Source organism: Rousettus aegyptiacus, unplaced genomic scaffold (genome assembly GCF_014176215.1).
Source record: "Rousettus aegyptiacus isolate mRouAeg1 unplaced genomic scaffold, mRouAeg1.p scaffold_m13_p_9, whole genome shotgun sequence".
Classification (NCBI taxonomy): Eukaryota; Metazoa; Chordata; class Mammalia; order Chiroptera; family Pteropodidae; genus Rousettus; species Rousettus aegyptiacus.
The window spans coordinates 87,523,993-87,668,171 of record NW_023416312.1 but is presented as its reverse complement, the minus strand read 5'-3'; the positions used below and the strand labels follow the sequence as shown (position 1 = coordinate 87,668,171).

At 37.0% G+C, this 144,179-nt stretch overlaps 2 protein-coding genes and 4 pseudogenes across 5 annotated transcripts; 3 read left to right on the top strand and 3 right to left on the bottom strand.

Annotated features, from left to right (window-relative positions):
• Positions 1 to 5,270: 5,270 nt before the first annotated feature.
• Positions 5,271 to 5,386, bottom strand: LOC118608368 (annotated as a pseudogene).
• Positions 5,387 to 15,099: 9,713 nt separating this feature from the next.
• On the bottom strand, positions 15,100 to 15,218 carry LOC118608448 (annotated as a pseudogene).
• Positions 15,219 to 26,418: 11,200 nt separating this feature from the next.
• LOC118607960 lies at positions 26,419 to 26,538 on the top strand (annotated as a pseudogene).
• Positions 26,539 to 34,595: 8,057 nt separating this feature from the next.
• On the top strand, positions 34,596 to 142,498 carry ARHGEF6 (Rac/Cdc42 guanine nucleotide exchange factor 6). Of its 4 annotated transcripts, XM_016127494.2 has the most exons (22): positions 34,596 to 35,047; positions 36,260 to 36,343; positions 62,515 to 62,599; positions 64,730 to 64,854; positions 66,071 to 66,272; positions 72,830 to 72,900; positions 92,402 to 92,496; positions 95,661 to 95,756; positions 97,120 to 97,242; positions 112,919 to 113,057; positions 115,823 to 115,882; positions 117,814 to 117,960; positions 120,367 to 120,453; positions 121,691 to 121,769; positions 122,786 to 122,931; positions 124,000 to 124,125; positions 125,706 to 125,726; positions 126,704 to 126,797; positions 127,866 to 127,955; positions 130,159 to 130,258; positions 139,701 to 139,755; positions 140,635 to 142,498. In XM_016127494.2, the coding sequence occupies exons 1-22, from the start codon at positions 34,883 to 34,885 to the stop codon at positions 140,773 to 140,775; spliced, it is 2,331 nt and encodes a 776-aa protein (XP_015982980.1). In that variant the 5' UTR covers positions 34,596 to 34,882; the 3' UTR covers positions 140,776 to 142,498. The 4 variants fall into 4 exon arrangements, with proteins under 4 accessions (XP_015982980.1, XP_015982979.1, XP_015982981.1 ...); XM_016127493.2 differs by lacking the exon at positions 125,706 to 125,726 and having other exon boundaries at positions 34,835 to 35,047; XM_016127495.2 differs by lacking the exons at positions 34,596 to 35,047; positions 36,260 to 36,343 and adding an exon at positions 42,723 to 43,360.
• Positions 99,838 to 99,956, bottom strand: LOC118608273 (annotated as a pseudogene).
• LOC107501390 (40S ribosomal protein S29-like) lies at positions 120,465 to 121,684 on the top strand. Its single transcript, XM_036226714.1, has one exon. The coding sequence runs from the start codon at positions 120,914 to 120,916 to the stop codon at positions 121,082 to 121,084; it is 171 nt and encodes a 56-aa protein (XP_036082607.1). The 5' UTR covers positions 120,465 to 120,913; the 3' UTR covers positions 121,085 to 121,684.
• Positions 142,499 to 144,179: the final 1,681 nt, after the last annotated feature.

Genomic DNA, 144,179 nt, shown 5'->3' with positions numbered 1-144,179 from the left:
TTTTCAACAAATGGTGCTGGAACCATCAGACATCAATGAGCAAAAATATTAACCTGGACCTAAATCTTACACCTTATGCAAAAATTAATTCCAAATGAAACTCAGACTTAAATACAAAATGCAAAACTATCAAACTTTTAGATAAAACATGACAAAACATTTGGGACCTAAGGCTAAGTGAAGAGGTTTTTTGACTTGACACTAAAGCACAATCCATAAAGGAAAAAATGGATAAGTTGGACCTCATCAAAATAAAAAGGTTTTGCTCTGAAAAAGACTATTTAGTGGATGAAAAGACCAGCTAAAGACTGGGAGAAAATATTTTCAAGCCACATATCTGACAAAGGCTTTGTATCTAGAATATATAAGGAACTCTCAAAATTCAACAGTAAAAAATCTAATTAGAAATTGGACAAAATATGTGAACAGATATTTCACTGAAAATAACAACAGATGGTAAGTAAGCACATGATAAGATGGCCAACATAATTAGCCATTAGAGAAATGGCTAACATAAAAAATTGTTATAACACCAAATACTGGCGCGGATGTACCAATAGTGAATCACTCATATTTTTAGTGGTAATGTAAAATGGCATAGCCACTCTAGAAAGAATTTTGATAGTTTCTTTACCAATTATACTTACATTTAGCATATAATCCAGCAAGTGCAATCTAGGCCACTTACTAAGAGAAATGAAAACTTTAGTTCACAGTGTTCACAGAAAAACCTATATATGAACGTTTATAGCAGTTTTATTCATTTTTGCCCCACAATGTCAATAATCCAAATGCACTTCAATGGGTGAATGGTTAAACAAAATGTGCTACGTCCATACCATGGAATACTATGTAGCAATAAAGAAGAATTAATTATCCATACATGCCACAACCTAGATAAATCTCTAGAGCATTATACAAAGTGAAAAAGGTAAATCTCCAAAGGTTACATAACATATGATTTATTTTATTTATATAACATTCTTAAAATCACAAAATTATAGAGATGGGAAACAGCCTAATTGCCAAGGGTTAGGGATTAGGGAAAGTATAGAATACACAGCTGTAAGAGATTGCATGAATGAGCCTTGTGATGTTGAAACAGTTCTACATTTTGATTGTGGTGATTGTTCTGTGAATCTACATATGTAATAAACATGTGAATGAATATCTGACTTGAAATCAGAAGCAATGGAGAAAAGATAGCTGTGAGATGAGACTCAAAGTATTAAAAGAAAAATCTGTTGACCAAAAGTCCTGTGTCCAGAAAAACTATTCTTCAAAACTGAAGACAGTTGCTAAGGAATAGATATTTTTACTCAGTTACATTTGACATGCAAAATTATTTTATATTTCAACTGAACAGCACAGTGATTAGACATTTATACGATTTACAAAGTCATCCCCCGGATTAACCTCATACCCACCTGACAGTACATATAATTATTACAATATTATTAACTATATTCCCTACAGATTTACTTCACATCCCCGTGACTACATTGTAACCACCAATTTATATTTCTTAATTCCTTCTCCTTCTCCACCCAGGCCTCCAACCCTCCTTCCATCCGGTAACCATCACAATGTTCTCTGTATCTATGAGTCTGTTTCTGCTTTGTTCATTTTCTTTTTTAGATTCTACATAAAAGTGAATTCCTCATTTCCTTTTTTATGGCCAAATAGTGTTCCATTGTATATATGTACCACTTCTTTATTCAATCATCTATTGATGGGCACTTAGGTTGCTTTGATATCTTGGCTATGGTAAATAGCACTTAAGTGAACATAGAGGTATATACATCTTTTCAAATTAGTGATCTGGGTTTCTTCATATAAATATCCAGCAATGGAATTGCTAGGTCATAAGGTAGTTCTATTTTTAATTTTTTGAGGAACCTCCATACCGTTTTCCATAGTGGCTGTACCAATTTGCAATCCCACCAACAGTGCACGAGGATTCCCTTTTTCCCACATCCTCACCAACACCTGTTGTTTGTTGATTTTTGATGATAGCCATTCTGATAGGTATGAGGTGATATTTCATTGACTGTGGTTTCAATTTGCATTTTCCTGATGATTAATGACGTTGAGCAATTTTAAATATATCTATTGGCCATCTGTATGTCCTCATTTGAGAAATGTCTATTCAAGTCCTCTGCCAATTCTTCAATTAGATTTATTTCGTGTGTGTATATGTGTTGAGTTGTATGAATTCTTTATAAATTTTGGATGTTGACCCCTTATTGGATATATCATTGACAAATGTCTTCTCCTAGTCAGTAGGTTGTCTTTTTGTTTTGTTGATAGTTTTCTTTGATATGCAAAAACTTTTTAGTTTGATGTAGCCCCATTTGTTTATTTTTTGTTTGTTTCCCCTGCCTGAAGAGATATATCAGAAAAAATATTACTAGGAGCAGTACGAGAGAGTTTACTGCCCATGTTTTCTTCTAGTTTTACGGTTTCAGGTCTTACATTTAAGTTTTAAAGCTATTTTGAGTAAATTCTTGTATATGGTGTAAGAAGGTTGTCCAGTTTCATTTTTTTGCATGTATCTGTCCAGTTTTCTCACACCATTTATTAAAGGGAATATTTTTACCCCATAGTATAGATTTTCCTCCTTTTTATACATTAAATGACCATTTAGGCATGACTTTATTTTGGGATTATTTGTTCTAGTTCTGAGAAAAATACTATTGATATTTTATTAGGGATTGCATTGAATCTTTAGATTGCCTTGGGCAGTATGGACATGTTAACAATGTTAATTTTTCCTGTCCAAGGTATATGTTTCCTGAGCAAGCTATATGCTTTCATTTATTAGTATTTTTCTCTTTCTTTCTTCAATATCTTATATTTTTTCTGAGTACAAGTCTTTTACATCCTTCATTAAATTTATTCCTAGGTATTTTCTTTTCTTTGATGCAATTGTAAATGGAATTGTTTTCTTAATTTCTGATAGTTTATAATTGGTATATTAAAATGCAACTGATTTCTGAATATTAATTTTGTATCCTGTTACTTTACTGAATTCATTTATCCATTATAATGTGCTTTTGCTAGATTTTGTCAAATGCTTTTTCTACGTCTATAGATATAATCATTAATTGCTTTGTGGATATTGAAACAACTTGCATCCCAAGAATCAATCTCACTTGATCATGGTGTATGATCTTTTTAATGTATTGCTAAATTTGGTTTGCTAATATTTTTTTGAGGATTTTGGCATCTATGTTCATCAGGCTATCAACCTATAATTTTTTTTGTTGTAATGTCTTTGGTTTTGGAATCAGGGTAATGGTGGCCTTATAAAATGAGCTTAGGAGGCTTCCTTCCTATTGAATATTTTGGAATAGTTTGAGAAGGATAGGTGTTCATTATTCTTTGACTATATGGTAAAATTCACCTGTGAAATCATATGGTCCAGAACTTTAATTTGTAGGGAATTTATGATTACTGGTTCAATTTTGTTAGTAGTAATTGGTCTTTTCAGATTTTTTGGTTTCTTTTTGATTCAGTCTTGGAAGAGTGCATATTTCTTGGAAGGAATTTATCCATTTCTTCCAGATCGTCCTTTTTGTGTGTGTGTGGCATATAATTGTTCATAGAATTTTCTTATAATCCTTTGTATTTCGGTGGTGTCAGTTGTCACTTCTCCACTTTCATTTCTGATTCTATTTATGTGAGCCCTCTTTTTGTTCTTGTTGAGTCTGGTTAAAGTTTTTATCAGTTTTTTTAAATCTTCCCAAAGAACCACCTCTTAATTTTATCGATCTTTTGAATTGTTTTTCTTTTAGACTCTATTTCGTTTATTCCCACTCTGATCTTATTATTCCCTTCCTTCTACTCGCTTCAGACTTAGTTTGCTTGCTATTCTTTTTTAGTTCCTTTAGGTATAAGGTTAGATCGTTTGAGATTTACTTGTTTCTATTTTTTTAAGATATCAAGTAAAAAAAAATTTTTGGTGACATTGCTTAACGAAATCCAATAAGTTTCAGGTGTACAATTTAACAGTAAGGCATATATATATTTATACTGTGTGTTTCACTCCCATAGTTAGATTTCTTTCTGTCACCACATATTTGTCCCCCTTTACCCCGTCTACCTCCTCCATGCCCCCTCTCCTCTACTCTCTGGGAACCACTAGTCTATTGTCCATGTCCATGAGTCTCTGTTTGTCCTGTATGTTTGTTGCTTTTAGGTTTATATCCCACATATAAGTGATATCATGTGGTTTTCAACTTTTTCTCTCTGGCTTATTTCCCTTAGCATGATTATCTCAAGGTTGATTCATGTTGTCTCAAATGGCAGTATTTCATCTCTTCTTAAGGCTGAGTAATATTCCATTGTATATATGATCCACAGCTTCTTTAGCCAATCATCTATCATAGGACACTTCGGTTGCTTCCATGTCCTGGCCACTGTGAATAATGCTGCTATAAATATCAATGTGAAAATATCTTTTTGGATATGAGTTTTCAAGTCTTTGGGGTAAATACCCAGTAGAGGGATTGCTGGATCATATGGTAAGTCAATTCTTAGATTTTAAGGAATGTCCATACTGTTTTCCATAGTGACTTTACCAATTTGCATTTCCACCAGCAGTGTGTGAGGGTTCCTTTTTTTCTGCAATCCTTTCCAACACTTGTTATTACTTGGCCTGTTGATTATAGCCATTCTAACAGGTGTAAGATGGTATCTCATTGTGGTTTTGATTTGCATTTCCCTAATAGCTTGTTTGTTGGTCATTTGTATGTCTTCTTGGGAGAAGTGTCTGTTCAGGTCCTCTGCCAATTTTTTTGATTGGATTTTTTTTCTTGTTATTGAGTTGTATGAGTTCTTTGTATATTTTGGATATTAGGCCCTTATCAGAGGCATTGCTTGCAAATAAATTTTCCCATTCAGATGGTTGTTTTCTTGTTTCTTGAAGTAGGCCTATATAGCTATGAATTTCCCTCTCAGGACTGCTTTTGCTCTGTCCCATAGATTTTGGGTCATTGTGTTTTCATGTTCATTTATCTCAAGGATTCTTTGGATTTTTTCTTTGATTTCATTGTTAACCCATTTATTGTATAGTAGCATGTCATTTAACCTTCATGTGTTTATGTTTTTTTAGGGATTTTTTTTGTAATTGATTTCTAGTTTCATACCATTGTGATAAGGAAAGATGCTTAATATGATTTCAATCTTAAATTTATTGAGACTTGTTTTGTGGCCTAACATGTGGTCTCTCTTGGAAAATGTTTTGTGTCACTTTGATTTTTTTTTAACACCTACAGCACCTGGTATTCCTAGGTATTCCATCCAAGTACTAACCAGACCCAACCCTGCTTAACTTTCGAGATCAGATGGGGTCGGGCACATTCAGGGTGGCATGGCCATAGACTCTGTGTGCACTTTGTAAGAATGTATATTCTGCTGCTTTGTGGTGAAATGCTCTAAAAATATCAATTAAATTCATCTAGTGCATGTGTCACTTAAGACTCCTGTTTCCTTGTTGATTTTCTGTCTGGAACAATTGTCTATTGGTGTCAATGGAGTGTTAAAGTCTCCTACTATGACTGTATTACTGTTGATCTCTCTTTCTTCATGTTTATCAATATTTTCTTTATATTTTTAGGTGCTCCTATGTTGGATGCATAAATATTTGCAAGGGTTATGTCCTCCTGTTATATTGATTATTATTATGTAATGACCTTCTTTGTTTCTTACTGTAGTCTTTGTTTCAAAGTCTACTTTGTCTGATATGAGTATTGCTACCACATCTTTTTGTTTGTTTCGATTCTCATGAACAATTTTTTTTTTCCCATTCACTTACTTTCAGTCTGTGTGTATCTTTGGATATGAAGTGGGTCTCTTGTAGACAGCATATGTGTGGGTCTTGTTTTCTTATCCATTCAGCTACCCTACCTTTTGATTGGAAGATTTAATTCATTTGCCTTTAAAGTGATTATTGATAGGTACATTATTACTGCCATTTTACTATTCATATTCATGATTTTTTCCCCTTTCTTCTTAAAGAAGTTCCTTTAACATTTCTTGTAATACTAGTTTGGTGGCCGATGAACTCATTTAGGTTTTTCTTATCTGGGGAGCTCTTTATCTCTCCTTCGATTTTCAATAATAGCTTTGCTGGGTAGTGAAGTTTTGGTTGTTGCAGGTCCTTGCTTTTCATCACTTTGAATATTTAGTTCCAATAACTTCCGGCCTGAAAAGTTTCTGTTTAGAAATCAGCTAACAGTCTTATTGGAGCTCCCTTGTAATAATTAGGTGCCTTTCTCTTGCTGCTTTTAGGATCCTCTCTTTGTCTTTAAATTTTTGGCATTTTAATTATGATGTGTCTTGGTGTGGTCCTCTTCAAGTTCACCTTGTTTGGGACTCTGTACTTCCTGTACTTGTATGTCTATTTCCTCTCTCCAGATTAGGGAAGTTTTTGGTCATTATTTCTTCAAATAGATTCTCAATCCCTTGCTCTCTCTCTCTTCTTCTTCTAGTACCCCTGTGATATGAATGTTGTTATAGTTGATGCTGTCCCAGAGGTCCCTTAAACTATTTTCATTATTTTTGGATTTTTTTGATGTTTTCATTTTGTGTTTTTTGCTACCTTGTCTTGCAAATCACTCATTTAATTCTCTGCTTCATGTAATCTGCTATTGATTTCTTCTAGTGTATTCTTCATTTCTGACTGGTTCTTTTTTATTGTTTCTATGTCTTTTTTTTTCTTATGATCTCTTTGTCGAAATTCTCACTGAGATCATTGAGCATCCTTATAACCAGTGTTTTGAACTCTGCATCTGATAGACTGCTTGTCTTCATTTTGTTAAGTTATTTTTCTGGAGCTTTGTTTTGTTTTTCATTTGGGATATGTTTCTTTGTCTACTCATTTTGGCTGCCTCTCTATGTTTGTTTCTATGTATTAGGTAGGTCTCCTACATCTCCCAATCTTGGCCTGGTGGCCTTCTGTAGTAGGTGCCCTGTGGCCCTGGTGGAGCAATCTCCCCAATCACCTGTGCCAGATGCTCCAAGAGTATCCCTTGTATGGGTTGTGTGTCCCCTCTTGTTGGAGTTGAGCCTTGATTGTGTTGGCGCATAAATGGATGGGACTGACCCTCAGGATGACTGGCTGTGAGGACTGGCCATGACCACAGCATATGAGCTGCTGTGTGGGGGTTGACCCCACAGACTTGAGTTTGCCCCAGCAGGCTCTGATGTCTGCTTAGATCACCATTTGGATATGCCACTTGTGGGGCTAATTGTGGTGCTCTATTGTGATCTGAAGTTGGCCACTGGGTGTGTTTGTTAGGGCCTCTTGAGATGGGCTCCTATGCATGCCAACGTCAGCCACTGCCTAGGACTGGCCTGGGGCTACATAGTAGGAACTACAAAGCTATCCACAGTTTATCATTGCCTGTGCTGGGTTTCGAGGCACGTGGGAGAGGCCATATTTCGAACCCATCATTACAGGGCTGGGGGCAGCTCAGCAAAAGGCCCAGGGCACTCTAAGGCCTGCTATCTCTTGTCAGCTGCCTGTATGTCTCAGCCACCGAAAGAGACTCCTGTGGTATGAGAGCTGGATGAGCCGGGGTCTCAAGGAGTCACCAGGGTGGGGTGAGTGGTGTTTTGCAGGTTAATGAAAATCCAGGTTTGAGCTAGTGCTGAGCCCAGGGCCATTTGGACAAAGGCTCATAGAACACTGAGGCCAGCTGCCACCCACCTGGGTCCCACAGACCCCCAGAGTTGTCCAAGAAAGACTGCCATACAGGCAGGGGCTGGCTGTCTGCCACCAAAAGTGCCTCTTGAGGTATGTGAGCAAAGGCCAGTTGTTTGCTGCTGAAAAATCATCATGTGGTGTGTGAGTTTGGTGGAGCTGGGTCCCAGGGAGACACCAGAGTAGAGGGAGTGAATTTCTTCAGTTCAATGCAGATTCATTTCTGTCCATGTGGGAGGAGAGCTCAACACAGGAAAGATGGCACCCATCCATAGTCTACACGGGAGTGGGGCTCCATACATGGACAATGGTGGCTGTCCCTCTAGCCCTCACCATGAAGCCACATGAATCAGTCTCTTTCTATATGTCTCTGATGCTTCCCAAGCACCATCCCTTTATAAGAGCCCAGGGTGAGTGCCTGTGAGTGGGTGAGCCTGTGTGTGGGCCCTTTAAGAGGACATCATGGTTTCCAGCAGCCTTTTGTCTCACCTGGGTGGGTGGAATCCCAACTGCTTTTCATAGTCAGATGTTGTGGGGACTTTTCTTTCTGGCATTGGAACCCTGGGTTGGGGAACCTGGTATAGAGCTCGTACCCCTTGTTCCTCTTGTGGGGGGACCTCTGCAGCTGAGATATCTCTCCAAATTTTTAACTGCCACACATACGTGTGGGGCCAACTTCTTTTGCATCTCTGGCCCTCATGCCAGTCTCTATGTGACTTCTTATTTATATCCATAGTTATAAAACTGTTCAGCTAGTCTTCAGATGGTTCTCCAGGTCGATTGTTCTTTAATTTAGTTGTATTTCCAATGTGCATGGGAGGAGGCAAGCATAGCCTCCCATTTTCCTACTCTAGCACCTGTCCAGACTCCCCTAAGAGAGTAGATCTTAAAAACTCTCATCACAAGGAAAAAAATTGTAACTGTGTGTGGTAATGGATGTTGACTAAACTTATTATGGTGATCATAGTGCAATTAAAAAAAAATACCAAAACCGAGGACAAAACAAATGCCCAGATAAACAAGCAGTAAGAGAGTATATTGCTAGCATTATTACATTATAACAAATATAATGAATAAATAAATAAACAAGAAAGGAAATATCTTTAAAAATTCCTTAGGGTGAAAGGAATTGATACCAGAGTTTAAACTGAGTCCACACAAAGAAACAGAGAGCACAGTAAAGGTTATTTTGTAGAAAACTAAAAAGAGAAGAAATTTTATTTATAGATTCCCTTTTCTTATCTTAATGGATTTTAAAATAACTCCATAAAATAATAATTATAAAATTGTATTCTTAGGCTTTTAACATATAAAGATATGGTATATATGACAATAATGTCTTGATGGAGGAGAGAGGGAAAGAAACTTTATTAGAGGAAGTAAGTGATACCAAACCATAGTTTGAAACTACAGAAAAAATAAAGAGCACCATTAATGGTAAATGTGTAGGTTAGTGCAAAAGACTTGAGCAACCACTAAGAAAAATAGCTCATAAAATGGAGAAATTATTTAATAAAGGAATTAAGAAGATATAGTAGAAAATGTGTTTAATAAAAAATATGGCCATAAAAGAAGAACAGGAAGAAAAAGATGAAACATACAAAAAAAATTAACAAAGTGCCAACAGTCCATACTCATAATATCATTAAATGTGAATGGATTATGCAACTTAAACAAAAGACTGGATTGAAGACCCAAGATCAAGCTATATGCTGTCTATAAGAGATGCGCTTTAGTTTCAAAGAGACATGAATATGTTGAAAGTAAGAGGATGGAAAAAGATGTACCATGCAAACAACAACCTTAAGAATGCTATTGTGGTTATACTGCTATCAGATAAAATATACTTTAAGATTAAAAAAAGTTATTAGAGACAAAGAAGGATATTTTATAATAATAAGTGTTAGCAAATATATAGAGAAATTGGAACGCTCATACACTGACGATGGAAATATGAAATGGAGTAGCCACTTTGAAAAATTTTGCCAGTTCCTCCAAAACTTAAACATAGTTACTAAATGACTCAGCAATTCTATGTCTAGGTATATACCCAAGTGAAATTAAAACATGTGTCCACAGAAAGACTTGCGCATAGATATTCATAGCAGCTTTGTTCATGTTAGCCAATAATTAGAAACAAACCAAAATGTTCATCAACTGGTGAACAGATAAACAAAATATAGTATATTCATTCAGTGGAATACTATTTAGGGATAAAAGAAACTACCGATACATGCAAGAACATGAATGAACTTCAAAAACATTCAAAAACCAGGTACAAAAACTATATATCCTATGATTCCATTTATATTAAATGTCCAGAAAATACAAATCTATATAGACAGAAAGTAAAGGAGTTGTTAGCTAGATCTAGGAGTAGAGATTAATTGCAGATGGACATAATGGATTTTCTTGGGTTGATGGAATGTTTGGTAGGTTGTGGTGATGGTTGCACAACTCCGTAAATTTACTAAAAATTGTTTAATTGAACAGTTACAGCAGTGAATTTTATGGTATACAGATTATACCTCAATAAAATTGTTTTAAAAACATGAACATATGATCAATATCACTAGTTACTATGAAAGGCAAATTAAAAGCACAACGAGATACCATTGCATATCCACTTGAATGGCTAAAACTTAAAAAAAATAGACAACAATTATTGGCAAATATATAGAGAAATGGGAAAACTTATAAGTTGCTGGAGGCAATATACATGATACAGCTACTTTGTAAAATAATTTTGCAGTTTTCTAAAATGTTAAATATAAATTTACCATTTGACCCAAGGTCAAATACCCAAAAGGGATGAAAATATATGCCTACACAAAGACTAGTACAAGAATTTTCATAGCAGAATTATTCATTATAGTCAAAAACTAGAAACAAACCAAATCTCCATCAACCGATAAATTGATAAATAAAATGTGGTGTATCGATACAGTGGAATACTGTTGCTTCTTGGCCTTTAGGCTAAAATCAAGTGTAGCATACAGTGGAATATTATTCAGCCATATAAAGGACGTAAAATACATCTACGATGTGGATAAACCTCAAAAACATTATACTAAGTCAAAGAAACCAGACACAAAAGGTCATAGATTGTATCTACATATATTGATACACAAATTGTATGATTCCATTTCTATGAAATATCTAAAACAGGCAAATCCATAGAGACATAAAGTGGTTACATAGGCTTTAGGATAGGAACAAGGATTAACAATAAATGGATTTTATTGGGGTGATGAAAATGTTCTAAAATTGACTTATGGTGATAATCTTACAATGTGGAAAATTTACTAAAAATTGTTGAATCGTACACTTGGAATAGGGGAATTATATGATATGCAAAATATGCATCAATAAAGGTATATTTAAAAAGCTGGTGACCCTGAACAAGCCTGATCTCGTCTGATCTTGGAAGCTAAGCAGGGTCAGGCCTGGTTAGTACTTGGATGGGAGACCACCTAGGAAGACCAGGTGCTGTAGGCATAAAAAATTAAAAAAAAATAAGGGATTGTAAACTGACAGGGTCCTTGCAATCTGCGAGGTCAACCAAGGGTTGCCTCGCCTAAAAAATAAAAATGAAATAAAAATAAAAATAAAAAGCTAGTGAGTTTTAGGGCTATGTAGTGGTTACTATTGTTATTTTGCCCAGATCCCCTCCTCAGATATTGTAATTTATAATAAATGTATATATGGTCTTTCACACTATTCCTGGCACAGAGCACCTAAAACCTTGGAATTTCTTAAGCTTTCTGAGAGATTAAGGTATCTTTTGTTATTCATAGTAAACCCTTTCAACCACATTTGTGTTTATGTTAATAAACTGACTTTAGGAAAGCCCCTAGGGTGGGGCTGGTTACAAGGAGAATCTACCAGGTTGGAAGAAGATTGGAAGTTTTCTGCCCCAGCCTCCAACCTCCAGGAATGGGAGAAGGGTTAGAGGTTGAATTAATTACAAATGGTCAATGATTTAATCAATCGTGCTTAAGTAATAAGCCTCCATGAAACCCCGAGAGGAAGGGTTCAAAGAGCTCCTGGTTAGTGAACACATGGAAATGTGGGGAGCAGTGTGCCTGGAGAGGGCATGGGAACTCTGTATTCCTTCCCACACATCTTGCCCTCTTCATCTCCCCCATCTATATGTTCTTGAGTTGTATCCTTTTATAATGAACCTCTAAACTGTTTACCTGTGTTCTGTGAGCCACTTTAGCTAATTAATAAACCTGAACAGGGGGTCATGGGAACCTCTCATTTATAGCTGGTTGGTCAGAAACACTGGAGACAACTTGGATTTGAGATTAATGTCTGAAGTAGAGGCAGTCTTGTGGGACTGAGCTTTTAATCTGCTGAATCTGATAAAATCTTTAGGTAGATAGGGTTGTTATGCTCCGACTCGTATCTCCATGAACCACCAAGAAGCCAACACGGATGCAAGAGCAAGAGGGAGTTTATTTCAGACTCGAGTCTGGACCACAGTCCGCACACCGACGCAGCAGTGAGTAGGAGGTGGTCTCGAACATGGGGCTTCAGGGGTATTTGAAGGGGAAAATCGTAAGCACGGGGAGCGATGTCTTGGCATTACAGGATTGGTACAATGAGCTTGTCTCTTAGCAGGATTGGCTGGGTGATGGCGCCAAGGAACAAGGCGGGGAATTTGGAGAGTTACTTTCCATAGTTGCTCTGATTGGCTGAGTCTAGGGTGGGGTGATCCTCTCGCTATCTGTGGCTTTTCATGGGACTGGCCTGTGCTTAAGATGGAGTCTTATACCTAAGATGGAGTCACTTTGGTTGTTCAGGGTCAGAATTGGTTTAACTTATAGGACACCAAATGGTATTGCAAAATTGCTTGGTGTGAGAAAACCACACCCATTTGGAGACCAGTATTGAGAGTAATGAGTGTATAGAGGAAAATAATTTGTTTTCCCCTATACCTCCGATCCTTTTACCGATGTCTAAGGACCACTGCCCTTGGCTTTTGTGTATGTTTGCTTCTCAATGCCTGCACCTATGTGTCTCTAATCCTCCTGGAAGCCTGTTTTTGGGTTAATAGAAACACTTTTCTTCTACATAGAGAACTGGCAATGCCGATGAGTTTACATACACCCTTACACAACCCCATTCCTTCCCACCTCCAAGCCATGGGCAGTCTTTACCCAATGACTGATATGGGAGTATACAAATTTAGTTTCTTTGTGTCAAGTAAGGACAAACTCTGAGGCAGAATTTACACTTAGTGTTCCTCTGTGGATTATGTCAAAGCAACCCTCCCTCTGTTAGGCAGCTAGTGACACATGAGCAACAAGGGGGAACAAAGGAATAGGGGCCCAGCCCAGATATTGCCCAAGGAACACCCCAATGGTAGTAGAATTCTGGGTACACACATGTGCACTAGGCAAAGTTATTGCTTAGTGTCAATTAGATGTCAATAAAGATGACCTCATTTGCCAATCACCTAGGAATGCCTTTGTAACCACCCATCATAGACCTTTTATTTGCCCTTTGGGGCTCCCCTCCCTTTTTCCCTTCTGGGTTATCTCTTTTATTGGTGGCCTTTTATTGCCTTTTTGCCCTTTTGTGGCCATTTAGGCCCCTTCGTGTTGATTACAGTGCTGGGATCATGTGCCTCCTTGGGGCATTCTTTGTCTTTCTAAAATATATTTTTAATAAAGCTATTAAATCTCAATGACCTGTGATTCTTCGCTGTGTCGTTTGAGGAAGAACCAAGGAAAAATACTAACTATACGTCTGCGCCATCATTATCCTTCCTCCCCACTGCCTTTGGGGTGACACCGAACTCCGATTGGGCCTAACGGTGCCACTTCCACCAGATGTTGCCAGAAATTACACAATTGTTTAATTGCTTCTCCCTTTCCTGTCCTGCTTCCTCCAGACTCTTACCAGGTTCTCCTGAGAGCACTTCCTTAAATTAATGGCATATGCATGAATCCTCATCTCAGTGACTGCTTCTGAGGAATTCAACTCAAGACAGGGAGGTTACTTATTCCTCATTCCCCCCATTTTCAAGCGGAAGGACATCTACTGAAGTAACACTGCAGGCTTTTCTGTGTCCCTCAATTCCCATCATGGGAAGAGAAATGACATACTGAATTGTGAGATTGGGACTAGGATTTTGGCATATTTAGGTAGATAAGATGCCGTATGAACCCTCAGATAATGGTGCTAGCTGAGTCCTTGTAGGCAGTAAAGGCAAATCCACACTTGGCATAGGTGTCAATCTGTCAGAATGAACCACTAACCTTTCCAAAGGGAAGGGGTTGAATGTGATCATTTCAACACCAAGTGACTGGTTGATATCCTCAAAGGATGGTGCCATACTGAAGACTTGGTGTTGGTCTCTGTTGCTGGAAGATTAGACATTTGGCTATGGCAATATGTCAATCAGTCTTGATAAGAGGAAGCCCATGCTCTTGGACCTGTGCATAGCCTCCATCTCTGCCATTGTGGGTACGCTTTTGACCAAGTACTAGAGTGGTAGAGAACAGATTGGCTGATATAAGCTGGCCAGGCCATCCTGTTTCCTTGGTCATTCTTCTGCAGTGGATGCTTTCTGGTGTGTATTAATGTGAAAAGTCAAATATCTGCACTTTGTGCCCATTCCCGTAAGTCCACCCATGAACCTCTTTCTTAGACCTTGACTCTAATCTTTCTACCTTTCCTTTCCAAGCCCCTGACCAACTAACCGAGCCATGCACTGTTGACCATGAACCAATATATATTATAACCCCAGACCACTTGTTCCACACAAAATGGATGATCAAGTACTAAAAGCTCTGCCATTGTCTTTCAGGGACATTCTTGTGTGGGGACATAGGAAAGCAGCTGCACATTTTCAGCTTATACCAAAACATTGAGCCTGTCCATCCATGAACTAAGTTTGAGCTCTTTCTTTTTATGTCAGTTGGTCATAAAGGATTCTCTCCCTTCCATGTGCCCATAGGTATGAGTTGAATGAGAGGCACCAGTGGTGGATGACATAAGTGTCTGGACTACCTGTTCCTTCAGCTTACTTGTGTCTTCTGGGCCTGCTTGAGCCCAATCCTACTGGGCATAGTGCTTAATCTTACAATGGAATTCTGTGGGGCCTACCTAACCTTATGACTGAGTAGGTCTGAGAGAACCCAGCTCATGATGGGCAGTTCTGGGAATATGGTTACTTGATGTTCCAAAGTCAGGTGCTCAATTTCTACCAGGACGCAGTAGCATGCCAGGACCTCCCTTTCATTTTCATTTTCTTTTACTTACTTACTTACTTACTTACTTACTTATTTATTTATTTATTTAAGGTGAGGCAACCCTTGGTTGACCTCATAGGTTACAAGGACCTTGTCAGCTTATAGTCCCTTATTTTTTATTTTTTATACCTATAGCACCTGGTCTTCCCAGTTGGTCTCCCATCCAAGTACTAACCAGGCCCAACCTTGCTTAGCTTCTGAGATTAGATGTGATCAGGCTTGTTCAGGGTGGCATGGTGGTAGACTAGGAGCTCCCTTTCACATGGTATGCTAGCAAGATGGTATGGTCTTGCTCCAGAACCTTGTGTCTTACTGTACTTCTATTTGGGCTTGTCAGAAACTCCACCTGGCATTTTTTTTGCCACAGAACACCTAATATAATAAAACTTTCTGGATCATGTGACTCAAGTAGCAGGATTGTATCTACTACAGCTTGGACTTTATATAGAATCTTTTCTTGGTCTGAGCTCCATTCAAAATTAGTATCCTTTCATGTCATTCAATAAATGGACCAGTGTAGTATTCTCAAGTGTAAAATGTGCTGTTTCCAGACCTAAAGAGGCCCACTTTTGTAGTCTTTCTTAGAGGTTGGAGGTCCAAAGTGCAACAATTTGTCCACCAGTTTGGAGCAAATATCCCAGCATTCCTTAGACCCTAGATATCTATAAAGATCACTCATGTGCCTCACCTCTGAATCTTTGTAAGGGTTCTCTTTGATTCTCTAGGGTGCATATGTTCTATCAGAGCATCCAGGATACTTTTGCTTCTTGCTCATCTAGTTCAGTTAACATGATACCATCAGTATGGTGGACAGATATAATGTTCTACGAAATATCCAGATGTTTTAGGTTCCTTTGTGCTGTATTATGAGAGAGCAGGAGAAATAGCATAGTCCTGAGGTAAGACTGTGAATATACATTGATGTCTGTCCCATGTGAATAGGACCTGTTTCTGTTTTTCCTTCCTGATGGGTATGAAAAGAATATATTTGTCCAAATCTGTAGCCACTTACCACCTACCAGAAGTTATGTTAATCTGCTCTAGTAAAGATACCATATTCAGCTTAGTAAATGTAATTGGAACTATATTGGGCAGGTGCCAGACTGATTAAATGGGGAAATGATGGAGACCATGACTCTTGCATCATTTAATGTTTTGAGGATGACACTAATCTTTATAATTCCCTACTCCCCAGAGATGCGATATTGTTTTTTATTTACCATCTTGGCTATTGGAAGGGTTTTGTTGGAGAAAAGTTTCAGGGGCTTCCATGGGGACTTTCATGTTATAATAGCTCTTATTCTATAGATCAAGGAACTGATATATAAGGATTCTGCTAACTGCTAATATAGTCGTTCTAATTATTCATCTGGGAGCCATAGAGATGACTACTGGACCTACCGTGAGACAAATGTAAACCAATACTCTTATCTCCTTATTATTACCAAACCTTCATAAACCCCTCTCTAACAGGGCAGCCACAATAGTATTTGAGCTCCGGGATATCAGTCTCTACTTACTTCCTGGTTCCAATAGACCTCAAAAGGTCTGTGTATTCCCCTTTCCACAGCTATCTGAGTAAATGGTCATGGATCCTTTTGGAGGAGGACTGGGGAAATCACTACTGGGTATACTTGCTATGTTGTTATAGGGTCCTTCTTCATAGGAATCTGGCTTCTTCATTTTATGGGTTCTGGTGTCTGAGAACTGGCTTAGTTTTGGAAATTGGAAAAGGGATTGTGACTTTCCATTGGGGCAGCTGGCCTCTGTCTTAATCTGTTTAGACTGCTATAACAAAACAGCAGAGACTAGGTGGCTTATAAACAATAAACATTTATTTCTCACTGTTATAGAGGCTGGGAAGTCCAAGATCAAGGTGGTGGCAGATTTGATGTCTGGTAAGGATAAGCTTCATGGTTTATAGAAGGCCATCTTTTTGCTGCAAGAAAGGGCTGAGAGAGCTTTCTGGGGCCTCTTTTATAAATCACTTAATCCCATTCATCAAGGCTCCACCCTTATGGTTTAATCACCCAAGGCCCCACCTCCAAATACCCTCACATTGGAGATTATGTTTCAATATATGAATTTTGAAGGGAATAAAAACACTCGGTCTGTAGCAACCTCAGACAGACTTCTGCTTATCTAATTTTTATCTTTTAAATATGTAAATATAAATACAAAATTTTATGTATATATAGCTATATGTATGTATGTGTGTGTATATATATGTATATATACATATATTTATACACACGCTATATCAATTGCTATATTAATATATAACAATAACCTTATTCGCTGTTCCTCTATCTTGCCCCTAGGAACACAATGTTCTATGAGTCATCTTCATCTCATTAGATACCTGTGGGTCAGGCATCCCTTGGTGACATTCCAACCTTGCTTTTCATTATGGTAATTACACCTACCTTCTGTTGGTTCAGTGCTACTGCCTGGCCTTACATTGTCCAGAATCCTATCATTTCTATTGGCTGCTGGAGAGCCCAGTTTTATAATAGCATCATCCCTGACTCACATCCCTCTCCTCCTCCGACCCCTCCCCTCCTTTTCTTTCCTTCCTTGCTTCCTTGCTTCCTTGCTTCCTTCCTTCCTTCCTTCCTTCCTTCCTTCCTTCCTTCCTTCCTTCTTTCCTTCCTTTTTTTGTTTCTCTAGAGAATGAATCTAAATTCTTATTTGCTTTTGCTTATAAAGGAATCCTGTATTCATGGCAAATAATTCCGCAAGGGTTTTAAGATTCCCCTACTGTTTTTTCTAGTCATTTACAGGAAAACTTAGAGAAATTTGTTTCACCAGGGAGTTCTATAATTTTCAAAATGTAAGTGGTTGCTGGCACCTTCAGAAACCAAAGAGCAATGTAAAACTGATTGACACTTTGGCTGTATTATAATTTTTAGCTTCACAAGGGGATAAGACTTCACTAGACAAATTGCAGTATTGCTTATCTGAAGTAAATTATTTAGGGCATGTGTTGTCATCTGTAGGCCACGGAATGTGAGAATCTGGCTGTCAGCCCATTTTGTGATGAAATAGCCTACAAAAAAACTTAGATGACTTAAAAATTACTACAATATAGACAGTGGATTCCAGTTTTTGTGAGTGGATAAAACCTCTGATGAAACATTTGCGTGATAATCCTTCAGACCTTCTGGTTTGATCTCTAGAATCTGAAGAGGCTTTAGAATAACTGAAATTGACTATAGCCTCTTCCCAGCTTTGAGGAGTCCAGAGTTTGAAATATGACCTGATTAATATGACATTCTCATTCAAAATGCAGATTTAATAATATTTACCAATGGGCAATGTACTATGGCTAAAAGTTGCCCACTTAAGGCCTCCTATGCTATGGCAACTTAATATATAACCTTGGAAACTCATGTTTTATCTAGAATTAAGCCTGTGCAAGAAGATATATTAATAACAGTTACTAGAGCTTCAATTCTTGGTTCTGGACTTAAAATATATAATATATCTATTAATAATAAATATATTTTTGGTGTATATGCAACAGGACAAATTTAAAAAATAGAAGAAATTTACTTTATGAAAAATTGCACAAAATTTCATGGAAAACTAATAGCTAATTTATTAGGGGCTTTATAACTGCCTCCTCAGATACCAGTAGTTCATTTTTCTAACAGAGCTGAAAATCTGCCATTAAAACATGACAGGCTCCAAACTTAGAAGCTCCATTTTTAATGCGATAATAAATGAATGTTCACTTAAAAAATGTGTTTCACAAAAGGAAATGGGAAAATGGATTTAAAAAGGGGCCAAATTTGTCTATGCTATGGGAAGTACCTAACAATAATCCTTATGCCCCAGTTAGTGTTGTGTCATCAGCAAACTGATCTGAATAAAAAAGGGATTTTAAAGGCACTAGACTTACTATACCTACCAAAAAGATGAAATTATTCAAAACATATTAAGGAGATATGCTATTTGTTAGCAGAATTCTTTAAAAGCAGCTAGATCCACTGGAATATCTTCCTAACCAACTTGACCAGGAACCTGGTGGCAATTGTATTTCATAAAACTAATGCCTGTAAAAGGTAAGAGATTTTGTCTCATTAGGTATGCATGACATCTGGACGGCCTGAAAACTTTCCCGCTTCAAAAGCCAATGTCCAGGAGGTGGTAAAGGCTCTTTTAATACACATAATTCCCACCTTGGGGATACTAGAGTACACTGACAAGGACAAATAAAGTCATTTTATTTCTACTGTTGTCCAGGAATTATGCAAATGTTTGTATGATTCCTATAAACCTCAATCCTTTGGTTATGTAGAACAAATTAATCAAATTCCTTGGCTAAGATTCAGCAATCTACCAGGTTAAGATGGCCTAGAGCCTTATTAAAAATTATAGTGGCCCCCTAAAAGCAAACAGGGACTCTCTCTCTTTGGCAAGTCTGTGAATTTGGGTCTGAGACCAGGTCCTATACACAGTTTAACTGAATCCTCTCATAATCATGTTCAATACATAAAAGGGCTTTTCTTTTCCCTAGAAACCTTGAGATTTAAGATTATAGGACCTGGAAGGACCTGCCTAAGGAAGTCTGCCACCCCTATTAATTTGGAAACTTTATCTACATGAAGGTATTCTGGAGGAAAACAGCTGTCACCCACTGATAAAGTCAGATAATCTCCCAACTTTCTAAAAATTCAGTAATTCTGTTATTCTATCACAGTTCTGATAATTGTTTTGCTTTGTATTTTACTATGAATTTCCTGGATTTAGATGGCTTTTACTTCCCCAAAGATATCACAATTCTGATCATTGTTTTACTTGAATTTTACTATGAATTTGCTGGATTTAGATGGCTACAACTTCCCCAAAGAAAAGAAGAAAAAAAAGAAACCTATATAATTTTATTAACCAATGTTGCCCCAATAAATTTAATAAAATAAGAAAATGGAGATAATTAAAAATTTCTAATATTACTATTTTATAGTAAAATAGGGAGGAGATTGTAAAGACAAATACAAATTTAAAATAAGAAGCTTAATTCTCCCTGTTGAAAGGAGTAAGATTTCCTTCCCCTCATTTTTCTCAAAGCATTTACTTTAGAAAACTTAATTGTTTTCTCATCTCTTTGAAATGTATATAAATTCTTTGAAGACTATATAGGTCTTTCCTCAGCTTTGTGATCCAGGAATGTCTTTTTCAAGGACCTGGGAGCCATCTCTTTGACATAAACATCAAGGGAGATTGCACCTCTATCTTCTTGTTTCAGTGGCAGAGTAGGAGCTGAAATTCCATGGACACCTGGCTCCATGGAAAGTTTCTGTCTTAAAGATATAAGAATCTTTTTGATAAAGCCTATTAGCTAACACAGGTGATCATCCCAATTACCATGTAAAGTTAGGATTAACTATTGTGACAAATGATTCTGTCAAATCTTCTTACTTAACAAGTAGTCATTATTTATCTCAAGAACATGTATGTAATAGGTTGTATCTGCCTAGGTATATAAAAGGGTGAGATTCTTTTCTGTCTTTGCAATTACTTAGTAGATTGCATACGATGTGCATCACATTTGGTTTAAGGCTTATTCAATAACAAAAGTGTGTGTTTTTTTCTCTACTACCATTGTGGAAAGGATTTCTGGTTTTGGGGAGAATTTTGTTTTTAATTATATTTCTCCAATTTAGGAAAAATAGTGCCCCCCCCCACCCCTGCAAGCTATCCATGTCCTAATCCCTGGGACCTGTGAATGTCACCTTACTTGGCAAAAGGGACTTTGCAGAAGTAATTAAGGGTATGAACCTTGAGATGGGGAGAACTTCCTGGATTATCCAGGTGGACCCAATTTAATCACACATTCTTAAAAATGAAAGACAGGTTTAAGAATGCATCAGATATGTTATGTGAGGACTCAAATTACTGTTGCTAGCTTTGAAGTTGAAGAAAGGGAGCCAAAAGTTAGGGAAACCAGGTCTCTTAGTCTGTTCAGGCTGTTATAACAAAATGCCACAGATTGGGTAGTTTATAAGCAACAGAAATTTATTTATCACAGTTCTGGAGGCTGGAAAGTTCAAGATCAAGGTGCCAGCAAGACCAAGGTGAAGATCCTCTTCCTGGTGCAAAACCAGTGCCCTCACGCTACGTCCTCACATGGCAGAAGGGGCTATGGATCTCCCTGGAGCTTCTTTTATAAGATGCTATTCTAATTACTGAGGGCTCCACCTTCATGACCTGAGCACCTCCTAACAGCCCTACCTGCTAATTACAACATCTTTGGGGGGTTAAGATTTCAAAATATGTATTTGGGTGGAGAGGATACAAACTTTTAGACCATAGTAGCAGGTGGCCTCTAAAAGCTGGAAAAGGCAAGGAAGTGGTTTCTCCCATAGAGTCTTTAGAAAGGATCACAGCTCTAATAATACCTTGACTTTAGCCCAGTGAGGCCTATTTGACTTCTGACCTCCAGAACTGTAAAATTGCAACCTTGAGTTGTTTGAAGCCACTAAATTGTACCAATCTGTTACCACAGGGGGGAAAACCCACAAAAAAACCCCAAAACTATTAGAGTAAGGTAGTCCCCAAGATCTAAGAGCGATTCTAAGGAGAAGGTTGCAGTTGTAGGCAGTTAGCTGCAGTATTGCCAGGAACTGGAAGAGGGGTGCACTGTTAGAAAAGTGGCAAACACCAGTGGCTACTACAGTCAGTCTGCCTAATTCTGAGATGCAGTAGGGAAGCATATGTTTATGGTTGCTGTTTTTTTTTTTTTTTTGAGGGCGGGGGGTCCTTTTTAGGGAGCTATTCCTTACCCCAAGGCCAAACACATATCCTCTTACATTTTCTTCTAATATGTTTTTGTTCGAATATATATATATATACATACATATTAAAGATTATATATAAATTCCTGAAGTTTATTTTGTTTGTGGTATGAGTTGATGATCGACGTCTTTTCCAAATGAATGGCCGATTGTCTCAACATCATTTATTGAAGAATCAAGCTTTCCCTATTAATTTCAAATACTATGTTCTAGTTTAATCAATGTACTATAGACTTGAAATTAATAATAAAATAAAATTTAAAAAATGCTTTTTTTTTATAATATACCAAATTTCCATATATGCATAGCTTAGTTTCTGGGTTCTCTATTTTTTTCCTACATATTTGTTCACTTAATCCTGAGCCAACACTATACTTATTTAATTATTGTAAACTTATAGTCTGTCCTGGGATCTTGTAGGTAAAATCTCTTCTTTATTTTTATTTTAAAAAATAGTCTTGGTTCCTTGGATGGGGATATGTTTTGAATTCATCTCTTCTTTTTAAAATAGACAACAGCTTTATTAAGATATAATTTACACACACTACAATTAACCTGTTTAAAGTATACAGTTTATATTTTTTTATTATATTCACAGATATGTGCCACAGTCAAGTCGAGGTAGCAAGTAACCAGTTGAATTTATGTCTGGAGCTTAAAGGAGAGGTCAGACTGGGGAGCTAGAATGAACAACTTTGGGTCGTTTCCAGTTTGGGGCTGCTACAAATAAAGCTATTATAAACATTCGTGTATAGGTTTTGTATTTTAAATTTTTTTTCCGGGGATAAATGCCTAAGTGTAATTTCTGGGTTGTATGGCAAGTACATGTTTAGTCTTTAAAGAAGCTGCAAACTACTTTCCAGAGTAGCTGTAACGTTTTACATTCCCACTAGCAATGTGAAAGTGATTTAGTTTCTCTGCATCCTCAGCAACATTTGGTTTTATCACTACTTTTTTTTTAATTTTAGCTCTTCTGATATGCGTGTAGTGATATTTCACTGTGGTTTTAATTTGCTTTTTCCTAGTGGCTAATGATATTTAGCACCTTTTCATGTGTTTATTTGCCAATCACATAACCTATTTCATGAAATATCTGTTTGTATCTTTTGCCCATTTTCTATTGGATTGTTTTGTTTCTTTTTTTAATGTTGAGTTTTGAGTTTTAAAATGTGTTCTAGATAGTAGGCCTTTATCAGATATGTAGTTCGCAATATTTTTTCCCTGTCTGCGACTTCTCTTTTCATCCTCTTCAAATGTGAATTGTGATTTTATTATCATTGACATGTATCTTTCGAACTTATTATTTCACTAGGATAAATTTCTAAAGTGACCTTGAGGAAGAATTTTAAGCATGATATAAAAGATATGCATCATAAATGGAAAGATGGGTATATTTAATTACATACAAAATTTAAAATTCCTGTATATAATTGTTAAATAAAATTTATAAGACATATTAGATAAGAAAAAGATCAAATATATATATTAGAAATATATATATCACAATGTTACTTTCCTGAATACCCCAAGAGCCTTTATAAATTAACAAGAATGAACTGTATTAGTTCTCATTTGTAGCATGTTTTAGAAGACATAATTAAAAGTAGACTAAGCTAACTTCTGCTTCTATCCATGAAGGACTGTGTGATGTGGACTGGCCTTCCCAATATAAACAACTAGAAAACTGGAAAAAATAGGTGAAACAACTCTTTCTGTACATTGAGACAACAGGCAGTGTAGGACTTTGATCCCGAAAATAAGGAAAACAAAAGAGGAAGAACTCTTTGTCACTCAGATTTTTGCCTAGAAGCAAATTTGTTACTATGACACAAAGAGCGGCAACTTGATTAAATGGTGCTTTGAAAAAAAATCTCTAAAAGATGTTTTTAGGAACAATTAGCAAAATCTTAATAGCAACTGAAAATTAGATGGCATAAGTGAATTATTATTAATTTTTGGTTATGTTGAAAATGTCCTTAATTTTAGGAGAGCCATGCTGAAATATTTGGGGTGAAGTGATGTGATGTCTGCAACTTACTTTCACATAGTTTATTTTATTTTATTTTATTTTTATTTATTATTATTACTATTATTTTATTATGGTGATGTTGGTTAACAAAGCCCAGTAAGTTTCAGGTGTACAATTCAGCAGTAAGGCATATATATATTTACACTCTGTGTTCCCCTCCCATAGTCAGATTTCTTTCTGTCACCACATATTCGACCCCCTTCACCCCATCTACCTCCCTCCTCCCCACTCGGCCCTACACTCTGGAAACCACTAGTCTATTGTCCATGTCCGTGAGTCTCTATTTGTTTGTCCTGTTCATTTGTTGCTTTTAGGTTTATATCCCATTCACATAGTTTATTTTTAAAAATGTGGCCACTGCACCTATATTGGCAAGTTGGAGGAGGGGAGGAGAAATGTCATTTTCATTCCCACTTTCTCCTTCCTGATGGTTGGAATGCAGAGCTCAAGCAGTCTTTTTTTAATGTACAATTCCCTTTAGAAAATAACAGCTTTATTGAACAATAATTCAGAGTATTAATTCACCTATTTAAAGTGTACAATTCAATGGTTTTTAGTATATTCACAGAGTTGTACAACTGTCAACAAATCAGTTTTAGAACATTTTCTTCAGTTCCCCACTACCCTAAACGAAACCCCTCATACCCATTAGCAGTTACTCCTATTTCCTTTCAACCCCCACCCCAGTCCTAGGCAACTGCTGTCTATTTTCTGTTTCTATGGGTTTATCTAGTCTGAACATTCCATGTAAGTGGAATCATAAAATATATAATCTTTTTTGTGGCCATCTTCTTTCACTTATCATAATGTTTTTAAAGTTTATCCATGTTGTAGCATATAGCAGTACTTCATTTTTATGATTGAATAATATTTAATTTTATTTGTGCATTCACAGATGATGGACATTTGGGTTATTTTCTCTTTTGGGCTATTGTGAATAATGCTGCTATGAATATTTGTGTATAAGTTCTTACATGGACATATTTTCATTTCTCTTGAAGTGGAATTCCTGGACCATATGATAACTGTGCTTAACATTTTGAGGAAAAACTGCTTTCCACAGCAGCTGCACTCTGACATTTCCACCAGCAATGTATGAAGGTTTCAGTTTCTCCACATTCCCACCAAGACTAGTTATTATCTGACATTTTGATTATAGCCATTCTAGTGAATATAAAGTTAAATCTCATTGTGGTTTTCATTTGCATTTTCCTGAAGGCTAATGATGTTGAACATCTTTTCTTCTGCTTATTATTTATTTGTATATCTTCTTTGGAGAAATGTCTATTCAGATAATTTGCCCATTTTAGTTATTTGTCTTTTTTTATTGTTGAGCTATAAGAGTTATGTATATATTCTGGATACAAGTCCTTAATCAGATTTGTGATTTGCAAATATTTTCTCCCATTCTGTTGTTGTCTTTTCGCTTTCTTGATGGTGTCCTTTGAAGCACATTTTTTTTCTAATTTTGATGAAGACCTATTTACTATTCTTTTGTTGCTTATGGCCTTGGTAAGATATCTAAAAAAAAACATTGCCTAATTCAAGTTCACATAAATGGTCATTTTGAACTATGAGGAGGGAAGCTAAAGATGGAAAATTATCAGAGAGTAGAATTCTGGATCTCTGATAACTATGAAGCTGCATGCTAGCAGTGGACTGCCAAATACTGGATTTATTTTACATGAAAGTGAGATAAAGTATCTCATTTTTAAAAATCAAGAACTTCTGTTCCATTAAATACACCATAGAATGAAAAACAAGAGTACAAGAATATATTTTCACACACATCTAACTGACATTGGTTTAGTACCCATAATGTATAATAAACTTTTATAAATCAATAACAAACAGACAAACAACTCAGCAGAAACATGGGCAATATATATGAGCAAGTATTTCACAGAAAAGGAAATATGTGTGGCCAATCAATGTATGAAAAAATGCTCAACCTTATTAGGAATCATAGAAAAGTAAATTTCACACCCACAAAAATAACAAGATCTTAAAGTCTGAACTACCAAGTGATATGAAACAATAGGAAATTGTACCCTGCTCACGGGAATGTAAATTTGTATAATCATTTTGGAAAACAATGTTTTAGAGATTCGGTTGAGATTAAGGACTGACTAGTTGTAGTGGGAATAGCAAGCTGAAAAGATACTAGGATGTAGTTAGAAAATGTAATGTTTGAATTCATGATTTAGGAGGCAGAGAAGTTTGTGTGATGACAAAGTACATATGTGACCTTAAAAGTGGTTGGTTAAAGTGGAGGAGTATTCATTAAAGTTAATGAGGAATTTCAGTCCAGGTCCAATCAGGACAGAGAAACCACAGAGGGGTTTGAACAGGAAAAGTTGAACATAAAGAAATATTGAGGTTTTTCGGTTAAGATGGCAGACAATGAAAACATTGTGCTCACCTCATTCCATGACCACCTTACAATTACAACTAAACAACAGAATGACCATCACTGAGAATTACCAGAAGTCTAGCTGAACAGAAGTTCTATAATTAAGGATATATAGAAGAAGACACATTTAGACTGGTAGGAGGGCTGGAAACATAAAATGGGCTGGTACCGCACCCACATATGGTGGTTAAAAATTGAGAGGAGTCTACGGCCATGCCACGCTCAGCGTGCCTGATCTCATCTGATCTTGGAAGCTAAGCAGGATTTGGGCCTGGTTAGTACTTGGATGGGAGACCACCTAGGACTACCAGGTGCTGTAGGTGTAAAAAAAAATTGAGAGAGATATCTTGGCTACAGAGGTCCCCCCTGAGGAGCGAGGGGTCCAGCCCAACACTGGCTCCCAAGCTCAGGCTTCTAGCGCTGGGGAGAAAAGTTCCTGTAACTCTGTGAAAACCAGTGGAGACTGTGGCTGAGTGACACAAAGGACTGCTGGAATCCCAGGCCTTCTTCTTAAAGGGCCAGCACACAAACTTATTCGCTGATAGAATCACTCGCTCTGAGCTCCAGCGCCTGGGCAGCAGCTTAAAAGGCTCCAGGGACACACAGGGAGGAACTGAATTGTCTGGCTTCAGGGCAAAGGCTGGAGTAGCAGTTTTATCCCATGCAGAAGTGCTGGCAGAAGCCATTGTTCCTTTGTTGATCTCTCCCTCCACCCAGCCTGCAGGCACCGTATCTGTCTCCATCAACCTGACTAACGTTACTGAGCCTAGCCCTATGATTCCCTGAGATCCACCCCAAACAACTTCTGGGCCCACCCAAGCCATGGCCTGTCTTTGCTCATGCTAAGGAATTTCCTAAAATCTCTCAAAGGTTCACACACCACACACAAGTAGCATCTGGCCTTGGCATGTCCCGTATCACTTGCTAAGCAGCCCCAAGCCTGGCACTAATGGCAGCTGGCCTCATTTAGCAGCTTAACCTCTCCCAAGCACCTCTAAGCATATCACAAGTAGAAACCATCTGCAGATCAATTTGTAGCTCACACCAAATGGCCCTGAGAAGAGCACAGGGAGCAGCTAAATTTGGCCTGCACCAAAGCCCCTCCTAAGAGGCCCAACAACCAGCACTCTCAGTACCAGCTTTAGAACACACAAGAGCACCAGCCAACCGACTCCACAAATGATATACCCAAAAGGCAGATTTATCAGGCCCCACAGGCCCACTAAAGCTAATCCTTCTCTGTAGTGTCAGCCCCTACACAACAGCTCTTCCACTGTGGTCACAGCAAGTGGTCTTAACCAATCAGCCTGAGGGTCGATCCCTCCCATCAACATGTCAGGTCAAGGCTCAACTACATTACAAAGGCACACACAATCCACACAAGAGACACACCTTCAGCATGTGGATCAGGTGATCAGAGAGACTGCTACTGGATCCCACAGGACACCTACTACATAAGGCCACTCTATCAAGACTGGGAGACATAGCAGCTCTACCTAATACATAGAAACAAACACAGGAAGGCAGCCAAAATGAGGAGACAAAGAAACATGTCCCAAATGGAAAAAAATAAAAAACAGAACAAAGCTCCAGAAAAAGAATGAACAAAATGGAGATAAGCAATCTATGAGGTGCAGAGTTCAAAACATTAGTTATAAGGATGCTCAATGATCTCAGTGAAAATTTCAACAAAGAGATAGAAAACAAAAAAAAGGGAGGGGGACATAGAAAACATAAAAGAACCAGTCAGAAATGAAGAATACCTTAGGGGAAATCAACAATCGAATAGATGAAGCAGAGGATTGAATCAACAATTTGGAAGACAGCATAGCTAAAAATACCCAATCAGAACAGCAAAAAGAAAAAAGAATCCCTCTTTGCCCCCCCAAAGAGGCTATTTTAAGGGGCTTCTGGGGCAACATTAAGTGTAACAATATTTGCATCATAGGGGTACCAGAAGGAGAAGAGAAAGAGCAAGGAATTGAAAACCCATTTGAAGAAATAATGATGGAAAACTTTCCCAGCCCATGAAGAAAATAGAAATATAAGCCCAGGAAGCGCAGAGAGTCCCAAACAAGATAAACCCAAACAAGTTCACTCCAGGACACATCATAAATTCAAATGCCAAAGGTTAAAGGCAAAGAGGGAATCTTAAAAACAGCTAGAGAAAAGCAATTAGTTACCTACAAGGGAGCTCCCATAATACAGTCAGCTGACTTCTTAACGGAAATTTTGCAGGCCAGAAGGAATTGGCACAAAATATTTAAAGTGATGAAAATCAAGGACCTACAACCAAGATTATTCTACCAAACAAAGCTATCATTTAGAATCAAGGTATAAAGAGCTTCCCAGACAAGAAAAAGCTAAGGGAGTTTATCACCACCAAACCGGTATTACAAGGAATATTAAAGGGACTTTTTTAGGAAGAAGAAAAAAATAAAAATATGAATAATAAAATGGCAATAACTACCTATCAGCAATTACTTTACATGCAAATGAATTAAATGCTCCAATTAAAAGACATAGAGTAACTGAATAGATAAGAATACCAGACCCTTATACATGCTGCCTACAAGAGACTCACTTGAAATTGAAAGACACACACAGACTGAAAGTAAAGGGTTGGTAAAAGATATTTCATGAAAATGGAAATGAAAATGAAAAAAAATGATGGGGTAGCAATACTTATACCAGAAAAAAATAGACTTTAAAACAAGGCTATAACAAGAAACAAAGGACCCAGTAATCACACTTATGGGTATTTAGCTGAAGAAACTAAAAACACTACTTCGAAGAAACATGTGCATCCATATATTCATTGTAGCATTATTTACAATAATCGACGTGTGGAAGCAACCTAAGTGTTCATCAATAGATTAATGGATAAACAGATGATATACATATACAATGGGACATTACTCAGCCATAAAAAAAAAGAACGAAATCTTATCGTCTATAACATCATGAATGGATCTGGAGGTTATTACACTAACTGAAATAAGTCAGAGAAAGACAAATACCATATGATTTTACTTATATTTGGAATCTAAAGAACAAAATAAATGAACGAACAACAGAAACAAACTCACAGATATAGAGAACATATTTTTTAAGCTTTTGTTTTTCAATTAGACTTGACATTCAATATTTTTTATATTAGTTTTAGGTGTACAGCATGTTGGTTAGATATTTATATAATTTATGAATCAATCATCCTAATGAATTGGGGTTAGGGCAATGGTTGAAAAAGAGAAAGAGATTAAGAGGTACAAATCTATACTTATAAAATAGTCATGGGGATATAAAGTCAATACTATTGTAATAACTATTTATGGTGTCGGATGGGTACTAGATTTATTGGGGTGGTCACTTTTTAAGTTATTTAAACGTCTAATCTCTATGATGTACACCTGAAACTAATATAATATTTTATGTCAACAGTAATTGAAAAATAAAAAACGTTATTAAAAAAAGAATGCAGGTTCTAGCATTAGGCTACCTGGGTCCACTCCACCACATATCAGCTGTGTAAACTTGGGCAAGCTACTTATCTCAATCAGTAAAATTGAGACAATAGTATCTACCCCAGCAAATGCTTGTGAGGACATCTAATCCTAATTAACATAAGTACTTTATGTTAGCTATTATTCTTCTCCATTGGGTGGGGTGTGGGATGTGATTGACTTAAGCTAACTAACATACCCCATCCTTAGCCATAGTGATTGGTTCAGGAAGGAGCCCAGAATTCATTCAGGCCAATGAGGCACAAGGAGATTTGCTGGGTTTTCTGGAAAGAAAAGCTTCCACTTTTTTCAGAAGGACCATTTCTCTTTACCTGATTTGAACAAACCAGCAGTAAAAAGACATTTGTGAGACAATCAGGGAAACTCAAACTCCAAGTATTAAGTGATGCGCAGGAATTACAAATGTTGTTAGGAGTTATGTGTCAATGTAAGAAATGTCCAAACCTGTAGAGGATTTTTATGAGTTTATTTGAGCCAAACTGATGATAATTGCCTGCAAGCAAAATCTTAACAGGTTGAGAAAATGCTCCAGATAATGGCAGTTTTGAGCCTATTTTATACATTAGAATCAAAGGAGGAACCATAAGGAGAGTTACATGATATCTATTGGTGGTAGATTAAGGGAATGGGAGAAAGTAAAGTGAGGAAATCTGGAGGATTGGATAAAAGGCAAAATGCAGAAACACATACTTCTTTTACATTGGTAGGTACAGGACAGTTAATAATTAACATTTAAAGCACATAGAGATGGTATTCAGGGAAGAAAAAACAATGAGGGGTTTTGTGCTCTCCTGTTCTGGTGGTCTTGTGTTCTGGTGCTGGCGGTTATGCCTTTGAGGGGTAGGAAAAGACAATTACACTCATATTTCAAAGATATTTTACCTTATATACATAAGAACAGTGGACAGAGCTCACTTAAGGTAAAAATTGACCTGTGCTAAGGAAACTATAGGCCTTGGACATGACTACCTGCCATGGCCTGCTCAGTTAAGGATTTGTGATCAAAGCATCCTGTGTGGTTACTTTTGGTCCCTGAGTTTATCAGGCATGCCGTGTGGCCCCCATGAGCTTTTCAAGTTTATTATACAGCCCCCTTTTCATTCACATATGATATTGTGCTCTTGTGAAAATTAAATATTCATATTTAGTTATGCACATTAAAGTATATTTATGGGTGAATGTGAAAAAAATTATTAATTATAATGGGATTGGAGTAATGAGGGATTGGCTGGCAAGAAGTAAAGGGAACTCTAAAAGGATATAGGATTAACATATATGCTACATTATATCAGACTATATAAAAGTAATATATAATTGACACTCCTCTAGAGCTGTGATACCCTGCCTCTCTACCCGCTGCTGAGATCCAGGCCTTGTTAGAGAAATTTATGCAGTGCTAAGTCAGTGGGACTTGCTGGACATCCATCCTCTGGGAATTTGCTGAAAACGTGCCTCTTCAGAGTACCGGTTCCTTTTACAGTGGAAATGTCTCACCAGAGACACTTCACTACTCAACCATCCAAGGGTGGTGCCAGTGGAAGCTGCTACCCATTGTGTAGTGAGGAAGCCAATGCGTCAGAAAGTGAGCATCAGAAAAACTAGGAGCTTGGCAGGAGCTTGTGGAGTGAGCACACAGGAAACAGGAAGTAAAAGCCTGTCTTCCTGCAATGTCTCTCCAGCACAGTCTACAGATAAAACTTGATAAAATTTCATATCATGCCAGTTGGCAAATTTAAAGGACCCAGGTCCATTTTCACGGAACAGGCATAACGAGGGACTGAGAGATAATACGTCAATAACAGTTATAAGCGGTTAAGGAACTGAGTGGTTTTAATGTTGGATTGTTGTTCTTGTGGATATTAAGATGACCCAGGTTCGGCAGAAATTGGGATGAAATGTTATAGATCAGCTTATTTCTCCAAGTGTGACCTTGGTCTGCCTTCATCAGGATCAAGCGGGGTACTTTAATAATATAAATTTCTTTGTCTCATTGAGGATCTTCTGAACTAAAGTATTGGCGGAATAATGCCCCTAAACTTTTAACGAGTGCCCCAGTAGATTAAAAAAATTTAAAACAATTATGAAGATTTTAAATACATAAAAGTAAATAGTATAACAGGTTCCAGTGTAACCAGTTTCAAGAAATGTTGACATTTACCTTACTTCCCGCAGATCTTTTTATTTTTAATAAAATATTACCTATTTTGGTTCAAGTTCCATTCTAATTCCTTTCTCTTCCTTTCCTCACAAGAGGTGATTATTTTTGTACATCGTTGTTTGTAAATCACTGCTTAAGGCAATGGAGAGCCTTTGACGGTTATTGAGCGGGGTATTACACTATTAAAGAGGTGTTTTTGGAAAATCGACCAAACTGTGTTCTGCCATAGAATTCATTAGGATGAGAAGATGGAGGTGGGGAAGTCAGTGAAGACATAGGTTTAGTGGTCCAAAGTGTTTGGTACTAAAGATCTGAAGTAAAGTGAGAGACCTTTGCTCTTTTTACTCATGCTTTTGTGTGAAACCTGCTCTCTATGCCACTGTGTCCTCCAGTCTTTCTAACCTTCACCCTATTTCCCCTGTTCATCAGCTCCTCTTTATCGTCACTGGTTTCCTTAATAGCCAGGGTTTCATGGTTACTTACATCACCCATATAATTGCTACTGTCCCAGAATTCCTTGCTTTCTTGACATTTGACCATACCAACCCTGATTTCCAATCTTTACACTAATAGAACTGTTTCTTCTGCCTTGAGGAGGTGGCCTTGCCTTTCTGATTTTATTTTATTACTTAGAGTAATTTGCTAAAGCCAGTGTCCAGAATGAGGCAGATTTTCATAGAGGTGACCTCAATGGGCACAAGTCCATTTTGGACTAGGCTGTGTTTCTAAAATTACTCAGGCTTTGGTCTTCATCCAAAAATGTAAGTAATACTTAAATAATACTGCCCGATTTATTTGTCTATAGAGTACAATTTTGATGAGCAGTTGTGAAAATTGTCCAAGTGACATATAAAAATGTATTTAAGCAGGTCAGAGTTAGGAATTTCATTTATCAACAAATAGGTTTTGTGTTTTTTTTTCATTATATAGACTTGGCTATGGGTCAAAAGTCAATTAAAACTTTTGATTGATTATACCTATTTTGCTTAGAAGTGTAATTACACCAAACCAAACATTTGGAGGTCAAATCTTTGTTATAGAACTATTGATAGACACAACAGCATAAATGAATCTCAAAATGATGATGTTGAATCAATGAAGCCAGACAATAAAAGGTAACAAACTGTGTGCTACCATTTACATAATATTCTAGAAAATGCAAACTAATCTATAGGGACTGAAAGTAGATTGGTGGTTGTCTACGATTTGGGCAGAAAGGAAGAAAGAAGGGGTTAAAGGTCACAAGGATACTTTGGGGGGTGACGAAAAGGTTTATCTGGATTGTGTGTGTGTGTGATTGTACCACAGATATATACATAACATCAAAACTAATTAAATCGTATGTGTTAAATATGTGTAGTTTATTATGTCGATTAAATCCCAATAAAAGCATAAAAATCATTAGCAAGAAAAAAAGTTTGCTTTAAGCCATTAAAACATATTTAAAAATTCTTGTTGTAATCAGGTGATGTCTATACATGGGAGTCCATATGAGTTTATTCATTTATTCATTCAGTTTTTTTGAACATCTACTGTGTACCAGGCACTTGACTGGGAACAGTGTTAAACAAGACAGACAAGACCCCTACTCTAGGGAGATTACATTCTGGTGGAGGAGACAGATCAACAAGCAATAATAGTAAAGTGAGATAAGTGTTATGACAGGGCAAGAAAGGGGAGCTTTGAAAACATTTAGCAGGATTATCTAAGCTGATTATTTGGTAGTATATGCCTAAAGCTGTTTTGAATAGGATTCTGAAGATTAAGAGAATCCCATGCATCCTTAGGAAGGGTGGCGATGGTGAGTACCATGTATTTGCCAATTTAAGACTATATTGCTAAAGTTGGCCTTATCATAAATTTCCTAATAGTATGACTATTTCAGCTTGTCCTGAAAATGTTTGAAAATAGTGAAGATCTCTTGTTATAGGCCAGTTTTTTTTCAGAGCAACATTTTTTAATGCAAAATGTTTATCACTGGGGAAACATTAACCTTCCAGACAGTTGTATAGACAGAGGACAAATATTCTTTTGTTCTCAAAAGTTCTGTTTTCAAGTGGCTGTCTGAGCCTTTGCTAAGGGTACTGCAGCTGGATTGTATAGTGGAACCAGGTCCAGAAAAAGAATTGCTAAAGAATGCAAGTAAACAGGATGTCAGATGTTATCCTTAGCCTATTTCCCTAAACATAGCTTTTTGGCTGCAAAGTAAAATGCCATTTTTCTAGCTTCTGCTTATATACAGTGATGGGTGACAGCAGGCACAATCTTTATTTGCTTGGCGCGGTGTCACCATGCAACTCAACGTGTTTTGCAAGAAATGATCGTGACATACCATCTCTGTGAAACAGTATGAGGACATCCAGCTATTTCATGGAAGAATTTTCTCACCTTACCTTCTTTGAGCCCTGTTGTGCCAGCACAGCTCCCCACAAGCCTCATATCTGTCTGACCTAAGAGCCAGTTGGCATCATCCTCCTAACAAAAGTCAGATTTTCAATGGAGATAGACTATTTATTGACAGCGTTTTCCCAGATTGGCTCAAAAGAGTCTCATTTCCACGATCCCCTGAAGTGCTGGCTCACCTCTGATTTCCAAGAGCCTTTGCTTCCTTCTTTCTTCTCCCTCCCCAGCATCCTCCTCACTTCCTTCCCTTACAGCTTCTTGCACTGTTTTCTTGGGTGTGTGTGTTTCTTCTTTTTTTCATCCTAATATATTTGTTTTCAGGTTTAGAAAAATAGAACCAATGCTATCCAGGATTTTAATATTCATTCTCTTTCCACATCTTTGAGTTTGATCTCTGTGGTTTTGAAATCCCATAACTTGAGTGGGTTCCACCATTGTCTAAGAAAAGTTGTTTTAAAGCTTTGCTCTGCAAGCACCAGAAGAGAACTCATAAAAAGGAAGACAACAACAGATGCAATCGCGGATGTGGCTTAGTCCTTGCAGTTACCCCAGAGAGCTGTTCGGAGAAGTCAGTCCTCAGTTATGAATCCAGAAGAGCGAATCGTGACATGGCTTATATCCTTGGGAGTTTTAGATTCCCCAAAAAAGACCATCTGTGATCCGGAGGAGTTCTTGAAGTCCTCGCTGAAAAATGGGGTAGTGTTGTGCAAGCTGATCAGCAGACTGAGGCCTGGCTCTGTAGAAAAGGTAAGAAACATTTGCAGTATTTTTGGGAGTGCTTACCACCAGAGAGCAGCAATAATGTGACTCTTGAGATTTTCTGTTGTCCAAATCTTGGGACTCTCCTACTTTAAGCTCTTTCTAAGAGTTAGAAATTTTTTCTTATCGTTTTTGTAGATTGAAAAAGTCAGAAAATGAAATGTTATCCTTCAGTAATTAGCCACCAAATATTAGTGTAACAAAACCTGTTACACCACTGGTGCCAGGGGACAAGGAGAACATCCATATCACAAGCTTGCTCTGTCATAGAGATACATGTTACACCTTCCTGTTACTGAGGACATGTTTTGAACTTGGGGCACATGAGTCTGTGAAATAATGGGATGATTTATAACAGATGCTGATGATGTTTATTGACAGTTTGACTAAAACCAATATAGAGTTTCTTCTCAAAGAAATGAAATATCCATTGAAAGAGAGGCTATTTAACAACTAGGAGAAATAATCCCAGATGTCAGGTTTGTTAAAACAATAGAAACCAAATATGTGTTTCAAATGCAGCGTATGTTCAAAGTGAAACTACCCTTATTCTCTTTTAAAAATCTCAAATTTTTAATGTTGTAAACCTACAATCATGAAGATGGATGATTTCTAAAGTACACTTTAAGTCAGTATAAAGGTAGAGTCCTACAATTATTTTCTTAAGGTCAGCAGGGAATGTGACTATGAGTATAGATCTTTTGCCCTCTTGAACCAGTTTGTATTTTTATTGAACAAATTGATTTACTTATAATTTCTTAAACTTGAAAAACAGTGAGAAAATGGTGATAAAGGGTAGAAAATTGTGATTAAATGTAGAGAACAGCAAAGGGAAAAACATACTTTGAATAAATTATCATGAAGAAATGGGAGCGAGGTAGTTAACCGAAAGCAAAACCAAGCTCGAAAAACTGTCTGGGTTTCTCTAATTTGCTCTCACCACACTAGGACAAAAAGCATGAGAAAAAGTTTACAAGTAGAGATGGCTTGAGACTAAAAGTTTGATGACATTTGAAACAAAGACCAACCGTTTAAGATTTTTGCATCACTTCCTTTGGTGGTTATTTCTCTTCCTGGATTGACAGCAATGCTGCTCCCTGCCTTAAAAAGCTTGTCTATGTAGTTATTAGTGAATGGTGAATATGGTACACTTGGCATGGACTTACAGTCTCCAGGTGACATTTGACTATGTTTCTCTAGTACTGTCTGGAGCCCCAAACAGAAGCCGATTGCATCAACAATATCAACGACTTCCTGAAAGGATGCGTAACCCTTCAAGTGGAGGTAAGCCCACCCAAGTTGTCTTCTTTGTTGCCATTGTTTTTCGCTCTGCTAGTGAAGATAGTGTTGTACTATAAGTCCTTGGTTTATTGTCACTGTTAACAGAGGAAGCATTTCATGGAAACCATGGGTGAGATTCGTGGTATCCAGTGGTGGCTTGCTGGTTTGGCTTTTTCAGAAACCAGCTTCAAAACACAACAAAATAAAACTCAGAATACGATATAGTTTAGATACAGTATCTAAGCCCTGAAATCAGGCTTCTGATGACAGAGCTTGTGTGGTATGTTTCCCCATTAAGGGTAACCCAAAGTGGGCCACTGGCTGCTGCAGAGGGTTACTATATCTCCCCTGAGCTTGGAATAAAGTCTATTGTCAATTTTTCTCATTAACATTTTAGAACAGAGGGCTTGAAAGGCTGAGACTCTGACTCTGAGGTAGAAATTATATACTAAATTACATTGCATTATTTTATACTATATAGATCCTTATAATACATATAGGAGTGTTACTGAAAGGCATGTGGTACTTTTGCCTGTGTGCCAAGTAACTTCTCTGTGCCTCAGTGTTTTTTCTGTAAAATGGGCACAATAATAGGTACCTCATGGGATTGTTTTAAGGTTCAAATTAGATGTTGCATGATAGTTTTGAGCTAAGAGCTCTAACCTCAAAAGATCTATGAGATAATGTATATAGAGTGCTCAGCACAGGACCAGGGACATAACTGTAGACATGCATTAATGGTATTATTTCTGGAGAATTATTAGTAGTGGTTTGAATATGGACTTTGACATTAGACTGTTTGGATTCAAATCTCAATTCTCTCTCACTAGTAGCTTTGCGACATTTGGCATGTTACTTAACCATGCCTCTATGCCTCGGTCTCCCTGTAAAGTGGGAATAATAACAGCACCTATTTCATAGGATTGGTGTGATGTTTCAATAAATTAATGTCTGTGGAAGAGTACCTGGCACATAGTTAGTATTCTTCAAGTGTCAGCTACTTTTATTAATAGCAGTACAAATGGCTTTGCCCTTCATAAACTTTGCTTGCTTCAGAGTTTTTCCAAAAGTTAGCCATAGCATCAGGCTTTGCTTGTCCCAGAATATTTTATTCCAGGGTCCCCTATTGCCCAATTTTAGCTCTGTGTGTGTGCATGCATACATACACACACATGCATATGGGCACATGTGTGTGCATGGGCATGGACATGTATGGCTTTCGAAGTAGGTGTAGCCTGAGACAACTCTATATCCCTTATAGAATGATGGCTGCTATGGTACAGACCATGATATTTTCATTTTTATTTGTAAAATAAAAACATGGTGAGGTTGCCAATGATTATTACACTCTGAAGCTGCCAGAAGATATACTGAGCTTCCATGCAGTTCTAAGAATACTAGATACAGAAACACCTCGTAGGTCTGGCATTTTTGGAGAATGAGTCGTTTCACAAAAGTGGATTTTTTTCTGACAACTAATGCTTACTCCTTTAAGCACTAATGCTTAAAATAGTTTTATCCACTTTCGATAGAAGAAACCTTTCTAGTAAGTATATTAAAATTTTTATTTCTTAAATGAAAGACACTGGGCATATTTTCATCTCTTTTTGGTAATACAGGCTGGCCTGAACATTGTATGAATATTTTAATATTAGCATCATGGTTAAGTACATACCTTCTCTAGTTTGACAACCTTGGGGCAGAGTCTTGGCTTAGTCAGTTACTGACTGTGTGACTCTGGGAAAAATTACTTGGCCTCTCTATGCTCCAGTTTTCTCATCTGTATATGGAGACATTAATAATATCTCTTGCATAGGATTTTTGTAAGGATCAAATGAGAAAATGCATGTAAGCACTTAATATATCTCTGCACATAAGACATGCATAACAGCTTCTTAATGTTATTGTTATTACTAGACAGTATTGTATGTAAGATTATGCCTGTAAGGGGTACATAGGACCCATGTAGAAGCACTCCTAGAACCCTGATAGATGTCTAATAAAATGAGACTGAAAGCTGAGCTGGGATGCACCCAGCTGCTAAGAATACTGACTATTCAGTCTCAAGCTCCCAGTTAACTGAAAGACAGATTTAAACACAAGTATTCACAAATTTTAAAAAATTTATTTCTAATTGAATAGATTTGACATAAAATTGTATAAATTTAAGGCAATATGATGAGTTACTTTGATACATTTATATGTTGTGATATGATTGCCATGGTGGCGATGTTTATCACACTACATAATGACAGCAAAATATTGTTGTCTATGTTTATTATACTGTGTATTAGATCACTATGGCTTATCTACTACTCATTGCAAGTTTGTACCCTTACATAACATTGGTTTTTATCCCCTCACCCTCATTCCTTGGTAACCACTATTTTACTGTTTTGTTTTTCAAGTTCGACTTTTTAAAAATTTCACATATAAGTGATATTATACACTACTTATCTTTCTCTGACTTGTCTCAGAGTAATGTGCTCAAGGCTCATCCATGCTGTCACAAATGGCAGAATATCCTCCTTTTTCATGGCTGAATAATATTCCATTGTGTATATTTACCCCGCCTTTTTTTTTTTGAATCCGTTTATCCATTGATGGGCATTCAAGTTGTTTCCATATCTTGTCATTTTAGAGAGAATGTCTCTCAGGCCTAAAGTACTCTGCACAGTGCCTGATATAGGAAATGATTAATAGATTTTTGTTGATGCTTAAAACTGTTCATGCACAAAAAGCAAGAAGAACAGAGCTTGACTATTGCCCAGAACACATTATTATTTACCTAAAGAAAGAATGCCAACTGGAAATGGTCAATTTGGAAATGCAGAAAAATGAAGCCAGAGATGCAACAGCACACTGACTATTTGTGTACTGGTTGTTGGGCATGGTGAACACGTTAAAGAACAGCTGCCTTCTGACTCTCTGGGTGGCCAGTTAGCTTCTCCAAGTGACCTCCATCTTTGTGTTCTCATACAGCTAACAACTGGTCAGTAAGTCTGTTGAGGCACCCGGGAAACAAAGCATTCTCTGAAGTGCCTCCCCAAGTTTGATAGTATTCTTTGAAACAATTTATAAAAAAATTCTATGAAGTCGAATTCATCTATTTTTTCTTTTATTGCTTGTGTTTTGGGTGTCATATCTAAGAACCCATTGCTTAATGAAAGGTCATTGAGATTTTCTCCTATGTGTTTGTCTAAGACTGTTATAGTTTTAGCTTAGGTCTTTGATCTATTTTGAGTTAATTTTTGTACATGGTGTGAAGTAGGGGCCCAAATTCATTCTTTTTACATGTGGATATCCAGTTGTCTCAACACCATTTATTGAAAAGACTAGTTTTACAGTAAGTTTTCAAATAGGAAAGCATGAGTCTTCTAACTTTGTTCTTCATTTTCAAAATCACTTTGGCTATTCTGGATCCCTTGTGTGCCCATATGGATTTTAGGATCAGCTTGTTAATTTCTGCAAAAAAGGCAGCTGGAATTTTGGTAGGGATTATATTCAATCTGTATGTTGCTTTGGGGAGTATTGCCATCTAACAATATTAAGTCTTCCGATTCATGAACACAGATGTCTTTCTCTTTATTTAGGTCTTTTAAAATTTCATTCAACAATGTTTTGTAGTTTCCAGGGTATGTGCCTCATACTTCCTTGGTGATATTTAATATCTTATATGATATAATAAAATACCTTGGTGTATTTTATTCCTTTTGACGCTCTTGTAAATGGAATTGTTTTCCTGATTTTATATTTGGATAGTTCATTGCAAATATATAAAAATATAATTGATTTTTGTATAGTGATTTTATATACTTCAACTTTGCTGAACTTGTTTATTATTTCTAAAAGTGTTTTAGATTCCTTGTGGTTTGCTTGTACAAAATCATGTCATCTGCGCATAGAGATAAACTTACTTCTTCTTTTCAAATCTGGATCCCTTTTGTTTCATTTTCCTGCCTAATTTAATTTATTGTCTGGCTAGAACTTTCAGTACAATGTTAAATAGAAGTGGTGAAAGTGGATATCCTAGTCTTGTTCTTGATCTTGGGGAAGCTGCCAGTCTTTCATCACTAAATATATTAGCTGTGGATTTTTTGTAGATGCCTTATTATCAGGTTGAAGAAGTTCCCTTCTATTCCTAGTCTTTTGAATATTTTTATCATGAAAGGGTGCTGGATTTTGTCAAAGGCTTTTACTGCTTCTGCTAAGATGACCGTTGATTTTTGTTCTTTATTATATTGATATGTTGTAGTACATTGATTAATTTTTATATGTAAAATCAACCTTGCATGTCTGGGGTAAATCCCAGTGGGTCATGTTGAATATGCATAGAGAAATTTGTGCACATCTGTGATTATTCTTGAAGCATCTTTCTCCATAGAAATAAAATTACTGTCAAAATTCTATAGATACTTTGAAGTCCCCCTATAAAAATGCTATTTGAAGCTCTACTCCCACCAATAGTGTAGAAAGTGCCTTCTTCCTCATGCCTAGTAGCCCTTGATATATATTGTCTTTAATGTTTACTAAACTGTTGGGTGAAAGTGGTATTTCATGATTCCTGGTGAGTTTTGCTATCTCCTCGCCCCTTTATAGTCCATTTGTATTTCCTTTTCTGTGAACCAAATATATCTGTCCTGTTTGTTAACAGAGTGGAGAAGGCAGGGAAGACACTCAGGCCTCAAGAGAAAGTCTTCCAGAACATATGGAAACATCCTCATGTAGGTCGAGTGCCACTAATGTGACTAGGAAGTCCCTTAACAACACTAATCTAGCAATGGTAGTTTTGGTTTCGTTCTGTCTTTGAACTTGGTGGGAATCAGGGACATATACAGTTCTTCTGATCCTTCAAGAGTGGCCTGGGGGTACCTCTCTGACTGCATTATCCTGGCTACAGCCCCATAAATGATTGGTTTGTAACAGCTCTAGTCCTGTGGTTGGTTTTCCTTTCAGCCAGGCTTCTTACTGCCTCATCCCTAGCATATCCTCCTGCTTTTTCATCTTACTACCAACCCATTAATAAGGAGCCCCTACCATCTCTTAATCACCTATTTTGTAAAAAGATTTTTTTAAACATGGATTTCATTGAATCTATAGAAGGCTCAGTTAGTGCTTCTTTCTTTCTCCTATCTTCCTTCCTTCTCTCCTTCCCTCTTCTCTCTCTCTCTCTCTCTCTCTCTCTCTCTCTCTCTCTCTCTCTCTCTCTATCATACCAGCTGGTATCACTATGGCTTTTTCTTTGCCCCACCCCCTCACTGCCTCCTGTCTCCCTGACTCACTCCATCTGCCTTGCTGTTGGAACAGCATGGGTGCCTTCCCCAAAGCAGGGCCTGTGGGATGGATGATTTGCCATTTCCCAGGGGATGCTCTGCAGGGAAGCAGTTCTAGAAGGAAGGCGGCTCTACTAATAATCATGAGTCAAGGCTAAATCTTCCAGCACTAGGAGAGCAGAACCTCTCTGGAGGAGTGAGGCATAAGGCCAGACGACTACCCAGTAGCTGTAATGGGTATCAGTAGACATTCTTTCAAGCCCTGAGCCTGCCACCTGTGTGAAGTCAGAGTCTTCTTCTTTAGACTTCAGTTGTCTCATCTTAAATTGAAGATTTCTCTTAAAATGAAGTGTTGAACACTATTTTTAACCAGCCTGTTTCCCTCAGTTTCACTGGGGAAAGCTTTGTATAATTAACTGCTCAATTTGAGCTAGTGGGAAGACTAAAGAGAATTTGGGTAAGGTTTTATTTTTCTCCTGTTGAATAAATCTGACATTCCTAGTGGATTTTATGAGTTACATTAAATGACACCAACAACTCTGGCCATCCTAATATTTTACAGACTGCATTGTATTTCGGTAATAATTGAACTTCAAGCAGGGTTGTGAATATTTCCCATCTATCATGAACCTTTTTATTCTCCCTCAAAGAGACTGCTTGATTTGGGGCCTCTTATCACAGAGCCCAAGAAGGCACCCAGGATAGTTCAGGGAAGGGAGGAGGCATGTGGATGGCTGCTGGAGAATGTTTCCTTGCTTTGATGTCTCAGCAGCTCGCCATAGAGCCTGGGGTTCCAAGTGGCGTCTTGGTGGAGGAGGAAGCGGGCCACCAGGAAGGGCTAGTCTGTGAGGCCGGGATTCCCGCCCCAGGCTCTGGCAGTGGCCCCGGGCAGGCCGTGCGCCGGCAGCAGCAGCAGGCGCAGTGTGACCACCGCCGTTACACTGGGGCTTCTACTGCTGCCACGGCTACCAGGGCTGCTGTTGTCGTGGCTGCTGCCGCCACTGCTGCTGCTGCCGCCGCCGCCGCCGCCGCTGCTGCTGCCGCTGCTCTGCCCTGCGCCACTGTCACTTCCAGTTCCTACTTGGGCAATCCAAGTCCGGGTCACTGCTTCCCCGCCGCTGGCCGGATCCCTCCAGGCCGCTCTCCTTCCCAGGCAAAAGGGGGCAGCGCAGGCAGCCGAGCGGGTCCGGAAGACCCGCGAAGGCAGGTTCCCTGGGCAGCCACTACCGGCTCGCAGCCACCCCGTGCACCCTGGCTCGGCTCGCTGCCAGCACACCCAGCGGGGCGCGGCTCCCCCCAACCCCCGCCGCTTTCGGCCCCGCAGTCCTCAGTCCGCCAAGGAGCATGGCTTTGGAAGCAAAAACTTAAGAGCAAAAATTTGGCTTCCTGATAGATTAAAAAAGAAAAAAAAGCATAAAAAAATTCCTGGACCGGAGAGGTTGCCGGCGCGGCACGGAGTTTGGAGACGGGCGCCCCCTCCTCGCCGGTGTCCAGGAGCAAAGTTGCAGCCGCCCCTCCCAACCCTGGCGAGCCGAGCCCTGCTCTCCAGTTTCGTCCTGGTGGCGGCCGCGCTCAAGGCAGGGTCCCAGCTCCGGCTGGGTTGAACGGTTCCTGCAGCCTTGGCACAGGCTCGCCCACCCGCTCACTGGCCCCGTGACTTCCGAGGACGAGTCGCTTTCAGGAGGTGGCGGCGGCGCGGCTGGAGTGAGTGAGCAGCTGGAGGACAAGCGGGCAGCGGCTGAGCCAGGTGACCTGCCTGGGGGGACAGCGGCTCAGGGGAAGGGAAGAATGCGAGGGCTTGGGGTGGTGCCCAAGGACTCCCATCAGAGAGGAGCCATCCTTCCTCCGTCTCTCGTGGCTCCTAGCCCCAGCGGCGGGGTCCCTTCTTTGCCAGGGCCTCCCACTGCACTGAGATCCCGGGTGCCTGGAGAGAGGAGGTGGGTGGCGGGGGCGCAGAGCAAGGACGCGCCAAACTTAGGGGCGAGTTGTCCGGCTCTGGCCTCAAGGTTTACATCAGACCGATTCCTCTTCTCCCTGCTCCCCCACCCCCCCAACCAGGGCAAGGAGTCAACAGTACTATTTTTGATACTAATTGGATGCCCCTCCTTCATCCCCGGCATTTATACATTTGGGGGATATTTGGGGGAGGGCGAGTACACACGTCTGTCGCAGGAATAGTTTTTGGATGGGGAAAGACCTGTGCTCTACAAGACGTCCCAACATGCCCTTAATTTCAAGTTTTCTTTTTCCAGTCATTGAAAAAAAAACCCAACAGGTATTCAAGTTATTCGTTTCTTAGCTCTAGAGTGGAGAGCCCTTAAGTTTATCTCTGTCTCTTAAAAAAATCTTATATTTGTATTTTTGGTTTATTATTGGTTTCGAATATAGAGGTGGTCATGTGACTTTTTTTTAATGTGTAGTGGGAATAAAAATAGAGTAAGGGAATATATTTTTCTATTCAGCTTTGTATGTTTTTGTCAATAAAATCACATAAACCGAAATGCATCCCAAAATAGGATAAATTTCAGCTGATATTCTGTAAAGTATTGATAATTTTTAAAGCAAGTTTCCAAGGTCTAAACTGCTTTTCTAACTTATTTATATTTGCCTGGAATCCCACAATTTGTCCTTCAGCTTTCTATCATAATTTTGACATTGACCATGGTAAGAGGAGCTCCAATGACATCATTTGCTCTAGCAACAGTTCTGGTGTTCTGTGACTGAGAGCACCTCTTTCCAAAACCTAAGTAAGGCCAGGGCCTGCCCTTGTACTTGAGCTGAGACATTTCCAAGGATTTCTCTTAAGCAAAATATTATGCTACATGCCAGGCAGTACTGCAGTCCCTTCTTACATAAGTGAGCTTCAGGCTATTGTAGTCTCTGGGTATGCCTGGAGCAGTTAATATCAGAGACTTCTCAGTCTTGGAGGGGGGGGGTGGATTGCTGATTGGTGATTGGAGTTTGGAACAAAGTAAATTTCCAGCTAGTATTCTCATCTTGCATTTATTTACTGCTTAATTTTTTTTTTGGAATGCCTTCTACTTATCTGCAACCCACCGGCCTATTGTAAAGGATGTAGGAGAGATGGCATTGCTTTCATTTGACAGAGAAAGAAAAGTTTACTTCACCAAAATCAGGCAGCTTACCAGTAGTAGATCAAAACTCTGACCTATATCTCCTACTCTCAGCCCAGGATTGTGTCTGCTTGTTTTTACTGAAACATGACATTTTATACAAAAGTATTTAATTTGGCACATTTTATGGATGGTTTGTTTTCCTGGCCAGTAATTTTTTAATTCTTTGTGCCAGCTCACATCTTAGCCTTGTCTTTGCACAGGATTGGAGCTGTTCTTAGGGATGGGAGCAAGGACAAAGCTTTCCCAAGAAAGATCTGTGGTTTGTATTTCCTATGGTTGGCCTCCTCTCCATTCATCTTCGAGGATAGCAGATGCTTAATAGAGTGAGCTACTAGGACCCAGAAATGCCTGATATTCATCTGACATACTAGCCCAAGTATAATATTACTTCAGTCTTTACAAAGAAACTCATTCAGGAGGAGAAATTGGAGAGCATGAGTTTTTGTTCATTTACAGCAATCTGCTCATCACTGTACTTAGGAACTTAGATGCAAAAGAGGAAGAGGAGTTGAGCACCCACGATTTCTCAAGCACCTACTATTTTCTAGGTGCTTTAGGTTGATTATTTTATTTAATCCTCACAACAATGCTGGGATGGAGGAGGCATTGTGCCCATCACACAGTGCTGGTTCAGGGATGATCCAGACAAATTCCTCACACTTCCAGTGCAAAACAAAGCCAGAATGTAATCACTGATGTACCTTACTCTGAACTCTTTCCCTTTGCCATATGTCAGGATGTCGTCACAAAGGAGTTGATGATAAATACAGAAACACCTAGACCTTTGGTTTTCAGACATGTCTGTAATTAGAGCCACCTGGGATGCTTTTAAAAAAAACACAAGTGTTGCCGCGGGGTTGGTGGGGGGTAGTGTTCCCTCCCACTGAGCTTCTGTATAAATAGGTCTGCAGTGAGGCCCAGGTCTTCGTACTTTTTTTTAATGTTTAAGTAAACTTTATATTAAAGCATAGCATGAATTCAGGAAATTGCACAAATCCTAAGTATATAATTTGATGAATCTGTAGAAATTGAACACATCCATATAATTAGCACAACGATTAAGAAACACAACATTATCAGCACCCAGAAGCTACCCTCGTGCCCCTTCCCAGTCACTACCCTTTACCAACTGGCACCACTGTCCTGACTCCTACAGTATGTACTCATTTGCTCATTCGTACAAGGTTTATTTCACTCAGAGTAATATTTGTACAAGTCACCCATGCTCATGCAGATACTAGTGATTCATTCTTTTTTTATTGCTAGTAGTATTCCATCATGTGGATGTACCATATTTTGTTTCTCCATTCATCTGTTGATGGACATCTAGGTTGTAACCAGTTTTTGGTTGCTGTGAACAATGCTACTGTGAATGTACTTGTGCATATCTTCTGGTGGACATTTCCGTTGGATTTATACATAGGAATTAACTGCTGAGTAGGTACTGCCCAACAGTTTTCCAAGGCAGCCAGGTCTTGTTATTATTTCATTTTCAAAATCTCTCCAAGTGATTCCAGTGTGAAGCCAGAATGCTGGTTAATCTAGAGTTCAGCAACCTATTAAGTATCTGCCACCTAGCCAAAAGTATAAAGAAAGAGATACCAGCTTCCTCCTAAACCTCAGATAGTTTAGAAAATCTCTGCTAGATTAGGCAGCTGTTGTCAATTTTCTCATAATTCCTTGTACCATGCTACCAGTATGTTGTCTGCCCACTCTCACTATGGTAAATCTGTGGACACATTTGTCTCATTACTAGTCCTGGAACTTTTCAAAGGCAGGAACCAAAGCTTAATCATCCTTATAACCCCAACACTCAGTACAGAATATGGTACATAGCAGGTGCTCAGGAAATGTTTCTTAAATGAATGATTCATAGAATGGCTGAATGGTCAGAGAAACTCTGGGCTGCAAAAGAGATACCCTATTTTTGCACTAAGACTTATGTACTTTATTCCTAGGAGATTGCTGTAGGCCCTCACTCTGAGCCTAATTGCTTTTACTTATCTAAGCATGTTGGAAATATGAGTAATCTGGTTGCTCATCCCCAAATTGATTAGAAATAGCAAATTTGATTACATGAGATAAGGTATGAATGAAGAAGCACTTTGCAAAGTGGAAAACAGCGTGTAAATAGAAACTTATGGAAAGGGAAAAGAGGGGCTATAGATTAGACATGCTGACAATGGCAGAAAGAGTATATATCTATGTATAACATGGAAGAAATGAAATCAACAGCAGGTCAAGAAAGGAGACAGAAAAATTATAAAAAGCAGACCCCAAACCATCTGGGGCCTTTTAATGTGGGGTCAGGCCGCTCAATACATGCTGTGTGGTCTAGTGGCTAGAATTTGTGACTTTCCCTGACTTTTTGGGCTTGATTCCTGGTCAGGAAACCTTTGCTCTTGAGAAGTAGTATAGCAGTGCAGTGGCTAAGAGATTGAGCTTTGGACTTGAATTGACCCAGGTTAGCCAATTATTATGTATATTCTAACTTCCTTGGTGACAGTGATACATAATATTAGATATATGCTACTTTATTATTCTTTTTTTTATTAAATTTATTGGGATGAAATTGGTTAATAAAATTATATAGGTTTCAAGTGTACAATTTAATAATATATCATTTATATATTGCATTGTGTTTTTACCAACCAAAGTCAAATTTCCTTCTATCACCATATATTTCAACCCATTTACCCTTATCTACCTCTCCCCCTCTCCCTTATCCTTCTGGTAACTACGAAACTGTCATCTGTGTCTATGAGGTTTTTTTTTTTTGTCGTGCTTGTTCATTGCTTTCAGTTTTATATCCCACATATAAGTGAAATCAAATGGTTCTCAACTTTTTCTCCCTGGCTTATTTTGCTTAGCATAGTAATCTCAAGATTACTGTTGTCTCGAATGGCAGTATTACATCTTTTCTTAGGGCTGAATAATATTCCATTGTATATATGTACCACAGTGTTATCCAACCATCTATTGAAGGACACTTCAGTTGTTTCCATGTCTTGGCCACTGTGAATAATGCTGTTATGAACATCGGTGTGCAAATATCTTTCCTTATATGGGTTTTCAAGTCTTTTGGGTAAATACTCAGTAGAGGGATTGCTGGATCATGTGGTAATTCTATTTTTTATCTTTTGAGAAATCTCCATACTGTTTTCCATAGTGGCTGTACCAATTTACATTCCCACAAGCAGTGTATAAAGTTTCCTTTTTCCATACAACTTCTCCAACACTTGTTATTACTTGCCTTGTTGATAACAGTGATTCTAACAGGTGTGAGATTGTATTTCCTCGTGTTTTTTTAAATTTATTTTTATTATGACGACATTGGTTAATGAAATCCAGTAAGTTTCAGGTGTAGAATTCAACAGTAAGGATATATATTGCATTATGTGTCCACCGCCCTTACATTTATTTCTGTCACCACATATTTGGCTGCTTTTACTCCATCTACCTCCCCCCTCCCACTACCCTCCAGTAACCACTAGTCTATTGTCCATGTCCATGAGTGTCTGTCCTGTTCGCTTGTTGCTTTTAGGTTTATATCCCACATATAAGTGATATCATGTGATTTTCAACCTTTTCTGTCTGGCTTATTTCGCTTAGCATGATTATCTTGAGGTCCATCCATGTTGTCGCAAATGGCAGTATTTAATCTCTTCTTATGGCTGAGTAATATTCCATTGTATATATGTACCACAGCTTCTTTAGTCAATCATCTACTGTAGGATACTTTGGTTGTTTCCATGTCTTGGCCACTGTGAGTAATGGGTAATGAACAGCAAAGTGTATATATGCTGCTTTATTAATGTTAGGTATACGTCATTAGTATATACTACCTCTTAGCTTTAAATGAGAGAATGAATGCAGCTAAAACACTTAGCACAGTGCCTGGCACTGAGTAAACTCTTAAGGAAAGCTAGTTTCTAATTAGAATTTTAATATATTTTAGTACACTAGTGTTCACAAATGATATCATTGCATTATCAAAAAAAGTTCACTCAGTTCAGTTATGTTAAACAAGCTTCATTTTAAAAAGTGAGTCATACTTTATAGGAAGATGTCCTTTAGAAATCTTAACATTAAATAAAACTTGGATACATAAACTGTGTGCTCTGTGAGATGATGGCCTCTTCAAATGTTCTGAAGTTTTACACTAGTTGCATTGAGAATTTTGACAGGGATGAAACTTAGCACAAACAAAAAGAATCCAGCTATCTTGTTTTAGTTCTATGTTTTATTTTGCTTGTTTTTGGAAAAACATTAAAAAAATAAAGTTGAAGGGAAAACCTCCACATATTTTCTAATACTTAATACCCCTCTTCTGAAGTTGAATATTTATGGGAGTTTTAGATTAATCGTGATAGCAGGCTTGGCCTCTGTTCTCATGTTAACAGAAATTAATCTTTTCAACTTTATTAATATCTTTCACTCACTAATTGAAGTGCTTTTTTTTCTGGACTTGAAATTCTCAGTGCCTTGCATCATAGAAAATAATTTGAATTTAGATTAGAGTGTGTTGAAATGTGTTTAAAATTATTTATATGTCTCATTTAATTTGTTTATATATTCTATTTGGATGGCTACATAAAGACAGTTTAAATTTCAGAGCTATTGTAGCTCAATGATATCTGTGGAACAGAGATGGGAATTTTTAACTATAATTTCTGATAATAAATGCATAATCTTTAGAGTTTTATGAACTGATTTTAAAAGTTCATGCTAAGCCTTCAACTTATTATTTTGCTGTTGTTCTCAATGCTTAGTGTCGCCAATTTTTAACTGCTGAAAACAATTTGTATATGGTTTCCTTTATAACAACTCAGGGCTAGAAATATGTTTGGGGATCCAGTTCGAAAGAGGAACTGGAGAAGACAAAGCAACTGAATTCTTCAGAAACTATGAATTATTCAGTCATTAACCACAGTAACTTCTTAGCTACCATTTTGTGTGCTAATAATAGAAACAGTTTGGACGGATTCCTCTTGGAATTGAAAAATCAGGAAACCTTTTCACTCTTTTCTAGTCTATGGATAAACTAGAAGAATGTGAAAAAAAGTCTTTTAATTTTCTCATGTTCACCTGGATGACATAGTTTAATTTTCATGTCTTTTAAAACAAACATTTATTTTATAATTATGATAGCTCGAAATTTAAAAATACGTACCAGAGCAAGATGCATGTTGTTTTAGTTAAATTAAATAATTGAACAAATGTTTTTTTCTTCCAAATTTCTGATAATGACTAATAAAAATATTCTCCCTTGATCCAGGAAAATAAGTAATAAACTTGGCATAGTTGAGGGGGAAAATAAAAATCAAATTCCTCTATACAAAAAGCATAGAATGTAACACATAAAAAACACATGTCATTTCTGAATTGGGTTGCATGCATATTGATAATACCAAAAGGAATGTCTTGTGTTAGAAAATTTGATCAATTGAATCTTTCTGATCGGGGATGTAAAGTTATCTTGTTTTAAATCTAACTTACTCTAATTTGGTTTTAATGTTGATTCTAATCCAGGTTGCTTCTGGGGGTAATGGAGCACAATACCGCTCTTTATTAAAACCACACAGTCTTGGCCAGCTATTTCCTACTCCAGCCTCATTCTAATTTGGTCATGTGTTATCAATGAGGCAGCCCCCAAGGATCAGTCTGAGAGGTGAAGAGTTGCCAGCACAGCATAAGGTATGCAGAGCCATTGGGGATAATATTGGAGTTAGAAGCAAAAGGAAGTACAAGGTCTGGCCTTTGAATTGCAAATGAAAAAGTATGAGGGCATTTGCCAGTTTCTTAGGGCCTTTACTTACCAACTTTTTAGAGGGAGTGTATGTCCATTCAGTCCAGAAGCTGCTCTATATCTGCATTTCAACATTGCCATTGCCATTTCCCCTGCTGTCATCTGGAATAAAGACTTAATGACACCAGACATATGTCTGATTAGCTCCAAGCTTTGTCATACCCTGGCAAATGAGACCTTACCATACAGAAGGCTGTATGAGTTCCGAGATGTGGATCATCCAAAACAGCATACACTCACACATTATTTCTATTTGACTTCTGAAGATTTACCTTCCTAATTAAGTTCTGCATAGACAAATAGAGTAAAATCTCAGTTTTATATTTTCTCTGGGACTTGAATATTATTACAGAGATCAGACATGTCAGTGGAGGGATTGAATAGGGCAATAGGGAAAAAAGGAATTAAATTAAGGTGTGATGAAATGCAGCAGTTTACAAAGCAGTGAGTGAAATCCTTATTAAGGACTTGTCTCACCCTAGACAACATACAGGTTCCCCTATCTCTTTTATGAAGAGCCTGGCCTGTGAAGCAAACCTGAACACTGAGGAATATTCTGTCATATAATTTATCTGTTATTCATGTACAGGTCTCCAGAAAACTGGGGATATTTATCAATAATTTCTGAGAAATGTATGCAAACCGAGAGAATGCAACATCTTACTAAAATAGAAATTTAAATACTTCTTTGGGGAAATGTATGTTGTGATAGAATAAATGAGCATTTGTGCTGTGCATTCTTTAAAGACATGCTGGTGTTTGAGAATGTATTGTGGATTGGGGAATATCTTGATTTGAAATTTAAAAGAATCACCTTCAAGGAAAGACAGTAGAATGGAAAGCAATGGTTTAATGGTTGGTGCACCTGTGAGTGACTTCACTGTGTTCTTTTTTTTCTCATCTTAAAGCAAATTTATGTGTTAGTACCTGGCACTATGGTGACATCGGTTAATGAAATCCAGTAAGTTTCAAGTGCACAATGCAACAGTAAGGCATATATTGCATTGTGTGTTCATCGCCCATAATTAGATTTCTTTTTTCACCACATATTTGACCCCTTTTTCCCCATGTACCTCTCCCTCCCAAAATTTATTTTAGAAAGCTTGTATAGCTAATAGTCTATATGTAGATGATCAAGAGTTGACTTTTAATCATATAAATGACTCTTTAGTAGATGAAAATAAGGATAAAAAGAAAGCTGTGTCTACCCTAATACAGTATTACTCAGTTTCTTCATGCCAAGCTAAAGTACCCATTTCAGTCTTTTAAAGATTAAAAAAAAGAAAATTAAAAATATGAGAGATTAGCTCCATAATGTCATATGGAAGAACTTCTCTGCTTTTCCAGTCCACATATCACTTCTTTTTTCTTATGTTACCCAAACTTTCTTGATTTCATTGATTTTCAAGGTGTGAGATTTCTTGATTTCTTGATTTTCAAGGTATGAGATTTGTACATCAGGACTCTGTGACTTTGATCCTCCAAAGAGGTCCCAGACAGTCACTTCATTTCCTTTTGGTGAGGGAAATCCTTTGTTGGCATTCTTTACTTCTCTCAATCATATTCTTCAAAAGGAAGAATCTATTTTACCTTGTAGTGAAAAAATATATGAGCCCTGATTTGTGAAGTTTTACCAGAAAATAATTACCTTTTCCCTGTCTTTTCTTCTGAGGAAGACATGCCAAAAGTACAGGTGTTTCTATTGGAAGAGACATCTGTTTAAATTTTAGGTTGAAAGAAAAGACTGATAGTCAACAAGTATTTATTTACCATCTATAAGGTGACCGCTGCCCCTGGCATTGTGGAAAGAGGCAGCATGTATATGTGAAATAGTGGAATTTGACAGTGTATAGCAGTGTATGACTAGATATCCAAGTTAATGGTTCCAGAGTCTAGAGCATAATACAGAGTTCAGGAGAGGAGAAGACACTTGTGTACAGAAATGTAGTGTTTTGGGAAGACCTCATGGAGAGTAGTGTTGTAGGATGAGTACTGGAGGACAGTTAGTATTCAAATGGTTGAGGGAACTTTTTTTTATAAGGAGAATTGTACAAATCAGAGAGAAGCACAGTGAAGAAAGCAGAGGATTCTGGGGCATACAAGGGAGCTGATGGTGAGAAACAATGGGCTTGCTAGGGTGGGACCAGCCTGAGTAGAAATTTGAATGCTAGCCTGAAGAGTGTGGGCTTGATCTTGTACGCAGTTATAGGCTGGGTTCCATTAGGCTGAGAGATATGGATGTTAACTGAAAGCACCATTTCTAATGTTGCAGGTATCTGAGCTCCCAAAAACCCTCCCACCTTCTCATGTTAGGATTGTTTCCTAGGCATAAATCTTGTCTGTGAAGATGGAGGAAAATTGATTAACTAATTAATTCATCAACTAACTAACTAATGTCTATTATGCATTGATGGGCATCTCTGAAAATGACATACTTTTGAAAGAGTGACTCACATGTAGACATAAGCAAGAGGTGCCAAAAATCATTGTCAAATATTTTATTGAAGGTGATCTCTAAATAGAGAAAATGGTAGTGACTTTGGCATATCTTTCCTACTCACAGTAGCTGGTATAAGAGGGGCTTTGTGTATGTGATTTGTAGTCTCTTTTGAATTGCCTGTCACACCTTTCTTGCTTCTTGACAGTTACTTTCCATATTTTTCCATGTCCCACTGTGCTCTGGCACTTGGAGCCTGTTTTAGAGCAGAGTATGAACAGGTAAGTTTGTCATTTAAGCTATTTTACAATAAAACTGCTCAAAAAATATAGCCAACTCTAGCAAAGCAGTAAAACCCCAAGTTCTTTTCCGTCTCCTTTCTCTGTAATGCTTAGGTCATGGTTCTTTAGGAGGAGATTTAAAGGAGCCTATACTACCTGGGAAAGGCCAGCAATTGCAGACTTTGCCCATGTTCCACACACAACTCAATGAAATTTACGAGCATGGAGTGTGAAGCATCTTTAGTTACCTCACAGTCATAGGGCTTAATTTTGCAGATGAGTACAGGTGTATGTTATTTTAAATACTATATCACCTTAAAGGTCATGTGGAAATTGATTTTTATTCCTTAATTTATATATATATATATGTGTGTGTGTGTGTGTGTATACAGCTCATATATATATTTATGTATAAATGATATGCAATATTATATAAGTTTCAGGTGTACACCATAGTGATTTGACATTTGTATACATTGTGAAGTGGTCACTACAATGTCTTCTTACCATCTGTCACCTCACAAAGTTAATACAATATCACTGACTATATTCCCCATGCTGTATATTATATCTCCATGACATTTATTTTATAACAGAAAGTTTTTAATCCCTAAAATCTTATGACTTAATCAGTTATTTCAAGTTTCCCTGCCCACACCGTCCCCCCTCCCCCCGACAACCACCAATCTTTTCTCTGTATCTGTGAATCTGGGTTTCATTTTGCTTGTCCTTTTATTTTTTAGATTCCACGAGTAAGTGGAATCTGACTTATTTCACTTAGCATAATACACTTTAGGTCTATTCATGTTGTCGCAAGTGGAGTGATAATTCTTTTTGACTTTACTATAATTTCGGCAATGCTTTTTCTTCACTTATGATTAATATCTATTGCTAAGAACTTCTGAACTTTAAAAATTCATCAAAAATTTATTAAGTACCTTCTATGTGATAGGCACTCATCTAGACACTGAAGATACAGAAATGAAAGTTTTTAAAAACCTAGCTTCATGGACTTATATTCTAGGCACAGTTTATATTTAAGTTTCTCTGACAATATGTCTTGTTAATCAAGCAATGAATGAATGATTTATCAAGTGTCTCATACATGTTAAATACTGAGCCAGGGCTATGGGGGCAATTTGGAATTGAAAGGGTCTGTCTTCTAAATGGAAACCCAGGGCTAATCTTAACACCCACGTAATAAATAGAGCATATTACAGTGGTGGATGATTGAGGACTTAAATGTGTAGCATCTATACAAACTGTAAGGCTGTAGCTGTTCAGAAGAAAGAAATGTGAGTTTAAGTCAATGGAGGACATTATTGAAGACTGCAAATGAAACTACCAGAGAAGTTTCTGCTTAAAGCAACCTACAGGAGTTCATTTTCTTATTGCCCTTCTCCTGCCCTAATCTTTGTGTGGGGTTCATTTAACAGTCTATCCTGTACATAGAAATCATAGTGAAGCAGTAGTGGCTTCCGTAGACTTTCAGGTTTCAACCCTAAATCACAGTAGCCTTCTAGGAAAGCAGGGGCTGCAAGAACCCTATCTTCACTGCCCGGACTGCTACACAGGCAGGTGCTGTTGACTTTTACAATTTCCAAGGATATTCTCATAATCTTCATATCTATCACTTGATTCTCTCATCACAGGGAATTCTAAAATAAATAGCCCTCAGAGTGTCTAGGGTATTTGTTTATCCTTTATGCGATAGGACAGGAAAACTATAAAGGATGTGGGCATTGATTTGGGAAAACACATCCAGGCATTCTTTAATGTAAAAAATGTATTCTTTTCCAAAAGTTCATTTGTAAGTTATTGTTGGGAACACAGAAAACATTTTCCCATAGAAATGAGGTTCAACATGGTGATTATTTTCTGGCTGGTCCACAACGGTCTGTTCAATAACTGATGTGGTTGACAATAGAACTCACAGAGACTAAGTGTCAGGTGTGACACTGTGTCTCTGGGAAAATGTGTTCTGCATTCTAATTTGGAACATGAAAAAATAAGTCCCGTTCTCTGAAGGGGCGGGGTGAGGGGCTTGGTAGGACACTCCCAATTCTACCACACAGATGCTGTAGCAGCTGAGGCATTACCCCTCTACCCCAACCCCTCAAAGCTGGCAGCTAGCATGACTCCTGCAAAGTATCTAGTTACAGTTGCACAGGAGGAGTAGTGGATAGGGGGAAGGCCGCAACGGTTGGTTGGCTGGCTGAGAGGCAGTTGGTTCTAGGCCTACCACTTCCTGTCCTTGGCTTGGCAAGCATTATTGACAGGAGAAATTTTATCTTACCCTTTTCTTCATGCTCATTCTCTTTTTGGTGAGATTATCCAAAGCCAGTTGTTCTCTCTTTCTCTATTTAATCCTGTGACCATTTCCATCGAGATGCCTATATCATTCCTTATTCATCCCCCTTTTTCCTAAACACTTAAAAGCTCAACCAAAGATAAATCTCTGTTGTGGATAAAGTGTTTTTTCCCCTAAAAGAATATAACAAGGAAGAAATAGAGGATATAGTGTGTGATACAATGATGTCAGTGATGCCGAGGTGGCCATCAGGAAGTGAATTTGGTGACTTTGTAATGAGGGGTTAGCAGTGAGGGATTACTCTCAGACCTTTGCTCCTATTATAGGAGCTCTATGAAGCTGAACTTCCTGGCTTTGGATTTCATGAGGTCCATGTAATCTAGAAGCCCATAGTGGTTATGTAAATTGACAATATATAAACCCACAGAGACAAAAGAACATAAATAGTTAGAGCTGTCTACAATAACAGTCCAAGTTCCACTAGGTAGTGGCAGCAGATAGAGTGAAAATTTATAATTAGGTAATTTTAAAGTGACATTTTGAAAAAGTCGACTAATAAACAAGTCACAATTATGTTATGCTGTGATACCCCAGACTCTCTTTGCTTTGATTCTATACTGTCCAACAAGTTTCTATTTCTAATTTGGCGTTCAATGTAGAAGAGAGTGATCTTCTATCGGAAGAGAGTGATCTGGCCATAAAATGGGAGTATCCCATCTTTTTAATGCTTCGTTTTTAAGTAAAAAAATAGCAAATTGACATTTTTGTTTATCTATTGACCTTTGGTGAACTTGATTGGTATGAGTTCATTCTCAATGAGCCTTGAGAATTGAAAACCAGATTCTAGACCTTGGGGATGCAGCCAAGTGCTGCCTTTGAGAGCTCCTATTCAAATGATGGGCCGGCACATCTCTCACTTCCCAGATGGGGAACAGAGCCACAAAAAAGTAGTGTTGCTTTCCTAAAGCCCTCACAACTGCTCAGCAATGACAAATTCGAGTTTGGAATCAAAGTCTTCTGACCCTCATAACAGTGCTCTTTTCAATACACCAATGTTAATGCAGCTACATATACGTGTCAGATTTTGTTCCCTAAATTGTTGAAAGATCTTGTTCCTTAAACTGCTAAAATAGAGAGAAAGGAAGGAAATAAGAGAGGAGAAGAGTGCAGGGTTTGCTCTCTTAAGTTTGCTCCAATATTAAATAGGAACAGTTATTATTTAAAACTAGGCAGGTACAAATGCTATCCACTGTGATACAATGACTAGTTGAGTGTAATTTCTGAACTTAGAGCATCATTTATTGCCAACTTTATGACTGCTTTTGCTAGGAGCTATGTGGAAGCATTACAGGTTGCATCAACAGAGCTAGGAGCAGTGCCACCCAGTGAAATATGACTAAGCAGCTCATATTTGCTTGCTCTGTTGCACCATGTAATGATATTTCCTCCGAAGTTCAGGGGTTAACAGAGGAAGCATGCTCAGCTGTGAGAAATCAAGATTATGATTCAAGATGGGCTAAGTTAATTTAAGATTTTATTCAACAAGAACAATAAGAATAAAGGAGAGACTGAATCTTCCTAAAATATTTGGAATCTTGTTTTAATGGGCCTGAGACCTAAGTGTCCATATGCTTCCACTGGATTCCTGGCTTTTCGGTTGATTAGATTTCGACGGTTGCATGATGTGATCACTTGAAACTCTAAATTAACTTTAAATGGAAGTCAATTGAGTGGGCCTGAAGCCACATGACATTAAAGACATCACCCACTTCTTAACTAGTATACAGTATGGCTTATTTTAAGAAAGATGTGACTGGGACTGTGACTTTTGTTACCTTAAGTGGTTTGAACATGATGCCAATGAATGATTTAGCTTGATACTGTAACCACAGGCTGGACCCCCACCCAACCAACACCTCACAAATATGGACAGTGGCCCACAAGTTAGAACCAGATGAACAAATAGGAGTAGTTCAGTGCAGCCCTTCCCTGCTTCTTGCAAAGGGTGTCTGCTGGGTCAGGGCTGCACCTTAAAATTAGAGGGACCACACAGGAATTAGACATGATCTCTTTGAAGACAGTCTTGTCATATAGGAGATTTTCTCTGCTATGATTAGTTGAATTAGCCATCTTGGTGGTTGTGATAAACTTGCTGCAGGTGGTACAGATGCTTCTTGTAGTGACAGCAGCAAGGGATTTCTTTTTGTGTACAAACCCATATATTTCTTTTCTTTTCCTTTTTAATGTCTCATGAAATCATAAAGTATGCATGCAGAGCTAAAAATGCCTCTCACGACACTTTCTTGTGTATTTTTATTGGTTTCATTACTTTCTTGCTTTGTGACTTTACCGAGTCTCATTTTACTCATCTATAGAATGGAGGAAATAATTGTACCCACAATATAGGCTTGTTGGGAGAATTAAGTGCAATGAATGGAGATATCTATCTATCTATCTATCTATCTATCTATCTATCTATCTATCTATCTATCATCTATCATCTATCTAATCTCTAAGCCTGGTATCAGCACAGGACACATAGCAGTAAACTGTAGCTATAAGATTAGTGAGGGAATGGAACAAGGGGTTGGAGGAGTTTCTTCTCATGTGATACTTTTCATTTGTCAGTTTAGGAAAAAAATTATAAAACAACATACACATTGAAAATGAAAACTACTCCAAAAGTATCTATTTGTAAAACCATAAAAATATTAATTTCTTTACAATTTATACTGGCAGATCCCCAGCAGTTCAGAATTAACACCTGGCATTTAGTGGATGGAAAATAGGTTTTGCTGTCACTGTGGATATGTAGAAATGGAAAATGTAATAAAACAGTAAAATTAAATGCCTTGTCTAATTTTAACCACTTATGTAGGATTGGACCTTAGACTGGCTAAATGCTATATGTAAATAATTTTTAAAAGTCTTAAGTGAAATTTAACCCCTGTCTTTCTCATTGCTTACCCAGAGTAGAGTAAAAGTTTTTATTTTTATTGTAGTTGTAGTTTCAATACTTGAAATTTGCCTCTTTCCATTACAGGAGTAAAACCTTGAAACCATCTAGCAGTAGTCTAATAAGCAATCCTTTCATTCTTTTCTGCATAAAGTCATGGTAAAAGTAGAGAGGGAATTTTGCTGTTAATCTGATCATAACAGATCCAACTGGAACTAACCAGCTAATTTCTGGACCAGAATAAGTATAGACAAAGTTTAGTTTCATACCATGCTAAACAGGCCAGTGAAGCTTGCACAGTGTACCAGAAGATGGGTATCATCATGATTTTTTATTGGAAAATCACATATAGCATAAATGTGTAAATTTGCATTACCTTTTAACAAGTCCCATTGCTTTGCAGATAGAAAAGGGAAATTGGTTTTCCATTTTGTAGTCCTAGGAAAATGGTCTATACTGTAATCTACTTTTCCTTGTTTTCCTTATACCCCTCTTCATGTTGGGGCATTCTTCCTTGCTTATTCTCAGTTGGGCACCAGGGACCTTAGTTTTTCTCCACATCATCATCTCTAAATTTGGTCTTATGTCTCTCATTTCCACTAAGGTATACAAGACTGATAATGGCTGAAAATGTTGCACTCTCTCCAATTAATATTTCCATTTAAGTAGGCGACCAATCTCAAGTGCATGGAAGAAAGGTCTGGTGTGGAATATTCAATAGCATTCAGTTTGAGACTTGGAAAAGTGTGGTGTAATGGAGACTGTTTGTGGTCTTATATAATCTTCAAACTGCTCTAAAATTATAACCCTTAGGCATTGACTTCACTACTAGTCCCTAGAGGCTTCTTTCAACTCCTTCTCGTGTAGTTCCTAGTGCTATAGAATAGGCTTGCAGCAAGAAGAACAGTGTCTGTGGGTACACTCTACTGTATTGAAGTCTCTAAAAGGAAACTGTGCGTACTCCAGGCAACTTCCCTCAAACAGACACAATGACTCTTGTTGATGCGCATTTTTATTTTTCCATCAATTTATTTATTCTCATATTCAGTCAAATACCGGTACAAGTGAATAATGCCAATGCTGCCATATACAGGCAGTCAATTAACCTGGATAAGGAGCAACATAAAAAAAGGAGAGGAGTTTTTATCACACCTTTTGCTCTCATTCCTTATTCTGGCAATATTTACTTCTGTTTATTATTTTAGACTCTAGCCATGTCCACCACACTTATCCAACACATGCATCTACATGCACACGCATACCATTAAAATTATGGTCTAAAAACTAGAAAACTTTTTTGATTTGTTACCATTTTGGCATACGTGTCACTAACACTTTCCCATTGATCAGTTTCAAAGGAGGTTTGATAAATCTGGAATCCCCTGGGATAGTAGATATTCTTACCAGGGTCTATTCTTGTTCACCCAGGCTTTGGCAAACTAAAACAGAATGCTTATAAATTTATTCCTGGAAAACTTTGAAATATATATTGTAGCATTCACAAACATGTTTGCATATTAATGTCATTTAACTCTTTAGTAATATTAGTATTACCCCTTTACTAAAAGTAAATCAGTGTCTCATTTTTAGATGTGATTGTGTTCTTAGTCATTTTTAAGTTTGAATATAAAACATTTATTGATTAAGTGAATTGTAGAGCTGTGAATCCTAGAGTACGCAGACTTCTATGTCTTTATATTTGAATCTGTTATTTATATGGATTCCCTCTCTAATTGACAGAAAATGAATACTGTATCTTTTCATTCCAGAGATGGGTTTTAGGTCTTTAAGAATATGTACCCAAAGAAGATAAAATTTTGTCTAGATGTGGCTCCCAGAAAACATGCAGATCAGAAATGGAGCAAATGCCTCTACCTAATGGAAAGACAGATCTTTTGAAATCTTAGACCCAATCATGTACTACATGAAAAGGTACATTTTGTTCCCATCATCACATTTGGGGGAAAAAAGATGCAAACACATACATCTTAGAATGGAATGTTTTTAGCAGGTGCATTTCGATCCAGAAAGTGGACAACTGGTTACCTATAGATATACATATCTACATAATTGGCTGGGAGAGTAATAGATTGTGCTTGTACTTGAGAATATTTCTATTTTCAAATACACATATGTAAAATTGGAAGTCTGAATACATTTTAATACACTGAATACATTTTAAAATTAATAAATTATATTTAAAACAACCATTAATTGGCATCTTCACTTGGGACAGTGGCATATCAGAAGACTGTTGAAATATTGTATTTATTTAACTTATTGTTTACACTGATAAAGTGAAATATTATATTTATTTAATATTTTGCTGCAGATAGTTGAATGGTATCAGGAAGGGCAGAAGTCATATCTGGAAAAGACAGTTAAGGCTGGGAAAAACAAGGGGTTAATATCCAAAATATATAAAGAACTTATACAAGTCAATAACAAAAGCAAACAATACAATTAAAAAATGAACAGAGGACCTGAACAGATACTTCTCCCAAGTGGCCAACAGACATATGAAAGGATGCTCAACTTCGCTAGCTATTATGGAAATGCAAATCAAGACCATAATGAGATACTATCTCACACCTGTTAGAATAGCTATAATCAACAGGACAAGTAATAACAAATGTTGGAGAAGATGCGGAGAAAAATGAACCCTCATACACTGTTGGTGGGACTGCAAATTGGTACGGCCGCAATGGAAAACAGTATGGAGGTTCCTCAAAAACTAAGAATTGATCTATCATATGATCCAGCAATCTCTCTACTGGGTATTTACCCCAAAGATTTGAAAACCCATATCTGAAAAAATATTTGCACACCGATGTTCATAGCGGCATTATTCACAGTGGCCGGGACATGGAAGCAACGGAAGTATCCTACGATAGATGATTGGCTAAAGAAGCTGTGGTACATATATACAATGGAATATTACTCAGCCTTAAGAAGAGATTAAATACTGCCATTTGCAACAACATGGATGAACCTCGAGATAATCGTGCTAAGCGAAATAAGCCAGACAGAAAAGGTTGAAAATCACATGATATCACTTATATGTGGGATATAAACCTAAAAGCAACAAGCAAACAGGAAAAACAGAGACTCATGGACATGGACAATAGACTAGTGGTTTACCAGAGGGTAGCAGGAGTGAGGAGGTAGATAAGGGTAGATGGGTTAATATATAGTGATAGAAGGAGATTTGACTTTAGGTGATGAACACACAATGTAACATACAGACGATGTATTATCGAATTGTACTTGAAACCTATATAATTTTTATTAACCAATGTTACCCTATTAAATTAAATTTTTAAAAAAGAATCTATAGGCTCAGGCAAGCAGAGGTTCAAATCTATGAAGATGAGCTGAGGGGGTCAAGGTCGAGCAGCAGAAATGAGGAACTGAGGCTGGGAGCAAAAGGCAGACCTGTATGCAAAGTTTGGGCATTTTAGGATTTGGAACCCAATATGTAGCAGTGGGGATGATGGAGAGCAGAGAGAAAGACACAGCTGATCATGACCCTACTGAGTACAATAAATACACTGTACATAAGAAAACATGTACAAAAAGGCTCCACCTCCTTATTTGTCTAGCATTAAGGACATTCTATAGGTGATGGGCATTAACAGCAACCTAGGCTTATGAGTTTCCAGTAACTGGGTTGAGAGTATTGATATGTTCAGGTCAGAAGAGTGGGTCCGAGTATGCACTGTGCATTTCCTGGTGGGCCCTGTGTTCTCAGCTTGGCTCTCATTTCCCATTACTGCTTTGCTCTGACTCACTGATGGCCTGCCACATGTCATTAGGCAGTTCAGCTGCTGCTTTCATTTCTCCCAAAGGTATACAGAGGTTTGGGTCTTGGCTTTCACATTTTTCTGAGAGCTAAAGGAAGTGGTCTTTTGATTGGTTTGTTGAGTTGAATTCTTACAGTGTCTTACAGTTTCAATTTCCTTTCTCATAGGTATTTGATCCTGATGACCTTTATTCAGGAGTCAATTTCTCCAAGGTTCTGAGCACTCTTTTAGCTGTCAACAAAGCAACAGAAGGTAAGTAAGGCTTGTGATTTATGAGTTCTGGGTGACATGTTTGGACCCACGTGTTTCTGATTACCTAGGAGCCACTATGGCTAGGATTGATTGATGCAAATTTCTCCTCTCCCCACAAATAAACTCCAATGGGTATCAAATGCTTTAGGTTTGTGTCATTTAGGATTTACATATACCTATCGGAGATGTCATTATAATACCCTTAATATAATGATAAGAACAAAGAAACTATTTCATTCAAAGTTATTGAATAGGCAACTGAGTGTAACAAGACAGAAAAATAAAAAGGAAAAGACCAGTTCCCTTTTTCATAAAGTTTACAGATAATAGTTATTACTTCCCTTTCTCCACTAGAGACATTTTTCTCATAGTTTTCTGTATGTCTTTGTCCATGTAAAGGAACCCTCCAGGAACTTTGCACTGAAAAAGAAAGCTCAAGTTCATATTGAGTGAAAAGAATATCTTTTATTTAAGTGTTAATACTCACTACATTTGAGGTATTAAATATAAATTCTAGTAAATGTAAAGAAAATTATGATAACCTTGGCATCTAACTTCATTCCTTCTGTGATCAAGTATCTCACCTACACTGGGAAGTAATAACCACAGAGTGCTTTGAGCCCTTACAATGGGTCTAGGCTATCCTACAAGCTTTAGATGGTTTCATTCAATCTTGAAATAACCCTGGGGTTTGGTATTATTATTATTAGGCCCTTATTACAGATAAGGAAAATCAGGCTTACACTTTCCCAACTAGAGATTAATTGGAAGAGCTGGGATTCAAACCCACATCGGCCTGACTCCAGAGCCCTTATGCCCAAATATGGGTCTTGCTGCTCAAGCTGTTAGAGAGTCAGCAGATTGTGTGTCCAGCCAGCACTGCCAGGGGCTACAAAGATAGTGTAAGATATGGTTCTGTCCTTGAGAAAATTACCTTCTATTTAGGGAGACTCAACTTACCAGCGTGAAACAATTAGAGAAAAAGAGCAGACAATGTAATCAAGTGCCAAATAGGATGGAGGATCTAGGGAGCTATCAAGTAATTATAGTTTTAGTCAAAAGAGCTGTATATAATAGCAATAAATGTAAAAATACTTCTCCAAAGTTGTTCATTTGCTATTTGGGCAAAAAAATGCTTTTGAGCTATTACAAGGCATAAAACAGAAAGTACAGTTAATTCAAGTAACTATATTTAACACGCATGACAACTCTCTAGTTCTGGGCAGGGAGGACCGTATAATTCTAACATTATGCCATACAAATTATATGTTCCTTTGCCAAACTCTCTTAGCAAGTTTTATGGTCTCTTTCCTCGCCACAGATATTTATAAAATACAAGGAGGTGAAAGTTAAAACCCACAGCATCAAGGAAACTACTTGGATACTGAGCTTGTCACCTAGAGAATGTTTGGGCTTTAGATTTTTGCAGTTTATATCTTTTAAAAATAAACGGAGAGGAAAAGAACCCTCATTTGAATTTGTCAAGAAGCCAGCTCCTCTTTTTAGTACAATCTCAGCATACTGAAAACATCCAGCTCAGCACTGGTCTGATCAAATTCCACATGGTTTCAAGGAAGAGAAGACTCTTGAGTATGATTAAAAAAATATTCTAGTGTCAAGATTGAATCTCTCCCAGACTCACATACTCTCTCATTCTCATTGGAAGATATCACATTATATATGCCACACATATTCTTATATGTGAGAGATAAAAGAACCCCTTAGTTATGCACCCCCAGAAAAAACAAAGAAAGAAATTTGAAATATTTCAGAGTAATAAGAGCCACAAACAGCTGTTTGGCACCCAATATAGTTATGCCTGGGATAACAGGGCATACTGTTGCAACTGGCTCAGGAGGAAAGAGTTGTAGAGAAATGGGTTAAGAGAAAATGTGGTTCTGTCGCTGTTTTTCATTCTACTGGAGAGCAATGGCCAGTAAGGTTAAGAAAAAGACGTTGGCTACCAAAAAGGGAAGGGGAGAACGAAATACGCTTGGCACATTCATACTAACAGCTAGAATTAAGGCCAGGTTGCCTTTGATGATGTTCCATGAACGATAATGTTATGTTGTAGATGTTTTCTAATATGAGTGGTTTCCTTTACCATGCCTTTTCTTTTTTTTTTCACAGATCAACTATCAGAAAGACCATGTGGACGTTCCTCTTCTCTTAGTGCTGCTTATAGTTCTCAGACAAACCCACAGGGAGCCGTTTCTAGCACAGCTCCAGGGCTGCAGAGGCAGTCAAAGGCAGTGGTAAGTATAGTCTTCAATTTCTCCTGCCTGTTTTAAAATCTATGAAATTAGATCTAATCCCGGTTGCATCTCTATATGTGGTAAGGTAGTCATCCTGTTTGTTTGGGGCATCTTGAGAAAACTAAATTTAAACCTAACACCAACTCAGGCTGCTCTAAATGCCTTTGAACAAATCAAAGGCATATGGGTCACAGAGTAAGAAAATTGGAGTTGAAGCCCCAAAGTCTGTCTCTTCCTAGAATTGAGCAATGTCTAACAGAGAATGCTATGCAAATATATCATTATGACCACTTCCTGATGCCATTTTGCTTGTTGTTTCCCTTATCCCTTGGTTTATTAGAACTAAATAGTGCATCGCACATAGTAGGCAATCAATATTACTTGCTAGCATCATCATTATTGTCATTCTATTTTCCTCTTTGTATTTCTATTGGGCATATTATGAGCTCCTACATTGGGATAGCTCAGTTATCTTTGAATTTGGTATTAATTGGAGCTTTTGTTTGGGAGGAGACATCCCATCTTCTGAGACATTATTCCTTGTCAAAAGCCACCCACTTGCTTTAAGCAATCATGAGTTATTAATTCCAAAACACTTTAATTACTTCCAAAATACTTAATCTTTTAAGATCACAGATCCCTTTGAGAAGGTAATGAACACTGTCATTCACTTCTTGAACCCTCTCAAATTGTGTGCAAAATCTCCTGTGTGTGTTGGGTAAAGTTCAGTTTTGCTCATCAGCTTCTCAAACAAGCCTGTGACAGGTTAAGAACTCCTGACTTAGGTAACTATGGGGTATTTCATCTTTGCATATGACTAAGTCTTAGCTAATTTAAGATATTCTTAGTAATTAGGATGTGGGAGGCAGATATTATGAGAGTAAATTAGGACTTAAACTTGGTCATATAATTATGTAAGATATATCTGTGTGTTAGGTAGAGGCAGGATGGAATAGTTTATCACTCTACTTTGTTTCCTAGATCATTCAAATAAGTATCTTTAGATAATTGGTAGGGGGAGAGGGAAATTAAAAGTGTGACCCCCCCAAAAAATATACGTTCTCACAAATGCAAAAGTTTGCACACAGTTTCAAGGGGTTTATTAATCCTCTCTGAGGCCTATCCATATTAGGCCCACTCCTAAGTTAAAAACATAATTTCTCCCTCTGCCTCATTTCCATGAGTACTTAATCTGGGGTGGCTTTTGTTTCTATAGGAGATGACGGAAAATGGAAGTCATCAGTTGATAGTAAAGGCAAGATTCAACTTTAAGCAGACCAATGAAGATGAACTGTCAGTCTGTAAAGGAGACATCATCTATGTCACTAGGGTTGAAGAAGGAGGCTGGTGGGAAGGCACGTTAAATGGGAGAACAGGCTGGTTTCCTAGTAATTATGTCCGAGAAATTAAATCCAGTGGTAAGTAAATATTTTAAAAGCCTTTTTGAATGTGACTCTTATCCTTTCTTGGTATTCTTACTGAAAATCTTGTAGTTTTAATTGTTTATCAGAAACTATACTTGTATGTGTATGTCAAAAATGAGACTAGAACAGAACTGGGAAGAATCTATAATTAGATATTTTGAAATGAAGTTGTATTTAGATAACATCAAGGCAGCAAAAACCTAAAAAAGCAAAAGAATTCAAAGTTCAGACAACTGTTCCACCTTAACTATGTCCCCTTCTGTCTACTAATTCTAGCCCATGTAACATAGTACATAGTCCTTCCTGCTACTCTAAGAATCACCATGGCAAAATACAATAATAAGAGAGGCCATGTGCTAGCTTCCTTTTTTTAGCCCTGAGCTGTTTAAGTAGACCTAAGTCTAAATACCTCAGAGATGTGTTCGAGAAATAACAATCATAGGACTGCAGGAAGCTGTCTGGCCACTTTGATTCTGGATAAAATTGTCCTTAACTCATTGCATGCTGTTAACTGCTTACCTTTTTACATAATGATATTCAGAGAGTGAAATCTAATTGCTCTTCAGTAGTCTTTCTAGAGCTTTCTTAGGTAACTTATTTGCTTTTTATTATTTAAGAAAGAAGGTCCTGCCTAAATTACAAAAAAAACTCTGATATGTAAAAATGTCATGACACAGATAAAATGACATTCAGTTATTCATTATTTCGCTTCACTTTTCAAAAATATTTAACCAAGGGCCCCTTTGAGTAGTTAGCTTCTCAGTGAGTTTTTTTCTTTTTAAATATCTTTATTGCTTTTTAATACCTCAAAATTAATGCTATTAATAAAATTATAGGCTCAATGTAAATAAAACATTACAGAAATATATAATGTAGATAATAAAAATTCCTCTCTCCTTTGCCTCCCCCCAATCCCAGGTAACCACTGTTAGGACCTTTTCCCTAAAGAATTTAAAATAAAATTTAGTTTGCACTCTTTTCTTTGTTGTGAAGCATTTTAAGTTTTAGATTTCACTGTAGCTTTAATCTAGAGATAATTATGGCCAACACCCAGGACAGCTTTTTCCCTCTCTTCAGGAGGTGGCTGATGCTAGAAGACTTATAGGACCACCAATCTAATATTGTAGAAAGTTAAGAAATAAGAGTATTTGAGTTTAACACACACATGCACATAACAATATCTCCTTTCAACTTGAGTTTGATGCTGAAGTTAGAATAGATTTTTGTGACTATTGTGGACCCTGGACACTGGTGACATTATGAAGCCATTATTACCAGTCCTGTTTGCCTCTCTCTTGATTTATTTTACATGAGAAAAATAAACTCTATTTTGAGCAAACATGTTTTTATCAAAGATTTTATTTCATAAAAAATGCATGTATGAATAACTTAGTCATTATATAAGCTACAGAAGATATATTAACGGCTTTTGCTCCTTTATTTCATTTGAATCAAATTACATTATAAAAAAGAAAATTAACCATTTATGTAATTTTCAGTCTTTTTCTTAAAAATCAGTGATCACATGTAAATTAACATGCTATTTATACAAGGAAATAATTTCTGCCAATACATCAATAACATAGTAAATTGTATCTCTTTTTAAAATTCTTTGTCTTTGTTACCAAGAAATCTAAGGGTTTTGTCAAGACCTTGCATTAACATTTTCCTGACAAAATTTCCATGCCAAGACGATACTGAGACAAGTATGATTAAAGCAGATATTTTAAGCAAATTTTGTTTTCTGCAACTGATTCAGTTAAGGAGTCATTAAATCCTTCTAAAACTTCTTATTAGCAGGTAAATACAGATATCAAATGAGGGGATTAGGTAGATGGCTAATTAAATTTGCATTAAGATGGATTAAGAAATGACTCTTCCTACTGATTATACACCAAAACTAGGATTGAGCTTTATATTTAGACTTCCTCTTTTAATCCCCTGCATATATCACATAGATGCTTCATATCCAAAGAAACTAGTTATTAGATTTCTTGTTGTCCTATCACCACCAGCAGGAAATAGGAATCTGTACATCAGCAAGGGAAGGGAAAGAATCAAGTTCATTGAAAAGGAATCTTTACATCAGGATTTGGAGAGTTTCGTATGGGTGTATTTGTGTCACACTATTATTGTTACTGTTATATTATTTCAAATAACCCTTGAACAACCCCTGGGGACGAAACTTGTCTCCTCTGAACTTCCACATCTTTATTCCTTCTCTGTGTGTCACTGAATTTGGGTTTCTGAGAGAAATGCACATTATAGGAGTAAGCAGTGGGAGGGTTGGAGGTGGGAGACAAAGAGGAACCAGAAGTAAGAAACTGTCATTGAGGCATAGTACTGGTGTTTTTCTCTTTGTAGCCAGCCCTTGAATTTTTCCATGGGGCTAGTCATTGGCAAGGACTACATTTTTTTAGACTTTCCAAGCTTGTCCTTCCAAATTTGTCCTCCTTTTACTTTTTGTGTTTTGATCACCCATCCTAGGCCAAGCCTGCAAGGAGAGCTAGAATTTCCAGCACAATGCTGAATAAGAGTGGTGAGATGGGTACTAAACTTATCAGAGTGATAACTTCATAAGTGATATAAATTTCTAATCACTATGTTGTAATTGAAAAATAAATTAAAAAATGAGTGATCAGAGCAGGCATCCTTGCCTTGTTCCTGATCTTAGGGGAAAGCATTCAGCATTCTGTCTTTCACCATTATGTAAGATACTAACTCTAGATTTACTTTTAAAATTTAGTTTTATTATTAGTTTCAAGTATACAGTACCTTGGTTAGACATTTATATAGTTTATGAAACTATTCGCCTGATTACTCTATCTTCCCTCTGGCTCTACATGTAGGTTTTGATAGATGCTCTTTATTGAGTGGAAGAAGTTTCTCTTTATTTCTATTTTTTTCTGGAGGTTTTTTTTTAAATGGGTATTTAGTTTTGCCTAGTGGTTTTTCTGCATTGATTGATATTATCATGGGATTTTTTTTTAATTTAAACTATTATTGTGGGTTACATTAATTGAATTTTTTTCATCACCGGGATGAGTTTCATGGTATATAATTCTTTTAAAATATTGCTAAATTCTATTTGCTATTACTTTGTTAAGGTTTTTATTGCATTTACATTCATGAAAGTTATTGGTCTCCAGTTTTCTCTTTTTGTGCTGTGTTTATCTTGTTTCAGTGTCTGTGTAAGAATGACTTTAAAGAGTTGGAAAGTGGTCCCTCTTCTTTTATTTTCTACAAGAGATGGTGAAGAATTGATATTGCTTTTTCCTTAAACATTTGACAGAATTCTCCAGAGAAATCATAAGGACCTGGAGATTTCTCAGAGTTTTAAATTTATAAGTTTAATTTCCTTAATAGTTATAAGACTATTCAAATGGTCTATTTCATATTGGCCGAGTTGTGATCGTTTTTGTTCTCTGAGTAATTGGTTTATTTCACATCTCATTATCAAATTTATGTGTGTAGAGTTTTTCACAGTATTCTTTTATTATCTTTTTGATATCTCTAGGGTCTGTAGTGATATACCTTCTTTCACTCTTGATATTGGCAATTTGTGTCTTCTCACTTTCTTCTGTCAGTCTTGCTAGAAGTTTGACAGTTTTTTTAAAATTAGTTTCAGGTATACAGCACAATGGTTAGGCATTTATATATTTATGAAGTCACACCTCCAATAAATCTAGTATCCATCTGGCACTATTCATAGCCATTACAATATTATCGACTATATTCCCTATGGTGTACTCTGCATCCCCTTGTCTGTTTTGTAACTACCAATTTGTATTTCTTAAGCCCTTCCCCTTTTTCACCTATCACCCCAACCCCCTCCCATCTGACAATCACCAGTTTGTCCTCTGTATCTATGAGTCTGTTTTTGTTTTGTTTGTTAATTTATTTTGTTCCTTAGATTCCACATATAAGTAAAATCAAAGCACCAGCTCCTTCTACATCACGTTCAGGCACACAGTAATCTCAATGGTAGCTACTTCTCTCTTTTTAATTCATGTTTCTCACTTCTACATAGTCAACACTTTGTTTCAATTACAGTGACCCATTCCTACGGCTTTTCCTTTCCTCTTCTATATGTTGGCAGGTTCTCCATTACTGTTCACCCTTCCTTTTGGCCTTGCTTTTGAAAGGCGGCCACATCTTGCTGGTATCCCTAGAAAGTTTTATTTTTATCAATACTGGTTTATGTCATAATTCCACAAAACAACTTAGTTCTAAGTAGAGCCATTATAGCTACATTGTGGAAAACTTGCCTAATAAAAAACTAAAAGAATTTGGTAATGGTCAATTTTGAATATGTCTAAGAGTTCGAAACTGTGGTGTACTTGAAAGAACACCAGGTTTGGCAATATAATACTTAGGTTCAAGTCCTGGCTCTACCACTTATGATTTCAAGTAATAGGCTGAGTGGTTCTATATTGCTCAGGTTTACCCAGTAAAGCCTTGTGAAGCCATCAGGTGGATCTAGGCAGATCTTAAAATAGCATAAAGCATCCCCAAACTTACTATACACCACTTGTCATTACTACGAAGTGATAGAATTGGCCCCCATTGCCGCCTTTTTGCTTTGTTTCTGCTATACCTAGCCTGGCACAGTTGGACAATTCACTGTCACAGAACAGTCCTGCCTTGAGCATTGCCATTTTTACAATTGTGCTTCTGGAATTTTCCCTGACTAGAAAATGCTCTATTGTCTTCTCTGCTTGTTTGAATTTTAGCCACCTACCAGGGCCAGGTCAGGTACTCCCTATACAGCAAGGTCTTCTCTGACCATCCCAGATTCTTCATCTCTCTGAACTCCAGTAGGAACTACTACCTATACCATTGATTGAGACTTTCAGTATCATATTGGTTAAAGTACAGGCTCTTGTCAAGACACACCTGGGCTTTAGTGTTGGCCCTGCCATTTCCCAGACTCATACTATTAGGCAGCTGACATCACCTTCCTGACCTCCTCTGCAAAATGACCTCCTGATAGCATTTTTGTAAAGATTAAATAAAATGCTTTAAAAGCTATTAAGTGCCAAATAAACATAAGGGATATTTTAAATATAATAATTAGAAATCAAATTAAATGGGAAATTATTCATGAAATAACCCTGTAATAGATTTATAAAACTGTAGGTAAAGTAAGAAAGAGCCGTGTATGTGTGTGTGTGTGTGTGTGTGTGTGTGTGTGTGTTTACAAACACGTATATAAAGAGAATGGGAAGACACACTTTAAAATGTTATTCAGGATGATGGTTGGCTCTGGGTGATGGGCTAATTGTTGATTTTTATTTATTTTCTCTATTTTGCATTTTTTAGGGTGAACAATGTGATAGATTTAAAAACTAGAAAATAACTAGTGATTACTAGAGGGTAGGGGGGAGGTGGGAGGAGGGAGATAGATGGACTAAAAAGGGTCAAATATGTGGTGACAGAAAGAAATCTAACTATGGGAGGGGAACACACAATGCAATATATATATATATGCCTACTGTTAAATTGTACACCTGAAACTTATTGGATTTTGTTAACCAATGTCATAAATAAATAAATAAAATTTTAAAAAATAATAATAAAAATGAGAAAATATTATTTAAAAAATCAAAGCCTGATGATACATTATTATTTGGTTATTATTCACTGTATTTCAGAAAGATTTTAAAGCAGTACACAATATAGGAAGAAAAAAATGGAATAAAGAACAAAATGAATTAAAGGAGAAAATTAGGGTAGGAAAGATAATATGTAGTGACATTGTTAAACATTAATGATCAGTGTCTTGTATTTTTATTAACTAGTTTTCTTTTTTAAAGAAAGAATGTACTAGAATGTCTTCGTCATGAGTTTAATAGGTAAAATTAATTTTGTAGAAGAAAAGCAACTTTTTATAGCATAGTATATTAACATTAAAGTGACACCTAAAAAGAAAATTTTATGCTAGTTTTCATTGTATTAATTATTTTTATTTATTTATTTTTTATTTTTGGCATGGTAGACAGCCCTAAGAAAGGATGGTTGCTATTATTTATATTATACTTGTATAGTAAGTTGCAAGTTACAAATATGTATATATTTGTAGCAACTAGATATGGGTGTGAAGGGATTTGGGTTGGTCTGTGGTGATTTTTAAATCCACGTTTCTTTTGCAAAAAACAGTGTGTGTGCATGCGTGTGTGTGTGTGTGTGTGTGTGTGTGTGTGTGTATTTGGTTAGCTTTGGCTTTGCTTATCTGTTTTGAATAAGTTGAATTGAGAGGCAGATGGGAGTAAAGAAACAAGCCCAGACTGGGTGTGAAGTTCTTACCCCAGCCTTGCCATTAAGTAGTTAAGACTGTAACTCCTTGGTTTATTCTCTCCCTCAGAAATTGAGGGGCCTGGACAAGGAGCTTTAACTTTGACCATGTATAGTTTGGAAAAATTGTTTAGGAATGCACATTTCTGTTGATCCTTCCACTTGACAATATTTATAGTATGTTAGTTGACCTATGTTAAAAAATGTTCATTTTAGACTTATATGATATTAACATAATTTAAATGTCTTTTTCACAGAGAGACCTCTTTCCCCCAAGGCTGTCAAAGGATTTGAAACCACTCCACTTACCAAGAATTATTATTCTGTGGTGAGTGATTTCTGGACTCTCTGTATGGAAACTTTTTACTTGTTGAACCACTGATGTGTTGGAAGGCTGGATAAAGTTCATTGCAAGGGTCTAGTGTCAGCTGCATTACAGTAGAGCTCTTCTACTTGTAGGCTTCTTATAGATGTCTGGAAGTTTTACACTCACTGCACTGAAAAATTCAAGGGTAACACAAATAATTAGATCAAGGCCTATTGAACTGCAGTGAAAGAGAAATTGGTGAATATGTAGACATTATGGGGGAAATTCAGCAGTTAGATATAGCCTTACCAGATGTTTAGATGTTGAATTCCCAAGTTCCTCTAATGTAATAAGTTTTCAGTGATTGCATACTGTGATTTTATTTTAGAATCAGTCAATTTATTATATATCTTCTGAAATATTATCAACTTTGTTCTAGAGGAGAGCCCAAAGGAAAGGCTGCCCTTTGGCGCAGAGGGAAAAATTAAATGGCTCTGGCTTGAACACAGATATGTCAAAATATATTAGCTATAAATAGGGCATGTATAATACTCAAAATAAGTTCCTATTTGAAAAAGAAAGCATATCCTTTTCCCTAATATGCTCTCTGCTTTCCTACATGTCTCCTTTCTTGATTTGGCCTGTGATAACCAATAAAGGGAGAGGTTGAATGGAAGAGTTAGGATTCTAGCTGTGTCAAGACTTAAATACGCAGAGAAGAGCTAAAAGAAAATTGGGGGAAGGGGAACTATACGAACAGATTCACCCAGGCAAGTATGTACGTGCCCACAATCCATCCCTGCAGGTCATAGAACGGACTCACATTAATCCTAATATTCGACTCGGAATCAGCATCTGTCTGCAGATGCTCCTACATCCAAATAGGAAAATCAAAGCAGTAAAGGCCAGTATTATTTCTTTCTTTCTAACTTTCTTCTACTTTATTGTAACTTGTTGCAAATGCCTAAAGGGTAAGTCTCACAGAAACTATATGCAGTAGGAAACGTGGGAAGAAGTCTGTGGCATATTAAATCACATAAAAATCCCTGTAATCCTTGCTCTTGACATCCACCTTCTGCTTACCTTCAATTTCTCTCTCATTCATTTATCTACCCACTTGCTACTACCCTGAATTTTCTCTACCTTTTTTAAGTGCTTACCTACCCTTTTAAAAAATACTTCATATTTTTAGAGCAGTTTTAGGTTCACAACAAAATCGAGCGAAGGTACAGAGATTTCCCATATGCTCCCTGCCAACATACATGTACAGACTCCCCCACTATCAGCATCTCCTACTAGAGTGATACATTTATTATAATTGAAAACTCTGTATTGACACATCATTATCACCCAAAGTCCATAGTTTACATTAGGGTTCACTCTTGGTGTTGCACATTCTATGGGTTTGGACAAATGTATAATGACATATGTTCATCTTTTAAGATCATAGAGGGTATTTTCACTGTCCAAAAAGTCCTCTGTGCACCATCCCTCTCTGTAAAAATTAAGTTTATTGAGGTAATGTTGAATAAAATGATTACATAATTTCGGGTGTACATTATAATTTGACATCTGTATATTCTATTGTGTGTTTACCACCGGAAGTTCAGTTTCCTTCAGCTACCATATATTTGATACTCTTTACCCATTTTGCCCTCCCCCTATCCTCCCATATTTGACCCCCTTTACCCCATCTACCTCCTCCCTCCTCCCCTATCCCACTAGTAACCACTGGTCTATAGTCCTCTGGTAACCACTAGCCTATAGTCCATGTCTATGAGTCTCTGTTTGTTTGTCCTGTTCATTTGTTGCTTTTAGGTTTATATTCCACATGTAAGTGATATGTGATTTTCAACTTTTTCTGTCTAGCTTATTTCTTTTCTTTTTTAAATATTGTTAATTTATGCCTTTTTCCTTTTTTTCTTTTTTTTAAATTAAGTTTGTTGGGGTAACATTGGTTAATACAATTATATAATTTCCAGGCGTACATTATAATTCAACATCTGTATATTTTATTGTGTGTTTACCACCCAAACTCCAGTTTCCTTCAGCTACCATATATTTGACCCCCTTTACCCAGTCTACCTCCCCCTTCCCCCCTACCCTCTGGTAAACCACTAGTCTATTGTCCATGTCCATGAGTCTCTGTTCGTTTGTCCTGCTCGTTTGTGCTTTTAGGTTTACATCCCATGTATAAGTGATATCATATGATTTTCAACTTTTTCTGTCTGGCTTGTTTCACTTAGCATGATTATCTCGAGTTCCATCCATGTTGTCACAAATGGCTGTATTTCATCTCTTTTTGTATATATGTACCACAGCTTCTTTATCCAATTATCTATATCATAGGACACTTCGGTTGCTTCCATGTCCTGGCCACTGTGAATAATATTGCTATGAACATCAGTGTGCAAATATCTTTTCAGATATGGGTTTTCAAATCTTTAGGGTAAATACCCAGTAGAGGGATTGCTGGATCATATGGAAGATCAATTCTTAGTTTTTTGAGGAACCTCCATACTGTTTTCCAATTTGAAGTACCACCAGCAGTGTATGAGGGTTTCTTTTTCTCTTCATCCTCTCCAACATTTATTATTACTTGTCCTATTGATTATAGCTATTCTAACAGGTGTGAGATAGTATCTCATTGTGGTTTTGATTTGCATTTCCCTAATAGCTAGCAATGTTAAGCATCTTTTCATATATTTATTGGCCATTTGTATGTCCTCTGGGGAGAAGTGTCTGTTTAGATCCTCTCCCCATTTTTTAATTGGATCATTTTTGTTGTTGTCGTTATTCAGTTGTATGAATTCTTTCTATAATTTGGTTATTAGGTGCTTATCGGAGGTGTTGCTTGCAAATAGATTTTCCCATTCAGATGGATCTCTCTTTACCTTGTCGATGACTTCTTTTGCTGAGCAGAAGATTTTAGTTTGATGTAGTCTCATTCATTTATTTTAGCTTTTACTTCCCTTGCCTTTGAGGTCAAATTCATAAAATCCTCTTTAAGTCCAAAGTCCTTGAGCTTAGTTCCTATGTTTTCTTCTATGCATCTTATTGTTTCAGATCTTTTATGTGGGTCCTTAATCCATTTTGATTTATTTTTGGTGTGTGATGATAGACGACAGTCTAGTCTCATTCTTTTGAAGAGGCTTTCCTTTTCTACTGTATGTTTTTGGCTTTTTTTTTGTCAAAAATTATTTGCCCATATAAATATGGGTTTATTTCTGAACTCTCGATTCTGTTCTACTGGTCTGTGTGTCTGTTTTGCTGCCTTTACCATGTCGTTTTGATTACTGTCACTTTGTAGTATAATTTGAAGTCAGGCAGAGTGATGCCTCCAGCCTCGTTCTTTTTTCTCAGGATGGCCTTGACACACAAATCTGATAATTTTTTGTTCTCTTTCTTTAAAAAATGCTGATGGGGTTTTGATGGGAATTGCATTGAATCTGTTTAATGCTTTAGGTAATATGGTCATTTAACTATGTTGATTCTTCTAATCCAAGAACACGAAATATCTTTCCATACATTTGTATCTTCTTAGATTTCTTTTAATAGGGTCTTGTAGTTTTCATTATATAGGTCTTTCATATGTTTATTTAAATTTATTCCTAGGTATTTTATTCTTTTTGCTGCAATTGCAACATGAATTATTTTTTCCACTTCTTTTTCTGACAGTTCATTATTAGAATATAGGAACTTTATGGATTTTTGCATGTTTATTTTATATCCATTTCTAGCAGTGTTCTTATGGAGTCTTAGGGTTTTCTATATAGAGAATCATGTTATCTGCAAATAGTGCCAGTTTGACTTCTTCGTTTCCTATTTGGATGCCTTTTATATCTTTCTCTCATCTAATTGCCCTCACTAATCTCCAGCTCATTCCTTAGATTTGGGAAGTTCTCGTTAACTATTTATCTGAAAATGCTTTCTAGTCTCTGCTCCTTTTCCTCTCCTTTGGTAATGCCCATTATTCTTATGTTTCCTCTCCTGATGGTATCAGCTAGTTCTTGTATTTCTCTTTCATTATTTTTCTTTCTTCGTTTTTTTCTCCTCTTCCTTCTGATTTATTTCTAGATTTCTGTCTTTGATATCACTGATCCTTTCCTCCATTTGATTGACTCTATTTCCCAAACTTGCTATTTCATTTTTCAACTCTTGCAGTGTGTTCTTCATCTCCACAAGTTCTATTTTTTTTAGGGTTTCAATCTCCTTGCTCTGCTCATCTAGGTGTTTTTTCGATTCCTGAATTGTTGATATGACTCGTTTCAGAGCTCACTGAGTTTTTCCAGAAGTACCATCCTGAACTGTCTGTCATTTAAATGGCATATTCCTATGTCCATAAGCTAATTTTCTAGAGACTTTTCTCCTTCTTTCTGAGATTCCATGTCACCTTGGTTGTTCATGGTGTTTAATAGACTATTTCTCCATCTGGGCATTAACGAAAATGTATTCTGCTTTTTTTTCCCCCAGAAAGAAGATTTATTATATTAAAGGTCTCTCTCTCTTTAGCCTACTGCAAAGAAGGTGCTTTTCTTTTGGTTTCCAGTAGGTGGCTTCTAAATTTCTTGGATCCCTGCTTTATATAAAACCTTAAAAATGTCTTTTTATTTTGTGATAGATATTTAATCATGCTAGCTACTCTAAGTTTCAGTCCCTGTCAGTGTTAGTGACACTTTCAGTAGCATCTGCTCAGATTCCCCTGGGGCTACACAGTGTTTGGTCTTGGAGGATATGGGGAGAGGGACCCTCTGGGTTGGGGAGTAGGGGCTGTGGCTCAGCCTCAGTTTTGCAACTGCAGCCAGTAAAAATCAACTGTTGTTTTTCTGCCATCCCATTTCTCCTCCTTCTGTCCTGATGACTATGCTCTGCCGCTGGCCATGTGAAGCTCACCACATTCTCAGGCAGGGCTGTTCAGGGAACTCACCACACCTTCTCCCCTCCCCCTCCTCCTACAGGGTGCTCTGGTGGCTGTGAGAGGCAACTTCTTTATCTCTCCCAGTCCACCACCCAGCACCTGGGGTTCTAACCTGTGGTAGCTCTTATGCACAGAACCCATGCTCAGAGGTGCTGGTGTGCAGTTTGGGTGTTTTTTGTTGACTTTTAGATGTTCAGCTTATTGTTGTTTCAAGGGGAGACATCTGGGGACATCGCTCAGTCTGCCATGTTTCCAGCAGATTCCTCTGCACCATCCCTTTTTCAATCCATGAGCCTAGACCTCCTTACATATCTATCCATTTGTTCCTTCTCCATATCTCGTATTCTTCTTTTTACCTACACATTTCCTGCCTTACTCATCCATATATCTCTTCTATCTGATGGCTGGAAGTAGAGGTGACAGGATTTTTCACAGTCTATCTGTCAATACTGGGGGATAGTGCTGCTTGTTTTGTGAAAGCTGAGGACCTGGAGATATGAAATCAATCACTGAACTTAAATGTAAATGGATGGCTATGCTGGCATATAAATCAAATATGACATAAATCCAGTATATTAATATATTGCCTTTTTGATCTCATAAGATTTAGCAACATTAACTCATTTTTACAGGCATCATAATTATCTTAGAAATCCTATAATATCATGTTTTTGCTTGGATTTAAGGTTTCCTGGGGCCATTATAATCTTCCTTTATCATTGAATATATCTCTATTTTCAGCCTTTGATTACGCCTTATAAAATAATTTCTTCATTCTTATGTGATATTTTCCCTTTGGAAAACAGAGTTATAAAAATGAACTCACTCTAAAGCCTTTCCAGTAAATGTAGGAAATATATTTTATCAGAAAATCTATAGTCTAGATGGAGGTAAAAAAGGCCTCTAACTCTTTTTCTATGGCTTCTCACCATTGTTTAATTTTGAATTTAATCAAAGATTAATTGAGTAAAGGATACTTAGTTGTCCTTGTGAAGACAGAGTCAGGGAGGCAAATGCAATGTCTCGATGCAGTCTATTTTAGTAAGTTTGAATAGATTTCATCTCAATCAGATTGCGCTGCTCTGAAGTTGATTGGCCTGCCAAACTCATTGCTTCTGACTCACCACTGAAGCCTTCTGTTTGGGAGTACATAGCCTTCTCTGTCTGCTTCCGTTTTTATCCTTTTACAGTAGATGCCCTGTGGCCCAAAAAATAAAGAACTAGTCTCAGAAGTTCATCATTTGGTCTTTTGAGACTGAGGAAAGCAATAAAAGTACAAGGGAATTTGGGAAAGAATCCCAAACACCCACCCTGATGAGCATTTCTACTTCCCAAACCACAGTGTTATTTAACACTTTACCATTCAAAACTTTTTTTGCATTATTTAATGAAGGACTCATTAATCACCTTTTTAAATTTAGTTTTGCAAAATCAGTATGCAGCCACCCTCAAAACTGGCAACAATAGGAGTTTAATGTATATTTTCTGTTTAGCTCTCTGGAACTCACTCAAAGGCACAGGAAGTGTCTGCTTGCTTACCTCACCTTTGTCTTCTGTGTGTCCCATGCTAGTGGTTGCAAAAGAGATGGAATTCTTTGAAAGCATGCTGCCTCACCTAGCAAATAAATCCATTGGAACAGGACAGTTTACATTTTTCTTGCAAAATCTTAGTGATCTCTTTTAAAGGAGCCCCAGAAGATAACATTTTAAAAGAAATTGAGATAATAAAGCTGTTTCAATGGGAGAGAGAGGTTGAATTATAGCAACCATGGAATTAAAGCAATGTTGTTTAATCATTTTACAAATCACATTTTATGATGTAAATAATAGCTATGATTTTTCTAATTTAAAAATCCCCTTGAGGCAATGACTGGTTTTTTGTTTTGTTTTGTTTTTCTTTTTTCTCAACAGATGTTATAATTTGCATAGCGTGACAGTTACAAACAGTGTTTTAAAGGAGGGTGAGGATGTGAGATGGCTCCTTACCAGACATAGTCTTTTTAGAAAAAATGTGAACAAAAGGAGGTGCTTAAATGACTTCATTCTCTCCTGAATATAACTGGGAAGGCATGGAGCCATCCTTTTTTTTCTCCCAATACAGTTGCTATAGATAATAAATAATTATTACAATAAATCATATTGATAAAATAATATGAATATATTTTACCTCTTAATGTAACATGCTTCCATTGAATCCTGGTGCAGTTCTCTCCATTTCTAAGAATAAAAAAAAGAGTACTATTGCTGAATGAGAATATAAGTGATTACTTGAGTTACTGCACTAAACAACAGCTCAGCTGGGCAGAGAGCTATAATGATAGAAAAATTTGACTTTGACGGGGTCAGTACACTGGGTAAGGACTTGGAACCAGAGAAAAAACGAAAAAGTTTCTATTAACATATAAGAAATTTGTGCTTTGATGGTTTAAAATAACAGCTTTATTGACATATAATTTACGTACCACGAAACTCACCATTATAAACTGTACAATTCATTGATTTTTCGTAAATTAATAGAGTTGTGTGATCACTATCAGCTTATTTTATAACATTTTTATCACCCCAGTAAGCAACTCTGTACCCATTAGCAGTCACTCCCTCCAAGCCCTTGACTACCACTAATCTACTTTCTTTTTAAAATTTTTTTCAGTTAAAAGATTTTTAAAAAAATTACAGTTGACATGCAACATTATTTTATATTAGTTTCTGGTGTACAGCATAGTTATTAGACATTTAGATAATTTATAAAGTCATCCCCCAATTAGCCCAGTACCCACCTGTCACCCTACATAGTTATTACAATTTTGACTATATTCCCTATGCTGTTCTTCACATTCCCATGACTATTTTGTAACTACCAATTTGTATTTGTTAATCCCCTTACCTTTTTCACCCAGTCCACCAATGCCTTTTCTCATCTGGCAATCACCAGTTTGTTCTCTATATCTATGAGTCTCTTTCTGTTTCATTTGTTCACTTATTTTGTTCTTTAGTTTCACGTATAAGTGAGATCATATGGTATTTGTCTTTCTCTATTTGACTTATTTCATTTCACCTAATACCCTCTAGTCCATCATGTTGTCACAAATGGTAAGATTTAATTCCTTTCTTATAGCCAAGTAACATTGCATTGTATATATGTGCCACTTCTCTATCCAGTTGTCTATTGACGGGCACTTAGGTTGCTTCCATATCCTGCCTACTGTAAACACTGAAAAGAACAGAGGGGTATATATAACTTTTTGAATTAGTGTTTTGGATTTCTTTGGACAAATACCCAGAGGTGCAATTGCTAGGTCAAAAGATAGTTCTAGTTTTAATTTTTTGAGGAAACTCTAAACTGTTTTCTATAGTGGCTGCACCAATTTGCAATCCCAACAATGCACGAGAGTTCCCTCTTCTTCACATCCTCACCAACCCTTGTAGTTTGTTAATTTATTGATGATAGCCATCCTGACAAGTGTGAGATGATATCTCATTGTGTTTTTTAAAATAATTTATTTAAATTAGTTTCAAGTATACAGTACCTTGGTTAGACATCCGTATTGTTCATAAATCAGTCCTCCCAATTGTTCCCTCCCTCCCCTGGCCCTCCACTTAGCCATCATATTAATGCTAACTGCATTCCCTCTGCCATGCTCCCCATCCCTGTGCCCAACTATCAACTACTAATTTGTACTTCTTTAACCCTTCACCCCATTGTGGTTTTAAATTTCATTTCTCCGATGATTAGTGACACATCTTTTAGTTGAGCATCTTTTCATATGTCTATTGGCCATTTTTGTGTTCTCTTTGGAGAAATGTCTATTCAGGTCCTTTGCCCAATTTTTTAATTGGATATTTTTTGGCGTTGAGTTGTATGAGTTCTTTATCAATTTCGGGTATTAACACCTTTTCGGGTATATCATTGGTAAATACTACTCCCATTCAGTAGGATGTCTTTTGGTTTTGTAGATGGTTTCCTTTGCTGCACAAAACCTTTTTAATTTGATGTAGCCCCATTTGTTTATTTTTTCTTTTGTTTCCCTTACCCAATGTTTTATAATTTTCTGAGTACAGTTCTTTTACCTCCTTGGTTAAATTTGTTCCTAGGTATTTCATTTTATTTTTTTTATCTAATTGTAAAGAGAATTATTTACTTAATTTCTCTTTCTGATAGTTTGTTATTGGTATATAAAAATGCAACTGACTGATTTCTGAATGTTAAGTTTGCACCCTTATACTATACTAATTTTTTTTTCAGTTCTAATAGTGTTTTTGGCAATATCTTTGGGGTTTTCTCTATAAAGTATCATGTCATCTGCAAATCATGACAGTTTCACTTCTGTTTTTATAATTTGGATGCTTTTTTTTCTTGTCTAATTGTTGTTGCTAAGACTCCCAATACAATGTTGAATAAAAGTGGTGAAAGTGGACATCTTTGACTAGTTCCAGATCTTAGAGAAAACGCTTTTACCTTTTCTTTGTTAAATATGATGTTAGCTGTGGGTTTATCATATATGGCCTTTATTCTGTTGAGGTGTGTTCCCTCTGCTCCCACTTTGTTGAGAGTTTTCATCACAAATTGTCAAACAATTTTTATGCATCTGTTGATATGAACATATGATTTTTATCTTTCAGTTTGTTTATGTGGTATATCATATTAATTGATTTGTGGCTATTGAACTAACCTCATATCCTAGGAATCAATCCCACTTTATCATGGTGTTTGATCTTTTTAATGTATTGCTGAATTCAGTTTGCTAATATTTTGTTGAAGATTTTTGCATCTATGTTCATCAGGACTAACAGCTTTTTGTAGTGTCTTTGGCTTTGGAATCAGGGTAATGGTGGCCTTGTAAAAATGAGCTTGGGAGGCTTCCTTCCTATTGAATATTTTGGAATAGTTTGAGAAGGACAGGTGTTAATTCTTCTTTGAATGTTTGATAAAATTCACCTGTGAAGCCATCGGGTCCAGGACTTTTATTTGTTGGGAGTTTTTTGATTACTGATTTGATTTTGTTATTAGTAATGGGTTTGTTCAGATTTCCAGGTTCTTCCTGATTAAGTCTTGGAAGATTGTATACTTTTAGGAGTTTATCCATTTCTTCCAGATTGTTCAATTTTTTGGCATATAATTGTTCATAGTATTTTCTCATAATCCTTTGTATTTCAGTGGTGTCAGTTGTCACCTCTTTTTCATTTCTGATTTTATTGATTTGGGTCCTCTCTCTTTTTTTTCTTGTTGAGTCTGGTAAAAGTTTTATTAATTTTGTTTATCTTTCCAAAGAACTAGCTCTTGATTTCATTGATCTTTTGTGATTCTTTTAGACTTTATTTCATTATTTCCTCTCTGATCTTTACCATTTTTTCCCTTCTATTCACTTTGGGCTTTGTTTGCTTTTCTTGTTCTAGTTCCTTTAGATCAGCGGTCCCCAATCTTTTTGGCACCAGGGACCGGTACTCCTATGAGAATCTAATGCCTGATGATCTGAGGTGGAGCTGAGGTGGTGACACTAGCACTGTGGAGCGGCTGAAAATACAGAAGAAGCTTCACTCACTTGCCCGCTGCTTACCTCCTGCTGTGTAGCCCGTATTCCTAACAGGCCACAGACCAGTACTGGTCCACAGCCTGGGGTTTGGGGATCCCTGCTTTAGGTGTTAAGGTTAGATTTTTTAGATTTTTCTTGTTTCTTAAGGTAGGCCTGTATTGGTATAAATTTCTGACTGCTTTCAGTGTGTCCCATAGATTTTGATTCATTGTGTTTTCATTTTCATTTGTCTCAAGATATCTTTTTATTTCTTTCTTGATCTAATTGCTAACTTAAGTATTCATTATTTAGTAGCACGTTGTGTAGTCTCCATGTGTTTGTGTGTTTTCCAGTTTTTTTTTCTTGTAATTGATGTTTAGTTTTATACCACTGTGGTTGGAGTAGACATTTGATTTGATTTCAATCTTGGTAAATGTTTTGAGGCTTGTTTTGTGGCCTAACATGTAGTCTTTCTTAGAAAACGTTTTATGGGCACTTGAGAAGAATGTATATTCTGATGCTTTGTAATAAAACTTTAAAAATATCAAATACATCTTGTCAAGTGTGTTATTTAAGGTCACAGTTTCCTTATTGATTTTCTGTCTGGAAGATCTATCTTTTGATGTCAATGGGGTGTTAAAGTCTTCTAATATGACCATATTGCTGTCAATCTCTCCCTTTATGTTGGTCAATATTTGCTTATATATTTAAGTGCCCCCTTGTTGGGTGCAGAAATGTTTACAAGGGTTGTACCCTCTTGTTGAGTTGATCCATTTATCATAATGAAAAGCCTTTCGTTTGTCTTTTGTTTTAAATTTTATTTTGTCTGACATAAGTATTGCTACCCAGCTTCTTTTTTGTTGTTATTTACATTTGTGTAAAATATCCTTTTCATTCCATTTACTTTCAGTCTTTGTGTGTCTTTTGATCTGAAGTAGGTCTCTTATGGACAGCATATGTATGGATCTTGCTTTCTTATCCATTTAGCCACCCTATGTCTTTTGACTGGATCATTTAATCCATTTCCGTTTAGTTATTATTGATAGAAATGTAGCTATTACCATTTTATTATTCATATTTATGTTCTCCCCCCCTTTTTTTCTTCTTAAAGAAGTTCTTTTAACATGTTATTTAATACTGGTTTGGTGGTGATGACCTCCTTTAGTTTTTTTCTTATCTGGGAAGCTCATTATCTCTCCTTCAATTTCAAATGATAGCCTCGCTGAATGGAGTATTCTTGGTTATAGGTCCTTGCTTTTTATCACTGAATATTTTATGCCGATCACTTGACTGCAAAGTTTCTGTTGAGAAATCAGCTGACAGTCTTATGGGAGCTCCTTTGTAGGCAACTAGCTACCTTTTTTTTGCTCTTTTAAGATTCTCTCTTTGTCTTTAACCTTTGGTATTTTAATTCTGATGTGTCTTGGTGTGGGTCTCTTTGGGTTCATCTTGTTTGGGACTCTCTGAACTTCCTGGTCTTGTCTGTCTATTTTCTTAGCCAAATTATGGAAGTTTTCCATCATTATTTCTTCAAATAGGTTCTCAATCCCTTGTTCTCTCTCTCTTTTCCTTCTCGTCATCCTTGTGATGTGAATTTTGTTAAGCTTGATGTTGTCCCAGAGATTCCTTAAACATCCTCATTTTTTTAAAATTGTTTTTCCTTTTTGCTATTCTGATTGTTTTCAGCTACCTTCTCTTTCAAAGTGCTAATTCAGTCATCTGCTTCATTTAATCTGCTATTGATTCCTTCTAGTTTATTTTTCATTTCAGTTACTATAGTCTTCATTTCTGAATGTTTTTTTCATGTTTTATATGCTTTTTAAATGCTTATTATCTCTTTGTTTAAGTTCTCACTGAGATCACTGAGCATCCTTATAACCGTGTTTTGAACTCTGTGTCTAGTAGATTTATTGCCTCCATTTTGTTTAGTTCTTTTTCTGGAGTTTTTTCTTGTTCTTTCATTTTGGACAGGTTTCTTTGTCCCTTCATTTGGCTGCCTTCCTGTGTTCGTTTTTATGTATTAGGTAGATCTGCTATGTCTCCCAATCTTGGCAGCGCATCTTTATGTAGTAGGTGTCCTGTTGGTTCCAGTGGCACAGTCTCCCTGATCAAGATTGTCCCTCGTGTGTGCCCTTCTGTTGGCCTTGATTGCTGTTGTCATGTTGGTAGGTGGGATCAATCCTCATGCCAATTGACTGTGAAGATTGGCCTTGACTACGGTATATGAACTGCTGTGTGGGGACTGATCCCACAGAGTGATATTCACTCCAGTAGGCTCTGGTGCCTGCCAAGACCATCCTTTTGGTGTGCAACTTGTGGGCTAATTGGGTTGTGCTGTGTTGCGGTCTGAAGCTGGCCACCAGGTGTATTAGCTCTGGAACCTCTTGGGAGGGGCTCCTGTGCAGGCCAAGTTCCACTTTTGCCTGTGTCTGGCTTGGGGCTACCTGGCAGGAGCTTCAAAGCAATCCTTGTTTGGTCGCTGCCTGTGGTGGACCTGGAGGTGTGTGGGAGAAGCCGCACTTCAAATTGAGGCTGGTTGCTAGTAGTTTTGGTCCTGGGGCAGATTTGCAAAACGCCAGGGCATTCAGAGAGTTGCTGCCACCTGCTGGCTGCCCATGAGGCTCAGCAGCCAAAAAAAACCTCATGTATCAGGGTTATGTGAGCTAGGTGAGGCGGGGTCTCAGGGAGTCATTAGGGTGGGGTGAGTGGTGTTTACAGTGTTAATGCAGATGCAGATTTGGCACCTGTGCTGAGCCTGGGGCCACTTAGCAAAAGATAGTGGGCACACCAAGTCAATTGGCCACCCACCTAGTGTCTACCAGTTCCCGAGAGTTGTCCACCAAAGACTACAGCAGAGGCAGGACATAGCTGCCTGCCGCAGAGCCTCAGGCGACGCATGAGTTAGATGGGGCGGGGTCTCAGGGAGTCATCAGGGTGGAGTGAGTGGAGTGCGTCAGGCCAAAGAAGATTTAAATTTGGCCGTGTCTGGGGAGGGCTCAACAGAGGGAAGATGGCGTCCGAGAACCAACTACACGAAAGGGAGTCTCAACACACAGACGATGACAGCCATCCCGCAAGCCCTGGCCCTGAAGCCACTCAACTCAGTCTCTCTCCATGTGTCTCTGGCATCTCTGATGCCACCGACACTCCGCCGGAGCCCAGGGTGAGTGCCTGGGAGTGAGAGACTGTGTATGGGCCTTTTAAGGGGGTGCTTGGTTTCCAGCAGCCTTCTGTCTCACCCAGATAGAATACTTGCTCATTTTTGCAGCTAGATGTTATGGGGGCTCCTCTTCCTGGCACTGGCACTCTAGGCAGGGGAGGCTGGTCTGGCGCTGGGACCCCTCGCTCCTCAGGGGGAAACCTCTGAAGCAGAGATATTCCTCCTGATTTTTACCTGCCATACATGGGTGTGGGGCAAGCCTGTTTCGCAACTCTGCCTTTCCTACCAGTCTTGGCATGGCTTCTTCTGTATATCCTTAGTTATAAGACTTCTTTTCAGCTAGTCTTCAGATGGTTCTCCACATCGAGTGTTCTATAACTTAGTTGTAATTTGAATGTGGTCATGGGAGGAGGCAGGCACAGCGTTTACCTACTTCGTTGTCTTGTCCAGATAAACTCAGAATCACCATTAATTTACTTTCTGTCTTTATGGAGTTTGTGTATTCTGGACATTTCATATAAATTGAATCATGTAATTTTTTTTCTTTTATGTCTGGCTTCTTTCACTAGCATAATATTTTCAAGGTTCATCTTTGTTGTAGAATGTATCTCTCCTTTTTATGGCTGAATCATCTGCATTCTATGAATATACCAGGTTTTGTTCATCTATTTATCAGTTTATGAACCTTTGAATTATTTCCACTTTTCGGTTATTATTAATAATGCTGCTGTGAAAATTCATATGTGGACATTCGTTTTTATTTTTCTAGGAGTAGAATTGCTGGGTCATTTGGTCATTTGGTAAATCTATTTTTAACTTTCTGAGGAACTACCAAACTGTTTTCAGCAGCAGATATACCTTTTAAGATTTCCACCAGCAAAATATGAGGGTTCCAATTTCTCCACATCCTCACCAGCACTTGTTATTTTCTTTTTAAAAAAATATAGCCATGTTAATGAGTGCAAAGTAGTATCTCATTATTGTTTTTATTAGCATTTCCTTAATGGTTAATGATGTTGAATATATTTTCATGTGTATCTCTTCTTCAGAAAAATGTCTATTGAAGTTCTTTGCCAACTTATAATTGATTAATTTTATTGTTGAGTTGTAAGAGTTCTTTATATATTCTGGATATAGACCCTTATCAGATATATGATTTGTAATTATTTCTCCCATTCTGTGGGTTGTCTGTTCACTTTTTTAATATTGACCTTTGATGCACACTTACACATTTTTTTCATGAATTCTAATTTATTTTTTCTCTTGTTGCTTGTGTTTTTGATGTCATCCAAGATTCTATTACTGAATCCAAGGTCATGAAGATTTCCTTCTTTGTTTTCTTCTAAGAGTTTTGAGTTTTAAGTCCTGAATCCATTTTGAGTTAGTTTTGTATATGGTGTAAAATACGAGTACAGATTCTTTCTTTTGCATGTAGATATCCAGTGGTCCCACCACCATTCATTGAAAAGGCTGTTCTTTCCATTTTGAAAGGTCTTGTTACCCTTGTCAAAAATCAACTATAAACATCTAAAAATATACAGCAGATCCTTGTGTGGTTGGCTTAGGGAGTAAAATTAGATGGGAGAAATTTTACTCCCTATAATTATATGTGTATATTCATTAAATTTTTACAATAATGAAAAAAAGTCAGTTGACCATGGGTTCATTTCTGGACTCTCAATTCTATTCCATTGGTCTATATTTCTATCCTATACCAGTACTGAACTGTCTTGTTAGTATAGCTTTGTAGTAAGTTTTGTTCTTTTCCAGGATTTTAAGAGTTCATGAAGGATTGTTGTGAATTCTTTAAACTTTTTATAGAATCAATTAGTAAAGCCATCTTAGCTTGGACTTTTAAACTCATATGAAGTTGTTTTGAATACTAATTCAAGGTTCAATTTCTTTACTTGTTATATAGGTTTATTCAGATTTTCTCTGTCTTTGTGAGTCAGTTTTGGTAGTTTGTGTCTTTCTATAAATTATTTTACTTTTTTTAGTGATTGTCCTGGTTTGCAATATACATTTAGAATTAGTCCAAGTCCACTTTCTAATAACACTATACAGCTTCACAGGTAGTGCAAATACCTTATAACAACAAAGTATTCCTAATTCCTGCCTCCCATTCCTGTATCATTGTTGTCATTCATTTCACTTACACATAAACATATGTATTATATATAAATATATAATCTAATCCATTGTTTCTATTACTTTGAATGAACTGTTATTTGTTAGATCAATTAAGAATGAGAAAAATAAAAGTTTTTACCTTCACTTATTCCTTCTCTCATACTTTCTTCTTTTACATGGTTCTGAGTTTCTGACCTATAACATTTTCCTTCTCTTTGAAGGAAAACATTTCTTGCAAGGCAGGTGTACTGCCAGAAAAATTTCCTTAATTTTTGCATGTTTGAGAGTCTTTATTTCTTTTTGATTTTTGAAAAAGATTCACAGAGTACAGAATTTCAGGTTAATGTTTTCTTTCTCAACACTTTAAATATTTTGCTCCACTCTCCTCTTGTTTGCATGGTTTCTGAGGAGAAGTTGGATATAAATCTTATCTTAACTTCTCTATAGATAAGCTGGTTTTCCCCTCTGGCTTCTTTCAAGATATTTTTCCTTTATCTTTGGTTTTTCTGGAGTTTGAAAATGACATGCCTAGTGTTGTTTTTGTTTTGCATTTATTCTGCTTGTTTTTTCCTAGATTTGTGATTTGGTGTCTAACATTAATTTTGGGAAGTTGTCAATCATTGTCGTTTCACATATTTTCTTCTGTTCCTTTCTCTCTTCCTTCTCTGGTATACACATATGCTACACTTTTAGTAATTGTCCCACAGTTCTCAAATATTCTGTCACATTTTTTCAGTCTTGTTTTTCCTTGTTTGTTTTTCAGTTATGGGAGTTTATTCTGACATATCCTGAAGCTTACAGATTCATTCTTCATTTCTCTTATAGTGTTTTTGAGCTTTAGCATTTCATTTTTATTCTTTCATATTATTTCCTTCTGCTTACAATACCCATTTGTTCTTGCATGTTACCTACTTTTTTTGTTAGAGGTCTTAGCATATTAATCACAATTATATTAAAATCCTAGTTTAATAATTCCAACATTCCTGCCATATTTGACTCTGGTTCTGTTTGCTTTGCCTCTTCAAACTGTTTTTTGCCTTTTAGTATGCTCTGAAATTTTCTGTTGGAAACCAGACAAATAGACCTTTAGAAATGGAGTGGTGAGCTATGGGGAAGTATCCTAAAGTCTTATAATTAAGTCTTGGTCTTTTGGTGAGCTTATGTCCCTAGATTGTGAACGTCACCAGTGCCTCTCAGGTTTTTTTTCCTTCTTTAGGTGGAACAAGAAAGCTAGAGGGAGCTGGAGTAAGGCACTTCCTTTCCCCTAGGTATGCTAAGCTCTGATAAAAGCCCAATAAGTTAGGTTCTGGTAAAATCATTTCTCTTTCGAGGGCAGACCTTGTTACAACGAACAGAATACTCTGGTGTATTTCAAAATAGTTATTTTTTCCTTTCCTCTTCTGAAGGATGAGGGGGATTATCCTCTTATCTTCATTGTGAGAACCCATTAGAGCTACTGGAAGTAAAACTAACAAAAGTGTGGGTACGTTACCCTGGAGTTTTTAAGTCTCAGACTTGTTTCCACTGAGCCTCCAGCTATTCATTTCAGTTCAGATTTTCCTCCCCTTGTACTGATTCCCATGAGGGCTTCTGCTCCCGGGTTTCTGCTCCAGCAAGTTTTGATTCTCTGTATCTGCCTGTCTGCCTTTCCAATTTGGGGGGATACCATTTCCCCCTGTGACCTCAATTCCCTGACAGATGTAAGAAAAGTTAGTTTTTTTTTCCAGTTTGTTCAGCAATTTACTTATTGTTAGGATGAAGTAATGATATCCAAGCTCCTTAAATGTAGGACTGGAAATCAGAAGTCCTTTTTCTTATTTGATATAAGCATTTACATCTATATATCTGTCTCTTAAGCACTGCTTTAACTGCCTCACATGGTTTTTTAATGTTTTTTTTATTTATCTCAAGATAGTTTCTATTTATTTTATTGTTGTTAGACTTTCCACCAGGAGTAACATTTCTATTCTATCACTGGATTAATTTCACAGAGAATCAGTATCTCCAAGCCCCTAGATTTAGACTTATGCTTTCAGAGAGTAATTTCCGAGGAACAGAGGAACTGAAAGTAGACATGAGTGGCTGTGGAGGAGGGGCTATAATTTAAGCCCTAGCTTTTGAAGCCACCCTGTGGCCTATGTTTTTCTAAACCAATGGTTCTCAACTAGGAGTGATATTGCCCTTCATGTGACATTTGACAATGTCTAGACACATTTTTGGTTTTTATAACTACAGTAAAGGGTGGTATTTAACCGATATCTAGTAGGTAGAGGCCAGGGATGCTACTAAACATCCTACAGTGTACAGTGTACCCCCTCAGAACAGAGTTATCTGGTCTGAAATGTCAATACTGCTGCCATTCAGAAACCTTTTTTAACCCCTTAAATTGGTGGGACTGTTTCTCCCTCACCCAGCAACTACCTGTACACTGTCTCACTGCCTCTTCACAATGGTCCCTGAGGTAGGTGAAATGTCACAATTTGAGATGAGGTAAGTGAAGCCTTAAAACTGAAGCAACCTTTTAGTCAGTAGCAGAGCCTGGACAACCACCCTTCAGCCTATCTGTTTCCCAAAACGCCCACAGCTACTTGGGCTCCACTTGCTTTGTTCATTTCACCTTTCAAAAGCAGGTCACCATGCATTGTCTTGTGAGTATATGTCTGGCATATAGGTAGATTCGGTGGCTTCTCCTAGCTAAGAATGCTTCACATTGTCTTGCGGTCCCCTGTTTAATGTCTCCCTCTACAAATAGAGTGGAAATTTCTTGTGAGCAGCGTGGCATTTGGCATGGAGTAGACATACAGTGAGTTTATTGTTGAAAGAATTAGGAGATATGAGAGAAAATATATCAAAATATTAGCTAGGAGCTCAAAATGAAGGTTGTAGTGCCTCCAGAAAAGGCTGGGAAATGGATTGTGACCCTAGGATTAATGGGGGAAGAAAAATTGTGGGCCTGTACATTGATTGTTTTGCCTATAGGATTTAATTTGGTTATCATTAATAATACTGGTAAACATTATTTACCTTGTTAAATTCTTCATATTTCAGCTTCCTTTTCTTTTTGTATTGTTTATATTAGCACCTTTTACCTTTATTAAAAGACCAGTTTTAACCTTGTTTAAAAATCCAGTGTCCTCAGATTTTGTCCCATAAAGGCCTTATCAAAAACATAACTTAAAAAAATATTTTGTCATGTTTGACATCAGTGATTGTTAAATCACCCTTACATTGAATCTACAGTAAGTCCTCACTTAACATTGTCAATAGATTCTGTGACTTTAGGTGAAATGACATATAACAAAACTAATTTTACCATGGGCTAATTGATATAAACAAGACTTAGGTTCTTATGGCATCTCATTAATGTTATAACAAAGCAATGTTGAGTGAAACTTTATTCAAAGATCTGCTCTATGTCTTAAGGTAGCTGGTCTCAATTTTTTCATCCTTAAAATGGGACTAATGATCCTTTGTTAGCTAACTGAGATCTTTCCTGAGGATAAAATGATTTAAAGCACATGAAAGCATTCCGAAGAGTACTATGTAAATGGCAAAGCCTATCCAGTTATGGGTAACTCTGAAAAATTCTGTTCATCTGAGTTATGCAATATAACTAGTTGTGATGCAATTATTAAAATAGTTTGCTAGAATGAAACAAAGTGCATTCAGACTCTGCTTCTCACCTACAGTGCTAGCCTGAGTAAATGGGACTTTTTTCCTAGTAGTTCGATTAAAAGGTTGAAAGCTCTATTTTACCTTAGACTGTCCTGATAATTACAAACCTCGACCTTTGCTTCTCCATAGGTGTTACAGAACATTCTGGACACTGAAAAAGAATATGCTAAAGAACTTCAGTCTCTTCTTGTTACGTACTTAAGACCCCTGCAGTCCAATAACAAGTAAGATTTGTATTTAAAACTCTTCACTAAGTAAAGCAAGATAATGTCTGCATATTGAGTCATTACTCTTATATCACTGAATAATTGATTTTACCCTTTAGAAGAATTTCTACAGATCATAGGTTGCCAAGAAATGGTCAAGGCAACAGAAATTATGCAAGATGTTGCTTTTGGAGTGCCTGGTTTCTTTCTCTTCTGGCAGTGGACGGGATGAGCAGATCTGCATTTCTATCACAATTGTTATCTTGTACATTTGAAAAAGTGGTACATCTGGTTTTACCTTTTACAGAAAAAGGACTTGCTGGTGTTTTTATGCAGAAAGCACATAAACTGGAAATTCTTGTACTCATTCTGACCTTTGCTTGCCCAGGAAGAAACTCTTTCCCATGCTCTGAGAGTGGAAAGAGTATGGCATTTTGTGTCTGTTCATAAGGGAAATTCAAGTCTGTATTTTACTCAGGCAAAAGTGAATGATAAAGAGAAATTAATATGTTTTTAAAAATAAAATGTTCAAACCTTATTCTGGTCTTAGAAATCAAAAGTGATTTCTGAGGCCTCAATTGAAAATTTAGTTTTCATGAAAGAAAAATATTGACCATTCACTTTTGTGTGCATGTGCTTATAGGTATGGCATATTCAACAAACAGTGGCTAACTGCATTTGTTTGTGTTTTTATGTTAATAGATTAAACTTTAATAGATATTATAATCTATAAATCCAAAGAAAATTTAGCAATTGGTCTATATAATGGAGAACAAAAATCTTCCTTTTTATCTCACTAAAAGTTTACTTTTGCTAGACGGTTGCCTAAACTATTGACTTCAGACTTAAATAAGCTCAATTTATTTCATTATTTTTCCCCTTTCCCCAAATTGTATTTGCTTAGGCATAATGTCTTGCTAAACTTCCCACTTCGTTATTTTCTTGGCAGTATGAGAATCTTACTTCAGTATGAAAGTATTTTGTATTCCTGTGCTTTGTAAGAGTTTAAACATAATCAACAACAACGTTTCTTTTGTCATTTGTAAAATGTGAAGTGTTCTGTGAATCATAGTTCTTAGGGCTGAATGGACCTCCGTGAATCATTGGGTCTAGTGCCCTGGAAGATATGACTATCCCTATTGAATAATTAAGAAAACCAAATTCAGGAAGGCTTACTGCCAGACCCATTACATAGGCAGTCAGTGGCCAGATTGGGCCCACTGTGTCTCCTGCCACAAAGTGAAATGTTTTCTGGAGGTGACAGGCAGAGGAGGACAGGGAAACTGAAATAGCCACCCTGGGAAGGGGACATGGTAAGATCTCAATGAAGGGGTTACTGATTAGCAATTAAGAAGCAGTGAGAGGAAAGGAAAAGAGCTGGTGCAGAGGAGGTGAGAGACCTGAGTCAGAATTGCACTGTTCCCAGATGAATTCAAGATGAAGATATAGTAAGTTTCCATTGGTTCTGTTTCATAGGTCCCAGAGTGATTTGAGCCAGCCAGACTGTTTATTGTCTGATCCTGAAGAATCCCAATAATCCCCCAGTCAGGTTTAAGTAAACCCCCAAGCCAGGTTCTTAGGGCTGTGAGAGAGCAACAGCCAGGGAAGCTAGCTGAAGGTTTTGCTTTTGAAACCCATAATAGGGGTTTTCCAGCTTGTGGTTTAGGACGGCATTAGAGCAGAGGAACTGGGAGCTTTTTATACTCTAGGAGTTACTGGTAATGTTTCTGTGGGTCTTTCTTTTCTTTGTCAGCAAAAATTACTCTTTTAGAAACACTCCCCTAGTATTAGTATATTAAGGACAAAGGGCATGTGGCACACACTGGCCTTAAATTGGATAAAGCCACGGGATAAGGGAAGTAAATCTTCAGCAATCCATCCCCCCCCCCACCCCAAAAAATGGTTATAAGCGTGAACTCTGGAACTTAGAATGTTTCAATTCAAATTCTGGCTTCACCATTCACTGGCTTTGTGACTTTGGGTGATTTGCTTAACCTCTCTGTACCCGTGTTTCCTTACATGTAAAATGGAAACAACATCATAAAGTTGTTGTAAGGTTCAAGTGAGTTATTATTTGTAAAATGCTTACATAAGTGTTAAATGCTGTATAAGTGTTGTTAGTTCTTGTTGTTATTATCACCTACCACTATTTGATAGGGGAAGAATGAATAAGAAAATTCTTAGTACAGAGGCTCTGAATAAAATTGTTCAATTTGCCTTTATTTGACTCCATTCCACTCCAAAAACAAACAAGCAAACAAATCAGTACTATTTTTTCCCTCCTATGTCCTCTTGTAAAGATTTCCTTTAGTTTATTTATGAGCACTTTAATTTAGGAAAAACTGGATTATGCTATTTTTCTCTGTGCATTACATGAACATATATAATACCTTTCAATTACTTTCTCAGCTCCTCTAGGAGAGTACTCAAAAGTTTTTAAACTTATCTCCACTTATGATTTTATATATTTTACTTATTTAGATGCTAAGATTTTTTAAATTGAGGTATAACTAACATATAACATTATATTAGTTTCAGATGTACAATGTAATGATTTGATATATGTATATATTGTGAAATGATTATTGCGATAAATTACTTAAGAGCCATCACCCTACATAGTTATATAAATTTTTTTCTTGTGATGAGAACTTTTAAGATCCCCTCTCTTAGTAACTTTCAAATATGCAGTGTACTATTATGAACTATTGCCACCATGCTGTGCATTACATTTCCATGACCTATTTATTTTAAAACTGGAAGTTTGTATCTTTTGATTCCCTTCACCCATTTGTCCACTTCCCACCCCCCCCATCTCTGGCAACCACCAAACTGTTCTCTGTAGATATTTAGATATTAATAACTTGTTATTCATTTACTCATTGCTTTATAACATACCTTATAAACACTCTTTTTCTTTAAGATTATTATTTTTATTATAGAAAAGAGAAATCAAGGAAAGAAATTTTAGAAAGTTGCTTAAAACCAGAGTTAGTATAAATTAAAAAGCAAAAGTTAAAATATAGGGATTGCTTCTCTTATCTCATTTGCCACTTATTAGCAAACTATCAATCAGCTCACTAGACTAGAGATAGATAACTAGAGTCATCCTCAAGTTCTTTTCACTGATATTACGTGTGTATGTATGTGTGTGTGCGTGTGTATGTTTTTTTTCTTTTCAGTCTGAGTACTGTGGAGTTTACATCTTTATTGGGAAACTTTGAGGAAGTATGCACATTTCAACAGACGCTCTGCCAAGCCTTGGAAGAATGTTCAAAGTAAGTGTTGTATATTGCCAAGGATAAACAAGAATTTTGTTTTTTTTTGTTTTTTTTTTCTTTTTAACTGTTGTCTTAAATAGGGGCACTTTATATTTATGCATTTGTTATAACTTTGATAAATTGTTCAAGTGCACAGAAAATGCACCAGATGGTGGTACTCACACTGTCAAATCACTAGTTGTATTTTTTATTTTATTTAAGAATCATATCAGTTTACTCTTTTTGGTCAGTATGAGACAAATAAGGTCTCAATTGACCATGGATATTACCTTTGACATTGATTAGATACTTTCTTTTGCGCATTGCAGATTACTTGGAAAAGTTATTCAGATTATTCATTTAAGTTTACAAGCTCGTTTTTCTCTTTTAATCATTTGTAGTATCATGTCTTTGATATTAACAGTTGAAAGACATGAAAAGTGCAGAAAGGAAAAGTATATCTTTATGTGAACAACAACACATATTTGATGGCTAGCAAGATTATTGAGGTGTGGACTTAATGATTGTCAGGCAACATAGTTCTGTAGCAGGATTACTTTTCCAAGCAGTGTATTTTGAAGAAGTTGATAACTTTCATCATATATAGGAAAATTTGGGTGATTGCCTGTTTCTTGAGCTTTATGGGACACAGTTGTCCAGGAAAAAAGATAGTGAGAGCACACACTGAAGACACCTGAGAAGTCACTCCAAATGCTGATACAGATCCAGGTTATTGATATGGAAAGATGATCATTAAGTGAGAAGAGTAGATTATAAACTATATGTGTAATCTTTGTTTTCCATTTTATAGAGAAACATGCAGAAGAAAGTCCAACAGATAGGACAAAATTGTTTTAATAGATGTCTCTGAATGGTGACATTCTAATTTTTTTCTTTTTTGTGCTTTTCTGATTTTTCTACAAATGAAAAACAGGTGGCTTGTCATTAAAATATTAATTTTAAAAAATCTTGAGTCCATGCTGCTTAGCAACCAGCAGGCCACCAAGGCACTATAATATTCCTTTTTGGATTTCATTAGTTTTGTCTGTACTTGAATTTAATCTAAATTAGCCAAGAGTATTTTTAGTGCATCTGGCTATAAATTTGAATATTATAATTTGAATAAATATCTTAAAAGAAAACACCACCTACTAATTACTAATAAGTATTTGACCATATATATTGGCACTATGTTTAGTGGTTAGAGTTAAAGCAGTAGTCAAGAACTTGCATTTCACGGATAAGTGGTTGTAATATAATTTCTCTTTTAACTTTGGCAAAAGAATTTGAAAGGTTTGTATGTTGCCACATTTAATTAGAATTATCTTCCTTTATCTCATTTCTTATTTTACATTCTGTCTTTCACCTGTTTTACCTATAGGTTTCCAGAAAACCAACACAAAGTAGGAGGTTGTCTGCTGAACCTCATGCCTCATTTTAAATCCATGTATCTGGCTTACTGTGCAAATCATCCTTCAGCTGTAAATGTACTCACTCAACACAGGTACATTCTTAATATTTCCCCCAAATAAGCTGTTTTACAATAAGATCCTTTCTAGGACCACCTTGTTTGGAAATTCAAGGTCTCCAGTCAAATTCTTAATTATTCCCATTGATCATGCCAGGAATTGATTCATTGTTACATGGATTGATTGTTTATTAATGTAACAAATAATTTACTGATCACCTAATGTGTGAAAGGTCCTGTACTAACTGATGGGGATACAGTAGTGAACAAGGAAGAGATGGTGCTTCCCCTTATAGAGCATAGAATCTTGAGTGAAAGACATGAAATCAAATACTGTAAACAAGTTATATACAAAAGGGTAATTAAAGGGATGCTATGAGACTTTGCAACTTGATATCAACTTAGTGTGGGATGAGTGAAAGATTAGGGAAAGTGTTGCTCAAGTAAAATTCTATTTAGATCCAATGGTTTAGCCTTCACCTGCTTTAATGAATGTTTTACTTCAGTTGCCGACAAATAGCTAAACTGCCTAGGTTCATCTTTTATTCAATTTCTCTGTGTCTGGTAGAGGAAGTCTCAGACAGTGCTATGGCTAAAAGGCAGCTATTAACATGGAAATGTGGAAGGGAACTAACACTGAACTGTGTGACAGGTACTTTAAGCAAAGATAATAATTACACATTGAATATAAATTGATTTTGATTCATGGAAAACAACAGAATAGTATTTCCTTTAAGAGTCCTTGAAAGAGACTGGAATAAGTCTCCTGCCCTTCTTTACTTTCTGATTACCCATCCCTGACTCATTTACTGATCCATTCATCTGAGCTAGAACCCTACACACAGAGTTCTTAGGACTTAACCTGGAGACTAGGTTCAAAATGGACATGAATTCTGGAGGCTGCTCAGGACTGAAAAGAATATTCTTCTCTTAATCCAGCCTAGACTTGAATTCCAAGAGCCAGGATAGAACATTAATTAATACCAACCCTCAAAAGTGGCAAAAATTTTGGTTTTGTCCTGATTTGTTAGGAGCTTTATTGATTTTATAGAGCTGTTATGTAAGGAAATTTTAAAAATAGAATTCAGTAGGTCCTACTTGAAGGTTAATTTTTTTCTCTCTGACCAAAGTTGTAAACTCTGACAGAATAGAAAATATGGAAGTGAGTTTAAAGAAAGAGAAGCCATGACTCTGGTTATTTAGGCAGTGGCTCAACTGCTTAGAGCTCATATTAGCTAATAATAACACTGTCAATGTGCCAGGCACATGATTTAAAAGCCTATGAGGGAGTTACTATTATTACTATCTCTGCTTTAAAGATAAGACATTAAAAGGTCAAGTAATCTGTCCAGGAACTCATAGCTGTTAAGTGGTTAAGCCAGAATTAGAATCCAGGTTTGTCAGACTTCTAAAAGATATTTTAGCAAGATGTATACTTTACCTACAGAGAAAATACACTAAATGCAAATTTAAAGAATTATAATAAAATGAACACCCATGACCATACCACCCAGTTTAAGAAATAAAATGTTACCATTTCCTTTTTATATAACAGCTTTATTGAGTTTTAATTCACCCATTTAAAGTGTATTGTTGAATTATTTTTAGTATATTCAGAGTTGTGCAACCATCAACACAATCAATTTTAGAACATTTTTATTACTCCTCAAACAAACCTATACTCATTAGTAGTCACTCCCCATTACCAGCCCAAGGCAACCACTGAAAACACTTTGTCACTATGAATTTGCTATTCTGGACATTTCATTTAAGTTTGGAATAACACAACATACAGCCTTTTGTTTTTGGCTTCTTTTACTTAGCATGCTTTTGAAGTTCATCTACATTGTAGCATTTATCAATGCATTAAAAAAACTTTAAAAAGCTAGTCGAGCTATCTTTTGATTATTGTTAATATAGAGTTTCCATCACTTTACTTTTAATCTATCTGTGTCTCGTAGACAACACACACTTGAATCTTTTTTAAAAATCTGACAGTCTCTGTCTTTTAATTGGCATATTTAGGCCATTTATATTAAAAGTGATTATTGATATACTTGGATTAATATTTACTATGTTTGTAACTGTTTTCATTGTACTTGTTCTTTGTTTCTTTTCCACCACCTCCTTTTATTGCCGTCTCTAGTTTTAGTTAAACATTTTATATTATTTCATTTTCTTTTATCTCGTAGCACATTTTTCTTCTGAAAAAATTTTAGTGGTTTCCCTAGAGTTTATAATATACAAACAGCACGTTTGCATAACACTTTACTGCTTCATGGATAATGCAGGTACTTAGAGCATTCTCAATTCTTCCTCATCTCTTTTAACATTGTTTTAATTCATTTTATTTATCTATACAGCAAAATCGCCCAATGTATTGTTGCTATTATTATTTTTAACAGTTATCTATTATATCCATTAAGAATAAGAGAAAGAAAAGGTTGTATTTACTTGAATTTATTATTCTCTGGTACTCTTCCTTTTTTATGTAGATCCAAGTTTCTTTCTCTCTGAAAACCTTTTAACATTTTTTTTAGGTGAGGCAACACTTGGTTGACCTTACAGATCGCAAAGACCTTGTCAGCTTACAATCCCTTATTTTATTTAAAAAAATTTTTTTTGTACCTAAAGCTACAGCACCTGGTTTTCCTAGGTGGTCTCCCATCCAAGTACTAACCAGGCCTGACCCTGCTTAGCTTCTAAGGTCAGACGGGATAGGGCTTGTTCAGGGTAGCATGGCCGAAGACCCTTTTAACATTTTTTGCATAGGTGGTCTACTGGCAATTATTTCCCTTAATTTTTGTTTGTCTAAGAAAGTTTTATTTCTCCCCCACTCCCCTTTTTCCCTTCTATTTTTATTATGGTAAAAAATGATATGAGATATACTCTCAACAATTTTTAATTGTACAGAATAGTACTTTTAACTATAAGCACAATTTTGTACAGCAGATGTCTAGAACTTTTTTCATCTTTCATAAATAAAATTTTATACTGATTGAACAGCAACTTCCCATTTCCCCTTTACTCCAGCCTTTGGCAACCACCACTCTACTCTATGCTTCTATGAATTTGACTACTTTAGATACCTCATATAAATGGAATCATGTAGTATTTATTCTTCTGTGGCTGGCTTATTTCACTTAGCATAATTTCCCCAAAGTTCACCCATGTTATCACATGTGACAGAATTTCCTCCTCTTTAAAGGCTGAGTAGTATTTCATGTACATACCCCATTTTCTCTATCCATTTATTCATCAATGGACACTAAGGTTGTTTCTGTAACTTAGCAATTGTTAATAATGTTGCACCAAACATAGGAGTGCAAATACTTTAAGATCCTGGTTGGTTTCAGTTCTTTTAGATAAATACCCAGAAGTGGGATTGCTAGATCATATGGTAGTTCTATTTTTAATATTTTGAGTAATTTCCGTACTATTTTCTATACATAGTGACTGCACCTTTTTACATTCCCACCAACAGTACGCTAAGGTTCCAATTTCTCTACATCTTTGCCCCCCCCCACACACACACACAGTCACACTTCTATATCTATCTATCTATCTATCTATCTATCTATCTATCTATCATCATCATCTATCTATATCTATCAATCAATCTATCTATCTATAATGGCCATCCCAACCAGATGTGAGGTGATGTCTCACTGAAATTTTGATTTGCATTTCCCTGTGATTAGTGATGTTGGGCATCTTTTCATATACCTGTTGATCATTTGCATGTCCATTTAGGAGAAATGTCTATTCAAATCTTTTGCCTATTTTTAAACTGGTCATTTGTGTTTTTACTATAGAATTGCAGTTCATTTTTTTATATGATTTGAGATTAACCCCTTATCAAATATATGATTTGCAGATATTTTTTCCTGTCCCATAGGTTGCCTTTTCACTCTGTTGATTATTTCCTTTCCTGTGAGGCAGGCTTTTAGTTCGATGTAGTTATACTTGTTCATTTTTCCTTTTGTTTCCTGTGCTCTTGGTGTCATATCTAAGAAATCTTGCTAAGACCAGTGTTGTGAAGCTTTTTTCCTATATTTTCTTATAGTAGTTTTGGAGCTTCAAGTCTTAGGTTTAAGTCTTGAATTCATTTTGATTTGATTTTTGTATATGGTGTAAGATTAGGGTCAAATTTCATTTTTCTGATATGAATATCTGGTTTTCCCACCACCATTTGTTAAAGAGATGATCTTTTCCCATTGTTTATTCTTGTCACCTTTGTTGAAGATTGATTAAGCATATAAATGTATTTTTCTAGGCATTCTGTTCTGTTCTGTTGTTCTAGTGCCTATTTTTATACCAATACCGTGCCATTTTAACTATTGTAGCTATGTAATATGTTTTCAAATAACAAATTATGAGGCCTCCTACTTTATTCTTTTGTCTCAAGATTGTTTTGGTGATTTGGGGTCCTTTTTAGTTTTATACAAATTTTAGGGTTGTTTTTCTATTTCTGTAAAAAAGTGCCACTGGGAATTTCATGAGGATTGCAATGAATCTGTAAATTACTTTAGGAAGTATGGACATTTTTAACAATATGAAATCTGATCTGTGAAAGTGGGATGTCTTTCCACTTGTTTGTGTCTTCTTTAATTTCGTTCATCATTTTTTTTGTAATTTCCAGTGTACAAGTCTTTGACCTCTTTGGTTTAGTCCTAAGTATTCTTTTTGATATTCTTATAAATGAGAATTTTTTCTTAATTTCCTTTTGGGATAGTTTATTGTTAATAGACTATGCTGCTCAAAGGGGACAAAGCTGTATACCTCTTGGATCATGTCCTGCATGAACTTGTTGTGCTCGCTGAGGCACCCGAGGCAGCAGCTATGCCTCAGCTTGCTCACATTCTTGGTCACCTTGTGACCCTGTTGAGGCCCATGGCCATGGGGTAGTGCAGAGCCACGGCTGCTGTTCCTTAATGGCTGCTGTGGTGGAAGGGCCCCCAGATTTTTTTTACATTTCTATTTTTATAAAATATATATTTTTTATCCCTTTATTTTTAGTTTGTGTGTGTCTTTTGATCTGAACTGAGTCTCTTGTAGGCAGCATATGTAAGGGTCTCATTTTCTTATTCATTCGGCCACCATATCCTTTGGTTGGAGCACTTAATTCTTTTTGATTTGAGGTACTTGTTGATAGATATGTAGTTACTGCCACTTTATTCATATTTTTGATGTTTTCTTTTTCTTCTTAAAGAAGTCCCTTAACATTCCTTATAATACTGGTTTGGTGGTGATCAACTCCTTTAGCTTTTTCTTATCTGGGAAGATCTTTATCTGTCCTTTAATTCTAAATGATGGCCTTGCTGGGTAGAGTAATCTTGGCTGTAGGACTTTGCTTTTCATCACTTTGAACATTCTGTGCCCAGCCCTTCTGTTTCTGTTGAGAAATCAGCTGGCAGTCTTATGGGAGCTGCCTTGTACATAACTGCTTTTCTCTTGCCGCTTTTAAGATTCTATCATTGTCTTTAACCTTTGGCATTTTAATTATGATGTATCTTGATGTGGGCCTCTTTGGGTTTATGTGTGGGACTCTCTTTGCTTCTTGGGCTTCTATGTCTATTTTCTTTGCCAGGTTAGGGAAGTTTTCTGTCATTATTTCTTCAAATAAGTTTCAATCCTTTGTTCTCTCTCTTTCTGGTACCCCTATGATGCGAATGTTGGCACACTTGATGTTGTCCCAGAGACCTCTTAAAATATCCTCATTTTTTAGACTCCCTTTTCTTTTCACTGTCCTGATGAGGTGTTTTCAGCTACCTTCTCTTCCAAATCTCTAATCTAATCCTCTGCTAAATCTAATTTATTGTCGATTCCCTCTAGTGCATTCTTCATTTTGGTTATTGTATTCTTCATTTCTGACTGGTTTTTATTTTTTCTATCTCCATTTTTTTGTTTTCTATCTCTTTATTGAAGTTATCACTGAGACCATTGATCATCCTTATAATAAGTGTTTTGAACTCTGCGTCTGGTAGATTGCTTGTCTCCATTTTGTTTAGTCCTTTTTCTGGAGCTTTGTTCTGTTCTTTCACTTGGGACATGTTTCTTTGTCTCCCCATTTTCGCTGCCTACTTGTGTTTGTTTCTATGTATTTGGTAGAGTTGCTGCATCTCCCAGTCTTAGTAGAGTGGCCTTATGTAGTAGGCATACTGTGGGTCCCAGTGGTGCAGTCTTCCCTGGTCTACTGAGCTGGGTGCTCCAGCTGTGTCACTGTGTAGGTTGCGTGTGCTTTCTTGTAATTGAGCCTTGCTTGCTGTTTGCTCATTAATGGGAGGTATTGACCCTCAGGCTGATTGGTTGAGAGGACTGGCCATGACTACAATAGAGGAGCTATTGTGCAGGGGCCGACCCTATTACATAAGACTTGCTTCAGCAGAGTTCTGGTGCCAGGCCAATGTGCCCTTTGGGTGTGTGGTATGAAGCTATCAACTGGTATGAAGCTGTCAACTGGACATATTGGTTATTGGGACTTTTAGGAGGGCCTCTGGTGCAGGCCAAGCTGCTCCTTGTACTTTGCCTGGGACCACTTGATATAAGCTATTAAGTTATCTGCAAATGATTGCCACTTGAACTGGGCTTGGAGGTACCTGGAAGAGGCTTAGTTGTGAACTGAGGCCAGGTTTGGGGCTCCTTAGCAAGAGGTATAGGGCATGCTGAGGCCATATGCTACTTATTTTTGGTTTGTGAAACTTTGAGAGATTTTAGGAAAGTCCAGACTCAGCATGAGCCAAAACAAGCCATTTTTATGGAAAAACCACTGGAAGCCATTTAGGTGGACCTATAGTTGGGTGAGAAAGGTTTTCAGGGATTCACCAGCACAGAGCAAAGTAGGTTGATGGAGACCCAGATATAGCTTCCACAGGCTGGGTGGAGGAAAGGCTTAACAAAGGAACTATGCCCTCTGCCAGTACTTTTGTGTGAGAGAAAGCTACTCCTCCAGCTCTTGTCCTGAAGCCAGCTAACTCAGTTTCAACCTGTATGTCCCTGGTGACTTTCAAGCTGCTGCCCCAGTGCTAGAGCTCAGAAAAAGCAAGTCTGTTAGTAAGTTCATGCCTGGGCTTTTAAGGAAAACACCTGAGACACCTGAAACCCTCTCTCTCTCAGCCATAATCTCTGATGGTTTTCACAGCCAGAAGTTATGGGGACTTCCCTCCTTGGCACTGGAACCCTGGTCTGGGGAGCCTGGTGTGGGGCTTGAACCCATCTATCCTCACAGGGGACCTCCACAGCTGAGATACCCCTCCCAATTCGCAACTACCACACAGGAGTGTGAGAGCAGCCCATTTTACATCTTGGCTCCTCCTACAAGTCTCCTTGTGGCCTCTTCTGTATGTCCCTTGTTATAGGACTTCTGTTCATTTGGACTTCAGGTGATTCTCAATGATGGTTGTTCTGTAGTTTAGCTGTAACTTTAATGTGGTTGTGGAAGAAGGTGAGCACAGTGTTTACCTCCTCTGATGTCTTGTCTGAAAGCCTGTTCTGACCCTTCTTAGCTGTCTCTTTCCTTAATTCTCTCTAGTGACCTAGCTAGACTATGGTTTAACTTGTTGCTCTTAATTAAAAGGAGCTACCAGCTTCCTCTTATTTGATTACCCCCAAATCTTTATGATTTTTACAAGAGCCCTTAGGCTTGAATTCCACACTCCCCCCCACTCTCTTTTTTCAATTAAAACCAATTACTTGGGGAAAAGCTTTAGAACTCTCTGTACCTAAGACTGCTGCTCCCCCTTCGAAACATCTTTGAGCCACAACTTTAAGTGCTGAGCAAGGCAGTAACTCTCTGCTTGCCTCTCCCATCACCGTACCCTACAAGTGAGCTTCAGTGAAGGTGATTAGGCCCTACTATTTTCAATCCGCCACTCTTGGAGTAGATTCTCCTCCGTTTGTGTGGGGGCTGAGTGGAGAAGGAAGCCTCCAACGTCTCAGTCACCCTTGCCAGGAATTTAGCTTTTTCAACTTAGTTGAAGCTGATGAAATGTGCTAATGAGTTATTTTGTCCTTGAATTGGAAGCTGAGGGAAGAGGGAGGCCTGTCTTCTTGGCCACACTTGCCTGGAGTGGAGCTTGTGACAAGCTGAGGTGGGAAGGAAGGAGAGGGGAGATAGCAGGTCATAGCTTAAATGCCTGAACTTTCCCTATTCTTCATGAGTCTTAGCATTTTTTAATAAATTTTTTTTTCATATATCATATGCCATTAAGATGATGTTTAGAGACATTAAATGGTTGTTTTTATGGTTCCCACGACTATGCTTGCTTCCCTGGGGAATGAGTTCATGGAGTATCTCATGCCATCATCTTGAAAGTGAAACTCTGTACCGTTTTTTAAGCCCCTTTGTGACACTCCTTGATCTCAGCCTAAACTTTTTACCACTTTTAAATTGTCTCAATTTACAATTCCGCCACTTAGAAGTTGTGTTTCCCAAGGTAATTTACTCTAAGCCATGGTTTCCTAACTTGTAAAGTGAAGATAAAACTACCTACCTTGTAGAGTTGCTATGAGGATTAGATGAAATAACACCAAGTCCACAGCATATAGCACAAGGTAGCTGTCAACACTACCCATTTCTACTTTATTCACCTTCTACCAGCTACTAGTTGTTTTTTTTAGGGGAAAAAATGGATATTTCAAGCACACAAAGAACAGGGAAAATAAAATAAAGTATACCCACAAACCCACCATTCAGCTTAAGAAACAAATTATAGCTGCAATTGGAGTCCTGTATATACACTACAATATTTCCTACTCCTCCCTCTGCTTCATTAGAGGGAACCATAGTCCTACATTTGTTTTTATCATTTCCTGTAATGTTTTCATATTTTGCTACCTATCTTCAATCAAGAAAAAAAATAGTTCATGGGTATTTCTCCTGTGATAGATACATAACCATTATATATATATACAAATTTTAAAAAATATTTTTATTTTTTTTACATTTTAATTAGTTTCAAGTATACAGTACATTGTTTAGACATCTATATAGTTAGTAAAATGATCCCCCTAATTGCTCCCTCCCTCCCCTGACCATCCACCTAGCCAATGTATTAATGCTAATTGCATTCCCTATGCCATGCTCCCCATCCCCGAGATCATCCATCAACTACTAATTTGTACTTCTTTAATGCTTCACCCCATTCTCCCAGCCCCCCAAACTCCCCTTCCCTCTGTCCATCACCAAATTGTCCACTATACTGTGAGTCTGTTTTTGATTAGTTCGTTATTTTTATTCCTTAAGTTCTCATATAAGTGAAATCATAGTGTTTATCTTTCTCTGTCTGATTTAAATACCTTCTAGGTCCATCAAAGCAATAACTTTTTCTATCTTCTTCCTTTTCATATGTAGGATTCTTGTTTTCTTATCCTTTTAACCATTCTATCTTTTGGTTGGAGCACTTAATTCTTTTCCATTTAAGGTATTTATTGATAGGAGTGTAGTTATTACCATTATTTATTCCTGTTTTTGATACATTTTTTCTTCTTAAAGAAGTTCCTCAAACATTTCCTGTAATACTGACTTGGTGGTGATAAAATCTTTCAACTTTTTTTTTTTGGTCTGGGAAGCTTTTTATTTATCCTTCAATTCTAAATGATAGTTTTGCTGGATACATTATTCTTGGTTGTATATCCTGGGTCTTCATCCTGTCGAATATTTTTTGCCAAGCCCTTCTGTCTTGCATAGTTTCTTTTGAGAAATCAGCCACCAGTCTTATGGGTGTTCCCTTATAAGTAATTATTTCTTTTTATCTTGCTGCTTTTAATATTCTTTCTCTGTCTTTAACCTATGGCATTTTAATTATGATGTGTCTTGGTGCGGGTCTCTTTGGATCCCTGAATTTTGGAATTGTCTGAGCTTCTTGGAGTTTTATGTCCATTTCCTTCACCAAGTTAGGAAAGTTTTCCATCATTATTTCTTCAAACAGCTGTTCAACATCTTGGGTTTCTTATGTTACACCAATCAGGTGAATATTTGGAGCCTTAATAGTGTCCCATATGCTCCTTAAATTATTTTTATAGTCTTGGCATCTCTTTCCTTGCCATTCTGATTGAGTGTTCTGATTGGCTTCCCTGTCCTCTAGATAGAGCATTTGATCCTTTTCTTTATTCACTTTGTTTATTCCATTTAATATACTTCTTATCTCAGATAAAATGTTTTCCATTTCAGACTGGTTCCCTTTTATAATTTCCATTTATATTTTTATCTCTTTATTGGAGTTCTCTACACTTCTCAAAAGTTCATTGAGCATCTTTATAACGAGTGTTTTGAACTCTGCATCTGTTAGATTACTTGACTCCATTCTATTTAGATCTCTGTTCTGTTCTGTCATATGGCTTCTGCTTCTTTGTCTTCCCATTTTGGCTGCCTTTCCATGTCTGTTTCTGTGTACTAAGCACAGCTTCTAAGTCTCCCGCTCTTATTAGTGTGGATTTGTGAAGTAGGTGTCCAGTGGCACAGTCTTGAGAGGAGTTCAGCTACAAGTCAAATTTAGCCCCAGCCCATGCCCCTCTGGGGCCACCTGTTAAAATTCAGCAAGCAATCCATAGGTGCTGTGCTTATAGTTGCCTCAAAAGGCCACACCAGAAACCGAGGCCTGCTACCTCCACCAGTGTGAGTCTCAGCAAGGAGCACCTGACTCACTGAGTATACATCTGGTTGTGGCTTGGGTAGGGCCACAAGTTGGGGGAAGTGGAGTTTCAGGGAATCCTCTGGGCAGAGCGACCTTTGTTATCCAGTTTGATGTAGGCGCTGTGTCCACACACTGGGAGTGGGGAGGGCTCAACAGGAAATAGTGGATACCACCCGCACTTCCGTACAGGTGAGTCTCGTCTCACTTGGCCCTCACTCTGACAATGTCTCCCTATAAGTCCCTGGTGTCCCCTGCATGCAGCTGAATGGGCATTGGTGCTCAGAACAAGCAGGTCCTTCACCGTGAAAATCTACTTGTGGACGCGGCCCCTTTAAGAGGCTTCTGCCGCTGCTGCAGCCTTCGTCTCACTCAGCCCCTTGGGTCTGGGCAGCCCCGCGTCCTCCCCCCCGCAACCCCCCCCCCCCGTCCTACCTTCTGCCATTGCAGGGTGATTTCTTATATTTCTCCCTAGTTGTATGGCTTGTTCATCTAGATCCCAGATGATTTTTCTTTACTGCTGCTCCTTGTTTCTGTCACAACTTTGATTCGGTCACCAGATGGATGAACAGAGCCTCTATCATCTATGCCATTTTTTTCTCCTCTCTATAAGGGAAAAATTTTTAATACCAATTAAAAGAGATCCCCCACATGTTAGCTTCCCATTTTACCAACATATTCTTTTCCTTTTAGTCTGAGAACAGCAATGCCGGATAAATACCAGAAAGAAATGGTGTACCTCAAACAGCAAACTTTTATAATGTTTAGAAAACATTCTGTGGTAAATCTGTGTACTAAAATTTTAGACTGAATTTACCCATATTACCAATTTAATTTTATAAATAACAGTATAGAGCCCTTCAAATTTTATGATTTAAAGTTGTTACATGGTTAATTTAAAGATTCTCAACTTTGGGGGGAATTATATCTTTTTTGCCTGATTTTGGTTAGTGATGTTTTTTGAGATTTTTATAATGTCCCTTGAAATGATGGAAGACTCATTGGAGTCCCATAGAACAGGATTTTTATCTTACATGTCAGGGCTAAAAATTCAATTAAAATACTTGGGGTTTTCCTCAGATGTGTTTCTAACATAGTGTCAGGTATTTTATATACATCTTTAATTTATGCTGATACTAGAGGAAAATCATAGTTGAATGAAATTCACAGAAAATTCAGATTAAAATCCTGTGTCAGATGAAGGTTTCCACTGAAATAAGGACGTTGGTGAATTTCTGTTCTTTCCCTGCTGAAGCAATAGATGCTTAGAAGCAGGAAAATCACTGTGAACCTGAGCAGGCTAGTCAGTTGAACTTCTTCCTTTCAACCTGCAGGTGGCAATATCACACCAAAATTCCTGTGACATTTGGCAATGTGAAGGCCGGCAGCCTTAAAATTGTATGATTGTATGTTGGCACCTTGTTAAAAATGCAGTAATGTATTATTTTAACTTGGATATATAAGCAGACCCCAACCTTGGTATGTCTCCAGATTTACATATATTTGAATGACTGCCCCGGTCTTTTGCTACCCTGAGTGAGGTCTTTTGGGATTTCCCCTCTCTCTCCCCTCTGGCTTACTACTTACTGTAGCTTGTGTTTCTCCCTTATAAAAATACCTACTTCTCTACTGTGCTTCAGTGTACCATCCATCCTCTTCATGAGGGAGAGGGACCTGGAGTTAAAAAAGAGGAGGAGAGAGTTAGTGCTAAGACAGATCTGGACCTTACTTCCATCTCTATTGCAGCAACTATCACGGACATTGCTGTGTATTTTCCCTCTTGTTTTATTGACTCTATGTTTATCACTGTTGCCAACAATGAAGACTTTGGGAAAAACCCGAAGAGTTTTTTTTTTTTTACTTGCCTTGGGCACAAAGAACACAGGAAAAATTCTGAGACTAGGTTCTGTTCTATTTCTATCTTTGAGGCACCAGGGAAGGGAGCAAGTGCGACTGAACACAAACAAAAAGTGGTGAGGACAAAAAAGATGCAGACAGCCTAGTCTCTGGGACTGGATAAATGAAAAGGGATAATAAGAGTCACCCAACCCAGTTGAGTGGTATCCTTGGAATTTTCCACTTGCCAGAGGCCTGAGCCTTCTAGATTCTCATGCCTCATCTCCCCTTTCCAGGCCATAGTAATGCCCATGAAAGGCTGGAGGAAAGGAGGAAAAGGGTGGGGAGGGGAAATATCTGATCTTTTTCTAGCTGTTCCAGGTAGAGTTATCATTTAAAGTAGAAGTCTATGCAAAGATTCCACAGAAACACAGTTACACAAGAGGGTTAAGTTCTGTAGTGATATTATAATGTAGGATAGTTTTTTGAGCTTTCCAGCCCAACCCAGAACATAGCAAAGCCCACATTCACCATGAAATCTATGAGATAAATGTATGTTGACTTTCAAACATTTATACACTGAGAAATGCTTCTGTTGTATCGCATCACATATATAGAACATGATAAGCTTGATAAGCAAGTCTTCACTCACTGGCATTTCAAAAAGGCTGTATACCATTTTAAAAAATGAATTTAAAAGACAGATTGTTCTTTGGTATAATAATATATATTTGAATATTATATTTGTGTATACTGACATTTATGTATTAAATTTATTTGGTTAAGTAAAATGTATCTTTCAGGATCTATTTATCATAATGGGCAGTAGCTTTATAAGACAGTGTTGTTCTTTTGCTGCACTAGTAAAATGTTCTTTTCTTCCCGATAACCGGTGACCTCATGTTATGTTGAAAAATTAAAAAAAAAACTTTTAAGATGTTTAACAAGCCCAGAAGTTAGAATGCCAAATGAAAAGTAATAACAGCATGCACATTAGCAGTTTTAATTTTTGTAGCCCTTGTAATAACTAGAGTAGAACATTGAGGATGTAGGCAGTTAGTTATGAAAAGAAAAAAGTAAAACCTGTTTACCAAATTTAAAAATTAGCAAGGTGATTTTCTCTAAATTACATTTCTACTCAAATGCACTCTCCAAATTCAAATTATTTTCTTAATTATATTTCATATGAGATGAATTTTTAAATCTCTGTGCACTTTATGTTCTTGGTTAGAAATTAAACATTGACTGAATTTTCATTAAGCTGGAAATCCCAGTTTAATGGTAGCTTTTAAAGATGCAATTTTAGCAAGATATTTGCCTTGGAATAATAATTACAGTAATAAAAGTGCATCTACTAAGTACTTTAGAGTTTATAAAATCCATTCCTGTATAGAGGCAGTGTGGTGTCATGGAAAGACCTGAGGCTTTGACTTCAGATCTGGGTATAAACCCCAACTTAGCCATGTACTTGCTGTTACTCACCCCTCCTGAGTCTCAAGTTTCTCATCTGTAAAATGAGGGTAACATGTGTGTTGAAATGTGAATATTAAACAAAAACAAATGCGTGCAAAGATGTTAGCATGAAACAATAGCCTTATAAACCTCAAGCATTTAATCTTCACAATTTTAGTAGGAAATAGGTTTTATCTCTATTTTATAGATGAGTAAGCTGAGGCTAGGTCACTGATCCAGGGTCATCAAATCTGTTTTATGACTCCAAGTCACAGCACTTCCCTCAGCTACTTCTGAAGCAAGACTGCAACACCTGCTCAAATAACATCGATTATTAAATGTGACCTATCAGTTGTGATTTGATCTCAGCCCTTTCCCCCCCTGATATACAAGTGATTCTCAAAGCTGGTATGTAAAATGAAATACCATCTCTCTCTCTCCTGCTAACAAAACCCAAGGAGGGAGAGAGTCTATTAATAGAAATTAATATAACCTATAATACATCCTATTCTCACCACCCAATAGTCAATACTGATAGCAAGTTTCTTTGAACACATTTCCTAACTTATTGCAATACACCATAGTTGGGAACCGCTGCATAAGATGAGTTCTAGGAAGAATAAGTATGACATTTTGTAAATGAGATCTTCTGTCGGGAGAGTGATGAGAAAGATTGGTGGAACTAGTAGGAGTCTAAAAAGTTAAGACTTGATCTTATAGGCAATCAGAGGTTCTTGAGTAGGAAAGCAACAAATTTAAAGTGGTGGTCTGCATTATGGTTCAGAAATGAACAAGCCTGGAAATCCGAGAGACCAGTTGTATTATTGAAGTGAACCAGATAAGATGAGAAGGCCTAAACTAAGGCAGTGGCAGTGGGGATGAAAAGGAATAAACAGATACAAGAAGACTAGTGACTGATTGTGTATACATGGGCAAGAAGGAGGTAAAGGGGTCAAGTGATAAGCAGAAGATTCAAAATATGCTTTCAGGCAGTAGGTGTCCTTTAATTGTATTTTGTGGAAATGTTTATTAAAATGATCTTGCAGCCTCAGGACTCAATATCTTGTTGGTGGAAAGGAAATAATATACAGGATGCTAAAGGGCAGAGAAAGCACAAACTTAGAATTAGATATTTGTAGGACATAGTTATCATTTTAAATTTTCTATCAAATTGTTAAGGTATCTTGCTATACTGGTTTCAGATCCTAGGCTGAGTGACTTTGTAATTAGTCACATAAACAGGCTGCTATCTGAATTTAGGACTTGTTCTGGTACATTACAAGTGGGTAATCCAGTGATAGGGAGCTCTTGGTGAGTGGTGACACTTGGCATCTGACCAGCAAATAACTAGAATGTTTCAAGTGACTCAGAATTTTTTTTAAAAAAAAACCTATCATTGAGGTCATCTGATAGACTGTTTGTTCTATTCTCATGATGCGGGCTCCATATGGGCAAGGATTTTGTTTTGTTCACTGTTATATCCCCAGCAGAGAATGGAGCCTATCTCTTAGTAGATGCAATCATTCATTGTTAGATGAGTAAATGAAGCCAACCATCATGAGTTACATGGCTCACCACTGTAACCCTGGTGCTGTGTGCAGTGCTGATTGCATAGGAGGAACTGAATAAAGGTTTACTGAATTGAGTTAAAATGAATTGGACAGCATTTGGAATAGTGAAACAAAATTTCATTCGGTTTTATTTTCTGTGAAAGACAATAAAATAATGTTCAGGTGGTAATTCTTTACATGGAATATTAAGCAGTAACAGAACTGTATTTGTGATTTTGCTAGTGATGATCTAGAGCAATTTATGGAAAATCAAGGTGCATCCAGCCCAGGTATCCTCATTTTAACAACAAGCCTCAGCAAACCATTCATGCGACTGGAGAAGTATGTTACTCTCTTGCAAGAGTTGGAACGGCATATGGAGGTAAGGGAAAGCACGCTTTTTTAAGCTCAGATACAAAGTATAGATCTCTGCTTTGGAGGAAGCTATCAGTTTGCCTCCAAGCTAGTCTTGCTGAAGAGTTCAAAAAAAGCCTTGATTTCCAAATTTACTTAATCCAGTCTTCCCTCTTCTCAGGCTTTTACTTTTCCTCAGCATGCAACAAAATAAGAAGGGGATGTTGTGTTTTTTTTTCCTCTGAAGAGTTTTTACTTTTTATGTGTTTTTATTTATTTTTTCCAGCTTTATTGAAATATGATTGACAAATAATATATATCAATAAAATATATGTAAAAGTAATAATACAAATAAAAATTGCATATATTTAGGTTATACATGATTTTTTAAGGTGTATAATGTGATAATTTAATATAACATATACATTGTGGAATGATTACCACAATCAAGTTAATTAACAATTCATCACCTCACATAGTTACCTTTTTTATGAGAACACTTAAGATCTACTTTGTTATAAAAAATATACAGTATAGGGTTATAAACTACAATCACCATTAACTGGTTTATCTTATAATGGAAAGATCCCCATCCTTTACTATTAGATACTCATGATCACTCTTCCTCCTTTAGTCCTCCCAGCCTCAGTCCTGTTGTTTCTGTCAAGTCTCTGCTAGCTTGTTGACTTAGGTTTTCTTCTGCCTTCTCATCTGTAGATAGTGGCTCAATCGAAATCAACCAAGAAATCTATTCTGACATATGAACCAACTTTATTATGGGAGATAAACAAAACAAAACAACATTAGAAAATATAAAGACTATTTCACTATAGACAGGAATATTTAGTTCTAGAGCTGTGTGGTCATTCAGCTTTTGGATTCTGGATTACAATGAAAGTTTCTGGTATTTCCTTAAAGATTAATTAATAGGTCTAATGTTAGTTTATCTCTCTATGCTTCTATACACCTACATCAAACATTTTTGCTTACAAACTTACAGTTAACTTGCAACAGCTGTAGCATAGCTATAATCTTTTCTAAATATAAAAATTTCATGAAGGCCTGATAATTGAATATTTTTTCATCAAGAGTCTAGATCCTCTTATTAAAAACCAATCAACATGGAGAGCTTCTTGAGCCATTCTTGTGCAATCAAACATGGGGTTTGAGGTGTGGGTGGGAGAGGAGGGCCTACTGGGGGAGGCTGCATTTACCCTACTTGCTCTTCCTGTGTCTGGGGAAAGGTTTTGAGGTTTTAAAGGGTTAGATTATCTTTAAAAAAAAAAGGTTGCACACTGACGGTCTTGTCAGCATTTGTAAGGATTGAAAGCATGAACTCTGAGCGAAACCACATTCTCAGGTTATTTGACCTGCCAGAAAGCTGGAGGCAGTGGGTATCTAGTTAGTAAAGCCTGCAGGAATAAAATTTCAGTTAAGGCTTGAGGACATGTTGACCTCTGGATGCCTTTCCAAAAGCTAAACCAGTTCACTGAAGCATTTGAGGTTTACCTCTCCTTGTTTATCACAAAAATCCAGAAACAAGTGGCCTCAGTTTCTGTTACTGCTCAGTGCTGAACTATGAATATACACTTAATTTGAAGAGGAAAATCCCCAGATGCTTCCATTGCCTGGATCTTCTTTCTTAGCCTTCCTCATATTGAAGCCCATTTCTAGTCCTGCCTCCATTTGCTGTCAATTACCTGCCTTTAGCTGCCTTCCATTTCCCACCATCAGATAATACATACCCTTAGCACTAGTTCATCATCTGGTGAGGTACTTGATCCAGTTTTCTGATTGTTTAGCACAGCTTCTGGCTAATGGTACATTAGAACCTGAACTTCACAGCTATCAGCTGATTTGGGTAAGGATAAATTTAACTATAAAAGAATAGAGCCCTCTTTTATAAGCAATACTGTTCTTGGCTTGGGTCAGACCACTAGTCTGTTTAGCTCTTTATTTAATCACCTAAGGCTGGTCAAGCAGCAGATTTTGCCTCCTCATTATTCCCACTGAATTCTCAAATTTAGGTACATAACTACACCCCAATGCTCCAATGTTAGGTGGATACCTACTCCCAAGAAGCTCAACTTTCCCTTCATAAACAGTAATGTAGGTGTGCATACCTCAAAGACATTTTTTCAACCTGTCCACTTTTTAGGGTTGTAAGTACCATAAAATTGCAGATTATATGTAATAATCTTGCTTAAGAAGAAGCATGTAGTATAAAACTTGGAATTTCTTCCCATCTGCCCTATTGAATCTGCCAAAAGAAAGTAGAGGCATTTTAGATGAGATTGGATTGATTTTTCTCTAACTACCACTCTGTTCCCATAATTTCCAACTTCTTGTCATTTGCTAACAATATGACTAATGATGCCTTCCAAATAATTATTATTTATTATCTAAAGTATAACAGCAAAAGAAAATGGAAACTTTTGCCTCAATAACCACAACTATGTTGTTACCCAATATGCGATGTGTTACCAGCAGTCTTAATTCTTAATCACCTAACATTCGGAGGTGCTGATATTCTAAATGCTCAAATGCTGTTTTATTTTTTAATCTTTAAATTAGCATACAGTAAAATTGACTTTTTTATTTTGGTGTACAGTTCTATGACTTTTAACATATGTGTAGATTCATGTTACCACCACTACAATTGAGATATGGAACAGTTCCATCATCCCTTAAAATTTACTCTCTTTGCAGATACACTCTCATCCCACCCCTAACTCCTGGCAACTGCTAATCTGTTCTCCTTTAATATTGTTTTAAAATGTATTCCTTTAATAGGATACGCATCCAGATCATCAGGATATTCTGAAAGCAATCATAGCGTTCAAAACTCTTATGGTAGGTGATGCTCTAAAATTATTTCTCCATTTTTATACTTTGTTCCTAAAAGAGTGATTTGTGTGTAACGTTTCTTTCCTTATGCAAAGGTCTTCAGAGTGGAAAATGCTCTAGTGACAGTATCGCAGTGATTGTTTTATTTAATTTTGTCTTCCAAAAATCATGCTTATGAAAGGTTGCCAGACTGAAGGATAAAGCACTCACATTTGAAGTCTCTGCCACATTAAGCATTGCTGTGTAGGTGGGGGGTTTCCTTTAGTCTCTTTGTCTTTACCCCTGTGTTGCTCACTTTATGTCAGTGCAACTTCTTCACTGATTGGCATCAATACAGGATTAATCTACTTATGCCATAGAGTGCAGAGTTTATTATTTGCATATGAAAAAGAAATCCTTCATTAAATCTGAAAGGAAAAAAGGCCTAAAATACAATGCTCTCTATAGATTGCTATCAGAAGTACCTGTAATCTTGTATCTTGAGCATCATGGTTAATGGTTTCTTGAACCAACTGGTATAAAATCACTTGGTGGTATTTTAGGAGGAAAGAAAATGTCATTTTGGGTGATTGATTACGTTTAACTTCAATTTATGACATTTCTGTAGCATCTCAAGTGATTGGAATCAATGTTTATTGATTCTTGCTGTAATGTTGTGATGCAACATTCACCATCACCTTGTTTTTATTGCTATTAAAGAACCAGTACATGACATGTCCATGGTTAAGTAGCAAATTGAAGTCCAGAGTAAGATATTAGTTTAATATTGCTGTTGTAGGTCAAGAAAAGTCAAATGTTGGCAGTTTCACGTGGTTCAATGCATGAAACCCAGGGCATTTACTATCATTTGTGTTCCTTTTATTTTTTCTATGTAAGTTGAATTTAAAATCCTTTTTTCTAAAACCATATTTCTTTCTGATCATTTTACATGTTTAAAACTTGTTTTGATGGTTATAGTATATTTATTTCTACTATAGATGCTTCAAAAATATGTGCACAATGAATTCATTTTTTTAAGTTTCTATTTAGCTAAAAGGGGCAGCAGAGATTTTATAGAAAATACATCCCCCAAAAACTGTGAGATTCATTTAGAAACAGTGACATAACTAACCAAATGTTTATTTTCATATTCAGTTTGAAATCAATACTATTAAATTACTCTTAGATAACTTCACACTTTCTGAAGCAATGGTGTATGTGTGTGCATGTGTGTGTGTGTGCAGTATTCGTACCCCACATATTGTTTCTTAGTTTGTATTTTCAGTTTGTATTCATGAAATTCAGTTGTATCTCTTTTTTATAATCCTTTTAGGAATAAAAATTGATTTAGTCTTCTTAATATAATTTATTACCGGTCCCTAAATGAAGTATAGGACAGTGCATATGTGTCATTATGAGATCAATTTGATTTACTGTGGCATAAGGAATTTAATTTTCTCTTTTTCTATAACTGCTGGAGTTTTTTTTAAAGATATTATTTAATTGGAAACTGAGCATATGTTAGAAACATAAAATCGCTTTGTAAATAAAGCACTGTTTATGCAGATAGATGAAATAGAGAGAAGCTAGAGCAGGGACACCAACCAGCAGATCTGAATCTTCCAGTCGCTTTCTTTACTCTGGTTAAAGTGATTCTACTACTTGTCTACCTATGCTCCTTGCAGAGAACAAGAAGCAAGGACTTTCTACCACTTCATCTTGATGTTTTGGCAAAATGAAAGGTAGCTCTTCCTCACAAAACTTTTGGGGGCTCCCAGCTAGAGATTTAGTGTAGTGAATCTTCATGTCTGTCAGTATATCAGTGATTGGATTCTTGGTGAGGAATAGAACTCAGTGAACATTTGTGAAAGTCAAAAGCCACATCTTAACTTTGGTCTTGGTTTAGGTCTGTTTCATAAGAATTCCTATCTCATTATGTGCTGCTTTTGGTTCTGTAGGGGCAGTGCCAAGATTTAAGAAAGAGAAAACAGCTAGAGTTGCAGATACTGTCTGAACCTATTCAGGCATGGGAAGGCGAGGATATTAAAACCTTGGGAAATGTGATTTTTATGTCACAAGTAATGGTGCAGTATGGAACATGTGAGGTAAGATGTTTCAAATCTCAACACCGTTTTTTCCATCTTTCACATTTTTCCTTATCTGTTCTTCCATCAAGGTCAAATGCTCAAATATTCAAAGAAACTGAGTGCTTATTCTTTTCCCAACACTGCTGGGTTCTATGGGAGATAAAAGGAAAGAATGCAGTAATTCCCTGCCTTCAGAGAACTCCTTAACTACAGATTAAATCACAAGCTTCAAGTAGAAAACAAACCAAAATAGTCAATGTCAGTTTGTGCAGTCTCAACAATAGATTCCATAGAAGTTCAGAGAAGGGAGAGAGCAAGATTTTATGAAAATAAGACTTGAGGAGGAGGGCCATGAAGAGAAAAGGGGAGAATTTCATAAGGCAGAGCTCATTCTTATTTCAGGAGAGAACAGGAACATGGCCTTTTTTTCTGTAAAACATTAAGAAGCCAGTGTGTTGAGAGCAGAGGAAGCATGTTAGGCAGAGTGAAAGAGAAGATGATTGAGTCAGAGTCAGGCTATGAAGAACCTGGGATGTCAGGCAAGAGTAGTTCAGATTGATGCAGCAGGCAATAGAAAACTATGAGTCCTGAGTAGTAGAGAAAAACAATGAAAATGGTGTTTATGACACTTAATCTGACAACCATATATGTCAGGTAAACTGGAGGAGATGGAGCTAGAAACAGAAAGGTTAGCTGAGTCGGAAAGTGATAAGTACCCTTGATGAAGGTAGTGGTGAAGAGAATGAAACTTAAGGGGCAAAGCTAAGACATGTTTAGAAGGGAAAGTTTATAGGAATTTGTGACCTATGGGCTAGAGATGATAGATGTAATTTTAGACCTGTTAATATTCAAGTGACTGTAGGTATCCCAATGAAGATGTTTTGTAGGCAGCTGTTAAAATAGTGTAGAAATGTAGGTGGGAGACAGAGTTAAAGGCAGAGATTTAGATGTCCCTGACAGATGGGCCTTCCTAGGAAGTAAATATCCAGAGAGAAGCACAGAGGGCTGAAGATGGATTATATCTTTTAGAAAGGGGGTAGGGGAGGGGAGGAAAATTGATTTTTTTCAACTGGTATGATTTATCAGGTGTTAGAATTGTCTTCTTCCTCACAAAACATCTTCCTATACTCCATGACAGGTCTCTGTAAGATTCATTGCATTTGGGTTAAGAAGTAATCTCATTTAAAATGTAGATTCCTTGGGGAAGGTTAATGCAGAGAGTTTAACTATTAGTCTCACACCTTTGGGATAAACCTCTTTGGTGAAGGGAGGAAGAATCAGTGCCAGAAAGAAAAGAGGAAGAGGAAGATTAGAAGAGAATTGGGGAGTATGGTGTCATGGAAATTCCAGTAGGAGCATTTGAAAGTGGTCAGCCCACTGAGCACTGCTGAAGGTTCAGAGGTCAAGGAACATGAAGACCAAGAAGAAGCCATTGAATTTCACTAGAAGGCAGTTATTGATGACTTTGAGAAAACAGTAAGGGTCAGCAGGGAGGGATCCATGGAGAGAAAATGAAGGCAGCAAGAAATATGGCAATAAATGTCAAGAAATAGGATATTTTGTATGAGGAGTCACAGGGACAAGTGAAGGCCTATTAGGCTAGGAGATGTGCATATGTTAAAAGCAAAAGAGAAAAAGCTAGTTGAACAGAAGAGGCTGCTGGAAGAAGGAGGAGGAGACGAAATGTCTGTAGAAGGAAGCCAAGCAAGAGAAAAATGCCAAAGGATACAGAGCACTTGTCAGAAGAGTTAGCCTCAAAAGGTTGCTCTTCTCAAGTGAGAGGAAGGAAATGGAGATAAGTATAAGGATAATAGGAGCTAAGATGGTTAGACATATAAGCTGAATGTAATTGTTTTCATCTCCCAATTGCATATCTGTTTAAGGAGTTCAGAAGTCCTTATATATAAAATTTTCTTTAGTACCATTAAAAAAGTATTTATTTTGTTTTACATAGATGTAATAACTATCTTGTTCTTACTGATTAAAAGTAATTTTATAAATAAGAATTTAACACATTAGAGCATAATAAATTTCCTATCACCTGAAAAACCCTTTATTTTGCTGTTTTACAAAGTAAAGTCATTTTTTTGGTGAGCCTACAGACTTATCTTGTGCTCCGGCTATTGCTTGGACAGGAAGGTGTTAACTGTGAATTCTCAGGCTTACATACCTGGGAAACAAGCATGGTCATTTGTATTTAACTATTATGTATAGGAAAGAGGGATTAACTATGGGTTTATATGCATTTCAAAGTAAGATTCAACTAGTTCTGTGCTTTAAAGTTGGGTATCTTTAAGAAAAATCACTGCCCATGTTTCATTGCCTTATTAAAGACCTGTATTGCAAAACAGTGATTCCAGTAATTCTTAACAAACAAAACAGCCGATTTCTATTCTCCATTTCATAATTTTCATTCCACTTCAGGAAAAAGAAGAACGGTACCTCATGTTATTTTCAAATGTCTTAATAATGTTATCTGCAAGTCCTCGGATGAGTGGCTTTATCTATCAGGTTAGTAGTTTTCATATAAAAGAAAAAGTAGGAACCATAATGAAAAGAGGTTTTCATCCAGATGCAATATTTCCACTATGGCTTTAAAAGCTCCAGCCAGAAAAGGCAGAATATTCGGACACTTCATTGTAATTAAACAGCTTATAAGAGCAGATATTCCTTACATCAAAGGCCTTTGTATTACTCAAATGAGTTTATCCTGAATGTCTACTGCTCTGGTTATGAACTAGGTTATGAATGTATAAATAGGAATCTAAGTCTGCAACTAAATCAATTAGCAGCAGCATTTTACAGGCCCACATTATATCATTACTGCTGAGAAAACTTGAAGCTGAGACCTTTTCCTATGACTGTCTTTATTACAGTCATATCACATAATTTGGGTTTCTGAGATACGAGCCATTAAATTCCTTAAGAAATTAAACTTCTACTTTTATCTCATTGCACCTGAAAGAACAAGATGGGTCACCAGCAACTCTACTGGAGCCATCTGAGAAAATTTAGCCAGGGTTCTCGTTCTTGCCACATCTGCTCAAACTGGCACAGTCTGATCTGGAAATATGGCCTCTATATGCATGGCCAGTGTTTCCATCCATATGTGAAGGATAAGGGCTTCATTAAGTTGGACTAAGTGAGCTTCCTTGAATGGGTCATTCTAGACATCTACCTTACTGTAGAAACAATGCTAGCTCTTTGTATATAAAGTAAAAACTTCAATTATAAGTGTTTTAATGTGAATGGGATAGTCACATGATCATGGAAATATCATTTTTGAATTTTACTATTATCTTCTCAGTGGATTCATCTTCAAAATTGATGGCTGGTTTCTCCCTGGTTATATAAAAGGATTCATGCTGGAAAAAGAAAGCAATTAAACTTCCCTCAGTCTGCTCCCAAAATATGGAGTATTATAAGTTACTGTTGCCTTTTATATTTTGGACTAGTAGTGACTAATTGTCACAAAATTTGAGTCTTTGTTTACAGATTCTTATGAAAATGTATTCGAAAAATAAACTATTTGTAAATCCTGATCTTTTAGGAAAACACAACCCACATTTCCCCCTTATTTTCTTGTCTGATTAAAATTTAAAGCAGGGAAACATATTAACTATTGACAGACCAGAGAAATATGTCTAGTCATAATTGAGCAGTGATTCCTGAGAGAGTCAGAAAATCTAATAGAAATAAGCAGAGACACATATAAACACAGATTTAATGGAATTTTTTTTCCTGATAGGGAAAAATACCAATAGCAGGAATGGTGATGACTAGATTAGATGAAATTGAAGGGAATGACTACATATTTGAAATCACAGGTAGGTAATTTTCTCTTTTTCATGTAGCTACTTCAAATCTTTTTTGGAAAGAAGTGGGGTTTAAATGAAAAATACTATTATTTTCTGTTATATAGTCCATGAGTAAGTTTTACATGGTCATGGCAAAGTATATTCCATTTCCTGGGATAATTAAGGTACAGCAATAGAAAAAAGAAGTCTCCTGGTCATTCAAAAGCCTCGGCTTTGCCATTAGTTTCAATCTTCTCTTGCATAAGAGCTACTTGTTAGAGCAAAGAAATAACAAAATGGAATGATGTAAATGCAATTTTCTCCCCCTTCTGTCATCTGTTCCCTTATGGCAGAGGAGCTAAAGATGTGGAATTTTATCTGCAATTTTATCATCAGCCTATGAATTAGAAAGATTGGGTTATGTTTCTAAAAAGTGCTGAAAAGCCATGACACTTTCTTCACAAACTGAGCAAAATGCCAGGATTCAATAATGCTCCCTGACATATAGGCCTGTTGTCCCTTTTGCCAGGCCTTTGTGATTTACATGTAATGGTTGTAGTTGTACTTTTTCCACTGATAGGGTGCAATGGCTAACCCTGGGATAATAGCCCCAGGCCTTACCCATCTCTTTCCCAATAAGGAACCCAATATTTAGTGTTGGCTGTAACCAGTCTTAATTTAATCTTGTTTCAACTTTTATATTGTGTAAAGCAATACAATATTCTTATTTTAGTCAATGAACTTGTTGGACTCTGTGCTTAAAATTATGGATTGTGAGTTTGTTTTGTGTGAAATTTTGTACTACTTCTAAGACTCTGTAAGCAGTAAGAATCAAGAACAGTGTTATAAATCAGATGTGAATATTTCTTTATTATCAAAGCTTATCTGTTCTTGATCTAAAAGTTTTGAAAGAGTTATCCCATTGGTATGCAAACTCCTGAAAATAGACACCCAAGTCCTGGTTTTGTGAAGTATATTTATGAATGAGGCAAGCTCAAGGTTCTCCTTGCCTTTTGTTTCTAAATGCTCATAATCGGGCGATACAGGTAACATAATAGAGAGAATTGTGGTTCATTGCAACAACAACCAGGATTTCCAAGAATGGCTGGAACAGCTGTGCAGACTTATTAGAGGACCTGCCTCCTGCAGTTCGTTATCCAAGACATCATTGTCATCTTGTAGTGCTCATTCTGTAAGTAGCCTGTTTGTTCTGTCCAGGGGTTACTGAATCTCTTGTCAAATTCTGCCTGCTGAGGATTTATAAGAAGCAGTGAGCATGCTCTTAATCTTTGGGTAATCTATATTTGTAGGTTTTTTTTAGTACAGTTAAACCTCACTAATTCTAATTTCTTGTTGTGGAGAGAGGACTATCTAAATTAATACAAAGGTTTACTTAGAGATGTGTGGTTTACTTTGACCTTAACTTGGAGTACCAACTAACTGCTAGCAAAGTTTTGCTAACCAGAAGTCCTGCTGAGATGTTTTAGTAATAAGATTTATATTAGTTAATAACTGTTATTCTTATATGAATAATGTGCTAAGTCAAAACAAATAGTTTACCTTTATAAGTAGTTAAGCATCTCCACATAATCTCATTTATGCTATCACATTCACTGAGTAAACTTCAAGGATAAACTTTTAACATTGCCTTCTTCCAAGTTATCATAAATTTAGCATTCATGTAATTTGAAATTGATAAGATTTTATTGTACTTGCTGAGTGAAATCGAAGATATGCTGCGATCTGTTAACACTCAAACCTCTGATACTGAAATTCCAGTTTTGAGCACTGTGTGTTGTGGTGGGAAGAACAAGGGCTTTGGCATCAGATCTGGGTTCAAATCTTGACTTCACCAATTGGTAGTTACTTCACTTTGCTAAGGTTTGTCTTAGGTTGTTCTGATGAATGACCTATTTAACCATCTAATAGAGTGCCAAATACATGACTATACTCATTCAAAATTAACTGTTACTACACTTTCCTCCCTTATAGAGGAGGAAAAATGACTTTAATGAAATTGCAGAAGAGAGCAGGAGGACAGGATCATAGGATGTTGAGTCCATTTTGTGTTGCTCCTTGGAGACCCCATAACCTTGACTGGAAAGTACCAGCTCTCAAACTGGAGACTTTTGTTTTCCCTTCTTTCCCTTTCTATGGCTGGCTTTGCTAATCCAATGAAATTATTGTTGTTCTCTCACTGTGGGGCACAAGGTTGGGTTCAGATGGCAGAGTGCCAACATCTCACTGGACATTTTCCCAGTCTTTTAGTTCTACCGGACAGACTCGAGGACCCTTGGAGCCTCCTCAAATTATAAAACCATGGAGTTTAAGTTGTCTACGACCTGCACCTCCACTTAGACCATCAGCAGCTCTAGGTTATAAAGAGGTAATTTTGCTACATGTGGTATAAAATGCTTCTGACAAGCTAATTTTGTAGCTTATTACAAATTGTTCTATGGGAATATGCTTAGAACTTATGATAGGTGATACATGTTAGTCAATCTTGAATTGCTAGAATCAGTGATTTTTTGAAAATTTCTTAATTTCTTAATTTTCTATTTCCCCATTGTCCATCTACAAATATTTATTGACTATCAACAGGGTTTATGTGCACTGCCCAAATTTCCTTGGCCTCCTTCTGAAGTGCCTCTGGTTTACCTTTATGATGATATGATCATTTATAAGTTGGTAGTGATATACACACATCTCAAACAAGAGCCACTTCATTAAGAGTTGAATTTCTAAACAAGCAGACCCAAATCTGCATTTTGGATTATTTTGATCTATTTAACCATATTAGTAAAGTCTTATGGGAGCAAGACATGACTTGGATCTATGAAAGCCTGAACTATTTGCTGCAGTTGGAAAGGGAAAATAATTTAATGAAAGGAATATCTTTTAAAAAGGAGTCTTCTCAGTGACAACCTTAGAGGACATTTGATATATGGGTAGTGTGGGGATTTCAAGGTTTTTTTTTTCTCTTGAAGTTGCAGTCAGGAAATGTCAGTCACTAGCTTCTGTAACTGTGTGGAGTGTTACCTTTTCCATCCAGTGCTTCCCCCCCCAACCTGTTGCTCATCATTTCAGCTTTCAGAAAAGATCCTCATTTATTAGTAAATGTTCTTTAAATAGGTCTTACTGAGTGAAGAATTAAGTTTGTGATAGTTGGGAGACACATCATAGAATTATGATGCAAAGGCAGCATATATTTCTATATCAGATGTGTGGTTTGATGAGTGATGCAGATTTAGCTGAATTTTGATTTTGTTTTTATTTAAAATACTATGCTACTGTTTCAATTAATTGTTGCCTCAACTCTTAGTGTAGTGAAAAATGGAACAATATTTAGACACTGGAGGATATTTTTGATCCTTTCAACCCAACATTATAGGAAAAATAATCCTGGAGCTGAATCTTTACTATGTAACAGTAGTTAGAATTTGGCCAAGAAACAGTCCCATGGGTTTGCTTTGGAAATTGACCTATGATACCTGCAATCATCCAATTTTCTTTGACTACCTAAACCAGGAGTGCCACTTCATAGTTATGTAGGTCCCCCTTTTAATGATGAATATTTCATAATTGTCTGTTACTAAATTCAAATTAAGGTGAACTTTGAATGGTAAAGTTGACTTAATCTTTCACAGAACTAATCCATTAAAACTAAGGCATGATCACTTTGTTTCTGCTGGGAGAAGGGACTTATTAATAAATTCTTACTATGTGGTGTATAATTTTAATTATTTTCAGTGTTTGTTATTCTGCACAGAACTGTATTGCTTGGGCTTTTGCATGATGGTATTGCATCTGAAACTAATGTGGGAAACGTGATGATATTCTCTCTGTGTGATTTATGATAACACTAACATTTCAAATGTTGTTTTAGAATTATTGATAAATGGATTTGGTCATTGTAACCATCGATCTCTCACGCTCATCTTCTCTTTCTTTACATATTCACTTTAGAGGATGTCTTATATCTTAAAGGTAAGGGTAGAACACTATCTTTGGCTTACAGTGACATCATAATGCTGTTCTGTAACCGTTGATGAATGAAGCTTTCTTTTATGCTTGTTTTGTCCCTTGTTATTATTGGTGGCTAAAATATGGAGATGCAAATCTGACATGTAAGTACTTTCTTCAAAAAAGCAGGCTTTTATAAAATACATATGAAAATGTCATCTTATAATACCTTTAATATGCCTGTTTTTCTGTTTTTTTTTAATGCTGTGTTTTTCTATTTTTGTCATGTGAGTTTTTCATATCTGTTTATTCATATGGCAAAAGCAAATGCAATAATTTATATAATATCTCTTTTACCTACTAATTAAAAATATAGCTTTTTAGATGTATATTTAAGCTCAGCTGTAGGAAAGTTACTCCTAACCCAAAATTATTATCGGTAAGTCATTTATTTGGCTCTCCTCTCTGACTGCAGGGAAATTACTTAGTCCCTCTGCCTTAATTTTCCCATATGACAAATAGAAATTAATATTCTTTGCTGTGGGACTGTTGCTAAGGAAAATTTATTTAAATAATTTTAAAGCTCTTTGAAAAGTGGCATATACTATAATAGTAGTTACAATTGTTATTTAATTCCCTTAAAACTGTATTAGTGGGGAATATAAACCAAGTTAGTTAAACTTTTATTTCTCTAGGATTGACATCCATTACTTTTTCTGCAGATGGTACTCTAAAGGTATTTGGCCTCCTGAAGAATCTGCTGCATCTTCAGTAGGCACACTCCATTCTTATTTCCATCCCTCTGGCAATTGAGAGGATAATGTGTTTTATTTAACCTTTGAAGTTTATTGGAGCCATTTTTATTGTGTCTAGTATTAAATTTTGATGCACTCCTGAGACTGTCAAAATAAGAGAGAGGCATTCTATTTAATTTCATTTGCTCTTTTAAATTTGTTTTTGGAGGAGAATTTTAATTCATAAAGAAAACTCTATTCTTGCAGGAGTCTAGTAAAAGCCCCAAAACGATGAAGAAATTTCTTCATAAAAGAAAGACCGAAAGAAAGCCATCAGAGGAGGAATATGTGATTCGGAAAAGTATGTGTTTTGTACTTCCTGAAAGTTGATATGGATGAAATAACAGAAGAATTTTTTTTAAGGCAGATAATTAGAGAAATTTTTCCTGGCATCATGTGCTACACAAAGTAAAAAAGCGCATGGGAAGTTTTGGTCACCTCTAAGATTTTTGAATAAGCCACCTCCTGCTGCACTTCATATCATCTTAGGCAGATACCATCTGTATGATTTTTGTGTTGAATATTTTGACCCATCTGATTTAGAACCACTAAAAGGACCATTTGTTGCAGATACATTTTTTCCTCTTAGTTTCTGATGCCTGCAATAATTTCCTCTACTGAGATAGACTAAATAGACCTGAAGACTGAAATCTGTCTGGAAGTCTAATACTCTGTGATGTTCTCAGTTAGCCAAGGAATCACCCTGCTGACATGCAGATTTGCAGCTGGACTGTAAAGTTGATTAGCCAATCGATATGTACTTACTTGCCTCTACGGCTGAGAGTAAGTGATGTCTCACAAACGGGTGACAGAACTGTGTTTATAAGTCAAAAAATATAGTCTGGATAAAACTCTAGCTTCTTCATCTTCCATCCCCCACCCCACACTTAGGTATGCATATCAGCATGTTAACGAGATTCTGCCATCCAGTCATTTCAAGAATGAGTCAGAGGAGGATGAAGGAGGAGAGAGAATCAATGACTATGCTAGCTAGTTAGAATATGGGTGGGGTTAATGGGGAAAGCTTCCTAGAGAAGGTGAGCCTTGAAATTCAAAGGAGAGAAAGGATGTGGTATATCGGATGAGAACTGAGGCTAGGATCAAACCCAGTGCTATAATCGTGACCATGAAGAGAAAACTACAGGACTCCACAATTTAGAGCTCTGGGTGGACTACTGACCCCAAAGCTCCATGGGGATATTGTCACTCTCACTCCATTATGAGAGTGTGACAGCTTTTCCTCCTGCCTTTCAGAAACACCACTGTTCATAGAAGCCAGTCTCCAGTGTACTGGGGAGTGCTCTGCAACTTTTTGAGGGTCCAGAGGCATATATCTCTATGAAAAGTCATTGTTATTAAAATTTCATAGGTACAGCTGCTCTGGAAGAAGATGCTCAGATTCTTAAAGTGATCGAAGCCTACTGTACCAGCGCAAACTTTCAACAAGGCCATAGCTCAAGTAGGTTTCCCCAAACCACTTTCTCTAATGAATAATGTTTCTTTTTCCCTGCTCATTGCCTCTTATAAGAGACAAGCAACTCACATGGGTTGCAGGGTGTGAAAAGCAGGTGACTTGATGCAGAGGAGCGGTGTAGGACTGCATCTTTCAGATAAGGTGGTTTTGGCTACCAAGCGGTTTGTTTACCCTGTTTCTTTTCACCCAGAGAGAACGAGATGCAAGACTAAAAAAGTTGGAGGTGACAGAAATGAAAAAATTTTTTTCAAGTCATTCTCCTTTGAAGTACACAGATACCTTCACCATCACTAGTTAGGAATTAAAGAGCCCATAGAGTTCCTGTGTCTGTGAACTGATGCTAATCTCTTCTTATAGGCAGATTTGGAAAGGAAGTCAAAATACTATCTTTGATCAGCTGCATATTTAAGTGAACAGTGCTTCACCAAACTCATTTCAAAGTTGCTCTGAAAATCTGGAAATGTAACTACCTAGCAGGGGCTGTTCGGAATGTATACAATTTATCAGGGAGATGTTAGAAGAGGGTATTTCCCCGAACAACTTTCAGGCCACAAATTGAAAGCGAGATAGTTTTCTGATTCATCCGTGTGCTTTTTAAAAAGCCAGGTCAGTTATGTCTCTTGTCTTCCATTATTATAGACATTTAGGATATGTTGCGTGGGGTTTTGGCATCTAGGTAAGAAATAAGTTCTCCATCATTCTTCATGTTGGACGACCACTAACCCATCACTTGAGTGTGGAAAGGGATTACTTAGGTGGATTGCTTTGATATATGCTTTCGGAGTAACATATCTCTAAGGCCGTTATGAGGAAAACGCTCGATGTGAAAGTTGACACATTTGACTGTGAAGAGGGGAATGTCACAACTTGTTCTTCACAGATAAAACCTGGCTGTGGCTTTGGGCATGTCCAGCTCTAATAACAAGTTTTGCAGAGCCAGGAAAGGAAAGCGAGAGCAGTTTTTATCGTGAAAACTAGGAATGAGATGTGGAAAAGAAGACACCACAGGAAACAGCCCTCATATATTAAAATCTGATCTCATCTCCTCCCCCACCACCTCTCTTCACATGGACAGAGTCTAGAGTCAATAAATCTGTTCCGAGGTATAGACAGGTGTTCTGGCTTAAAGAGTCACATTTTTGCCTCTTCTCCCTAGCCTACCTTTTGCATGTGGAAAGTGTCTAGTGCAGCAAGCCTTTTAACATTATGGTGACCTACCACCCTCTATCCTTCTCCAGCCGGAAGTCCAATTTCTCTAGAACTGACTGCTATTGTTTCTTGATGGTTGGTCAGTTAGTCAGTCTACTATTTACTTATTAAGTATCCGTGAAATGCTAGGCCTTATGGAAGGCAGAGACACAGCCACCTGAGGAAAGAGGAGGTGATCAAGTGAAGGCAATGAGTGTTCACCACTTGAAGGAGCCTGGCTTAGAAGAGTGGAAACCAGTGGCTCAGGAAGACTGAAGATTAAGGGCTCGAGCTCTGGGAGGAAAGATCCAGAAGTTGTTAGGGGGAGATTGGAAGTGCAGGAGAGCCGTTTGGTCAGGTCCCATGTCTGTTCTATCACCTCTTATAATCCCAGATCCTGGAGTCAGTCTGAGCAGAGAGAAGTCCTATATCTTTCCTGCTGAAATGATAATCTCACAAAACTGATTCAGCCCTTGATCAAAATGGCTTTACCTGACCCTACCTTACCTTATTAGACTGTAAAGAGAACAAATGGGAATGAACGATACTTCTGTAGCCTTTTAAGCACCTTGTGTTCCAGTGCAGTGCTACTCTAAATTTACTAAAATTATATAACATCACAGCATAGGATGTGGTGTGTCCTTCCCTGGAGATGTGCAGAGACACAATGATCATTAGTCAGTTTTTTGCTGTTGAGGAGGCAAAACAATAAAAGATGAGGTCTTGGTTGAGGACAGGTATCAGAGTGGCCCTTTCACATTATTTCTCTGAGTATAAAATGCTCCCCTCTCCAAGATTGAATCAATATATTTAATGTAGTATTTCCTCACTTCAGAAAGATTTGGTCATTAAATGTTGAGTGACTCTTCTCTGGGTGCAAGGTTGCAAAATACTATCAACCAAGAGCCTTCAATAACAATAGAAGAAAGGAACTAACACCTATAAATAGTCTTCACTAGTAACTCTTCCCTCTCCTTTCTCTTGCAACCCTTGTTTGTAGGTGCTCGCAAGGATTCAGTTCCACAAGTCTTACTCCCCGAGGAAGAGAAACTCATCATTGAAGAAACCAGAAGCAACGGCCAGACCATCATTGAAGAAAAGTGAGTAATGTAGGTTACAATTTTTCTGATTTGTCTAGAGACTGGAAAGAAGATTCTGGCTGGGTAATGTGGCTTTGGCATAGCCTCCACTGGAAGACTGTCTGTTCTCATCTGAGAATGTGGCTCTTTTTGCTGATTGTGTAACTGAGAGCCTCAGGAGAGCTGCCTTCCAGCAAACAGAAGAGGGAAGGAGAGGTACAGGGGGTGAAACTCTGTGGTGGCTGTCCCCGGAGTCCATTCTCCCATATATTAAAGAGCTGCAGGGTACACAGGAATGTCACTCTGCATGGTTTTAGGAGGTGCCTGGGAAGGCTACAGAACCACTTTTCCTGCCCAGAGAGATATTTCTCACATTTATTGAGTCAGGCACTAGACTTACACCTACTTGATCTCATTTAAAATTCTACAGCAATCCAGTTATATAAGCATGACTTTCATTACTTTTACAGATGAGGAAACTGAGGTTCAGGGAAATTATGTCCCTGGCCTACCTTTGCACAGTAGTGAGGGTGAGCTAATGGAGGAAAATTAGGTCAAATAGCTTATGGCTCATAAAATAAACACGAAGTAGCCAAATAATTCATTTGTTTAAACTTGAGCCATTTATGAAGTCAGGCCTAAATCTGCATCAGAAAGCATATTTCAAAGTGCTTGGCATTGTCATTGTACAGTACTTTTCCACCTAGTGTATTAAGTGATATAGCCAAATGGCAGAGCACTGGGGCTTATGAGAAGAACAGCTCTGGTTCAACTCCAAATTCTGCTATTGTTGGCCCTGTAATCTGCGGCAAGTTCCTTTACCTATCTGTGCCTCAGTTGCCTTATCTTTAAAATGGATATGATAATAATACTTTCAGGGTTGGTGAAGGCTTAAATGAAATAAGTATAAAGGCTACCACATAGTGATCACTTAATAAATTAAACTCTGTATAATTATAATATAAATGATAATGTATTATCATTTAATAATTTTTAAAATTATTTTTAAATTACTATTGACATTCAATATTATATTAGTTTCAGGGGAATAGCATAATGGTAAACTTTTATATAACTTATTAAGTGATACTCTCGATAAGTCTAGTACCCACCCACCTGGTACCATACATAGTTATTTACAATATTATTGACTATATTACCTATGTCGTACTTCACATCTCCATGACTATTTTGTAATTGCAAATTTGTACTTTTTAATCCCTTCCTCTTTTTTACACAGCACCCCCCAAACCCCCTCCCATCTGAAAACCATTAGTTTGTTCTCTGTATTGATGAATTTGTTTCTGTTTTGATAGTTTATTTTGATTTTTAGATTCCACATATGAGATCACATGGTATTTGTCTTTCTCTGTCTGACTTATTTCACTTAGCATAATACTTTCTAGGACCATCCATGTTGTTGCAATTGTTAAGATTTCATTTTGTTATAGCAAAGTAATAGTCCATTGCATGTGTGTACCACATTATCTCTATCCAATCATCTATTGCTGGGCACTTAGGTTGGTTCTATATCTTGGTTATTGTAAATAGCACTGCAGTAAACATAGGGATGTATATATCTTTTTGAATTAATGATTTGGATTTCTTCAGGTAAATATTCAAAAGTGGGATTGCTGGGTCATATGATAGTTCTATTTTTAATTGTTTGAGGAATCTTCATACTGTTTTCCATAGTGGCTGCACCAATTTGCAATCCTATCAACAGTGCACAAAGGCTCCACACCCTAGCCAACATTTGTTTGTTGATTTGTTGATGATAGCCATTCTGACAGGCATGAGATGATATCTCTTTGTGGTTTTAGTTTGCATTCCTCTGATGATTAGTGATGCTGAGCATTTTTTCACATGTCTATTGGGCATCTGTATGTTCTCTTAGGCAAATGTCTATTCATGACCTCTGCCCATTTTTTAATTGGATTGCTTGTTTTTTGGTGTTAAGTTGTATGAGTTCTTGATATATATTGGATATAAACTCCTTATTAGATGTATCATTGGCGAATACCTTCTATCCAGTAGGTTGTCTTTTCATATTGTTGATGGTTTCCTTTGCTGTGTAAACACTTTTTGGTTTGATATAGTCTCATTCGTTTATTTTTTTTTTCTGTTTTCTTTGCCTGAGGAGACATATCCAAAAAATATTACTAAGTGCAATGTCAGAGAGTTTACTGCCTATATTTTCTTCTAGGAGATTTAAGGTTTTGGGTCTTATAGTTAAGTCTTTAATTATTTCGAGTTTTTTTCTTGTATATGGTATAAGGAAGTGGTCTAGTTTAATTTTTTGTATGTATCTGTTCAGTTTTCCCACCACCATTTATTAAATACGCTGTCTTTACCCCATGATATATTTTTGCCTTCTTTGTCATAGATTAATTGACCATATAGGCATGGATTTGTTTCTGGGCTCTCTATTCTCTTACACTGATCTGTGTATCTCTTTCTATGCCAGTACCATTCTACCTTGATTACTATAGCTTTGTAGTATAGTTTAATATCAAGTAGTATGATACCTCCAATTTGTTCTTCTTTCTCAAGATTGCCATGGCATATAAATTTTAGGATTATTTGTTCTAGGTATCTGAAAACTGATATTGGTATTTTGATAGGGATTGCATTGAATCTATAGTTTGTTTTGGGTTGTATGGCCATTTAACAATGTTAATTCTATCCATGAGCATGGTATATGCTTCCATTTATTTGTATCTTCTTTAATTCCTTTGTTCACTGTCTTATTAATTTCTGAGTACATGTCTTTTATCCTTGGTTAAGTTTATTCCTAGGTATTTTCTTGATGCAATTATGAATAGGATTCTTTTCTCAATTTCTTTCTGATAGTTCATTATTAGGGTACAAAATGCAACTGATTTCTGAATATTAATTTTGTATCCTGCTACTTTACTGAGTTTATCAGTTCTAATAGGTTTTTGTGGAATCTTTAGGGTTCTCTTTATGTAGTATCATGTTGTCCACAAATAATGACAGTGTTACTTCTTCCTTTCCAATTTGGATGCTATTTATTTCTTCTTGTTTGATTGCCATGGTTAGGTCTTCCAATACTTTGTTGACTAAAAGTGGTGAAAGTAAACATCCTTGTCTTGTTCTTGATCTTAAGGAAAATGCTTTAACTTTTCCTTATTGAGTATGATATTAGCTGTTTTTGTCATATGTGGCCTTTATTATGTTGAAGTATGTTCCCTCCAGTTCTATTTTGCTGAGGATTTTTATTGTAAATATGTGCTGAATTTTGTCAAATACTTTTTCTGCATCTATTGATATGATCATATGATTTATATCCTTCATTTTGTTTACATGGTGTGTCATGTTAATTGATTTGCAGATCAGGAATAAATCTCACTTGATCATGGTGTATAATCTTTTTAATATATTGCTGAATTTGGTCTGCTAATAATTTTGTTGAGGAATTTTGCATCTATGTTCATCAGGAATATTGCCCTGTAATTTCCTTTTTGTAATATCTCTGTCTTGTTTGGGAATCAGGGTAATGGTGACCCTGTAAAGTGAGCTTGGGAGTCTTCCCTCCTCTTGAATTTTTTGAAATATTTTGAGAACAATAGGTGTTAATTCTTTTTTGAATGTTTGGTAAAATTCACCTGTGAAGCCATCCACTCCAGGACTTTTATTTATTAGGAGTTTTTTTTTGATTAATGAATTGATTATGTTAGTCATTATTGGTTTGTTCAGAATTTCTGTTCTTCATGATTCAGTCTTGGAAGATTGTAAGCTTTTAGGAATTTATCCATTTCTTGCAAGGTATTCTCTTTGTTGGCATATAATTATGAATTTTCTTATAATTATGATTATAAATAGGAATTTTCTTGTAATCCTTTGTATTTCCATGGTGTCAATTGTCACTGATTTTATTTATCTGTTTTTCTTTTTGAATTTGGTGGAAGGTTTATCATTTTTGTTTGTTCTTTTAGCTTTTCAAAGGAACTAGCTCTTGTTTTTAGTGATCTTTTGTACTATTTTTTTAGACTATTTCATTTATTTTTGCTCTGATTTTTTTTATTTCCTTCCTTCCACTCACTTTGGACTTTATTTGCTCTCTTTATACTAGTTCTGTTAGTTGTAAGGTTAAATTTTATTTTTGAGAAGTGTTGCATAATTAATACAATTTGTCTTCACCAAGAGATGAAGGCAGGAGGCAGGATTTAGCCCCCATTCCCATCCACATGCTCCAGAAGATGAAAAAGAACCCTATCTTTGTTGTCAACCCTCTCAACTCCCAGGGACAATCCCTTCCTCTAGTAGTGCCACAGATACCGGGAGGCTGGACCATGAAAGTAGACCCTCTTCTTATTTTGGAAGATGGTCTGCTCCTTTTGGTAAGCACTCTTGGTCCGACTGTCTGCTATCTTCATGACCAGCTGTTAAAAAAGCTAAGTTTAGATTTTTTAACTTGAAATTTTTCTTGTTTCTTAAGGTCTTTCACTGTGTCCCATGGATTTTGAGTTGTTGTGTTTTCACTTTTCTCAAGGTATCTTGTATTTCTTCCCTGATCTTGTTGTTAAACCATTCAATTTTTAGAAGCATGTTATTTAACCTCCATGTGTTTCTGTGTTTTTCAATTCTCTTCTTGTAATTAATTTCTAGTTTCATACCATTGTAATCAGAGAAGATGCTTGCTATGATTTTAGTCTTCTTAAACTTATTGAGACTTGTTTTATGGCCTAACATGTAGTCTCTCCCGGAAAATGTTCCATGTGTACTTGAAAAGAATGCATATTCTCCTGCTTTGGGTGAAATGTTCTAAAAATATTTATTAAATTCATTTGATCTAATATGTCATTTAAGGCTGCTGTTTTCCAGTTGATTTTTCATCTGGATGACCTATCCATTGATATTAATGGTGTGTTAAGTTCCCCTTCTATAACTGTATTGCTATCAATCTCTTCTTTCATGTCCATCAATATTTGCTTTATATATATAGGCGTTCTTACAATGGGTGCATAAATATTTACAAAGAGTATATCCTCTTGCTGGATTGATCCCTTTATCTTTATGAAACATCTTTTTTTGGTCTCTCATTATAGTCTTTGTTTTAAAATTCATTTTGTCTGATATCAGTATTACTATCCCAGGGTTTTTGTTTTTGTTTTGCTTTTGTTTTCATTTGCATGAAATATCTTTTTCTATCCCTTTATTTTCAATCTGTGTATGTCTTTTGATCTGAAGTAGGCTTATTTTAGGCAGCATGTGTATGAGTCCTGTTTTCTTATCCATTCAGTCACCCAGTGTCTTTTGATTGAAGCATTTAATCCATTTTTATTTAAAATAATGATTGATAGGTATGTAGTTATTACTATTCTGTTGTTTATATTTTTACTCTTTTCTCATTTTTTTTCTTCTTAAATAAGTTTCTTTAACACTTCTTGTAATACTGGTTTGGTAGTGATGATTTCCTTTGGCTTTCTTTTTTTTATTGTTGGGAACTCTTTATCTGTCCTTCAATTCTAAATGATAGCTTCTCTGGGTGGAGTAATCTTGGTTGTATGTAGATCCTTTCTTTTCGTCACTTTGAACATTTTGTGCCAATCCCTTCTGGGCTACAAAATTTCTGCTGAGAATTAGCTGACAGATAGGGGATCTCTCTTGTATGTCAATAACTGCTTTTCTCTTGCTGCTTTTAAGATTCTCTGTATTTAACCTTTGGGATTTTAACTATGACATGTCTTGCTGTGGGACTTTTGAGTTCATCTTGTTTGGGACTCTACGTTTCCTGGACCTGTACATCTATTTCCTTCACCAGGTTAGGGAAGAAAGTTCTCAGTCCTTCTTTCTTTTTTTTTATTTTTATTAAGTTTATTGGGGTAACATTGGTTAATACAATTATATAATTTTCAGGTGTACATTATCATTTGACATCTGTATATTCTATTGTGTGTTCACCACCTAAAATCCAGTTTCCTTCAGCTACCGTATATTTGACTGCCTTTACCCACTTCACTCTCCCCTACCTCCCTGTATTTGTCCCCCTTTACCCCATCTACCTCCCCACTCCTCCCCTACCCCACTAGTAACCACTACTCTATAATCCTCTGGTAACCACTAGTCTATAGTCTATGTCCATGAGTCTCTGTTTGTCCTGCTCATTTGGTGCTTTTAGGTATTTCATCTCTTCTTATAGCTGAGTAATATTTCATTGTATATATGTACCACAGCTTCTTTAGCCAATCATCTATTGTAGGGCACTTCAGTTGCTTCCATGTCCTGGCCACTGTGCATGATGCTGCTATGAATATCGATGTGCAAATATCTTTTCGGATATAAGTTTTCAGGTCTTTGGGATAAGTACCCAGTAGAGGGATTGCTAGATCACATGGTAGATCAATTCTTAGTTTTTTGAGGAACCTCCATACTGTTTTCCATTGTGGCTGCACCAATTTTCAGTCACACCAACAGTGTATGAGGGTTCCTATTTCTCCACATCTTCTCCAACATTTGTTATTACTTGTCCTGTTGATTATAGCCATTCTAACAGGTGTGAGATGGTATCTCCTTATAGTTTTGATTTCCATTTCCCTAATAGCTAGCAATGTTGAGCATCTTTTCAAATATTTGTTTACCATTTGTATGTCCTCTAGGGAGAAGTGTCTGTAGAAGCCCTCTGCCCATTTTTTGATTGGATCATTTGGTTTTTGTTGTTATTGAGTTGTATGAGTTCTTTGTATATTTTGAATATTAGGCCCTTTTTTGAGGTGTTGCTTGCAAATATATTTTCCCATTTGGATGGTTGTCTCTTTACCTTGTTGACAGTTTCTTTTGCTGAGTGAAAGCTTTTTAGTTCAATGTAGTTGCATTCATTTATTTTAGCTTTTACTCCCCTTGATTTTGAAGTCAAATTAATAGAAGCATCTTCAGTCCAAGGTTCTTGAGTTTAGTTCCTATGTTTTCTTCTATGCATTTTATTGTTTTAGGTCTTATATTCGGGTCTTTAATCCATTTTGAGTTAATTTTGGTGTGTGGTGATAGAAAGCAGTCTAGTTTTATTTTTTTGCAGGTGGCTTTCCAGTTTTTCTAGCACCATTTATTGAAGAGGCTTTCCTTTCTCCACTGTATGTTTTTGGCTTTTTTGTCAAATTACTTCTGGACTCTTGATTCTGTTCCACTGGTCCATGTGTCTGTTTTCCTGACAATATCAGGCTGTTTTGATTACTGTTGCATTAGTGATGCCTCCAGCCTTGTTCTTTTTTCTCAGAATGGCTTTGACAATTTAGGGTTTTTTTGTGCTTTCATACAAATCTGATGATTCTTTGTTCTATTTTTTTTAAATGCCAATAGGATTTTGATGGGAATTGCATTAAATCTGTATAATGCTTTCAGTAACATGGTCATTTTAACTATGTTGATTCTTCTAATCCAAGAACACGAAATATCTTTCCATTTCTTCAGTCCTTATTTCTTTAAATACATTTTCAATCCTTTGCTCTCTCTCTTCTCCTTCTGATACCCCTATGATTCAAATGTTGTTACAGTTGATGTCCCAGAGATTCCATAAACTTTCCATATTTTTTAATTCTTTTTTTTTGCTGTTCTGATTGGATGTTTTCTGCTTATCTTCTCTTCCAAATCACTGAATCTCTCTCCTACTTCATCTAATCTCTTGTTTATTTTCTATAATGTATTCTTCATTACTATTATTGTATTCTTCATTTCTGACTGGTTGTGTTCTATGGTTTCTGTCTCTTTGTGTAAATTCTCACTGAGTTTATCTACTCTTCCTCTAAGTTCATTGAGCATTTTTATAACCAGTGTTTTGAACTCTGTATCTGGTCGATTGCTTATTTTTATTTTGTTTAGTTCTTTTTCTGGAGTTTTGTCTTGTTCTTTCATTTGTGACATATTTCTTTGTCTTTTCATTTAGCTGCCTCCCTGTGTTGTTTCTATATATTATGTCGATCTGCTAAATCTCCCAGTCTTAGTAGGTTGGCCTTATGTAGTAGGGGTCTTGTGAGGCCCAATGGTGCAGCCTCCCTGGTCACCTGAGCCAGGTGCTCCAAAGGTATTCCTGGTGTGGACCCTTCTGTTATAGCTGAGCTTCGATTGCTTTTAGCATATTAGTGAGTGTGATTGACCCTCAGGCTGACTGTACATGACTACAGCTGATGAGCTTTTGTACAGTGGCTGATTTCATAGAATGGGATTTATTTTAGTCGGGCTCTTGTGCCTGCCAAATCCACCCTTTGGGCTTTTTGTTTGTGGAGCTAGCTAGTCAGGTGGTGCTCTGGAGTGATCCAAAGCTGGTTACTGAGTGCATTGATTCTAGGGCCTCTTAGGAGGGGCTCTGGTGCAGGCCAAGATCAGCTGCTATCTGTGCCCAGCCCAGGGGAGCTACAAAGTGATCTGTAGTTGGTAGCTTCCTGTGCTGAGCTTGAAGGTGCCTCAGAGATGCTAAGCTGTGAACCGAGGCTGGCTACCACTAGTTCCAGGCTTGGGGCCACTTAGCAAGCAGTATAGAACATGCCAAGTTCAGCTACTGCTCGTTTGGGGTATGTGGACCTTTGATAGATTTTAGGAAAGTATGCAGCACAGGCTGAGGCTGGACATTTGTGTAGAACAGCTGCTGAAAGAGGTTCAGACCAAGGTGTGAGTTGAGTGAGGCAGGGTCTCAGGGATTTACCAGGATGGGGTAAGCAGTGTTTGCTTGGTTGATGGAGACTTAGACCTGGGGCTCACCTCTGTCTGTAGGCTGGGTGGGGGGAGGGCCTATTATTATTATAGCTATATTAATCCCTACAACAACTTTGTAAGGTTTTCAGGGAATGTGGTATTATCCCCATTTTGTATGTGAGGAAAGTAAGACCAAGAGAGGATGATAAGGAAATTGGTTACCCAGGGTTAGAGGTCTGGTAAATGCTAGGATCAGACTTGGAACATAAATTTCCAAAGTCCTTGTCCAGGGAAAGAGCCTGAGAGGAAATGACTGCTCTACAACTCAGCCAGAACATTTTATCCTTTTTCTGGAATATGTGGGATCTTCCAGGAATAATGGCCCTGGCTTTATGTCATATAGGTTCAGATAGGTGAGAAAGGCAGGCAATGTCAAAGCACAGATATTGTAGGACAGACAGGACCCTGTGACACCTCTCATTATATCTTAGGTGATGTTCATTCCTTCCCCAAATAAATAAATCAAAATCTGATGATGAGTCCTAGTATCTTTTTTGGTACTCAACCAAGCTAAGAAGTGAATGGCAAAGGAGATGGGAAGTATGGAAAATGTACAATAATGTGGCATTTGCATTAACACGTGTGGTGGTGGTGGTGGTGGTGGTGGTTAGTCTATAACAATAAGGAATACAAGGACAATTTATAGCAGTGTCTCTTCTGATCAGCTAGAAAATCACTGTTTTTCAGGATCTTTACTTAATGATACTTAACAATATTTTAGGCCAGCTATTAATCTCTGGACATTATATTCTAGGAGCCTCGTTGACACAGTTTATGCCTTGAAGGATGAGGTCAAAGAACTGAAACAGGTAATGAAATATAAAAGTCTCTTTTTCAGATCATAACCAGAATTATAAATCATGATTTGTGGGCGCCTCTGCAGACGTGATCCAGTGCTCTGTGATGCACACTCTTCCTTGTGTTTGAGGACTGACTGTACCTGGTGTCAGGGTAAAGGATGGATTGGAGGGGATTCAGACCAGAGACTTGAAGACCGCTTAGGAAATTGTTATAAAGCTCAGGGTGAGACATGATGAAATCCTGATCTGAGGCAGTACCACTGAGGATGTGGAAAAGGAAAACGAATTTAAAAGAAGGCACGTCACAGAGTTAGAGCCTGTGGAAAATGATGATGTGATGTTGGGATTAAAAAAGAGCCAGGGGATTGAAGATGAAGCTTCTTACCTGGGTATCTAGTTTGATGTGGTTGTGCTCTTTACGGAGCTCAGCAACCACAGAAAGAAGAGAAGTTTGGGGTGATGGAGACACTGAGTTCACTTTGGGACATAATGAGTTTGAGGTACTTGTAACACATCTAAGTGGAAATACCAAGTTGGCATTGGGGACTGTGGACCTGGTGCTCATGATATGAAATGAGGTCAGTATCAGAGAGATTTGGGAGGCTCCTTAATAGATACTTGAGTTGAAAGAGAACAGATACTAAGTGAAAAGAGCATTGAATTAACAGAGGGCCAGGACCGGAGCTTTAGAGGATGTTTGTATTTCAAGAAAGGATTGGTTAGAGAGAGATAGGAGAATCAAGTGGCTGCCTTGTCTTAGAAGTTAAGGGAGAGGAGTTTGAGGAAGGAAAGTGTAGTGAGTGGTGAAGGCCACCAAGAGGATGAGCAAGAAGAGCCCTGAGAAGGAGTCCATTTGTTTGGTAATCGACAAGTCTTTTCCTATCATAGGAGAATAAAAGAATGAAGCAATGCTTGGAAGAAGAATTGAAATCAAGAAGGGACCTAGAAAAGCTGGTCCGGAGGCTGCTGAAGCAAACTGATGAATGCGTTCGGGCTGAGTCCAGTAGCAAGACCTCCATTCTTCCATAACCATTACTGTGCAGCTGGGCAGAGTGTGCCATCAGCATATCTTGAAATGTCCAACTGAATGGTTTGGCTCAGTTTGCTCACCTCTCTGGTTTTTTATTTTGTGTTTGAGTCAGCCCCTTTCCCCTCTGTTTGCTTGAATGCTTATTGTTGGTTGGTTGGTTACGTTTTTTCAATAGGGGTAAAAGCAAAAGATGGTGGTAAAAGTCTCCTTAGCATCTTTTCCATTCAATAACAAAAAGAAAGCTAATGTAGGCAAATGACTTAAGTGGTCTTCAGATGGCCTTCAATTCATAGTGCCTCTTTAACAGCCATTACTCTTTTGGGGCTGGCTACTATCCCAAAGCAGCTGGCCATGGCTTATTAAAGGTGAATTTGACTTTTCTCCCAATGCTTTCCTATACCTGGAAGACCCCTAGTACTTAATTTACTGAAAGCAAAACTTTTTGAGCTATGACTAGAATAGGGTGAAAGATGAACACGTTTGCCCAATGATCTAGTTGCCCTTCCCTGAACCATCATGTGCCACTCCTCAATGTACACTTTTTTTTTATTACTGCCCTCTGCTGTCTATAAGACCAAGAAAACAGTAATGCCCCTGTTTATCTTGTGTTGGTTTACATTTTAACTCTGTGGGTCAGAAGTTCTGGTCATCCATGCCAACACCAAATCCATTAGCAAGTTGCACTAGATAGTCCTCACTTCAGCAGCAGAGTTGACCATCTCTACCCCAGTACATGATATGATTTTCCCCTAGCCTTCCACCTCATGTGTAAGTTTAATACCTCCCCAGTGATTTTGGCCAACCATACCAAGTGGTGTTTAAGCTAGTATATGTGTACTTTGCTTACTTTTTAAAAATATAGACTGTGAGCAGTTACTTTACTTACATTGTATATTCAAATTACAACTTCTCATATTTTTAAAACAATCTTCCATTGAGGAAATATTGTGCCCTAGTAGATAGCTTTAACTCACTTTAATGCTCTCCCATATATACGTGAGAAGCTGCAATATTCATCAGCCTCTTTGAGTAAGACTTCTTTGCATATCTGGGAAGAAAAAAACCACTCTAGTAGCTGTGTGTTGGTTACTAATGAAGCTGGTTATTTGAATTTGGTTTATTCAAGTTGCTCATCTGATACTTTATCAGTATCTCAGAAATTGAAACTGTGATAAACCAGGTTTAGGTGATGGTCACAGAAGGGTAGCACACATCCAAATTTCATATTATCAAAAGTCAACCCAAGGTTCTCTCTCCAAAATTGGTGAAATTTGTCCAGGTGGTCAAGATGAACTGGAAAGAGATCAGAAGGCCAATAGACTCATCAAAGTTGTCTTCCAGATATATTTAATTAGTGCCTATAAATGTGGGTTTTACAAATGTTGTTTAGAAATCAAACTTGAAGTTTGAAACTCCCAGCTTGCCAAGCCCTTTTACTTCCTAGTACTGGGGGTCTCAAATTCCTATAGCTACATGGTACAGGGCTGTTGACTGCTTGCTGCACAGCAGAAATTACACCATCCACAGGAAATGGACTATTACTGCAGTCCAAATCAGCCAACCACACATGGCTGTCATGGGAAGCTGAAGAGTGAAGGAGATTTCTAGGAATTGGCTGTCACTCTGTTTAAGTACAGCAGTTTAGAGATGCCATCTTTCACCTAAAAATTGAAAACAACACAGATCTTAATATCTGTCCTGTCGGTGGTTAGTCAATGGCTTGCAATAGATGTGCATACTATATTCATAGGAAACATGTTTGTGATTACAAAATATTTTAGTTGATAAGGTATAGCTTAAAATATTGAAAGGTCTTTATTTTAAAGTGACATGTACATATGCATGTTTTGGGGACTTAGCTCTTCTAATGAGAGGCCCTTGGTACTCTGGGTAATAAAGCTTGTGCAGAGTGGTGTCCACGCCCATACACTAAACAGTAATATAAAGGAAATGAAGCCATGTTAACCTGAGAGCAGTGTCTCCTTAGTTATGTTGTTTACAATACTCTATAAATAAATGGGTTCCTGTTACTCTGTAATTAAACTGCTGCCCTTAGAGGCCTTTCAGTTTCTCTTCTGTCATGCCCTTCTTACGCTCAAATTTTCTAACTTGTTTTTATTTGGAAGACTTTTAAAATAGACATTTTCAATAAATAAGAATAACAATGCTTTATAAAATAAGTCCTGTGTTTTTTTTGCTAGCTAGCATGCAGAAAGATTTCTCATGCTGTGTCAGCTTCCTTTCCTATTTCCCTCATTATTCTCCACTCTCACCCCCTTGACAGCTTTGACTTTTTTCACTCAATGAAGATGATATTTTCTCCACACTTTATATATAGATTATACATGCCATGAGACAGACCTTCCTTAACTTCTCTACCCCTCTCCTTCTGGCCCCAGCCTATAAGCTGTCTGTATCTCTTCTCACCATTTTCCTTCCAATACTAGAGAAAGAGATATATTTGACTGTTCAAGCTTATCCTTTGACCTTTAGTCTTGCCTCATTCCTCTTTATATTTTGCAAGATTTTTTTAATCACTAATATCCTTTTTGACTACAGTTCTAATGCTGGTATCAACAGTCAGGAAGAATGTATTTGTTCCACCTCAAGATAGATCTGGATATTATCTATTGCTACTCAGCATCCATTCTTACCCTCATTATGTTTCCTCCTGGAAGGCAAAAAATACACATTCCACCTTCCTTTGCAGCTAGGGTTCTGGATATAATGTGGGTTCTGATACATTTTTAGTTCTAGCAATGAGATGACTTTGCACAATATTTGGAAGGCTTAAGTTAGGTAGAAAATAATTTCCTGGGGCTTGGTGTCTAGCAGGCAGTTCCAAGGATATGTTTTTGGCTTCTGTACTCTATATTCCAGTGTATGTGCTCACAACTTTGTAGATGAGAAACTGTAGTGGCAATAGTGCTGATGGTAGCAGCAGCAACAGCTTCCTAAACTAGATTTGGACCACAACTGCAGTTATATGACCTTGAAGCCATTAGTCCAATGACAAGCCCCTGACTTCCACTTCTGTAGCCAATGATTTTGTAGGTAACTCATATTACTTTTCTATTTGAAATATGTTCAGTGGTTTATGTTTTGTATTCTGAAGCTATAAATATAACTTTGCACCTCCTGTGTTAGGCCCCGTACTAAGTGTTTTACATAATTGAGCTCATGTAATCCCCACAACCCTATGAGGTATTCACTATTGTGAATACAATATTACAAATAAACAGAGGCACAGATGTTTAACAATATGCTAGTACATGTGGATTTGGGATTTGAAACCCTGGTCTGTCTGGCTCTTGGATCCATGCTCTTTCTACCACATTTCTTCCTCTGCAAAATTAAAACATCTAGGAAATACTTTTCAATATTGATCTTGACCTCTGCAGTA

Bases quoted from the DNA above. Each gene is read 5' to 3' on its own strand.
- LOC107501390 (XM_036226714.1), top strand. From the start codon at position 120,914: ATGGGTCACCAGCAACTCTACTGGAGCCATCTGAGAAAATTTAGCCAG.
- ARHGEF6 (XM_016127494.2), top strand. From the start codon at position 34,883: ATGAATCCAGAAGAGCGAATCGTGACATGGCTTATATCCTTGGGAGTT. The intron at 66,273-72,829 runs GTAAGTAAATAT...TCTTTTTCACAG, and splicing joins CCGAGAAATTAAATCCAGTG to AGAGACCTCTTTCCCCCAAG. The intron at 125,727-126,703 runs GTAAGGGTAGAA...CTATTCTTGCAG, and splicing joins GGATGTCTTATATCTTAAAG to GAGTCTAGTAAAAGCCCCAA.